Source organism: Leiobunum rupestre, chromosome 1, assembly GCF_980474605.1.
Source record: "Leiobunum rupestre chromosome 1, qqLeiRupe1.1.hap1, whole genome shotgun sequence".
In the NCBI taxonomy this organism is placed as follows: domain Eukaryota; kingdom Metazoa; phylum Arthropoda; class Arachnida; order Opiliones; family Sclerosomatidae; genus Leiobunum; species Leiobunum rupestre.
This window is the reverse complement of record NC_143384.1, coordinates 77,188,702-77,332,880: the sequence shown is the minus strand read 5'-3', so window position 1 is coordinate 77,332,880 and position 144,179 is coordinate 77,188,702. Positions and strand designations below refer to the sequence as shown.

The 144,179-nt window shown below is 35.7% G+C and overlaps 7 protein-coding genes and 2 long non-coding RNA genes across 13 annotated transcripts; 3 read left to right on the top strand and 6 right to left on the bottom strand.

The window, feature by feature from the left end:
- Window positions 1-7,973: 7,973 nt before the first annotated feature.
- LOC149966682 (uncharacterized) lies at window positions 7,974-10,592 on the bottom strand. Its single transcript, XM_090172133.1, has 2 exons — window positions 10,513-10,592; window positions 7,974-8,872 (listed from the first exon to the last, which is right to left on the bottom strand). Exon 2 carries the CDS (start codon window positions 8,856-8,858, stop codon window positions 8,070-8,072), a length of 789 nt encoding a protein of 262 aa, XP_090028259.1. The 5' UTR covers window positions 8,859-8,872; window positions 10,513-10,592; the 3' UTR covers window positions 7,974-8,069.
- Window positions 10,593-14,410: 3,818 nt separating this feature from the next.
- On the top strand, window positions 14,411-15,246 carry LOC149966681 (uncharacterized). Its single transcript, XR_016472240.1, has 2 exons — window positions 14,411-14,865; window positions 14,968-15,246. It is a non-coding gene; the product is annotated as an uncharacterized LOC149966681 (long non-coding RNA).
- A 1,361-nt stretch (window positions 15,247-16,607) lies between these two features.
- On the bottom strand, window positions 16,608-20,517 carry LOC149966680 (uncharacterized). Its single transcript, XM_090167572.1, has 3 exons — window positions 20,476-20,517; window positions 19,440-19,738; window positions 16,608-16,836 (listed from the first exon to the last, which is right to left on the bottom strand). The coding sequence occupies exons 1-3, from the start codon at window positions 20,515-20,517 to the stop codon at window positions 16,608-16,610; spliced, it is 570 nt and encodes a 189-aa protein (XP_090023698.1).
- A 16,569-nt stretch (window positions 20,518-37,086) lies between these two features.
- pigeon (gamma-secretase activating protein pigeon) lies at window positions 37,087-85,748 on the top strand. 5 transcript variants are annotated; one of them, XM_090153706.1, is made up of 29 exons: window positions 37,087-37,293; window positions 45,418-45,602; window positions 45,746-45,815; window positions 45,976-46,086; window positions 47,156-47,241; window positions 47,438-47,497; window positions 48,318-48,387; window positions 54,713-54,778; window positions 55,258-55,437; window positions 56,056-56,090; window positions 61,681-61,881; window positions 64,534-64,580; window positions 65,360-65,397; window positions 66,610-66,831; window positions 66,900-66,992; window positions 67,483-67,545; window positions 67,886-68,058; window positions 69,639-69,708; window positions 70,355-70,440; window positions 70,675-70,965; window positions 71,462-71,541; window positions 71,908-72,046; window positions 79,198-79,293; window positions 80,695-80,780; window positions 82,559-82,696; window positions 83,876-83,946; window positions 84,459-84,520; window positions 84,580-84,673; window positions 85,510-85,748. In XM_090153706.1, exons 4-29 carry the CDS (start codon window positions 46,017-46,019, stop codon window positions 85,635-85,637), a joined length of 2,745 nt encoding a protein of 914 aa, XP_090009832.1. In that variant the 5' UTR covers window positions 37,087-37,293; window positions 45,418-45,602; window positions 45,746-45,815; window positions 45,976-46,016; the 3' UTR covers window positions 85,638-85,748. The 5 variants fall into 5 exon arrangements, with proteins under 5 accessions (XP_090009832.1, XP_090009842.1, XP_090009826.1 ...); XM_090153716.1 differs by lacking the exon at window positions 45,418-45,602 and having other exon boundaries at window positions 54,713-54,766; XM_090153700.1 differs by lacking the exon at window positions 45,418-45,602.
- Window positions 71,219-72,043, bottom strand: LOC149966679 (uncharacterized). The gene is made up of 3 exons (XR_016472239.1): window positions 71,881-72,043; window positions 71,416-71,495; window positions 71,219-71,359 (listed from the first exon to the last, which is right to left on the bottom strand). It is a non-coding gene; the product is annotated as an uncharacterized LOC149966679 (long non-coding RNA).
- Window positions 74,489-77,126, top strand: LOC149966678 (uncharacterized). The gene is made up of 3 exons (XM_090172110.1): window positions 74,489-74,524; window positions 74,595-74,767; window positions 75,316-77,126. Exon 3 carries the CDS (start codon window positions 75,544-75,546, stop codon window positions 76,477-76,479), a length of 936 nt encoding a protein of 311 aa, XP_090028236.1. The 5' UTR covers window positions 74,489-74,524; window positions 74,595-74,767; window positions 75,316-75,543; the 3' UTR covers window positions 76,480-77,126.
- On the bottom strand, window positions 77,135-78,374 carry LOC149966677 (uncharacterized). Its single transcript, XM_090172119.1, has 2 exons — window positions 77,760-78,374; window positions 77,135-77,688 (listed from the first exon to the last, which is right to left on the bottom strand). The coding sequence occupies exons 1-2, from the start codon at window positions 78,298-78,300 to the stop codon at window positions 77,300-77,302; spliced, it is 930 nt and encodes a 309-aa protein (XP_090028245.1). The 5' UTR covers window positions 78,301-78,374; the 3' UTR covers window positions 77,135-77,299.
- Window positions 85,749-95,637: 9,889 nt separating the features above from the next.
- LOC149966675 (uncharacterized) lies at window positions 95,638-106,856 on the bottom strand. The gene is made up of 2 exons (XM_090153694.1): window positions 106,541-106,856; window positions 95,638-98,654 (listed from the first exon to the last, which is right to left on the bottom strand). The coding sequence occupies exon 2, from the start codon at window positions 98,629-98,631 to the stop codon at window positions 96,121-96,123; it is 2,511 nt and encodes an 836-aa protein (XP_090009820.1). The 5' UTR covers window positions 98,632-98,654; window positions 106,541-106,856; the 3' UTR covers window positions 95,638-96,120.
- Window positions 106,857-122,153: 15,297 nt separating this feature from the next.
- On the bottom strand, window positions 122,154-124,194 carry LOC149966674 (putative glutamate receptor). Its single transcript, XM_090167571.1, has 6 exons — window positions 124,147-124,194; window positions 123,911-124,014; window positions 123,610-123,856; window positions 122,982-123,156; window positions 122,320-122,537; window positions 122,154-122,252 (listed from the first exon to the last, which is right to left on the bottom strand). Exons 1-6 carry the CDS (start codon window positions 124,192-124,194, stop codon window positions 122,154-122,156), a joined length of 891 nt encoding a protein of 296 aa, XP_090023697.1.
- Between the last annotated feature and the right edge of the window lie 19,985 nt (window positions 124,195-144,179).

Here is a 144,179-nt window from a genome sequence, read left to right as displayed (position 1 = left end):
TCACATTTTCAAGGACTGTCGCAGTCGCTTATTAAAGGAATAAAAGATAGCGAGAAGCAGGATAATATATATGTATTCACCTGCAATGCATAAGGAAAGTTATGGTGGATCTGATAATTCGCGTTGAAACAGCCGATATTTTACCTATTCATATCTGTGGCAGGGCTAACCAGAACTCTCCAACGCCGTCTCAATTACGCTTTACCCAGGTTAAAAAATCCCCAGGTCTGTTGCAATGCGACAAATTATATCAGAATTGGTCATTACAGTCAGTTTAAGATAATTGATAGTTAGTCATACAACTGTTGTGGAACTCGCGGTCTAAAGAGTAGAGTGACTTTTCCCAATTGATATTTACGTAAGTTTATGATACCTCTAACGACGTAAGTAGTCAAATGGCTATGCAGCATATGGCGGATATGCTTGTCCAAATAGACCTATACTCTCTCCGCACTGTGTATCAATACAGCTTTAACATAAACCTGAACTGCCGAAGCCGACGTTCTCTAATCCCGTTTGGTGCAAGGCTAGCTTGACTGCCCCAAAAAAGATATTCGTTCCCCCCGCATAGGAAAAAAAAAGCTTTTTTTCTATTGATTTATTTTTCTCAAGTGGTTAATGGCTAATGAAAATAGCCAACAGTTTCAACGAGCGAATGGGAACGATGTTTATATTTGATGTGTTGGGAGTTTCAATTTCTCAAGTTATAATAATTTTATTATGACTAATTTGTGTGTAAAACAAAAGCAGTGCAATCTTGCAGCTGAAAGAAGTATAATATTTAGTGGGAAGCGTTGTGAAAAATAACTTAAATTCTAGTGGTAAATTTTTAAGAGCCAAGGCTTATAACTGGTAAGTAAACTTTCCATAAAGATATATAGAATTAAACCCTCATTAATTAAATGCGGTGTTTCATCCATAATTTTGGCTCTCTAATTACCTTTCAATATAACTTCTTCTTCCCCGCGAGCAGATGACATTAAAATTATCGTAAAGAACCATATCTTCCCTTCCACCCCACTAAGCTTAGTAATTAGCCCCTCCCAATATAGTTTCATTCTTGACCGCACAGCAGCGCTGGCTCCGAGATTTTTTTTGACATCAAGTTTTCTAGACAAAGATTCCACCTTGAAAGGGCTTATTTGACTACTTAGAGGTATCAAAAACTTATTATACATATTAACACGCAAAAAATAACTGAACAAGAGACTTTGCAATAAAATCTCATACTCTTAAGTTTAAAAACTGATCTAGAAATAAACAACTTTGAGTAGAAAAGTAGATACATTTACATCTTTGGTAACCATTTTCGTTACTATAAGACGTAATACTCGGTTCAACTAGCGCACGGTTTTATGTATTTTTACGCGCGAAAACCCCTCTTTCATTCCGATGTTGACTGACCCACTTGGGGTGGCGAAGTGGTTAGAAATTTCGCCTAGCAGCAAGATAAGCCGGGTTCGATCCCAGCTTGTGGCACTGGGTGAAAACTGCTTTTGCGTTGAGTTTACGAGTTCTCTCCCCACTTGTTTAAGGGGTTTCCCCCGAGCTCTTTGGTTTCCCCTTCCATAAAAACTTGTTAAGGTTAACGGTACGGGAGCTGTTGGCTCGCAGGGCTTGCCACCACCCTTCTACGCATTCAATTCGGCCACCTGAATAAATGGCTTTAAATTCGTTTGATGACTTAGGCCTAAGGTGGTGCCTTTATTTTACATCAAATCTTTACATTTAAACGCGGTACTTAATTATCAATGAATTTATATTTATCCGACATGAATTTGCACTCCAAAAGTCCTGGAACCACGAAAGAAAGCATTTTATTTTGATTAATAGCTAAAGGAATATCAAGCAGCTTAAGAATGGAAGCCTATTTTAAACTTCAACCGAACTGGGTCAGATTTAATCAGTCTATTATTTCAAATAGAGCGATACAAAATCGTGTATCATTTACTCCATTGGTTAAAAGTGCACCAACGTCTTCACTCTAAAATATGTCTTTGTCTATATTATATTTTTATAGTTACTTTGTCTCGCGATACAAGAAGCAATTTTACTCGTGTTTCGCAAGTAAAGAAATTTGATTTACCTAATCTCAATCGAATGTTTTACGCAGTAAACTCAAACCAGACACACCAATAAACTTAAAACAACGAATTTTATTTTTTTCTCGGAGCGAATTGGTAACTTTATATAAAACAGAATCCGAACTAAACAGCATTGGTTCTAAAATTTAATAATTGAATAAAAATAACATAATATTTGACGTAATTCTAAATTTAAATATAAAAGAGCGAAGAGTTAAAGTAGATAATTGACAGTTTACCCTAAGTCTACGTCTGCTCCCAACAAGTTGAATCCTCCGTCCACCAGCAATGTGCTTCCTGTAATAAACGACGCGTCATCGGAAGCCAGAAAAGCAATGGGCTTGGCGATCTCGTCAGCTTGAGCAATTCGATCCAGGGCGTGAAGTTTCTTGGCTACATCCTTACGAGCGACCATAACCGCTTTTGGAATTCCGGCATTTTCTCCGAAATCAGTCTCAACGCCCCCTGGATTGATAACGTTCACTCGAACTTTGTCCTTAGCCAGCTCTCTGGCGGTGGTTCTGGTCAGATGGTCCAGGGCCGATTTGGAAGCACAGTAAATGTGACTATTGCTTATAGCCCGATGACTAGCGACGCTGGATATGTTGACGATGTTGCCTTTCGTTTTCTTCAAATGTGGAGCGCAGAGCTTCGTCATGTGGAAGACGGCCCTCAAATTGGTCTTCATAATCTTGTCGAAATCTTCCAAAGTTGACGTTTCTATGGTGCCTATGCTTCCAATCCCCGCGTTGTTCACCAGAATGTCCAGTTTTCCAAAATGAGAGATTGTTTTCTCGACAACGCTGACTGCTTCTTCGTCTTTGCTGATGTCTCCAACGACCATTATTACTTGACTGTCCGACAAGCCGTTGGCGACGCATTGAGCTAATGTTTTGCTGAGTTTCTCCACATTCCTTCCGTTAATGGCCACTGAACATCCCAGAGACGCGAAATGGATGGCAGTTCCCGCTCCAATTCCAGAGCTCGCTCCTGTTATGAGCGCTACTTTTCCCGACAAGTTGACCATTTTCTTAAAATACCAGGAGATAAACAGTTCGAGTGGTTGTTCTCGACCAAATGTGCGCAAAGTTTTTGGGGAAAATAATATGTATCAATAAAGAGTGATAGCCTAGTACGTAACTATACAGAGAGATAATCTATTATTTGTAGATAATTTTTTATCAAGGACAACTGTCGAGGACGGGATTTTATCAGATAAGCGTAAACTTTTTTTGCGAACCTTGGGAGTGAATTAGGTAGATGGAGTTGGCCCAGGGGAAAGTACATATATAATTAAATTTAAAATTGTTATACAAAGTTCATTTGTATATAAGTACATAATATCAAGAATGTATTGAAGTTACTAAGAATATTTCAGCATAGCATTAACCCCTGGTACCATCCTCACAGCTTTTGTGGAGAAAGTTCGTCTGCATTTAAGGCGCATTCAAGGTCATACCATATAGGAAACTGAATGGGAAAGCAGACGAATTTAAGCTACAAAGGCTGCGAGGATGCGAATCAAAATCCTGTAGTCCAATATTCTTAGTAACTTCAATACATTCTTGATAATATATACTAGAAATAAATATACAACTTCTTAAAAATCCTGTATATAATACAGATTTTCTTAAATACCGTTTGGGGCGACTTACGTAAATTATTACAGAAAGGAAAATATGGCATATAATTAAATAAATAACCCAAAGTAGTGTCATTTTTACATTTTTACTTCGGTATTCGATGAGTATTTCAAGCGGGAAGTTTTCAGTCATGTTAAGACACGAACGATTTGAAATTTTCTGTTCAGGTGTTTAGCGCTGTTCTCGTATTGTGACTGTGGATAAAAGGTTAAAGTATATACTTTTCGTTTGATTTTCAAACACTAAATTTGTCTATTACAGAAGTCTTTAAATTAATTGATCACCAAATGATAATGGAATTATAAGACTACTTTCAAACGAATATTTCCCAAAATACTTTCATCCCTATATGCTAGATAGTCCTACAGAAAACGTGTACGGATTTTGTTTTATCACTGCCTAAGGCACAACTTTCGCATTTCTTTTGATTATCAAGATCTTTGTGAAAAATTCGTAGTTATTGGAAGCAGTGACTTGATCCCTTTTATGGCGTAGAAAAATACCTCTCTGATATACGTTATATACTTATGGCTAAATGTATTTTTAAAGAACATTTCAATGAAGGTGAATATTTAAAGCTGTACTTTAGATTCATTTCAACACATAGTGCTACTAATGCATTTCATAATTATTGTTTTACCGTATAATTAAATTATAACATTTACCTTTGGTCTTTATAGTACTTCAATGAATCGTGTATTAATACTTTTTAGTGGAATAAGCGCTTCACTGGGAAAAATTTATTAACAAATTAATCTTTATCTGGTTTTTGCTGCTTGGGCTTGAAGTGGGGCCAGAAATAAGAAAAATATTAGGTCTTTAATTTAATATTGTATCTAGTTCACACGTTTGTTTGGATAGACACACTAATCTCGAGAGGTGAAGCTAGCAGATAGATTTTGATGTTATGGAGCTCGTGATCGTGAGGAACATTTATTGGTCTCTCGGGCTCTTCTCAAGGGCAATTCAAATTATGTATTTATCTCTCATATACAGTCTTATTAAAGGTGTTTACTTATTTCTCACCTCTTCACTCGCCCAATTTTCTGAGGAAATAGTGTTCAACTTCGAATTGATTAAAACTGAAGCTCTCTCATGCTGAGTTCAATTTTTAAAAGAACACAAAGAATTAATTAATTAATTCTTGAAAAAAACTGAAAACCTATTTTATTATCATATCTATTTCAGCAACAACTATCAATTAATTAATTATTTCATAAATTAATTTTATGTTAATAAATAAATAAATAATGGCATATTTACAAACAGGGCTATAAGTCACTCATGACTTGGCCCTTAATCAAAATTTGTATATTTTAAAAGAAATAATAATAAAAAACTTGAACTTGAATTTGAAGTGTAGTGTTAGTTTAATTAGCATTCGCTCCTCCCAGCTTAAGTGTAATGACAGCTACGCTTCTCTCACAAGGAGAGTACCCGAGGTGTTTATTGCCGATTTTGTTCAAAGTCGGGTGTAATGTAGACCTATATGAGATATGAAATTTCCCAAAAGGAGACGTTGCACTACCCATTCGTTTTGCTATAGCAACCGAAAATGTTTTTGATCACTTAAACGATAAAATCTCCATTTAAAAAAGCCTGGGATTTTCTCGGTTTCACAGGGTCGTAGCTACGAAAATTTTGAAAAATTTTGATAATCACGAAATGTGTAATTTGGACCACATTTAGGTAAATTTCATCAAGTTTGGGTAAATTGAAACATTTTTAGAACAAATTTGTAACAAATTTTGGGTAAAATAAGGGAAAAATCTTATTTTGGTTGTAAGTGGTCAAAAACATTTTCGGTTGCCATGGCAAATCGAATGGGTAGAGCAACGTCTCCTTTTGGGAAATTTCATATCTCATATAGGTCCCCATTACGGCCGACTTTGAAATAAATCGGCAATAAACACCTCGGGTACTCTCCTTGTCAGTTTGTTGAGAACTTAAGTGTAATGAGAGATACGCTTCTCTCAGTTTGTCGAGAGCTTAAGTGTAATGATAGCTACGCTTCTCTCAGTTTTATGGAGAGTTTAAGTGTAATGACAGCTACGCTTCTCTCAGTTTGTCGAGAGTTTAAGTGTGATGAGAGATACGCTTCTCTCAGTTTGTCAAGAGCTTAAGTGTAATGATAGCTACGCTTCTCTCAGTTTTATGGAGACTTTAAGTGTAATGACAGCTACGCTTCACTCAGTTTGTCGAGAGCTTATGTGTAATGACAGCTACACTCTTCTCATGGTCAATAAATGACTAAGGCCGCGTTCAGTAACAGCAAACGGTTGGACCGTTGAATGCGCATTCGCTAAGTACTGTACGACTTTTTTCACTTCCGGGATTGATGTCACATTTGCAATCGAGAATCAATGAAATAAGCGGCTGGAAAAGCCGGTTATTTTGTTGATAAACGCAATCGTGACGTCACAGCACGCGGGAAGGCTAGTTGCAGACGATATTTTATAAAATTTACTTCAATCGTAAAAAAGCGTTCAACAGACGTGGCGTCACGATTTCAAAAGGAGATCAACGGTTAATTAGCAATTTCCCCTCCGTTGAGCGTCACTGAACGCGGCCTTAGTGAAGCGTTTTAAAATACCCACACGTTCAGAGCGAAGGAGATACTTTGTCCTTCTGCTCATTTAAACAGTCTAACATGATATTGCTTATTTAAAGCTAAATAGAGAAGCAGCAAACGATCTGCATCTCAATTGTTTTAAGTTTCCCGCTCATTTTTAACTATAAAATGCTCGCATCCGCTCTAAAACGATCGGATCACTCCCTTCACTTGTTTATGACTTAACTTAAAAAATATATGTATAACTATAAGTCTTAAAGTTTTTCCTTTTATTTATATATTTATTTATTTGTATGTCATGTTACTAAAAACTCGAGAATGGTTAGCTATAGAGCTTTAAAATTTTAACTCAATGTTCAGGGCCTGATTTCCAACTAAACGTGCCTAATTCCAAATACCTGACATGGTTATTAATCTAATTCAATTTTATTCGACTTTGGACTTTCGCCTCTTTGCTTCCCTTATCTATAATTGGCTGGTCTCGGCTTTCAATTTTGTTTTATCGACTTCCACCCCTTTGCTTAACTTATCTCCTTTCTTGATTTCCTTGCAGCCGTCCCGACCTTTAAACTTTTTAACGGGTTAGTGTGAAATAAGTAGAAGGGGAGTTAGTGTGAAAGAAAGGGATTTCGTAGAATGGGAGGTTTAGTTGGAATTTTTAAGTAGTTTAAGTAGTATCTGACGTTTATTGATAATTAAATTGATTTGTCGTACAATTAGCTATATTTAGAACATAGAAACGTAAAAGTAAACGTGATTGAACTTAGATAATATTTACGTCTAAAAATAGAAGAATAATTTATGTGTATAAATTGAAATTATTTATCTTACATACTTAGTACTACCGCAATATGTTCATTTACGTTGACATATTTTGTTGCCATATACGTGGTGACATGTTATAAAAGTGAAATGCGTTTCGTAGAGCGTGTGAACGCAAATGGTCGAGGTTTTCAAAAATTGACAAGAAAATGGTTCTCACCTACGAAATTGGTAAAAACATTTCACTGATTTGAACAGGCCTTTTGTATTTAGAATTAGACTAAATAATAAAGTATTCAGTAATGAAAAACACTAAAAAGTGATTGACTTGGCTGTTTAGCGTCATTTCGCTCCTGCATATACTGAAGAATCATAAATATATATTTTCCTCGTGAACAATAACTAATCAAACCAAATTTTACCCAGTCTTTTGTTTTGTGTGATATGAAGATAGAAGTTTCTGAATATATGAATATTTAACTCAATTTATAATGGCTCTGAAAAGCTTTGAATTAATTTATTGAGTTTCAAAACTCATAAATTTTAAAACGTACCAGGTGTTTTCTCCAGTGGCGGCACGAGGGGTAGGCTACCTTTCATTTTAAAAATCAAATTTAAGGGGCCCCAGAATCGCCTCATTAATTTAACCTGTAGGGCCCCAAGCAGGACCATTTAGTTACTTAATGTTAAATTTGTAAAAGATGAAAAGAGGGCCCACATTTGAGAAACAATAATAGCCTACATACTGATTTGCTTCCCGTGGTTACTTTCTACCGAAATTGCAAAATACTTCTAACAAATATTAAAAACATGAGATTTAAAACTAAATGTATTCTTTTTTACATCATTAGACCAAAAAGAAAACCATTTGCAATTTTTTTAATGTTTCAAACAAATAGAGATTTGGTTCAGAGGAAAAATACCACAATTATAGGTATATTTCATAAACATAAAATAGAAATCAATCATATAATAAGATAATCTTCAAAAATATTTTTTTCTGTTTATTTAAAGGTCAACTTCGGCACCTAAAAGAGAAGTGCCGCCATCTATCAATAGCGAGGCTCCAGTAATGAAACGCGCGTCATTCGAAGCCAGAAAAACAATTGGTTTAGCTATATCTTCCGATTTAGCAACCATGAATAGAGCCGACGTTTTCTTCAGTTTTTCGATGAAAGTTCCCAAAAGCTCCTTTGTAATTCCCATGTTCTCGAATAAATCCGTTTCCACGAAGCCTGGATTGACGCAATTGACTCTGACCATGTCCTTGGCCAATTCACGGGCGCTGGTTCTCGTCAAGCTATCGAGAGCAGCCTTCGTCATGGAATACGCTGTAACCTTGTCCGATGAAACATGTGAGGCAACACTGGAGACGTTCACGATGTTTCCTTTTGATTTCTTCAAGTGAGGAGCGCAGAGTCTGGTCAAATGGAAAGCCGCTCTCAAATTTATCTTCATCATTTTGTCGAACTCCTCCAAAGGCCCGCTGTCCAGGGACCCTGGATAAAATATTCCCGCGTTGTTCACCAGAATATCCAGTTTTCCGAAATGAGATATTGTTTGCTCAACAACTCTGGCTGCTTCTTCGTCTTTGCTGATGTCTCCAATGATCATTAATACTTGCGTTTCCGACAAGCCTTTGGCGATGCATTGAGCTGATGTCTTGCTGAGTTTCTCCACATTTCGGCCGTTAATGGCCACTGAGCATCCCAGAGACGCAAATTGGATGGCAGTTGCCGCTCCAATTCCAGAACTCGATCCTGTTATGAGCGCTACCTTTCCTGACATTCTGACCATTTTCGATGACTTTCCTGCATGTAAAAATTATTACTTGTAATAAAATTTTAACGGAGGAATCACATGGACGTTTAAAAATAAAATAAATTTTGTAAAATACAAATGCCCTAAAAATATTTTAATTTTATTCTTAAACGTTCATGTGTTTCCCCCGTTAAAATTTTATCATAATTGTTTTCTCCATGAATCAAATAAAACAAGTTGGCAAGCTGGCCAAAATATACCTCTCCTCGGGAGAGTTTTTAATTTTCAGTGAAGGGTAACTGTATCCTTGGTTCTGCGGTAGAACGCTCACCTGTCGTTAAAGAGGGCTCGGGTTCGAATCCCGGCCGATTAAAAAATTATACTACACCCAATGACAAAAAGAGGGCGCTTTTGGAAAAACCTTTTCCCTGATTGTAAGAAACTGCGTACGCAGCGATTACACTTTGCTCCGGAAATGCGAACGCGTTCGCAGCTCAGACAGACAGACCCACAGACAGACCGACACGGTGGTTGTATAACCCCTCCTAGGGTACAAAGTCCCCTTGGAGAGGTAAAAATTGTAAATAGTAAACTTACGTCGTTAGTGAAGCAACAAACCACTTAAAATCAAAGGCCCCCGAATCGTTTCGAATTGACTATAGTGTTATTATAACTATTTAAAAAAACGAACATAAGTTACAATTTCATTTTTCAGAAATTAAACATTTGGTTTTTAAAAATATCTTAAACATATTCAATATAAATGTAATCTAACTACATTATAGAACTATTAATAAACCCTATAAAGTATCACCACTGACTATACGCTAATGGTATTTAAATTTGATCAAGGAACAAGATATATTTACGATATAATGGTTTCCCACATGCTCCCTAGCAAGAACAATTTCTTCAAATGATCAAATTTATTCGATTAATGCTAAATGTTGTAATGCGCTTGATAATTTAATGTTATAGGAGCGTTTTTTTGGTTCAGGGAATTTATCATGATTCAAGTTCAACAGGAGTCGCCAAGTGATTCTTATAATACTTTTAGAATGGACCTATGGGTCGGACACTTGCAAAATTTGCGTACGAGATTTTGAATCTGAAAGTTATTTCAGAAATCAGCAACTGTTTTTGAGATCTCAGTGAACGATTTTCATGTTAATTTCTGGTTTTTTTTTAACTGATTTTGGGATTTTGGATCTGGTTTTTGCCCAGATTTTGGGGTTTTTCGAGTTGAATTCAATATCTGTTAAATTATTTTTCTTTCGAGTTTACAGGATTTCCCCATATGTCGGATCTCTCAAAATGGACTTGTTGCATTATTTTACAAACTATAATCAAATCTGGATATCCATCTTTTGAAATAACTCTTAATGCAATTATGCAAATATTTTTAAACTATAAAACTCTGACGCTTACGCGTTTGCTTACAGTACATCTTCCTTTGCATAAACTATTTTTAAATTTCCCTTTTGGTCTTTGAGTCCTGAGTTTAGTTAAAATATAGTGCTAACTGTTGGAATCAACAGCATGGCGGCAAGGAAACAAACGTACATTATGTTGATAACGATTGTAAGCGCTTAAAATTTCTGATTCAACTAGACCAAATAATTAAATATACTCTGCAAAACTACAATAACATGATTCATATTAATGGTGATGATATCATTAAAATATTTACCAATATGAATACCCAAATGAACGCTCTTCAAGATTTATAACTAAAATATCAACTGAGAATAATATCTTGGTATAAAGCTAGTAATTTCAATTTGAAAGATTTACGTAAGCACACCATTTATGTTGATTTTCGACATAACATTCGCAGGAGAGTGCAAGTTAGTATACAGCCCAGAGTATACTGAAGGTTTTCCAACTCAAATAGCATTCACAACATGAAATTATCCTCTTACAGCTTTTTTTGTTTCTACATTTTCAGGTGTGTACTAAAAAGAAAGGATTTTTTTTAGCATTTATAAATATTCATTTCCCTTCGAACAGGATTGATAAGCTTAGAATGAATATATTCATTTTCAAAAGTTACGGATTTTAAAACGTAGCAGGAGTTTGGTTCCCTGTGGTTACTTCGTGCTTCTATCTCCCCTCTATGTTCACCGAAGTTTCATATACATGTATTAAATCAGTTAAACATTAGAGATTTAAAAACGTGGCTTCATTTCAACGTTATTAGGCTTAGAAAAGCGTTTGATATTTTTTATACTAAAAATGTTTTCTTTAACAAAATAATAGTTTCATCGATATCAGGATATGATGAACCTGTGATTCAAACGAGAATAGTTTTAGAATCTGTCACTATACACTCTTTTTCTCGCCTATATTTTGCCCCTACTTGCCTCCCGCTCGTCGGCCATTGCCTTTGCCCCCAGCGGGGATTCCAGCATCCACTCTTTGGGTTATCGTAATGGAGGATGGGGCTGAAAGGGGAAAACCAAATATGGACGCACCCAGGAAAATACCGCGAAAAAGAGTGTATAGTGCCATGCCTGGACAACATGACTGCAATCCAGCCTCCGACCTCCAAGACAAAATTGTCTCCTGCGTTATGCGCTCTACCAGTATGACGTCCGCCATTACTACGGAGTAAACATGTCCTCTCCATCTTTGGCCTCTCTGACCTCTGAAGAAAAGATGTTCCCTAAATGCCTTCCTCCGGAGGGTGAAGAACACCGGAAGCCGAAGGTTCCGATGGCTGAGTGTGTGCCTTCTTCCCAGAGGGCACGGAGGTGGAGATGGATGGCAGCCATTTTGCCCATGTATGGTCATTAACCATTTGTCATGACACGGAAGACGTTCGGATTAGTGTCTGTGCATAAATAACCATTAATTGTTCAGGTTGTTTTAGACCACTGCGATGAGTTACAAAACAAATTTAGTCGTCTATGAGGGAGCTACGATCCAATACATAAAACGATGCATGTACATTTGTATCAGTACTCTTAGACAATTAACTCACAATTCAAGCATTTTTAATGGGAACTGTCTTTAGATATCCATAAAACGAACCTTATGTTGTCAGAAATCATGAAACTACACACAAAATTATAAAGACGCATTAATTTAAGTAGTGGTAATGAGCTCAAGACAAAGTCCGTCTCGACGACAGAAACGGACTTCGATTTCTTTCCTTTGCGAAAACGTTTATTTGGAATTATCTTGTTTATAGTATACTTTGTGCGAATTACACGGATTTTTTCTTTCTACTAATATTTCAGCTGGTAGACTTGTTAATAGTATAATTATTTTTCTAGAGATAAGAAGTTTTAATTTTGAAAGAAATTTAATACAATTAAGGTTTATGGTACTATTAGTGTAATAATTGGTTAAAACATGACTGATACTTCATGGTATTTTTATTAAAATCAGTTAAATTTTATTTATATGTTTACCGGAGCTTTCGGGATCGAGACCCGTGAAAACAAAATACCGCTTGACCAATTATTAAACTAATATTTAAAACCATGGTAATAAAACGTTTCAACTTATACGATTATGGTACTATTATTATGAAAGAGCTTTAAGTACTTGTGACGTATTTTAGGGGGTAGGGGATTTCTAATTGGTACTCTTAGGTATGAGGGGGAGGGGTGTCCAAAAGGAGAATTTTATTTTTAGGTATAATCTGTACCACCCTTAATTAATAAGTAGGTTTTCTTTGAGAGCTTCATGACTCGAAAGTCCGAAAGTTATGATATCTTTGCGGCTGTGTGGATTATATTGCTTAAAAGTAGCGTCGCTAAAACAACGAAAGGTGAATAATGCCATCTTCAGATCAGTTTATGAAGCTGCGCGGATATTAAATAACGTTAATAACCGCCAATTTAAGTAGTCTCTGTAAAGAAGCTTTGAATAGGTCGATTCTGATTGCAAAGAAACAGACGACGTTATTAGGTAAGGGAAGTGAGTCTTTACAAGATAAGATAATTTACGCCCACAGACCTTCGGAATTGATCTATTGATTAAATAAGCTCAAGAATTGAGCCAGAAATGCCTCCAAAACCAGATTGAACTCGAACCTAAATAAAAGACACTCCCTTCCCCCGTTACTTGACATTCCTGATAACAAAAACGTGCACATACGATGATTTACGTTTCCTTTAGGTTCAGTGCGTATTATCTTATATCATGAATCTATTTAAATAGATTCATGCTTATATCCTTCTTTGTTTCTCGATGTCATTGAAAAAGATTAGATTAACGATTCATTCGAAAGAGAAAATAATTATTCTTGACAAGCAATCATCGTAGCACTTCAGTAAGTTTCTACCAGACAGTAGCACCTCCAAGCTACTCTGCCTTCAAAGAAAATGGTCAACTTGTCGGGAAAAGTAGCGCTCATAACAGGAGCGAGCTCTGGAATCGGAGCGGCAACTGCCATCCATTTCGCGTCTCTTGGATGTTCAGTGGCCATTAACGGCAGAAATGTGGAGAAACTCAGCAAAACATCAGCTCAATGCGTCGCCAACGGCTTGTCGGACAGTCAAGTAATAATGGTCGTTGGAGACATCAGCAAAGACGAAGAAGCAGTCAGCGTTGTCGAGAAAACCATCTCTCATTTTGGAAAACTGGACATTCTGGTGAACAACGCGGGGATTGCTATTTCAGGAAACCTAGATACCTTAACGTTAGACAGCTTTGACAAAATAATGAACACCAACTTAAAAGCCGTTTTCCACATGACGAAACTTTGCGCTCCTCATTTGAAGAAGACCAAAGGGAACATCGTGAATGTCTCCAGCGTCGCTAGCCATCGACCATTGAGTGGAAGCCACGCTTATTGCGCTTCCAAAGCAGCCCTAGACCATCTGACCAGGACCACCGCTCGAGAATTAGCCAAGGACAAAGTTCGAGTCAATGTCGTCAATCCAGGGGGCGTTGCTACCGATATTTTCGAAAATATGGGAATGCAGAAGGATCAAAAAGATAAATTGTTGGAGGCCATGAAGAGAGTGCACGCTCTAGATAAGATTGCGGACTCCGAGGAAATTGCCAAGCCGATCGCTTTTCTCGCTTCCGACGACGCCTCTTTCGTAACTGGCAGCACGCTTCTGGTGGATGGAGGATTAAACTTGTTAGGTTTGGAAATTAACCTAGGAAATTAAATTCATTAAAATATAATAAAATGAAATAAAATAAAATAAACAAAAGTAAAGTAAAATAAAATAAAATAAAATGACGGACAATTTATAAATGAAATGAAAACAATAGAAATAGATTTGACATTGACTGTACTCGATTACTCGAAACAATAAAACCTTCATTGACTAATTTGCTTAATTTCTGGACGTCAGGACCACTTAATTTGGTAGAATTCCCTCCCACATAGAAGCTACTATCAACAAATTTGTTGAAGAGCTGAATTTCTGGACGTTAAATTTTATTTTATTTTCAGAGACTGCCTTTACTGAATTTCTGGGTGGTCACTTTGGATTAAACAACACATACGAAATCCACCAACTTTGCAATACAGAAATTGGTAGAACTGTGGCGCTTTGCTATACCTTAATGAATACATTTTACGTAGTGGAAAGAGTCTAGATGAAAACGTATGTAATAATTCAGATTTATTAGGATATTAGTTAAATTGCATTTTCGAATCATCTAAGTATTATGAAATGGCTGACAAATATTAAAACAAATAAAAGAGAATACCCCCAATTTCAAAAATAAACCAATCCAAATACTATCATAGGTGGAATGTTTTTCCCCAATGAGAGTCGAATTTAAAGATGTTCGACGAAACAATAAAATCAATCCTAAACAAGACGCCATCAACGGTACTTTTTTGCACAACACAGAAGAAATTATTTAAAAAATATATATTATTTTTAAAATAAGATTGTATACCATACCAAGATGTATCTTTAAAGGTTTCACAAGGGAAATACAGAATTATTAAAAATTACATGTTTCTTAAACGAACATTCAAGAGAGGGAAAGGGGATGCGGTTTGAAAATTGTAATGGAGGAAGAAACGGGGGTAGAGCTCCTGGCTCCGAACAAAAAAAAACTACAGGTAGTTTCCTCCTTTCGTATTGCAGTGAACGTGAAACTTCCATTTTTTGGTGTCTCCGAATAATAATTAACGAACGAAAAATGTTTCCGATTCTAATTACAGCGCACTACATTGTTTTTCCGGCTAATTTTCGGAAGAGTAGTTTTCACTGGAGCCAAAACTGAGCGACGCCAAGAGTCGTCAGAAAACCAAATCGACGATTCTAAAATCATTAGTCTTTCTCGCATCACTCGATTTTAAAATGTTTGTTTTGCTGAGAAATATGAAGGACGCTGACTGTCTGCTATTGTTTGAACGAAACTTTTTTTTTTAAATATTCTTAGTTTGATATTGTGAATTTTCCTGATCGGATTTAATTTTTTTATTATTCCGCAGAGATCATCAACATGCCAAAATAGCGTAATACTGTGGGTGTCTTACAAATGCAGGGTGTTTCAAAAGGTTATGCAAAAAATTTAAGGAGTTGTAGGGGGTGAGTTGAGGAGTATGCCTGTTTTTCCCCATTTTCCTACGATGAGTTAAAAGAGCGCCAGAGAGCTTCCAGGTGTGGCCTACTAGCCCCTGGAAGTAGGCTGCAACAAGCGCAAAACCAAGCAGCAGGGACTTTAAATACTGATTAAGTTTACTTTTTTTCGCTAGTTACCTCAATTTGTTTACAAAGTCCTTTTTTACTTATCACACAAACCCAAACCTTAATGTTCTCATTACCCTGCTGCTTGGTTTTGCGCTTGTTGCAGCCTACTTCCAGGGGCTAGTAAGCCTGACTTTGAAGCTCTCTGGCGCTCTTTTAACCAAAGAATTTAGACCATCGTAGGAAAATGGGGAAAAACACGCATACTTCTCAACTCACCTACTGCAACTCCTTAAAATTTTTACATAACCTTTTGAAACATCCTGTATATCCGTTAAATATTTAAAAATTGATGAAGTTGCGCTTCGAAATTTTGATAAATGGAAGCCCTATAACCCTGTGGCCATGAAGAAATTCAGCGCTTCATCAAATAAGTCAATTCCGTTCAGACGGTTTATAAGATAGTAGTTTCTATGTAGGAGGAATCCTACAAAATTCAGTGGTCCCACGTCCAGAAATTCAGCGAATTAGTCATTCCCTTCATAATTCAATCCCAAACTATAGAGCCTAAATTAATTATGTTTTGTTTCTTATAATTTTTGGGCAATGTATAGTAAACCATACAATTAAAATTATAGTTCACCAAAGGGTATTAGTTCCAAGTGTAATTTTTTTTAGTTTTTATTACGTGTATTAAATTATCATCTGAACTAAAAACCCTCAAATTTTGTTCTTATTTCACTTAATAAGGAATATATAACAATGTGGGTATTTTAAACATTTATAGAACACTTCTTTTTTTGTGTTTATTTGGTTGGCTTCCTATTTAGCAATTTACATCGGTTCAGAGCCACCTGGACATGAAATGAGATGGTACACACCTTTCTAATTGGAACGGAGTCTCTAAACCCAACGGTTCTCGAGATAGTTTTTGAATGACCTTGAAGATCTGGTTTAAGGTCATTGAGTTTCGTATCATGTAATGACCCTCTGCGCGTGCTATACGATCTGAAATTATAAATCTCCTAGGAAAAAAAGCTTTTCAATTATTAACTGTGGATCGTTTTTTAGTGAACCAGATCAAGATTTAATGCAAATGCAAAACAAAATTCCTATTAATAAGATTCACAATTTTTTTATATTGATTTCATTGTAAAGAAAATATTTAATGTTAACCAAAATTTGGATGGTTTTGTCGGGATCGGAAGCAAAGTTCCAACGAAAGAACGACCCCCGAAAACGTCAGCGCGAGAATCCATAAAAAAAAGATGGGCGAGACGTCTTCAAACGCGATGCTCGTTATCAATTCAGTTTCCGCAGTCCATTCGTACTTTTCCACTAAGCGCTTATCTTCGAAGAAGCAGCTTGATAGTAGATGACCTTCCACAATTTTCAAGATTCTGCAATTTTAAAAAGCTGTTACTACTATCCCTTGTACGCATCCGCGGTTTGACGGAAAATGTGCGTCCATTGAAAATTGCCTCGAGCCTGTGAAGATACATGTTTCATTTTAAGGTCTGATTTTAATTCAGGCAAAAACGCATTTATAGAAATTTATTATAGTATTAAAGGTGGGCTTTCACTAGGGAAAAATAACACGATGGTAAGTATTATAGGATTAAAGGTGGGCTTTCACTAGAGCAAATATAACACGATGGTAAGTAATTCAAGATTAAAGGTAGGCTTTCACAAGAGCAAAAAATAACACGATGGTAAGTATTATAGGATTAAAGGTGGGCTTTCACTAGAGCAAATATAACACTATGGTAATTATTATGGGATTAAAGATGGGCTTTCACTAGAGCAAATATAACACGATGGTGAGCAATATAGGATTAATGGTAGGCTTTCACTAGGGCAAAAATAACACGATGGTAAGTATTATAAGATTAAAGATGGGCTTTCACTAGAGCAAATATAACACGATGGTAAGTAATATAGGATAAAAGGTAGGCTTTCACTATGACAAAAATAACACGATGGTAAGTATTATTAGGTTAAAAGTGGGCTTGCACTAAATCAAAAATGTCAAGAACGACTGGTTTTCACTAGGCCAAAAAAACCCCGCTGCGACAGCAAGGGTCGATGAAAAATAAAATGTATTAGGCCTAATGAAGATTTTAAAATGAAAAACAAATTTAAACGGAGGAACCAAATGGATGTTTATTTGATGAAGACCTGCGGGTCGAAAGCTCAATTTTATTTCTACTTCATCAAATAAATGTCTATGTGTTTCCTCCGTTTAAGTGGGTTTTTAATTATAATTTTGCATGGATCCTATTAAAACATTTTATGTTTGAGATTCTAAAAGTCAACTCTCGCCGTCAAGGCGTTTTTACCTCTCCGAGGGTACTTTGTATTTCAACAAGCACTATACAGTTTAAACAATATCTTGCGTGTCCTGGCTCTCGGAAATATTACTTCTTGGCGATTTCCTAGAAGGATGATTTATTTAAGCGCCTATTTCGGATATTTTACCTTAGCTCTTTTATTTTGAATTTATTATTCAAAATGTTTGAATTAAAACTTATATTTATACGAATCTTGGTATACGATTGAAGAAAAAAAGACTTTAATAATACTGTGAAAACAACGATAGGAAACGTTATGTCAGAGGTGACTATTGACACGAGTCTTTAAATGTAATATCTATGCTGTACTCATTTATACCTAAGGTGAAGGCGCAAGCTATAAAATGGTCAATTGTCCAGCGAAGAGGGGAGAAGTCGGAAGAAAAGGCGAGCGAGCGTCCTCTTTCGAAAATCAGCATTACAGGCTGGCCGCTCGAAATCCAAAATCAGGTTTTGCGCGAAGCGTAAATACAAGAGGCTCAAAATGTCAAGGGTAACAGCTGGTGTGAGAAGGAAACAAAGGGAATATTCGGTTCAGCCACGTAAAAAAGGTGGCCGCAGAATTAGATTATAGGAAGTGATCATAGAACCATAGAGCCCACCGTGGGCGCATTTGACTTACCAGAAAGAGGGGGGAAGACTGGGCGGGATGATAATTGTTGCCCCCCCCCCCTATCACAGTAGTAAGACCAAGATCGGTACCTGGTGGAAATTTATAGAAACACGGGAAAATGGCAGTCGATATAACCGCTGAAACGTATATGCGATCTATTATGGATATTAACAGCTTAGAAAGTGAAACAGATACATCAACTCAATATAGCTATTATTTAATTAGCAAATCTAAAACGAAAGATAAGTCTGTAGCATTTAATTTCGATAAAAAATTGGCAAATATTAACCAAAAAAGTTTTAAATCGGTTTCTTAAACCGGAAATTAAAGAGAATAAGACGCCGGTATCACAACCCAAATATATCCACGGTCACACATATATACATATTTACACTTATTTGTTACTTCTAGTCATACTTTGAAAGCATCGAAGATTCCTTCGATCAGTGTCACTCTTATTTTTTACTTCTGATCACACTTAATTGTTACTACTAGTCAGCCGTTGAGTGTCACACTTATTTATTCTGGTTAACTCTAACCGTAACCAATATAAAGCATAATTATTATTATTATTATATTTCTCTTGTAAGATATATATTGTATGCCTCTATTATTAGTTAAAGTATAAGCTAGTGGTGATTGGCTCAAGATACGTTAATAAACCAGTTGTATCGAGTGTTAGCGGACGATTTTCCGAATAAGTTCATACCCCCTTTAACTAGAGCAGGTGGTCAAATTGGCTTAATTTAGTAAATGACCTGGCAAATAGTGATCTTTTCAATGAACAATATGGGGGCATTCCTGAACTACATAATTTCATATTGGACTTCCTAAAGGTTAACGATGGATGATTCAGGAGCAAATAACTCACGTGAGGTCAAGTGTTTCAAATAACTCACGTGAGGTCAAGTGTTTCAAATAACTCACGTGAGGTCAAGTGTTTCAAATAACTCACGTGAGGTCAAGTGTTTCAAATAACTCACGTGAGGTCAAGTGTTTCAAATAACTCACGTGAGGTCAAGTGTTTCAAATAACTCACGTGAGGTCAAGTGTTTCGATGGTGTCTCGAGTCAAATTGCGACTGTAGAGATTCGTGACGACAGAAGAGCTTAACGATTGCTTTCCGTAGTAGAACTTCATTTCCTCCTTTAGGTCGAGGGTATCAATGGCCAGACGGAAACAACCCCAGAAGAACAGTTTGTTCAGGACGATCGCGCTTTGTCTGCTGTGCAGCTCTTGGTACAAGATTTCGTTCATAAAGATATTTTCCACCGACAAAAGGCCGTTGTTTTTCTCAATACTCAATAACAGTTCAGCGAACGACTCGTCATAAGACGCCTGTTAACACAAGGTTCAACAAAAGTGAAATATAATGTAGAAGTTAATTTTACAGGTGACGTTTTAACTCAGTCAATTACTAATATACTAAGTACTTTACTAATGCAGCGATATGATACTTTTCTAAGTGCTTTACTAATTAAGCAAATTGATAATTTACTAATTATATTACTTTAATTGATAATTTTTGAAATGCTTTACTACTCAATTTAATTGATAATTTGCCAAGGACTTTACTAATGAAGCAAGTATCGAAATTTCTAATTAAGCAACTGAATAATTTTATAATTGTGCAAAAACGCGAATTTAACAAATTACTAAATTCCTAATTGCACAATTTACTTATTTAGCAAATCATTGAAATTAATTCAATTTTAGTTTGGCTAAAAAATAATATTTCTTTTAACTGTATTTTAGGAAATTACCATTTTTCCAGTTTAAGTAATAAATTTAATTTTTTTTAATAAGAAAATGTTGTTTTATTAAATTTTCTATTTTACCTAAATCAAATTACTAAATTTAGTCATTTATTTAACTAAGCAAATCGGTTTTAGCCACTAAAGGAATAACATGTTTATAACTTTAGTTTAACTAGTAAACGTTACTGATAATGTACTGCTGTTTAGTCATATATAAAATCACTGTAAATGTGAGGCTAATAAATAGCATTTGCCTAAGCTACCCTTTATAATAAAGACACCACTGTATGCAAACTACTTATTTCTTTCTTTTCGTACTTTTCCCAAAACTATTCGGTATTCGCTGGCAAATTTAATCATTCTTGGTTTTATCTCCGGATGTTTCAGCAAGTCTACAATCGTGTCAATTGTCGAATATCCGGCGAAAGAAAACTTTGATTTCAGAAAGGAACTCAGTTGAATCCCCATCACGACACAGAATATTAACCACGATGCCAGCACTACTTTAACAGATTGTTGCTTGGAAATTGACGCTATGGCTAAAATGAAAAAACTAAACTGTTCAATCTTTGATTTCTTGAATAAGACGACCGATTTCTACTTGTTAAAACGCATTTTCCTATTGATTTTACGACTATAAAACCAATTTTGAAAATTAAACATCAGTGTAGATGACTCGTAGAAGTATTCGTTTTCTCGGTTTGGAAATAAATTTAAGTTATCGAGTACTATCAGGAAATTATATATAAGGATCCATTGGCACCGTGCTGCAAAGGGCCATGAGCGGACCGTTCAATTTGGGGACCCTGGATTAACACTGTTTCCGGCCTATCCAATGAACTCAAGTTTGGGGATATCAGATGCATTTTGCAGGGTAAATGAAAAATTTCGTGTTTCTTTAATTTAAATTGTTTTTATTTTTTTGACTGCAAAGAGGGCCCTTTGATTGAACGGGGGCCCGGGCTGCAGCCCATAAAGACCATTCCGAGATCCCCTGTGCTGGAGAAACTACATCGAACGTAAGACGTGCTTTTCTTCAAATAGATTTTCAGTCTGCCGTCATTAGGAAGATGAAGGACATTCACTCGGAAAATAGACTGAACAGAAAACGAATTTAAGAAACTAGTTAAGTTTCGACGAAAATCACGTATTCGAGACAAGGCTTAATGGGGACTAGGCGCCTAGTCTAGCCTTGCACGGCACGAGCATAGTTTTCATTAGATATTCCTCGTGTATACTTAAATAGTTCCCTGGTGCTATGGTTTTTACTTGAGATAATATTATATTTTTGTTTCAAGATGAAAATAACATTAGCTGATTTTTTTCATAATATTTCCTTAATACTGGCTTCATTTGTCGAGTTTTTGACTAAAGTTACTGGACACTTAAGTAGACGGGAACATATCTTTTAGTTTTCAGTATTTCCCTTAAAGGGAGTATAACTCTAGCAGGGAGGCTCAAGCTTCCGTTATTTCTGACTCGTGAACTTAGTAAAAAGTCTAGCAGCAATATGTATATACACCTCGCAACAGGATGGTAAATTATAACTTCCGCCTAAGTATCAGACTGTCGCGCCACGAGTGAGTACTGACAGTAGCTTTACATTCCCTTCTGGAACTTAACCGAAAAGCGAGAACGAAGAAATACTTTATAAATTCGTCTGGTCTATAGCAGCATTCTCCTTTGGCGGGATATGCCTAAAGTTCTAACGTCGTTGGCTTAGCATGGATGCATGTTTATCCCCTATCGTTCAGCTGGTGGAACCTTTAATTTTATTTCAGAGGCTATGAATTTTTATAATTCTTGATGTTTGTTCGGCCCAAAGATAAATCTAAAATATTGTTTTTTCAAGGTACTGTTTTTCCTGATTTCAACATTCATCTGAATGTGAGCCCCTGTTTAAGAAACCCGCTTTGGAAAAATCAGTTACCTACACAAGGCTAACCTTAGTGTCGCTACCTAGAATGGTGCGGTATCAATTTGAACATTAATGATCATGGTTGAAGAATAGGGGTTTTCATGAAATAAAACAAACAAAATTAAAGTATAAAATGTTTTTCTCTGCGTTACGGGCTGAAGCTTTTTAGTACTTCATTGGCACACGCGTTTCACACTTGGGCTTCAAATTCCAAAATCTTTATCGATTTCGGCGCGCGCTCTATCTTTAATAACCATAGCTATTGATGTAGAAAAAACGTTTACATTTGACCTCCCGTATTTTATAGAAACAAAAAACATTACGTTGGTCGACAAGTGGTCGTAGTAGACACCAAAATGAAACGATGAACTCGATCCAGAAGGAGGTAATTTCTTTATTTTTTGATAGAGTATAAACAATGTCCACCAGTATAAGGGTCAAGAAAGTCAAAATGAACACCTGTCGAATTGGATTTGAAAGGTAAAGTAGAAGAGTACTTTAAATAATGGTTTTGCAATATCACAACTTAAATTGTCAAAGATTTCAGAAATAGCAGCAGTTTATAACATACCCATTTAGGGAGAAAATATCTAACTGCACGTTTTTTTTGTAACATTCTATGATCTTCTGTGATTCGCTATGAAAATTCAACTGACATATATTTAAAAAAAAAAAATTCTTCTCGCTATGCGAGACCTTGGCTGTTATGGGAACCTTATGAGAGGCTTATGATCACGCCCACATCGTCAGTCCGTAAGGTAAAGTGGCTTCTTTTAGTGGGGTGGCAAAGTGGTTACCCTCACCTCAAAAAGGAGCCGGGTCCGATTCCTTTGGAGTTGAGTTTGCAAGTTCTGCAAATTCCCATTTTCTATAAAAACTTGTTGAGGTGAACGGTAATAGTAAGTGTAGGGAGCTGTTGGCTCACGTGGCAAGAAGGGCCTGCATCCACCCTCCTACTCATTGTAACCCGGCCACCTGATTTAAAGGCCTTAAAAGTCGCAAGACGACTTTGGCCCGGTTGGGTGCCTTGGGTATTATCATAGCTAATTATTAAAAATAATAATTAATTATAAATTATTCATTGCCGTAAAATGTTCAAAATTTTTAATAATGAAGGAATAGCTAGATACTTCCTCCCAAATGGGTTTCTTATAAACCTCTGGTAAAAGTAGTGAATGAAATAGCAGAATTTACCGAAGGGTCGCATTCTAAAACATTGGATATAGCCGAAATGATGAACGGCTGTGGTGCTCCAGAAAGAATCAACGTCTCTCCGTCGGCCGCCCAAGTAGAATGAACCAGGTACTTGAAGTTACCGAAAACTGAAGTATCGAAGACGACTAAATACACTTCAACTTCCTACAATTAGATTTAAAATTCGTGTGTTAGATTGTGAATAAAATTTGTGGCTGTTTCGGAACATCTTTCCCTATTCCTATTCCAGTGCACGTTCCGTAGATCCTTCATAAAACACCTCTACAACTAAACAAATTCACTAGGTTTTGGTATGTTTCAATATTTTGTTGCCATTAAAAATATACTAACACTATTATTTAAGAAAAAAAACATTTATATTTAAAATTTAAAGGAAATATTACAAAATGTTTAGAGATAACCTTCGCAAACAAACCATTAAGCAGCGATGTAAATGTTAAAAACCATAGGGAATTAGCACCCGATAACGGAACTATTTGGTCAGGGCGACGGACATACTTGATCCGAGCTTCGCGTAATTTTGTTTGCTCGAAGACCTATCGGTACGTGCTATTTGTAGGTTTTTAAATTTCTTCAAATTTGTTTAGGGTTTATCTTTTTTATCCCTTTTCATAATGGACTAATCTACTTATTCGCTAATTTTATCATCCTTTGCATTGCAGTCCATAGGTGGTTCCTTTTAACGTTATAATAGTTCTTTTTATAAAATAACCTTGGCCATCTTGTTGAAATGTTGCCACCCCGCTTCAGCTATCGATCCCTTTTCTCTCCCACTAAAGAGTTTATGAACTCATTCTTAGGCATTGGCTGAGCTATTCCAGGGAAACATTTCCACAAGTTGGGCAAGCGTAAACATATTTTATAAAATCAACTATTGATGTTATACATGTATTCTATTCAAACGATTTATTTTTGGGTTACAAAGCCCAAAATAATTAATGAACAATACAACTCGAAATTATAAATTGTTGGAGCTTGCGTGACAAAGAAATCACGTGAGCTACAACAATTTTTATTTTATTTTGGGCTATGAACACCCAAAAATAAAGCTTTTTACATTTTAAATAGCCACGCTTCTTAAATTCCCTTCTAAAAGTATTTATTATTAATTATTACTAGGTTTTGTTTTGGCAAAGGTGAGCTTGGATTTAAATAAATACTTACCGGATACATGAAATAAGGGTCTATTGCGTTTTCCAATGATGAAAATGGAATTGGTATGGTTTGTACGCTGCAGTTCAAATATTTCTTATATGCGTTAAATGAAATTTCGTAACAGCAAGCAGCAGATGCAATAGAATCGGAGCTCTTGAAATTACAAGAAAAGTAATGTTAATCAATACGTTGTTTCAATGCCTTTTTGATTCGGTGCTTGCTCGTAGCATTGTAGGCATAGGTCGTAGCTAAGCCCCACCTTGAAACAACCGCCATGACATTATTTCACGGCAAAACTATTAAAAACTAAATTATTTCATGGCAAAACTCCACACGATCCCGCGATACTAACCACGTGACTATTAATGTCATGGCCGACCTAAAAGCATTACATTGTCAACGAAAATCGGTCACACACACGAGTAAGCTACGAATAGTGGATATGCATTTTACCTCTATTAAACCAACTTTCAACGCAACCATCTTCCAGAGAATTCTGGGGATGATCAATAAAATATTATTTTAATATTTAAAAAATCTGTCTTGATTTTAAACAATTACTCAATTTAATCAATATTGATATTTCTATTTAAATATTTAAATAATACCTTCTTAATTTCTCTAATAAGAATAATCGATTTAGTGTACGTTCAAGATCATACTGGACAGCATAGAGGAGATCAAATCAGTCACGATACTTTCTAAGCTAGAATGGTAACACAATCCTCTTTGTCATATGAGAGATACGCTTACGTTTTAAATAAAATATTGTTGTGATGCCTTGGAGCTATGGCTACAATGCCCTGTCTTGTCAATAACCTGGACCAAAAAACTTTCAGGTTGACAGGTATTATCGATTTCCTATACAACCCGTTTTGTTAAGCGAGTCCTTTATGATCTGTTGAAGACTCTTTTCTTAACAAATGGCATCTAAGTATAATTAAGAAAAATCGTTGCATTTGTTACTGGTATTAAATACAATGAAGAATGACTACGTTAGGACGATGTGCGTACATCATGGTCAAATTCACCTCTGGCAATAGAGGAGAGAAGAATTAATACGCTCCAATCGCGACGAAAGACGTAGTTTTTAAAGAACCAATGAGATAGCGAGTTGTTTTGATTATTTTAGGGGGAAGGAGCTTACTCTTCGAGCGTGATGGGAATTGGTAGCAACGCTAAAAAGCGTCTCAATCATAATCATTCTCCCCAAGTAGAAACGAATACAATCTTGGTATAACAGAAGTCCTAAATAACATTTTTCCTTTTGGTGAGATACGCGATTGACAAAAAGGAATTAAATAGCAGTTAAGGACGAATGTTGCCGAGAATCTCAGCCGGTCGTTTATTTGACGTGTGCCAAAAATAATAGAGCAATAATAAGCAATAGCAGTGTTTCCAAAAAATTCTACTATAAAAAGACTTTAAAAGCTTCTAATATTTTCTACTAGGAATGATTATCAAGGATAATATCTTTCCCATTTTGGTTTACTTATAGCAGGAGTAAATAGGGGGGGGGGGGGTAGGCATTTGTAGCTTTGGCCAGAACAAGTCGGCATGTGATCAGCTTTCAAAAAGGGGGGGAGAACAAAAAAACGAGAATATTTGAATTTAGTCAATCATAAAACACTTTGGAAAAGATCGACGGGAGCGCTTGGTCATGGCGCTCTGCACGAATATTTATATAATGAACTCTAAAACCAAACTACCCATCAATAACAGATCAGTAACAGAAGTATGCTTTTGTTTTTCAAATATAGCAATCAAGAATGACTTTGTTGAGACAGTCATCGAGAATCATGGTTAAAGTTGAAGTTCCCACTGCACGCTTTGCTCAAAACAACAGCGAATTTTGAATTTTGAAAGTTTTAGTGTAGATTTTAAATAAATATGAACAGTATAGGGGATTAGATAATTTATAGATTAAATGATATGGTTTTCTCTTTAAGCAACCAATGAATATTCTATTGTGAAGTTATTTATCGAATTTATTTTTGTTTATTTAATTATTTTTCAATAATTATATATGTTTTCCTTATAAGTCTTAACGGATAAGTTTTCATTAATTCGTCTTATAATTAAAGAGATCTAGGACAGCAAACTCATTCCGCCCAAGGAGAAAGAAACGCTATGAAATATATCGAAATAATTAATTATCATTATACAGGTTAAGCCCGTGGTAGAAAACGACTTGAGGGATTCGGTAGGAAAGCGTGTACTTTGAGTGCAATGAGTTTATTTAACCATGTAGATCTTGCGCTAGAAAATGCGTACGGGGAACGTGTAAGGGAAACGGGTCTGTGGAAATATGATTTATATTTTGAGTTGTGCTTCTGGATAAAAAATTTATGACGTTTTAGGGTCGTACGTTTCGGGCCCTACGTTTTGGGACCACAGGAAGAGCCCAAAATTTACACCACTGTATAAATTTCTGATTCGAGTATATATTTTGTTCATTCCTTTGTCGAAACGACTTAAGCGAGCGAGAGTTGGAAAACCTTGTTTCGTTTGGCAAAACCGAAAGCTTTGCCCTTACCTCGCCCCACACCTCCTTGGCTCTAGTTGACGAGATATTAGATTAGCCGCCCCTACAATGAGACAGTCTTCGCTTCGCCCCCATAGCGTAGTTTTTTCAATAAAATTTTATCTGACATTACTTTCACGCGATAACTGACGTCGTACGCGTTGTTTGATATGATTAATTGGTTGCTGAGGTTACTACCGAGATTCAGAGGGACAATTAATATCAAAAGCAATATGATTGTTAATATTTATGTAGAAGGGGCTAGAAGATTAGGCCAGAGGCGTAGTCATGGCGCACGTGTCGGACACCCCGAAACGTATGGTTTTATGTTCAAATTGTTTCTTGTTTTTTTCAAATGTGAAATAAAATCCTAGCTACTCCACTGATTTGGGCAGGTGCACTCGCCCCCGCTTTAGATACGGCACTGATGGCCTAAAGTTTCATATCGGCTTTTGATTTTCACTAGTTTGCTAGCTAAGGGCCTGTTGCAAAAGCCCTAGCCAAAGTGCTAGCCCATAGAATTTATAATGTGCAATTCTAGCAAAGCAGACTTTTGCAACGGGCCCTTAGAATCCTAGAATGTTACAAAAGCAGGCGATAGAAAAGAGGAAGAATCAGTGTTTCCACTTTGCGGCGAAAAAGGGCGTTTTCGGCGAAAACTATCTTGGTGAGCGCCAGAAATTTTAAAACCGGCGAAAAGGCTAAAATCATTGAAAACGGTAAAATTTGCGGTATAAATATTTTAGTAGCCCCCCTACTGTGCCCCCAAGGGCAACCCATTCATTTTTTTGGCAGACATAAACTTTATCTAAAATGTTTTTTTTTTTAAAATAAATATATTGCGTAAATCTAAGAAATAAAGAGAAGAAACATATGCAGTAACACTAAAGGAAATTAAAGTAAATTTATGGGGGGAAATTGTGGCGAAAACGGTGGCGTAAATCGACTATAGGACCGGCGAAAACTGATAAAATTCCTCCTAAAATAGGCGAAAATCTCAACCGCAGAGTGGAAACACTGGGAAGAAAATTTGGGGCAGTGATTTTCCATGGTCTCTCCATTCCTAGCCCAATGGCAGGGAAATTGCAAAATAGAGATATAAAATATAGTATGTTTGAAGCAAATAGTGTATTTTTATCGAAGAACCTTGTGTTTGGGGGTAATTTATGGCAAACATGTCGCCCTCTATATATCGTCACAACTGAAAACAATACGCACAGACATTTTAGTCCACACAATCAAGAATGTTTTGAAGTTACTAAGAATATTGGACTACAGGATTCTGATTCCCATCCTCGCAGCCTTTTAGCTTAAATTCGTCTGCTTTCCCATTCAAGTTTGCTATATGGTATGACCTTGAATGCGCCTTAAATGCAGACGAACTTTCTCCACAAAAGCTGTGAGGGTGGTACCAGGGGTTAATGCTATGCTGAAATATTCTTAGTAACTTCAAGTCTTCAATACATTCTTGACACAATAAATTATGTAAAAAAAATTATTAATCGGGAAAATTATCAATTCCTCGATTCATATTACCCAAAACCGTTATAGGGCCAGCGAGGGCTTCGTTTCCGCTATCGATTGATGTACATGACCTTTCAATCCCTGACGGTGCGACGGACAGTCAATTGGATCAAGAACGCATAGAGGTACTAAGAACTTGGAACCTTAATATTCGCCCATGCTGCCTTGTTGTTATACTTTCAGAAGCAGTCTAAGCAGTCGGCGGTTCTCTCTCTATGTAAAACTCCATTACACCAAGGCCCACGTTAGGCTTCGGCAAAGTATAACTTCATGGCGCCAAAATTTACATTTTTCATAGTTCTTAGTAACTCTATGCGTTCTTGATTGGATTTATGTTCCTTATCTACTCCACCCTTTTCAAATTCCGCGCGCTACAAGCCGAAACCATGCTTTACTAGACAGCGTACGCCGTGAAATTTTGCAAAGTTTTGGGATTTTAATGTTAGCATATTTAACACAATCAATCTCTGATTGTCGTGATTACTATGTTTTACCAAATAGATGGACGCTGAGAAAATACTCACCATTAGTCTTTACAGATTAGAGACCATCAATGATCAACTATACATATAACTAGACGGAGTATAGCAGCTTATAAGGCACTCGCGTTTTGTGCCCGGTTTTCAGTCCGGTGCGTGTCTTATAAATGTGTGATATGGACAAATTTCCGTGGAGCCACCAAATAGTTTAGTGGAGAATGGAAAACTATAAAAAGCGGAAAATTCCAACTCTGGATCCAAAAACGTACTAGGCTTACCGCGACTTTTAAAAATGGTTCAATTTACGAAAATAAAGTTAGTTTATATGATGGTAGGAAAATATTGCATTTTTGGGAAACTACAACGCGAAATTAAACATTTTACGTAAATTTAAACTTCAAAAACCTGAAAATGGTACAAACTTATGGGGTTCCCAATTGCAAAAGTCGGTCAGCAAAGGAAAACAAGTTGGCAAGCCAAAATATACCTCTCCTCGGTAGAATTGTCCCTAGTGGTATTAATTTCTCGAGATAACCCTTAAAGATATATCTCCGCAATTTAGAGTTATTTGTTAAAAATATTAACCCATTTCTATCCCGCCCGGTATAAAATTTTAATTATAATTAAAATAATTGAGACGAAACGACCAATTTTAATTTATTCAGAATATCATAAGTTAAGTAGTTACAACAGTAAGTTAGACGTACTATAACAATGCACAATTGAATTAAACCCTTTTACAGAACAAGTTTATCAGTTAATTATAATACGAAGCAAATTTTAATGAAAGAAATATCTACAGAGGCTTTTTGGAATTACTCGCTTACGAAATACTTGCCGCATCTTTAACGCTCATTTTATTTCAACACTCGCCCTTGATGAAGATACCGTAGATATCTGGTAGTGGACGACTCGTTCACTTCCTGTTGACGTTGTGACGCATACCACATGAAAAAGACCAATGCCGTCCAATTTCCAATATCATATAATGACTCGCACACCCAAGAAATCATTGACTGCGTTAGAAATCGTAGATATCCAAATATCCACACCAAATGTATTTACAAGAAGCAAAAACCTTACCATCAACAAAGCACAGAGAGCCACTTGACTAACCGCCACCTCTTAAAGCAATTAACGTTAAATTATCTCCTTTGAATTAGCAGAACTATATATAGGTCGTTAAGAAAGTGGACCACCCACAGGGTCTACCCTTTAACCCTCTAATCTCGGCTGACTGCGCTAAAACAAGATTTAACCTTTAAAAAATACCAGATTAGGCCTTCATAAATTCATTAATAAAAAAAGACTTTATTACCTATTATGCTTACGATGCCTGTCTTAATTTCAGTGAATCTAAGCAGCTATCGGTGGTTCTGTGGTAGAGCGCTCGACTGCCAAGCCGAATGGTCTGGGTTCGAAACTTGGGTGGCGCATTTGTTTTTAATCAATAGAGAAACGCTAAATTAGAATTTCTTCGATGCAATAATTTCAATTTCAATTCTATTTCAATTAAACCAAAATTTCGTACTCTATTAAATACGCTTCCGATAAAGCTGAAGGTCTAATTTTCAATAAGGCGTAACAAGTGTCGGTGGTTCTGTGGTAGAACGTCCGCCTGTCAATCAGGAGGTCTCGGGTTCAAATCCCGCCCGATGCGATCGCAAATTGATACTAAGACGAATACCGTGTACAACTGGTGGAAACCCTGCCATTGGACGTTGAGAGGTAGCATTACACTCAGCACTCGGTCCGTCCCAAAGTCATTAAGAAGAAGTTGGAGAGAAAACGCCCATATAAACACAACAGACTCAACATGCACATCCATCAGAACACAAACACAACAAATTCAACACTCACAACCTACGCATAAACATTACAAAAACGTAATACACCAAACCGTCACGACGGTGAGCGAAAAAACACCATCCAAACCAAACCGCAAATGCATCCGTTAACGCTCATCGTCACACGGTGGTTTTGCCAACCCTTTGAGAAACTGCGTACGCAGTGATTACACTTTGCACCGAAAATGCGAACGCGTTCGCAGTCCTGACAGACAGACACACCCACAGACCCACCCACAGACCCACCCACAGACAGACACGGTCGTTGTATAACCCCTCCTAGGGGACTTTGTCCCCTCGGAGAGGTAAAAATACCATTTCATAAGTATTTCTTGATTTTATTGTAGCAATTTCAGATCTTTGTTTAAAACCTTGTATTGTCCATTTTTCATAATAAAGATTACCTCAATCTTAATTATACAAATTAAATTCTTTAAAAATAAATATGTACAAAAAAATGAAGTATCCGTCGTGTATTTTATTTTATTTTAGTTTATACCTCAATCTTACTTAAACTTGTGCTCAAAATGGTTTAAAACAATAAACTTAATACCCGGAAAGTATAATTTTGTTTGTGGAAAACACTATATTTTAACACAATTAGTCAGCGAGGAGGGTGGAACAACAATCCTACGTGTAGAAACTTCACTGCAGCATACAAAAACACGTTGGTTACTAAAATTGAAACATTAAAAAGTAGCAACGTAATTGCTTTGGACAACACTCACGTTCGAAATTGGTGCGAAGTTTCAGTAAAGATGGTTTCAGTTCCAACCAACGAACTTCGGTTTATTGAAAAATAATCACTAGAGGTAGAAATGGATGATTTTATTATGTTTCTTACTGATGAAACATCAACATCCAACATCTTTCGAGAAAACATAATCTGTTATATGGCTGGTTTTGTTGTAAAGAAATTACGAAAAGCATTAAAATGGTAAACATTTTGACAAGTATCAGACGAAAGGTATTCCTCACTATCAAATCTTAACTATGCAGGACTCAAAGGACCAAACCAAACCTCTACACCTTTTAAAGGACAATTGTGGATTATGTCATCCAACAGCTAGTGTTGTCAAGATTTGTAGCTTGACTAAGAAAGCAGTGAGTTAATGGCTTTAAAAGTCGCTAAGGTGGTGCCTTGGGTATTAGCCTAGCTGATTATTATTATTATAATTCGGATCGATTAAAACCGTGGCTAAAAACATTGACTTAAATGGACTTTCTAGAGAGAGCGTGAAGGCCATTTAAAATACGTAATTCGGTCGCCGTTCGTTACATTCACAAAGTAAAGTTACACTCTGATGACGTTTCAGTGACGTTTTTTGAATCGACTTACCCCTAAAATCGCTTCGCTTTAGATAACTAGTTTTCAAAACTAGCGTGAGAAATCGCTTCGTGTTGGTTCGGGAAGCAACTCGTCCAAGTCGGTTCGCTTAGAAAGTATAGTCAGGAGACAGTTGTTAGCTTCACTTGCATTACTTGGAAAAATTAGCCAAGTTTGATTTTTGATTGTGAATAGCCTAAAAACATACTATTGAATTTGGCTTGTCTTCAAAATTTCTTACGTGTAATTCCATTATTTTTCGCTAATTGAATGAAGCAAAACATTTTGTTTTTTTGTGGCTGAAATCTTGTAAAGTTTAGAGTAGTTGCTTATCTTCTCTAAGGAAATCTAAACGTTTCTTATACTACCACTAAGAAACATACGTTCCGCACTGTTTTAACAACCAACATTTCAAAATGTTTATGCAAAGAAGTAAATTTAATATTTTTGGTTAATAAAGGTAATAACAAAACAAAATTTTTGCTAGTAAGCTTATAAAAACAGGATTTTTAACCTAATAATTAAATATCGTTTTAATTGCGTCCACATACGTAATACTTAAAAAAATATAATTAGACTCCTTACTAAGCTACTGATCATTTTTGACGATAATAGAGGGCCAATTTCATTGAAACCGAAGTATTAGCAGCCAAAAACGCTTTAGACGGTAAAGACATTTTCAAAAAGCTACAAAGTCAACCAACCAAGAATGTATTGAAGTTACTAAGAATATTGGACTACAGGATTTTGATTCGCATCCTCGCAGCCTTTGTAGCTTAAATTCGTCTGCTTTCCCATTCAGTTTCCTATATGGTATGACCTTGAATGCGCCTTAAATGCAGACGAACTTTCTCACAAAAGCTGTGAGGATGGTACCAGGGGTTAATGCTATGCTGAAATATTCTTAGTAACTTCAATACATTCTTGGTATTGGTCGATGCATTTAAAACGATGTTTAATTAATTACGTTTAAAATTTTTGTTATTTTCTTTAATAATAAAATCTAAATAATGAAAATGATAATTTTCTAGCTGTAACATCCGTATTCACTCCCTTTGATATATTTTATCTAGACCTTTATATACGTTTCCTATATCTATGCCCCAACCAGTAGCGTAGCCAGGATTTTGTTTTTGGGGGGGGGGGGGGCACACCATTGAAAAAAAGTAAAAAAATAAAAATATTTGTACGTATGACCATACGTTTCGGGGGGCATGTGCCCCCTGTGCCCCCCTGGCTACGCCACTGGCCCCAACCCCTCACTCAGCCTTGGCAGAGGCGGGCAGAGTCAATCGTAAATTTCGCACTTTACTGACTTTACACACATTTTGCCACCGAACTTTGGTTTGGAGCCCCTTTAAAGCAAATGCTCTAAGACTCACATAATGTCAGCTACAACAAGTCTAATTATTTCCTAAATTCTTTTAGCGAAATATAATTCAATTATACTTAAGAGTTTTTTAAGACAAATCAAAATCGTTGGTTTAAGATGTTGTAAAGCTATTTCACCGAAAAAATATAACTTGGCTTAATCAGCCAAGTAAAAAACAATTGTCTCCTGACTAAAACGACAAGGCGGGGAATTAAAATTGCTCGTATTTTATAAAATAATGGGGATACAATTTCTAAATAATGTCAAATAATATTAGTAGATGTATAGTAAACATGATTAACTATAACTGTTTTGGGATACGTTTTACTATTACCAAAATTCTGGTCAGAATTGGAAATGACGTTAAGCCTTGGCTATAATCGAACCGGGGTGAAGTGATTTCGCACGTTGGAACCATAGATATAAGAAATATATATAAAGGTCTAGATAAATTTTGGGGTGTCTAAGCCTAACATAAAATACGGAATTGACACCTAGCAGACACCGAGGAAGGCACGTGACCAAGAGCGCGAGCTCTCTTAGCATTTTAGTACTAAGTGCTTGACCTTTCCGCAGGCCGTAGTCTTTACACACCATCTGTTGGTGACTTTTAGTATAATTTTTAAGCAGGAAACAATGGCTCTCGCGACGATAGCACGAGCTTTCTTACCGATAGATAGCGCCTTATAAGGATAGCCTGCAGAAATTACGCGTTTCTGCTAGCTGTCACCTCCGTATTCACTCCCTTTGAAATATTTTATCTAGACCTTTATATACGTTTCCTATATCTATGGTTGGAACCAAGAATTATCGTTGACGGTCAAAACTGGCATTAAAATCAACCGAAACTCAATTTTAAGCTCTAGTGTGACCGTGGCTATTATGGCCTTAGTTCATAAGCTGCTTTGTGGCTCTTATGTAAACTAAAAAGGCTAATTCCCATAGATATAAGAAATGTATATAAAGGTCTAGATAAATTTCGGGGCGTCTAAGCTTAACATTAAATACGGAATTGATACCTAGCAGACAACGAGGAAGGCACGAGACCAGAGTGCGAGCTCTCTTAGTCCAATATTCTTAGTAACTTCAATACATTCTTGACGTTTCCTATATATCTATGCATCTTTCCCATTAAAATAAAGTGCTAGAAAGAAATCAGCTTTGATTTAAAATACTTGTCATAAAGAAAATTCCTTCCAGTTTTCGGAGCAATTTCATCAGAGAGGGTAAAGTCGCTTCGCTACTGAGAGGCGTCTCTTCCTATTCCCGCAATGTTAAAATTTCGTTACCAGTTTTTGACGCACGCGCGAATAGAAGAAATTACAAATGAAGTTCAGGATCCCACTACCAGGGTGCTACAGGGTGTCGTTAGTTAATAATTTTTAGAAGATTTTTGTTACATCCGCAATGTGGCACCGATTATTTTCTGAATTCTGATACTAAAAAATTTAAATAAAATGTGAAATGGTTGTTTCATGTGAATTTATGACGCAAGTAAGTACAACTAATTATTTTTAAATATTATATTTGAATATTGAAGTGTCAATTCTTTTTAACAGCCTAAAATAATGGGAAACATAAATAGCCAAGGCCTAACAACAATAACAATAGAAATTAATATATTGGAAATGAAATAAGATCAAATAACTTGATGAAAATAAATAAGAAATAAATATATAAGATAAAGCTTCGAAGTAGTTAAAAAAAGACGAATATGAGGTATCTTCATCAATTTCCTGTCCAGTCTTTTCTGTGTCTTTTTGTAATCATGATCGAGATCTTGTTTTTTCAGGGCATTGTGTATGTAAAACTCAACGAAGAAACTTATCATGTTTTGAAATACAGTCGGACATGTTGAATCTATTGAAGCTTGAAACGAAGTCTTGTCAATTCGACGTGTAATAAATTTTTCCATACGCTCTTTGACATTTGTCATGTGAGATAGTAGTTTAAAGCTAGTATCAAATACCTCATTTGTTTCTGTAATAATCTTTAAAAAATTGTCAGTAGGTACTATAAGGCTACCAAAAGAAGAGTTCTTTGTTGTTTTGAAAAACTTGAAGAAGAAGAGCACATTTATAGGATCAATAATTGGATCGCTCTTTTTGAGTTGGCTGAGGCAAGAGGAGCATTGGTGGTTTGAAAAACCGATGGATTAAATATCCTGATATATAGCTAAGGACATTTTGTTTAAGTAGATTTGGACTCTCAATTTAATTGCATATGCTCTGTTCGAATGTGTTTAGAAGATGATGACAATTGCGTGTTTAAATTTAAAGTTCTTTTACCATTGTGATTAACAACTAAAGTAATGTAATTTATTAAAATTATTTATTATTGAGATAGACAGTTTCAAATTTCAATTACCATTTTCTGAATTTTCGCATGAAATACTGTTGGACAAAGTGTAATTATGTTCATCTAGAACATTAAGTGTGTTTTCCTCTGAAATTGGTTGTGATGCGTTTGTGACCAACGCGCTTTCTTCCAACCCATGTTCATATGTGGCGTATGGATATGCTATACATTTTAGTATATTAATTGTCAGTAAATTTTTTAAACGACATTAAGAGCCCTTAGATGTTTTTCTTTACCTTCACTAACTGTACTGGAAAATGAGTATTAGACTATTTTTAATTTTAATATCCATAAAACTATCGTCAGTGAAATGATTAGAGCAAAACCTATGGTTAAAGTGTAGGTATTCCGTTGTTTTATTTGTCAGTTTCTCGTTTTTTACATTATTCAACTATGATAGGGAACTGAAATTTCAATAAGAAAGTTAAAGTAAAAATAAACCTATGTAAAAAACACGTATTCACCGTTCTTTTTCCCTTGGAAACTTGAAAAATGATAATCGAGAATTCTTATTTTTCGTATTAGAACAATTTACGGCGGAACACGATGGTCCAGGCATATTTAAAACATTTAAAAACTACTTAAAATGTAAATTAAAAACTAATCAATTTTTGCGTCGTCCTAAACTGAATATTGAATCGCGCGCTAGGATACTCTTGCAGCGCCATCAAACGTTCGGATCCTATGGGCATTTTCGCGTCAAAAAATAAATACGGATTTTTGAACGAGAGACGCCTCTCAGTAGCGAAGCGACTTTACCCTCTCTGATTTCATTCTCTTTTCTTTCATTTACTTCTACTTAAATCTAGTCGGTTGATATGGAGTTTCATATTACTTCCATTGCGAACCTAATGGAACCCTTTAATTCAGTGGCGTAACTAGGAACTCCGCCCCCCCCCCGCGAAAAATAACTCGGGGCCCTTTTATAAAGCACCGATTTTAATCATAAACGTTTGGGGGATGTTTTCAATAATTTTCCAAAATTATTTTCAAATAACGCGCCAATTTCCGTTCTATAGCAGAAATCGGTAATTTTTCTTGGGCGGGAATTTGGGCTCTTTTGGGGTTAATCAGATTTTGGCTTGTGCGGGAATTTGGGCTAGTTTTAAAGTTGGTTTGTGCGAGATCTAAAATATTATTCTGGCAACTCTGGATCAGATCACGAGTTCCAACTTCCTTGCTAGTACTACTAGACACGTCACCCCACGTGACTGTAGGCAGCTAGGTTTTGTACTCACATGTTTACAATTTTTGTTGGCAGTTCATTTTAATTCGTTTTCACTAATCTGGTTGATTTTATTGTATTTATCAACTCTACAGTCTAGTTTTAATTGATTCCTATAACACATAAACCTATAGTCACAATTAAAAAACTCACCCACTTTGAATTGTAATTGAAAGCATCTGGTCTCAAAAGGTATTATCAAATATATACATGTACTAGTATTTACTAGTTTCAGTTGTTATTTATGATATTAATAAATAAGACATATTTCAATAAATATATAGGCCCTTTATATTTCAAATGTACTTATTGACAAATGTTTTATAGGGTAAGCCTATAAAAATTAAACAAAATTACTGGAAAGATTCTAGGTTGCATTACACCGTAGTTATGGAATGATTGAGGGGCTGATCACTCCGCGTAATCGGTGTACAGAGACTGTACTAATGGGATTACGCGTAATTTTTGAAGTCTCTGCCTTTGGCAGTGCTAATCTAAGCGTAATCCGGTGTACAGACTTTCTAAGGGTGGTTAGCCCCTCGGGAATGATAGTATAATTAATTTTGCTAAAATTCAGTTTAATAAGCCTGCTATGCAAAATGTAGTGGTTATGTCCAGAAATCAGTTAATTATTTTTTTTTACATGACCAAATTTTATGGTAATTTGTCTATGAATTATTTTATCTGGGTTTTTGGTTAACTAGGTCAGACAGCCATGCAATCCCAAGCACTTATTCCGCAGAAACTAAAATAGTATAATAGAAATGGAAATGACAGGTCAGTTCAAGTTGCACCCAATACAAATTCAGGTTAAGATCGACAGAAATACTATTCCAAAATGGTCAGCACAATGGACCACTAGTTGGGTTTGCACGGTGGGGTATTCACTTGGCCACCCCACACTCAATAATAACACCAAGAAACTCTTGAATTGCGCCGAAACCAAAAGTTCTTATGATAGAATTATGGATGTGCCAAGATAATACACTCTGTTACGCGCGTTTTCCCCCATCAAGGATCCCTCCCACGATTACCTCCTCAGACAGTCGCCATAGACGTACTGCACGTAGTTCTACAGTAGAAAGGTCTTTCCCCCAAAACCCGTTCTCTGGCTTGCAGTACGGTAATGGCAACTCACATGAAATACGCGCATAAAAGAATCTATAGTTTTGAAGATAGCTTGACAGTTATCCTATTTCTCACAAACAACAATTTCTAGTATTTTTTATCTATAATTAAGTTTCAAAGTTTCAAAGTTTCAAAAGTTTTTTTATTGGAAAATGAGTTCAAAAAGGTTGGTGGAGGGCCAAGTCTTCTTGCGACTTATAGCCCTAATTAAGAAAATTTCTTCTTTGAAATAGTGATATGCTTATAATATTTATTTTTAATGACCTATTCTATTATTTTTTGTTCTTGGGATAAATTAAAGGCTAGGGTTTTCTGCCAACTAATGTCTCTTATCAAAGCTTGCAAAAGTGACATAATTACAAAAAGTATGTCAAAGGAAGCGTTCTTAAAATTAATGTTACTCGAAAAGTTCAAGTTGGGAGAGCAAGAGAAATGGTGTTCAAAAGTAGAAATTGTCACCTAATGAGAACTAAAGAGACACCGTAGAAGGCAAGCAGGCTTGTTTTTTAGCTCCTAGACAGAAATGCTACTGCCATCTATCTGTGCTTTAATACAAAACTTGCAGTGCCGGATTAAGACCCTTGGGGGGCCTCTAGGCACTAGGCTATCGGGGGCCCCTTTAATACAAGTAGAGAACTCAAGGATGGAGTAAGAGGGTAGCTAACCAAACCAACCTTTCCTAGAGTTGACACAATGACCATTTTGATAATGCATAGGAAATGGTTTTTTTTCCATGGGCGCTGGCAGGGGTGGCTTATGTGGGCAAACGAGGAAATTGCTCCCCCCACCCCCTTTCATTAGCAATACCTTTTTAACCCTAGCCCCCCCCCCTTCCGAATCGGGCCTATCCCTGTTGTTTTTTCTGTCGAACTTTTTGTTTTGGGGAGTGCAGTGACGAAAAAGAGTGATCCAGTTACTTGAAATGTGTGTTACATCAATTACGGGAAACTTTTATCCCTATTCCTACTAAGTTTTAGCTAAAGCTCATTCATTTATCGGATCTTTTTATGTGCAAATGTTGTATACCATCGAGTGAGTTCACTATTTGACTCCCCCCTTGAAATAATTTCTGTCGATGTCCACGCTATCAGTAGCGTTGTAACCGATTTTTTCCCTAACGGGAAACGTTAGGCCAGACGAACGTAAGATTATAGAAAAGAAACACAACAGGCCCGTAAGGGAATTCAGTCTCAACAATATTTTATTTGGTTTTAAAGAGAATATCCATTTACCCCTTATAAGGCAGAGATAATTTCGCATTACCACATATATTTACCAGTACAGACAGAGCCATATTCCTGGAGGCCAATCCAACGTCAGTTTAGTAATAAGAAAGAGAAAAAAAAACAAACGCGTTAGGTAAGTCAGAGTGTTACCTGGTGCAAGGGAGCCTAGGCCCCTCTACCAGTGGTTATGTAGGCTTAGGACTAATACGGCGGTTACAGATTTCGGAGGGAGCACACAATTGGAAACAAAAATAAAAAAGGCATACTTTTCGGGCGGGTGTCATGGCCCACCCACCTGGCTATGCCACTGCGTGCTCCTCTCTATTTGAACTCTGTTGGAACTTAAAAACCAATCATTTCTATTTGACTAGGCAAAAACCTAACTTTTCACCCTACCCCTCTAAGACGAAGCACTTAATACATACGTATCTGATTTCCATACGTGACAATTAACAATGTAACTAAAACCAAAAAAAATTCATAGCACCCACTTAAAGGAAGGAACAACTGGACCATAATCATCCAAATTATAGTTCGACTATTCAAATTTGTTTAATGCTGTGGAAATTTTGTCAATTCAAATCCTAACGATGGTTGAATGAAATACTATTTTGGGGCCAAAGAAAATGAACAGGGGTGGGGAGCGGCCTGACACGGAGTCAAAGAGTGGACAAGAGATTGGATATGCAAGGTTACAAGTTAGTCGTTTTGGTACGGTTTTACCTCTATATAGATCACCGTAAAACGAAATAGTCTACGCGGTACCTTAGTTAGACTTACTTTAATTCGTTTTTTGTGTTTTTGGAAAGAGTATTTCATATTTCGTTTAAACTATAAATATTACAAATAGAATCAATATAGTTTCAAAGTAATTCATGGTTTTCATTTTGAACAAGTTGGCAAGCCAAAATATACCTCTCCTCGGTTCAATCCCGCACGGTATACAATTTAATTATAAATAAAATAATTGAGACGAAACAACCGAGTTTAATTTATTCAGAATATTATTAATTAAGTAACCCTATTTACAGAACAAGTTTATCAGTTAAATGTAATACGAAGCAAATTTTAATGGAAGAAATATCTACAGAGGGTATTTATATTTTTCTCGCTTACGAAATAACAACACAAAGAACCTTCTTTAAACCACTTCACACGAAAAAATGATAATTAAAAGCCAACAATACCGCCCAAAAGCTCAACACAATCAAAAAAATAAAATACAAAAACCCAATCGACCAAACTTTGGAGCCAAAACGACCAATAGAAAAATATATAATAACAACCCAATCAATCAGCCCAGAGCAGAGCAAAAATAATTAATAGAAAAATATATAATAAAAACCCAATCGATCAGGCTAAGAGCAAAAATAACGAATAGAAAAATATTTAATAATATCCCAAATTATCAGGCTTCAGAGCAAAAATAACGAATAGAAAAAATTTTATAATAATATCCCAATCAATCAGACTTCAGGATCAAAATAGCTCATAGAAAAATATTATTACGCAGTCGAGTAATAAATTAATTCAAAACCCAGCAATAGAAAATAGAAAATCAAGAAGCGCAACACCTTACCATTCACAAATACGAATTTTCGACGTTATTATAATGAAACCGGATAAGCTTTAAGCCGCGATGTAACAACTTTAAAGCAGAGAGTGTAAAGATTATGAGAGGCGTCTCTCTTTCAAAAAAGCGTACTAACTTTTTTTCCCAAAAATGTCCACTACTACCGTAAGAGCGATGGCGCCACCAGTGGCGCCGTTCTCACAGCGCGTGCGTTTCGATGTTAGGTTTAAAAGAGACGCAAAAACTTTCCAGATTTTTAATGCTAGTTTTACAAGGTTTTTTAATAATTTAGTGGGTCTGGGGTATATTCTTTTGTTTTAAATTGTAAAATATTGAAAACAAGAAATCCTTGTTAATCTTTTTTTAAGTTTCCAAAGGAAAAAGACTGGTAAATTCGCATTTTCATTAGATAGGCTTATTGGCATATTAACTTAATATAAAGTTTAGTTCTATTTTGTGGCTGAAAAATGTAAATAATGATGGGCTTACAAATAAAACTACGGAATATTTACACGTTAACCATATAATTTGCGCGAATAATTTCATTGATGCCAGTTTCATGAAAATTAGAACTAAAAATAGGCTCACACCATCCGCTGTGCCAACAATTTTCAGTCTTAATGACTCTACACCATTGGAAATTTCAGAAAATGGTAATTTCAATTCAAGCCTTGCTACTCCTCTGGGAAGATCTAAAGGATAAAACCAAAATTAAGTTTTTATTAACGGACAGGATTAGCCAAGATTTTGTAGATAATTTTCTTGGATCTATAAGACAGAAAGGAGGCAACCGCGAGTCCGTGATCATCCCAATCCACAACAATTTCGAGCTGCATACAGGGCGGCCTCTGTGAATAATCTCTTGAAACCACCGGATTCTAATTTTGAAAATCTTGTAGTCTCGCAAAGCCAGGGGCAATGTTCCGATGAAGACTTAGAATTTTGTAATTCTATTGGAAGTCCAAACCTGCTAAAACAAAATGTTCTTAGTTACATTTCAGGATATCTAATTCACCGCTGCTACTCAAACCTTCAATGCTCTTCTTGCATAAGTCAACTCAAAAAAGACAATCCAATTGTTGACCCATCAAATCTGCTCTTTTACTTTAAAGCTTTCAAAACAGCAAAGAATTCTTCTATCAGCTGCTCAGCAGCCTCATCGTACCAACTGATAGTTTCTTCAAATTTGTAACGGAGACAAATGAATTAAGTATTTGACACCAGTTTTAAGCTTTTATCGCACATGACAAATGTTAAAGGACGTTTGGAGAGATTCATCATTCAAAGAATTGACAAGAAATATTTTAAAGCTAATGAAGATTCTCCATGTGCAACTGCATACCAAAACATGATATCTTTTTTCATAGAATTCTGCATACATAGTTCCCTTAAAAAACAAGATCTCAACCATGAATACACGAAAACCCAGAAAAGATTAGATAGGAAACTGTTAAAAATACAACATTAATCTCATTTTACCAACTTCAATGTTTCCTCGTATTTTTTAATTTATAACGCTCTGTTCTCGTTAAGCCTCGGCCATTTCATAAAATTTCCAATGAATTTCCTTGGTTAATCAAACAAATAATTCTTTTAGTATCAAAATATTATAAATAGTCCGCTTTCTTGTACTTACGTTTCTTTATTTTTGATGGAATTGAATTTTATTAATTTTAAATTAGCATAATTCAACTATGTTTAACAGCCATGACTGATGAAAAACTTTCCGGATGTTTACAAAATTTAAAAATTTTCCAGTAGCGACATCGTGTGTCGGATAGTATCGTAACCTCTCCTATGGGCGCGCGCTCTCAATATCTTGTTCGAAATTTTAACGTTACGGGAATAGGAAGAGACGCCTCTCATAATCTTTACACTCTCTGTTTAAAGGTTCCACTAAAACTGAACTATTTCGAAAAATAAGCTTAAAAACCAACAATACCCAAGAATAGACCAAAAACAACGTTATCTCGATCAGTAAAAATAACATAAAACCCTTACTTTGCCTGAAACCCAGATATTTTTCATATTTTAAAACAAGATTTGACCTTCAAAATTTCATTCGTAAAAAATGTAGACTTTAACAAGATTCAATCAACATAATTTCATTCGTAAAAAATCCAGATTAGGCCTTCATAAATTCATTCATAAAAAAATTCAAGACTTTATTACCTATTATGCTTACGATGAGTGTCTTATTTTCAGTGAAGCTAAGCAGCTATCGGTGGTTCTGTGATAGAGGGCTCGACTCCCAAGCCGAATGGCCTGTTCTCGAAACCTGGGTGGCGCATTTGTTTTTAATCAATAGACGAAACGCTAAATTAGAATTTCTTCGCTGCAATAATTTCAATTACAATTCTATTTCAATTAAACCAAAATTTCGTACTCTATTAAATACGCTTCCGAAAAAACAAAGTAAACATTTTCGTAGGGTGTTTATAATCTTCCCATCCAAACGTCCGCGTCTTAACAATGTGGACCGGGTTCGATTCCTGACGGCGATCGAATTTAACTTCAAATTAATTTATTTTACCTTTTGAAAATTTTATACATATCTAAAAAAAAATTGTACAGGATAAATTGATGATAACAACTTTAAAACTGCTTAAAAGACTTTCGATAAAGCTGTTATTGAATAAATGTTAACAACATTATGGAAATATTTGACATCAATAAACTCATAATAGCGTAAAAAAGAACGGACTTTCGCCAAAGGTGTTTTAAAAAAAATTAAATAGTCATATACTTGTCAGTGGTTCTGTGGTAAAGCATTTTCTTGTCAAGCAGAACGGCCCGGGTTCGAAAACTGGGCCGCGCATTCGTTTTTAATCAACAGAGAAGATGCTACATTAAATTATCTTCGATGCAAAAATTTAAATCGAACACGAAATTTCGTTCTATATAAATAAACACCGAAATTTAATTCTCTATTAGTTAGTAATATACACTTCCAATAAATCTGAAAGTCTAATTTCCGAAGAAGCGTAATAAGTATCGATGTTTCTATGGTAGAACGTCCGCCTGTCATACAGGAGGTTTTGTGTTCAAATCCCGCTCGATACGATCACATAATGACACTAAGACGAATATCGTGAACAATTGGTGGAAACCCTGTCATTGGATGTTGAGAGGATGCCATAACACTCAGCACTCGATCCGTCCCACCCTACACATAAACATTACAAAAAATATCCAATCAAACTGAGTTAAAACTGCCGCGACGGTGAGCGTTAACGAAAAGCAACAACCAAACCCAACCCAACCGCAAATTTATCCGTTAACGCTCACCGTCACACGGTGGTTTTGCCAATCTTTCGACTTCGTTCCCTAATTCCAAGCAATTGTGAATGCGGATTCTGAGATAATGCGTACGCAATGATTACACTTTGCTACACAATGCGTACGCGTTCGCAGGCCTGACAGACAGACCCACAGACAGACAGACACGGTGATTGTATAACCCCTCCTAGGGGACTTTGTTCCCTCGGAGAGGTTAAAAGCGTGGCGTAAAACTGTTATTCAATTTAAATAAGCTTAATGTTTTTTTTTAAATAAATGTTTTTTTGAACTAGCGTATTGACTTGGGATCTTTCGGGGCCCCCTGACCCTCGGGCCCTAGGCATGTGCCTAGTGTGCCTAGTTCTTAATCCGGCACTGAAAACTTGAAAGAACAAACCAAAAGTTCATCCTATTCTATGCTCTTTATCTCGATAGCATAATTCGGTAAATCTTTAGCATTGGCAAAACACTTTGGTAATTATGCCTCGTATCAAGGCTTGATATGAACACTTATTTATTTATATATTTATTTGCAATAAAAAAATCACGAAGCTAGGATAGCTTATATGAAGAGGTAAGTACATTTAGACGATACAGTAGGTATATACTAAATAGAATTAATAAAAAGGGAGAAAAAGAAAGAATAAATGTAAAAAAAAATAACAATAGGTATATTACAGGGAGCTATGTTCGTATGTTAAAAGATATCATGAATATATCTAGCTATGAATATCCAACGCTACGATATAGCCCTTCTATCATGTCGATTTGATTTGGGTGGCAACTTTCGAGACCAGTGACGCGTTTTCAGCCAATCAGGAGACTGAAGGAAATGACGACATGCTCCTCGCTCGATCGGAGCAGATGTGATTGATCACGTGACTAGATAAGCCCAACCCAAATTTTAGAGGGAGGTTAGAGAGGCTATTGCTATTGTATATTCATAGCTAGATATATTCATGAAGATATTCATTCACGCACAAAAATTTTGAATCCGCGACGCGTGGTGCAGGCAAAAGTATCTTTTGGCAGAGTTCCAATGATTAATAGCTCGAACAGCGAAATGCCATTGACAGGTGGTAGTGAGGACCCGAGGTTTTGTTATTTTAGCTCCATTGCTTCTTGTTCTGCCCAAGGGGTCGAGTTTAAAAAGGGCAGAAAAATTGCACGCAGATGTACCAGTCCACATGCTCCACAATTGGGTTGTTTAGGGTATGGCGAAGAAGCAGGTGTTAAAAAATGCCTCTGAGGTATTCCAATTGGGGTTCAGAACAGAGTTGGCAGAGATATATCCAGTAAGGAAAACCACTTCAATCTACCTAAAAAAATTATTTTTTTTTTTTTTTTAAATTTGCGAAAAGTTTAAATAATTTTCAGATGAAACTATAATTTCCATAGTGCAGGGTCAGGTGGAATAAAATACGTATTAATTTTCAAGGTTGCAGTGTATGCGTTCTTGGTTTGGAAGGAAAATCATTCCCGATGATAACTGCTTCTATCCTTCAAAGGTACATGTTTAATTTTTGAATCCTAGATGGATCCTTCACTCTTAAGTGTGTTATTATACGCTTCTGATAGTAATAGTTTGCTAGTGCAATGATTTGCTTCTATAAAATTGATACTTTGAAACCTGATTTCTAATATTTTTTTAATTTAGGAAAATTACAGTGTTTTTTGATAAGCTGGATTAGCTGTTCATTTCCTCAATCATGGCCATAGATTTTTTATCAAGTGAATCAGGATCTAGTACGATTGAGTTTAATCATACAGTCATTTCAGGTAATAATTTTTAAAACTGATATTTTTTAAACCTAGTAGTTGACAGCCAAGCTTAACATAACTTAGCCAAGCATTTAGATATAGACTGAAAGGGTAGAGCAGGATGACACGTGCCTTGCTCCAAAGTGATAAGATCACGAGAATATTAAGGTAAACCGCAGCTTTGGGATATAGCTGAGTTGTTTATCACCTTTGCAGACCAAAGTGAATATTTTTAAATTTAATAAGGCTGATATTTGTATGGGAAGTGAAGTAGTTTTACTCATTGAGATTTAGTCCCCATATTGTGACAAAATAAATACTTGTTTATTTGGTAATCATGTGCCATTGAAAACAGGACATGACTTCTGGCATGCTGTGAGTATTTGCAAGCATTGGAAAAAAATTGAGAAGAGGGACTGTGTCAGTTGGTTTTTCGATCGTTTTAGAATATGTTCAGCCAAGGCTTACCTCTATATTTCATTTTGTAAATTGTAATTTCCATCTTATTGACTGAACAGTAATAAGTTATAAGGCAACAAAAATGGTATCAAAACTTGCTCAAACTGCCTTTGACGTTATATGGCAGCACCACAAGTGGACTTTTTTTTAACAAAATCATTCCAATCTCCAATCTCCAGTGTAAATGTGCAAATTTAGCAGATTCTGCCACTTAGTTTCCCCCACTATTTCTGTTGCCTTTTAAAATAAGAATATGAAACACCATAATTAATGTTCGAATATGAAACACCATAATTAATGTTCATAAAAATATGTAATAATTCAGATATTTTTAAAAATGTTATGATTACCACCTGTTTTCTATCTTTTTTTTGAAACGAAAATCACAATCCATATGGTGGAGTGATAAACCAAAATTTTTTATGCTCCCATTATACGACAGAGGTCAACACTAAACAAGCAAAAATCTCATTGGTAACTTGTTAGCAGTTCCTTATTATTGAATCTATAACATAGATTTTAATTTTCTTAAAGGTATATAAACTATTTAGTACTCACCACAGTACGAGAGTCATATTCTACTTTTACTGACCCATGATCTGATTAGCAAGAATTTATTATATTTCAGATTCAATGTTTGATACATCTTCTCTTCGTTTAATTGGGCACATCAAAGATAAAGCATTCCTTGTTTCATGGATTAATTCTATCAAGGTAATTAAACATTTTTACAAAATTATGTAATTGTACCTACAAAAAAGTTTCGCTAAAATTACTCGCTATCAAGCAACACAGATTTGTCAATATTAAAATAATGACCCATTCTTTAATAGTGTATGAGCTTACTAAGCAATTTTGTTTTCATATTTACATGAAACTAATTAGCCAAAAATTCTTTTTGCATTTTCAGAAAGTTACTTTCATTGCTGAATATGAACTGAAAAGCTCCAATCCTACTGAATCAATAAAGGTTAATGTTCTTTCAATGATTTAACAGAGATTTTCAAAGTAGGTTGCGAACGTCCAGAAATTTCACTGCAATTATGTACAATTTTTTTGGGTTATAGATTATTCATAAATAGTGGCTGTATATGCATTTTACTTTTCTTAACATTTAAACTTTTGGCCTTCCAATTTACAATAGCGTCAAATGTTTTGAAAATTGTCTACAGTTTTAGCAGTAACAAGTTAGGTCCAAAACCAATCTCTCAAAATAATTACCCCCTTTTAACCACTGTTTTAAATGTACAAAAGTGTGACTTAAAACATTTGCGAAGTATTGATTCCTTCTAAATTAAGGCGTTACAAAATATAGGTTTTCACTTCTTTTTTGTTACTTCGTTTCATCTCTTTTAATATAATTTAAACAACTGTTACATATTTATTAACTAAAACTATAATTTATTTTTTATGTACTTGTCACTTTTTTTGATTAGAAAATGAGTTTTTCGAATCGAAAAGTAAAACTAAACCTCTAGACTAATATAGTCTAGAATTAAAAAGTAATATATGTTTAAATTTTTTATTTTTCCTATTTGCAGAAAAGTTTCTGCGATAAGGAAAATTAACAACTAGTTAATTTTCTAAAGATCTGATTTTAGAGTTAATATTCCATATTCCAATTCCAGTGAACTTGCAAGATGTCTTAAATAGACGGGTTAAGCCGACCCTAGCTTAATATTATAAAATAGACTACGACTACAATCCTACACATTTTCCTTACACGTTTTCTAGTTTACACATACTTATGGCTCTTTATTTTTTTGACCCCTGGATGCATCTTTTTGAAGATACTACTTCAGATTGATGAAATATTGGATATCAGCCATGGCACACTAAATAGTTCAAGAACTCTTCTTGGTTAGTATTAAAATAAAATGTTTTCTTATTTTTAAATGCATTTATAATTAAGTCAAATATGAGCAATTTAATTTAAATTATTTTAGTTTGGTTGCCATTTGCTGAAAAGTTAATTGTGGTATGTTATACAGATAATTTTATTTGGAGTTAGTTTAATTGATACGTTATGGCTAAAAGGTAGTTTTGGAGTAACACCAAATAGTCGACTTAGGTCTTATAGGTAGGGTTATGGATTATCGGTGATTGTAAGATTTGGAGCACTTAAATCTATTACTTTTATTGCTTAAGATTTGTTGCCAACCCATCTTTCTGATGTTGTAACCTAATACAACTCGGCTGTATTTAATATTTGGTGATCATAGCACTATCATAATGTCTCATTGCATGGCAGATAGTCCTAAACTTGATGATTTATCTATATCCATTGTATGCTATGTGCGTGTATAATGCTAGTTCTATGTTTAGTTTCATGCATAAAAAAGGTATAAGTGGGTTGGCGGAGTGGTTAGTTATTTCACCTCGCAGCAAGAGGAGCTGGGCTGGATCCCATTTTGTGGCACTCGGTGAAAACTCGGAATTACTCCTGTGTTGAGTTTGCAAGTTCTCTATCCACTGGTTAATGAGGTTTTCCCCCGAGTTCTTTGGTTTCCATTTTCCATAAGAACTTGTAGAGGTTAACGGTAATAGTTATTATTATTATTATTATTATTATTATTGAGTGGGGTGGCAAGCCAAACACTTCGACCTAAGGTCCATTGTGCATCCCCAAACTGGGTGACTTAATTAAGTCCTATTGCCGACATAAAGCTTAAAATCTGCCCGGCCGTGATATTAGAGACGTCATACGTCTCCAACCGATGCATACCCAAATGCTCAAACCTCTGGGCTGCATAGTAATCGCAGCTACAGAGTACATGTGAGGCAGTTTCCTCCTCAGCTAGACAAGATCTGCAAATCGGGTCATCACTGACCCCAATAAGCGTTAAATGTCTGTTAAGATGGCAGTGGCCTGTAAGTAGGCCAGTAACAATCCTAATACTGGACCTAGAGAGCGAGAGTAATTCTCTAGCTCTCTCCCCAGAAGGGCCAAGAGTGAACTCTTTGGCCTGCCTTTGACCCTCAATTTCAGACCATTGTCTGAGTTGACGATCCGACATAAACTTGGAGATTAAGCCGCGTACAAGTCCTCGGGAGATGGGGAGAGCAGGTTCTGGACCAATGAACCCAGCCCTCGCACCTTCCTTGGCCAAGGCGTCGGCCCTTTCGTTCCCAAGATGCCCCTTATGCCCAGGTACCCAACAAAGTTGAACTTTATTGTGCAACCCAAGAGTGCAGAGGAGATCTAAGCAGCTAAAAACCAGTTTAGAAAAAATACTATACTGGCTGAGAGCTCTAAGAGCAGCCTGGCTATCTGAATAAATCTGGATAAACCTTCCCATGATACCCCTGATGTAAACAGTGAGCAACACAGGAGCAAATGGCAAAAATTTCAGCCTGGAATACACTAGTGTGTATCCCTAGGCTTTCATAAAAGCCGAAATTATTAGTAAGGCAATACATCCCCGCACCAGTGCCATAGTGTGTCTTAGACCCATCAGTGAACCAGACGATCTCTCCTCTGGTACCGAGGGTCAAGTGACTCCACTCCGCACGGCTAGGGAAGTTGACCTCAAAAGGTTTACTAAAGTGGAGTTTAGTAACCATCAGATCAGAGCCCATTGTTAAAATCGGCATCTGATTGGACATATCACGGAAGAGTTTGGTGTGGCTATGCTCCCAATTATTAGCCTTCCACCAGCCATTTTGGTTAAGCCTATAGGCAGCTAAAAGGGCAGATTCCTCAATAAAAAGGTGGAGAGGAAGCATATTCAGGAGTATTTCCAGAGAAGCGCTTGGGGCTGTTCTCATGGCTCCTGTAATGCCGACATAAGCCAGCCTTTGCAGAGTGCGCAGATCAAACTGCACAGTCCTTAAAGTAACCCTTGGCCACCAGACCACAGCTGCATAAGACAGGATATGTCTGATGATCTTAAGCCCCAGGTCTTGCTAACTGCACTTCTAGTTCTCCAAAATAACATTTTGCCCCTCTTGACTATGTAGTCAAGGTGTGGTTTCCATGTTAGTTTGCTATCCAGGATGACCCCGAGGTACTTCACCTCGGTGCTCTCCACTAGGTCCTTTCCAAATAAGGAAATACCCTCAAACATACCTTTTATCCTTCTACGAGTTAAAGGAACCAAGACAGTTTTATTAGGATTAACCATGAGGTTGACCTCCCTGCACCAGCTCTCAACTGATGCTAGGGCCCTCCTCATTACGTCCTTCACTGTTGCCGGGAATTTCCCAGTAATGATGATAGCAATATCATCGGCGTAACCGAAACAGCGGCATCCTCCCCTGTTCAACCTCCGAACGAGTTCATCCACCACCAGGCACCACAGAAGGGGGAGAAAGAATGCCCCCCTGTGGGCAACCCCGACTGGTGGAGACCATAAGGGAGTCACCCAGCAAGGAGGATACCACTTTTCGGTCAGTTAACATAGATTTGATCCAAAGGCCCAATGTGTCATTGATACCAAACCTTTTCGCAGCCTTAAGTATGACTGCGCTGGAGACCTTATCAAAGGCTCCCTCAATATCAAGAAAAACTGCTAACGCAATTTCCTTGTGTTCAATTGCTTTTTCCAGGCAGCTGCTGATACCATGCAGGGCGGTCTCAGTAGACCTGCCCTTCTGGTAAGCATGCTGCGCAGCCGACAGAGGAGAGTTGCAAAGAATCTCCTCCCTAATGTAGTTGTCCACCATTTTCTCCAGAATTTTTAGGAGAAAAGAGGTAAGACTAATTGGCCTAAATGCCTTAGCTTCCAGGTAATCAGATTTACCAGGCTTAGGTATGAAGATCGCTTGAGAAAGCTTCCAGGTGCTAGGTAAATGCCCTAGAGCAATACAAGACCTGTAGATTATCCGCAGCATAGGGCATAGAATATCAATGCCCTCCTGTAAGAGGATAGGAAAAATCCCATCCGGTCCCGGGGACTTATAGGGTTTAAATGACTTTACAGACCATATAAGTCTGGAATGCGTGGCGACCTTATTCGCCACTGCCCAATCTTCCCTTTTGGTTCGATTGATCCTCAAAGGGTGATTGTCAGTGTTACCATTGCTAGTGAGCTTAGAGTCTGGAAAGTGTACATCTAACATATGTGTCAGAGTGTCGTTACCGGACGTGGAAAAACTACCATCTTTCAACTTAATGGTGTCAAGATGCTTAGTATTATCGTGTGCCAAAATTTTCATTAATTTGGCCGTACTGGGAACATCCGCTATGTTCTCACAGAAGTCTCTCCATGAAGCCTTCTTGGCATCGCGGATAGACTTGTGGTAGGTGGTGAGGGTGCGTATATAGGCATCCCAATCACCCCCTTTTTTGCCCTATTAAAGAGCCTACGAGTTTCCTTGCGCAGCCTGCCAATCTCGTTGTTCCACCAAGGCACTAGCCTTGGCCGGTTGGCAGGCTTTGCCGGACAGTTGCTGTGATAGGAGTCGATAATGGACTGTTGAACGCGTTCAACAGCCAAATCAAAATCCAACACCGATGACAGCCGTGGCTTATCACCCTTTAGGAAGAAATTTAAGACTTCCCTGTAACCGGACCAATCTGTGCCCCTAGGGTTACGAATAGTGGTACAAGCCCATACAGGTTTGACCAGAATATTGAAGCAAATGTGTCTGTGATCCGACAAAGACTGTTCGTTAGACACATGCCAGTTCTTGATTTTATCTGCGACATTTACTGTACACAGTGTGAGATCAATTACCTCACTTCTGTTAGAAGTAACAAAAGTTGGTACATTGTTCTTATTCAAAATTTGAAGTCTGGTACTAACCAGATATTCCATTAAGTCGTTACCACGCTGGTTGCAGTCTGAGCTGCCCCAGATTTCGTGGTGCGCATTAGCATCGCAACCGATGACTAGCCTCCTCCCCGAACCCTCACAGTAGCTGACCAATCTGGTCACCCCCTGCGAGGGAGGGGGGAAAGCATCGTCGTATGGTAGGTATGCCGATGCCATAGTAACTTCCCAACCTCCGTGATGAGCTTTACCATGGCAATATCCCTGGAGGTGTGCACTGAAAGCGGAAGGGCATGAATGCCCTTGCGTGTCAGTGCACAAGCCCTGGGTGTAGCAGAGTTATAATCATATTACCTGCATTTTGGAGACCAAGTATCTTTCCATTGGCAGTCCATGGCTCCTGTATGAGAGCGACATCGAAGCTCTCCTTTGCGAACCTCCTACAGAGAACTGCAGTGGCTGCGTTGCAGTGGTGCAAATTAATTTGCAGCACCTTTACACTCATCTTGGTTTAAGGTGAGCTCGGTTGCATACCTTAGATGTCTATTCAGACACAGTGGTGGTTGTGTTTGTGGAAACCCCAACACATCCACCGGTCTGACTTACATCCCTAGCCTGCCCCCCTGTTGCACCCTCCAGTGGTACAACCTCTTTGATCTCGTCGGTATCCGACAAAGCAAAGGCCTTTAGCTCCTCCACGAGATTATCTTCCATTGGAATGTCCTCTCCGGAGTCCCCGCCAGCCTGACCCACATCTTCCATCCTTGAGATCTCCAAGGCAGAGGGTTCGACTGAACCACCCTCCTTTACAGGATCCACCGGAGCTGTCGGGTCAGGTTCATGAAGTATCTTAAAGATACCACTGTCCAGACCCGTTAAGGCTTGGTTTCCTGCTTCCTTGATAGCCTTAACCGACTCTCCATCCACCTGGAAGATCCAGCGGATGGCAGTCGGCTCATCGGCTTTATTTACGACCTTCCAACATTGCGTATTTAGCGCGTTGGTGTAGGTCCTGAGTCTACGAAGGAGGACATTGCCATCCTTGGTGTAGACGTCCTTGGTGCGGAAGGCTACCTTGAAAGGTTTCGGTAGGTCGACGGCCTTCATTACTGAAAGCCGTGACCCCCCGGAGACCAATTCCTTCTGGTCAAATCCTCCCACGAACCAATCCGCTGTAAACGCATCCGTACAGAGGTAGTGAATGGCGCCCCCAACTAGCTGAAAGTTCCCAAAACGAGGTAGAGGGTCTCCCGAAGATGACCCATCTATCCGCTTCAGGACCTCACGCTGAATGGTGCCCATTTCCTCTGCGGAGATGGTCTTCACAGGATAGTCTTCTTTAACGATGGCCATCTTTGTGGAGCTTAAGGTTTCGCTATAGGTTTGGTCGTGAGACCACCTTTTTGGAAACCTGAGACTGGGAATCGGGGGAGTCATTTTCCCTGGAACGTTTTAAAAGTGATGGTGGGGGGTCGTCCTTACCAGGGGCCTCCTCCTGCATCAATCTTTCCCTGCGGCGTCGATTCCGCTTTTGAGTTTTACTGAGGGGTTTATCCCCCTTGAACCCTTGCTTCACCGACTGGGTCTTGCCAGAGGCAGACCCTTGAAGGCTAGGCCGGGTTCTTGTAGGGGAAAGTCCCCCCTCCAGGTTAGAAACAGGGGGGGTAACATCCGAAGATGAACCCGCCCCTTGCTTAGGGTCGGGTTCTTTCGAACCCTCCCCTTGCTTTGGGTTGGGTCCTTTCGAACCCTCCCCTTGCTTTGGGTTGGGTCCTTTCGAACCCTCCCCTTGCTTTGGGTTGGGTCCTTTCGAACCCTCCCCTTGCTTTGGGTTGGGTCCTTTCGAACCCTCCCCTTGCTTAAGGCCGGGTTCTTTCGAATCCTTGCCCGGTTTTTGGTTTTTTTGTTTGTTATTTTGTGTTTCCATTTTGGTCCCACGAGAAAAGAGGAAAGTAAAAAGTCACCGCTCTTAATCCTCTGTCCGGGCGGAAGGCTAAAATACAACGGGTTGTCGCCTGGTGCACCGAGGGGATCGTTCACGATACCGTATTTACGCTTCCCCGGTACCACTCAGCCCTCAGCACGATACCTCACACCTTAGCTTAAGGAAGAAGCAGAGCCTTAGTTGGCCAGCATGAAGGGTTTCCCCTCCACCTGTTACTCCCTTCCACCACGAAGAGGTACAAGGTTGCAGTTTATGGAAGGTACGGTAATAATTAGTGTAGGGAGCTGTTGGCTCCAATGGCATGAAGGGCTTGCTACCACCCTCCTACGCATTGTAACCCGGCCACCTAGATGACTTGTGCCTACGTTGGTGCCTTGGGTATTGGCCTAGCTAATTATTATGATTATTATTAACACTTTGAAGTCACCATGAAGAAAATTTACAAATTTCCACACTTTTATGAACACTTCAATCTTTTCGTAACTGTGATTTTTATTACAATGTAATGTTTGTTATGGTTTTTTAGGGTTGACAATGAGGATACCAAATGATCCAATTAGCGCTAATCAGGATCTTTCATGTGAATCAAGTGGTATGTATTCATTATGGTTTTTTTAACATTTACAGGCTTAAGTTATGGTTCAATTTAGTTGTGTGAGAAACCATAATGGTGTGCTTAAAAACTTATGTTCATTATAGATAAGGCACTGCCATTTAATAAAACAAAGTGTTTCAAAGTCTTAATATAAATATCTTTTGTGGAAATATTTAATTATTCAAATATTTACTTTTAAATTTTCTTTAAATTTTAATATTAATTTTATTTACAGAGTTTAGGAATTGTGTAATGATTTTGGTCATAATGAACAATTCGTAGTAAAATATTTGATTTAGGGTTGTTTGCTATTTTTTTGGTATGACATGACATAAGAATGCAATAATAAAATCTAATACATAAAATTGTAACTAAAACGTTGGTATCTTAATCATTATTATGGTTTCATCACATTTTCGACTGTTTAAAAATTCCAATTATAAATTGAATTTTAATGCCTAGTTAATAATTTTTAGGTTCAAAATTTCGTTATCAAGGGTTTTTAGTTCATCTTTCACAGAATAAAGCTGGTGTAAGCAGAAAAGACTCCTGGATGTCAATAACAGATTGTCATTCTTTTGTAATTCAATTACATTTTCTAAATACTTCACCAGATTGTACTGAAAGCAGTATTCTGGTCTTAGTATATCGTCACAGTAAGTTGATTTTTGACAGTTTTTTTCACACAGTAGCTTCAACAAAAAAAACCTTTTTGAACTAAAATTTTAGTTCTACTTTGCCTTTGCTTTAGCTTAAATCTCTTGGTAGTGGCCGGCGTATTGCTAACACTTAAGATTCAGCTAAGAGAAGTGCTTTTTGAAGTATGAAATATTCCAGACATCCTTATTCAATGTCTTTTTTGGTACAATAAGTAAAAAAAAATTACAATTTCAGTTTAATTTCAAAGATTTTGTTATAAATTTTAATTTTGTCACTGGAACATGAAAACGTACTGGCCTTACTCCATGGGGTAAGAGCAGCAAGAGGAGCCGAGTTTGACTTTGGGTATTAGACTAGCTAATTATTATTTTTATTATTATTATCTGGTTGCCAACAGTGCTGTACGGGTGGTCGCCAAAGTTTAGAGCTTAAAAAGATTTTGGAAATAAATGGTTATTAGTTATGCGCCACTAGTCTTAGAGCTGTTATTTTTGGTGTACCATTGATGAAAATCCTACCTAACGAATCAGTCATTGTCTGTGAAAAGATCTTACACAATGGTTTTTGTATTATTTTTTATTATAATATGCATACTTTTACTATTTTACTTTTAGGCATTCAAGTGCATAGAATTGATCACAAGGAAAGTGTAAGTTGACTATAATAATATTTTCATTCTTTTTGGTATCAGACCTACCTTTACTCATTAGCTAGTACTTGTAATATCTCTCACCATTTTCTCTCCAATATTTGGAAATTTCATTCTAGTCGTAAATTCATTTTATTGATAAAAAATTGCTTAAACTTGTTAGTTCCATAGTACTGTAACAGAGTAGCCGTTTTTAACATACAAAATTGTATATCAAAGAAAGTTTGTCAATGGTTTCTGAATAAAGAAATGTTAGAAACAAAAACAAATTATTTTATCCACCTCGATTGGTTTTGCTGGAAAAGCCCCTTTTAGGAGTATTTTTTACGTAACAATAGAAAATTACAATAAAATATATCTCAATAATACATATCAAGGGCAAAAAACACCAAAAATGGTGTACCTCAGTTCCTGATTTGATTTTACCAAAAAAATAAATGTCAAAATTGAACTACAGCGGCCTCATGTAATTTTGCTTTTTTTTGTGTGGAGAATGTATCACTTGACGCGTAGATTACGAAACTATTTTTTTTGGGGCCGCGAATGATTATTTTTTAATTAACTTAATCTTAAAAAGTAGTATTTTTAGGGAATTACCGTTTTTTGTAATTTTTTGGCGGAGAATGTAGCACTTGACGCTTAGATTACGAAACTTTTTTTGGGCCGCAAATGATTATTTTTTTAATTAACTTAATTTTAAAAAAGTAGTAATTTTAGGCGATTAGTAACGTTTTTATAAACAATGGTTCCGTCGACACCACTTTTTTGGCGCGGCCCAGCCCCATTCCGAGCATTGACGGTGGGCCTTCTGTAATCGTACCTAGTGGCATTGTAATTAGTGAAATCGTATCAACTTAAATAGTAACAAAAATGAGAACAGGTTTGCTTCCAAAACACGTAAAAGACGTTAATAAATTCCCCGTATTGGCGCCTGACGCACTTTGAGATTCCCCGTATTGGCGACTGACGGCGCCGCGCACTCACTTCGCTCAAGCTTTGGGGGCGCGCGGCGCCTCCCCAACCCCATACTAAAAAAAGCGATGGGCCATCTATAACGCGACCTAGAGGACAGTACCAAACCTTACGCATCAAGTATATACTTTTAATATCAACCAGAAAAAATCGTTTGTGGCCCAAAAATACAAAACACCTAGAAAATGAACAAAAACTGTAATTGATTTTATAAGGTACGGGAATATCACGTTGAAATTATTAGGACACTGAAACTGTATTGTCAGCGAACACACGACGGAAATAAGTACAACGAAACACGTTAAAATGCCCAAAAATGAGAAATTTTTAAAATAACATTAAAAAATTAAATAATCATTTGCGGCCAAAATAAAAAATACCCTCGGCATCTACGTGACAAGGTCTATCAGGCGCAACCAAAATTAATATAAAATTCAATGAAAATGATAAATTTTTAAAATTAAAAAAATTAAATAAAAAAATTAAATAATCATTTGCGGCCAAAATAAAAAATACCCTCGGCATCTACGTGACAAGGTCTATCAGGCGCAACCAAAATTAATATAAAATTCAATGAAAATGATAAATTTTTAAAATTAAAAAAATTAAATAAAAAAATTAAATAATCATTTGCGGCCAAAATAAAAAATACACTTGGCATCTACGTAACTAGGTCTATCAGGCGCAACCAAAATTAATATAAAATTCAATGAGGCCGCTGAAGTTCACAAAGGTGTGTTGAATATTTTGGGATAGTTAGTAAATTAGTTTTCTATTTCAAAATATCAGAATTCTATAATTTATCTCCACGTGAGAAATATTCATGTAGCTCGTAAAAATATTACATGTACCTTCACAGGCTCTAAGCAGCTCAAAACGCGAAATTGTACACCGAATCAAAGTTCGAAATTTAGTGTGCGTATTGCTCTGCATCACATAATACTACCATTTCCATTCACTGAGCGACGTTCATATCAACGTCTTCTATGTATCCAGGGCTTAAGAGTTCAAAAATAAGTAAGTAAAGGTTCTAAAAGTGCCGTTTTGGTCAAAACAATATTAATAATTTTAAATTCAAATTTAGAAATGACTGAGAAATATCTGCGTTCAGGAAACTACCAAAGTGAAATATTTGAAGTGAAATGATGAAGTAAAGATATTTCATCTTTCTTTGAAAGTGGAAGACCACCTTTTTAGATGTTTGTTTCAATTCATGGTAAAATCATTCTTGGAACTATACAGTGAAATTGCTGAATATCCGAAACGTGAATTTTTGCCATTTCTAAAAGCTTTAAATGGAAAAATTTAAAAAATCTCACAGAGAAAGGCGTTTCTTGCTTTGGTAGCGAAATTATTAGAGTAACAGTTGATGCAGTTTTCAAGACAACTAATTATTGGCATTATTTATCGTGATTTCTCAAAAAATCAATGAATTGGATTTTTTTTAAAATATTTATATTTGGAATTTGTAAGGAAAATTATGCTACTGAATGAATTTATTTCAACAAGAGTATCTAAAGAGTCGAGAGTCAAAGAAGTCCGTTCAAAAGGGTGTGCATCATTGAGGGATGACCTTTATGTTCAGAGTAAATCTATAATCTCAACTATGCCCATTCAAGAATTTAAAGTTAATAGAAAAACTAAGAAAGGAAAGAAAACCTGCTATGTAAAAAAGTTCAAAAGATCCAGTGTAGCATCCGTAGTAGAGTTAGTGGTAAATGACATATCAAATAGTAAAGCTACAATTGAAGATGTACTTGAGTAAGAGCCTAGAAGTGAATAGTCAAGCGAAAGCACCAGAATAACTTAACAGCAAAAGTACTGGCAATTGTAAAAATTTAAAATCTGCATTGCATAAAAGCTATAATACTACAGCAAAATTAAACACAAACCGAGTCAGCTCCAGTTGATTCAACTATAAAACACAATTCTAATAAAAAGAATAAATTTAAATCTCAGGATTTGAGCATAGCCATCAAAGATCTATCCGATTATGAGTCACTGTTATAACAGGTATACCTGTAACTTCTGTATATACAAAAGACAGAAGTAAACGAATTACAAAAAGGCCAAGCTTTATGAATGATTTTAAGTGTGATAGTTAAATGATACAACTGAAAAATGTTTGGAACTTTTATTTTTGAAATAAAATTATTTGTACAGAACATCTTATGGACTGAAACAATAAGAATTTTTTATAACTTAATGAGTTTGTTTTTTAAATTTACTGAATTTGGTTAATTTTTTGGAAGGAATGACAATTGATAGATTTTAACTCCAGGGCAAAAAATTAAACCATATTCAAACATGCACTTGAAAAATAGGGATGCACCGATATATCGGTCTATTTTTCTAATATCAGTATCGACCAATATCGGCTTAAACGAAGCCGATATTGGCCGATATTTGAAAAATATTTGCAGGAAAACATATAAAAATAATAAAATACTCTATTAACTACCTTATGATAATTTTTTATTGCCACAACCTTCCATTTCCCTTTAAAAAGGCAAGTTCTTCAACAAGGCTTGGCTTTAGTCTATTTCATAATTTTGTAAGTAGATTTCCGGTTGTACTAAACAGCCTTTCACTATCAACACTGGATGCCAATGTCGATAGATATATTCTAGCAAGGCTGGCGAGAATTGGGAATCGTTCTTTATTGGCGCGCCACCATTCGAAAACATTACTTGTCTTGGGGATTAGAGGTCTGATAATTTTTTGCCACTAAGCGCTTAAGACCAAAGAACGTTTTTAAAATACTCAACGAGTGATTAGCCACGCTACATACGCCAGCTTTCAGAAGCTAGACCGTTTTTTTAGACAGGTGGTTTTGAGTTTAAACAAATAAAATCAATGATTTTAGTTTTGTGATAGATAATGTATCAAGTAAAATGATATGTTCTTGCGAGCTTCTTTTAATGAAAAATTAGAATAAAATGGTATGACAGTGCACTGAACTGCCTTTTACAAAGATTTTATCATATACACTACTGTTATGATAGATGACTGTATTAATATCGGCCGATATTATTGGCTACGGATAGCCGATATATCGGTGCATCCCTATTGAAAAAGCATGATGCTTCATTTTCTAATAGATTATCATGGTAAAATAAAATTGTTTTCGAAATGCGCGAAACCTTCAAATGCCATGTGTTTGGTCCCTTCTCCTATTTCACAAACAATAATTTTGTTAAAAGTATATTAAATTAGCTTTGACAATTCTTAACAATTAGTATATATAATAATATGTATTGACCAATTTACAAATGTTACGTATAGTCACGTGTTTCTACATCTAATACAAGCTTAGAAATGATCTGGCAAACCTGTAGATTTCCCGGAGCTGGAGTGGTTGTAATTTTTAGTTGGAGAGAGCACTCAGTTGTGAACGGTCATGTATATATATCATTAACAAGTTTTATTAAACCTTTTTAATAATGTTTCAAGAAAGTCGTTTTTGTTACCACACACATTCCCCCAACAAATTTTAATTTGTTCTGATCCAAGTTTGTCAAAAAGTATATAACTCCTTGAAATTTCCAAATAGTGCTAGAAAAATAAGTAATTTTTTGGTTTAGAGTGGCTTTAATTGGTAGTACATTTTTTTCAAAACATGTCTCATTAGGGCCTATTTTTTTCTGTATTTTAAGCTCAGTTATCCAATGAAATAATTACCTTATTTTTGTTTTGGAAGTTGAAGATTAACCTGGGAAAGCAAAAACTAATACCAAATCAGCCAATATTAAAAGTTGGTTAAAAATGCCAACCCACCTAGCAAAATTTTAATTTATATGAAAGACCAATAAGAAACTGCTATTTCGTTACAAGTCGTCTGAAACGCAGATTATTTCAAACTGAAAACACTAAACGACGCAAGACAGGAAATTAGTCTCTATATATTTTTTATTTCATATTGTAGGTCGACATTTTTACCCACCTTTTATTGGTCTAAAGGATTTGCTCAGAAACTTCTGTTTACACCTCTACAATATAATAAGCATTATTCGGGTTACAAATGCTTTCAGTATCTACGATTTCCCCCTATACTTCTGTTTAAACTTCCACAGAACAGTCTTTGTCTAGGAATTACACCTAACTTGTGTTGCTTTATTTTATTTCTTAACAATTTAAAAATTACACTGCGTGGATACTTTTATCGGTGTTTTAATTTTTTCAGATGCATCGCGCTTGGCGCGAAGGGAAGGCCACAAGTAGACTTACGTTACTATTTCTTGTTCAGAAATCGTCATCAATAACATAAATCTTTTTTTTTTGCCAATCACACTGGGCTATTTTGAAAATTCCATCGGGAACCTGCGAAGGTACATATGTATCAAGCAAATAAAATTAGTATAGAAAGATTAATACTTCTCTAAAAGCTACATTTAAAGTGTGACTGTTTGTTAAAGACTGGGTAAAAGTCCGTTAAAAGTTGCATTAAATATGTGCCACCTAAAATCAATTTGGGATTAGTGAAATTAGATAAATGCACAATCATTTCTCATAGTCTTCAGTGTAAATTATCAGAATGGAACTTATTTATAACCAAAATTAATGCCTTCAACTTTTTCCGATTATCTGTTGCTAACTTAACTTTTTGTGATATTCGTAGGTTTCCATCATCAATAGCAGGGTCTTGGCTCTTGACTTTTATTGGTCGCAATGGATTGAACACCAACATTGTTTAGTGTTTCTTAGTTTTCAAAACTATCCTCCTCCCAAAAAAGCCTCATTTTTTACAACCAACAAAGGAAAAGAGAAATATGGTTTAACTTGTGTGCAGTTTTTTGCTAATCATCATAATTCTACCTCAGTATGTTTTATTGTTTTTTTGCATGTGTAAAGTTATGCATGATCGACTTATTATATTTCTAATATGTTTGTAGATATAAGAAAATATATCAAATTTTTTTTAAAAAAATATAAAATTTTATAAAAAAAATCAGACTTGATTTGATATACTAATTATGAAGACAAAGTGCGGAAACTTCGAATGTGCCTATAGACGCAATATGTTTATTTTACAATGTATTTAATTCTTTACTGAACGCTATCGCTACATCCTCTTATGGTTGCCATCGAAAACTAGATAGGTAGTAAATTAGCGTTTTGCTGTCAGTAGTTTAAGGACTTTTTATAGTATGCAGTTTGTGTATTAGAAATTAATGATGGTGAAAATAGAAGTCAAAAAGGTTTCGCCAAAATACCAACACATGTTTGCTTTTTTTTTGATACTTTGTGTGATATTGAACATTATTGTGTCAAAATTATTTTGCGGAAATGAAAATACGCTGAGATATCAATTTTGTAAAATTATCGATTAGCATTACTTTTGGCCAAAATTTGACCAGCTTAATTGTCGTAGGTGAAGTAGGATATGCGATGGGCATAAAAGAAATAAGCATGCAATTAAAGTAAAGCATTTTCCAATTCTTATTTGCGGAAATGGTTCAATGTATGTTAAATGTTACAAAAACTTTTTACATGGTCAAGGAGCAATTGAGTACAAGGTAGCTGCTGCCTTCAATGACGCCAAAAGCCAATTTTCCCCTTGACATTTCGCGCTACTACGAAAACATTACTGCAGTCAAATATCTTGGGATAAAACGTTTCCTTCGACCAGAAGGAGGAAGAGCCAAGTCCTTCTTTCAGGATCTCTGAAGTGAATGGTTCACTGAAAAGAGCAAGAAATAGGGCTCGTATTCAAGAAACCCGTAACTTTTCCAATGTTCAGTATAGTGAATTAAGTGTTTTCGGCGCAGGTGTGTTACGCTCTTGTTCTGGGGGTGCGGTGCCACCCCAACCCCATTCTTGCTAATCACGATGGGCCGTACAGCATCGCGAACTAGAGGCCATATTACCAAGACAAAATAGAATATATTCTGTCCTAACCCAATAAAAAATAGCTATATTTTGTGTATCTTAATATACCACTGTAAGGAGCTAAATTGTACCATTAATTCATTTGCACAATAACGAGGCATAACATAGCTATTATAAAAAAAATACCGTTTATTTATACTCTCATAAATACTCAAACACTAATTCGTTGTGGCCTGGGGTGCCTCACAAAACTAACCGGCGTTTATGTTTGACCTCCTCCAACTCCCTCTTCCAAAATAACACTTCCCCAGAACTCCCGAGGCGATAGGTAGCGCAACTCTCTGCTTTAACCATTCCCAAGGGCCTTACACCACAAATAGAAAATTGGGCTAGAAAACATTACTTTAAAAAAATATGTCCGCATATTTTCTTTTCCACAAAATAATAATAATAATCAGCTAGGCTTATACCCAAGGCACCACCTTAGGCCCAAGTCATCTTGTGACTTTTGGCAAAATTGAACTACCGCGGCCTCATGTATTTTTGTTTTTTTTTTTGCGGATAATGTAGCACCTGACGCGTAGATTACGAAATGATTAACTTAATTTTAAAAAAGGAGTAATTTTAGGGGATTTGCCGTTTTTTGTTTTTTCGTGTATCCGCCGACACCACTTTCTGTAATCGTACCTATGGCATCGTAATTAGTGAAATCGTATCAACTTAAATAGTAACAAAAATGAGAACAGGTTTGAAGCATACTTTAAAATTCCCCGTATTGGCGCCTGACGGCGCCGCGCACTCACTTTGCTCAAGCGCTGGGGGCTCGCGGCGCCTCCCCAACCTCATACTAAAAAAGCGATGGGCCATCTATAACGCGACCTAGAGGACAGTACCAAGCCTTACGTATCAAGTATTTCATTTTAAATTATCAAAATAACCAAAAACGTGAAAAGGCCCAAAAAAGTGCAAGCTTTTCAATTAAATTAAAACCTGAAATAAGCGTATGTGGCCCAAAAATACAAAACACCTAGAAAATGAACAAAAACTTAAATTGATTTTATAAACTACCGGAATATCACGTTGAAATTATTAGGACACCGAAACTGTGGTGTCGGCGAACACACGACGGAAATAAGTACAACGAAACACGTTAAAATGCCCAAAAATGTGAAATTTTTTAAATTAATTATAAAATTAAATAATAATATGTGGCCAAAATAAAAATACCCTCGTAATCTACGTGACAAGGTCTATCAGGTGCAACCAAAATGAATATAAAATTCAATGAGGCCGCTGTAGTCCCCGACTTTTAATGCCTTTTAAACAGGTGGCCGGGTTACAATACGTAATTTTGACGCAGAAATGTTTAGTATCGTCTAAAGTATTCTTTAAATTTTTAAAATTTCAAGGTTCATATTTGCATATTTTATTTTTACACTTTCGGGTTTCCACTATGGTAACAACAAGCAATTACAATGTCAAGATTTAGACATTTTTCACTTAGCAGATTTAATATCATGGGAAGCTACTTTGGATGCCACCTAGACTGATTTCGGTCTAACATTAAATTCATAATGCAATATTTATCTAATTAGATATTTTAAAGGTATTCCTATTGTAAAAATTATTTTTTCTCCCTCAGTTTAGCATACCCGCTGAAAACTTTTTATTTGATGAACCCACGTGTATGTAAGTACTTTATAAGTATTTTAAAGATGCAATATAGAAACTTCAAAACTGTGACGTTTGTCAAACTGTGATGCGCTGTAGCTTTATCAGATGCTATCTTTATTGAGTAATAACATTTCTGTATGATCCAATAACATTGTTCACACCCTGGAATTTAATTTTCTCTTAGAATTATAATATTGTTTTAAATCTGTCAGCTGTTGAAATTTTAGAGATATGTGGTTTCTATAACTTTTTCTGAACCTTAAATTGAAGTCAGATGGGAACTGTCTCTAGTCTCATCAAGGATGCATATGTATTTATACTTATAATGAAAATGTTAAAATAACACGATTGTCAGTATCATGCCCTTTCCCTAGGTAGTCAAATTGACTTTTTATATCTCTTTTATTCCCTAAAACTTATGTCGTCTGATGCAATAGGCAGTTAAATAAACCCCTCTCTGACTGTCTTGCCCCCTTGTTGAAAAATGCTGCCAGATCGATGCATAGAAAATTCTCAGCTTTGGCAGTATAAAGATAAACCATGAAAACTAGTCATCCATGCTTTATGCACTTAAACATTAGTTTGAGAAAAACGCACAAGCTTGTTTTTTGCGGGCTATCCTATCTGAGAATAGAGGATTACACAGTTAATTTGACAGATCTTCAACACCATTTTACATTGGTTGGAAATACCGAAACTAACATCCAGATTGGCTGTTTGGGGAGGTTTCTCCCCTAGTATAGTGTTTGAACTCTTTTTGGGTTTTATCCTAATATTTTTTTTATTATATGTAGAAAACAAGATGAATCACTTTCCATTAATAAAATTACATGTAAGTATTGAACACTTAGGTATAATAGTCTCAAAAATATTTGATAAAACTTATTTACTTAGTGGTAACCAATGATCATAAAAATTAAAAAGCACTTTTACATAGTGAAAACTGAAGTATTTTATTTCATTTTTTTTTAATAACCAGCTAGGCTAATACCCAAGGCACCACCTTAGGCCGGGTTACAATGCGTAGGAGGGTGGTGGCAAGCACTACACGCCTTGCGAGCCAACAGCTCCCTACACTAACTATTCATACCTTTAACCTCAACCAGTTTTTATGGAAGGGGAACTTCTTTCAAACTCAAAGCAGAAGGAGTTGTTCCAAGTTTTCACCCAGTGCCACAAGCTAGGATCGAACTCGGCTCCTCTTGCTGCGAAGCGAAACTGCTAACCACTCCGCCACCCCACGTGACACAACTAGTTTTGGAGCCCTTCGGTTCCTACAAACACTGCGTAAAAGTGGTTTAAATTTTTATGATTATTAGTTTTAATATGTAGGGTTAGAATCCTCAATTTTAAGTATTAGTGGTAACCGTTGTTTACTAAAATATCATGCCTGCTCTAGCTAGAATAGTGTTAAACGTTATGAGGTGCAAGATTGCAACCACAAATTTATTTTTCAGTAAATATAGAGTGTAAAACATTATATATATGTTCATAAAATATATTTTTCACATATCATATGAGTCACATGGCATTTAGGACCTTTTTCTACATGGGACACCTGAAATGTGAACAGACAATTTTCTAATTTGTATAAGAGTATTGCAAATTACCTTTTTTTTGAAGTTTTTCTCCATGTGGTGATAATTATTATTTATTATTCTGTGACATTTTAAATTTTTTTTAATGCAAATTATAATTAAAATTATGTTATTTTTGTTAAGCTAAATTAAAGACATAAGTTCTATCAATACTGGGTGAAGGACTATGTTGCTATTTTCAGCATTTCTCATGAGCTCCCTTTAGTCTATCCGCTTAAAGTTAATAAAATTGGCTAAGCATTTCATTGGCTTCTATGTGACTGATATTTTTCATTTATATCTTGTGATGAATGAAAACCATGGTCTATAGACCATGGTGCCCATTGACTCAACATAGTCATTCTCCCCAAGTATAAATAAATTAATTCTTGCTTCTGGATAATTACTTAATTATTTTTAATTCTCAGATTTGCCCAGATAATGTACTATTTTTGTTTTTATTTTAGATTTGGGACTGAACCTCAGTTTAGTATTATGGAGAGAAGGCAGTGCTTGTATTTGCTACCAAAAGCAAATAGAAACTGTAGGAAATTCTATGGAAACAGATTCAAATCATAATTTAATTACATATGTTATTACCTCTTTAAACCATGGATGTCATATAATTGCAACTGTTCCAAACAATTCCCAGAATCAAAGCAGTTTGTTGGTTTTTTCACCAATTAATCGTTAGTAACTAAAATAATTGTTTTTCAATATTTTGGTATTAAAAACTTTATTTTACCATATGTTTCAGAAGATCAAATTATAGTTTTCTCACAAACGCAGCCAGTTCACATTGTGGATTTAGACCCATGTCATGAACCAGGTTATTTCATTGTGACTCCAGGTATTTATTTCATTCTGATATTTTAAACTATTTACATTAGCTACCCTCAATGAAACCTACTTTTGTAATCCTCACCAAAAATAATGTTTTTTTATTACTTTTGTCTATGCCCATTCATATTATGATGCATCATGCTAATGCCTAGATTAAACCTTGTATTTGTCTCAAACGACATGTTCATACCATTGAAATACCATGAGTTAGGTTCATGAAATCTTGATTTTAGTGAGGGCTTGATACTAGACCATTAACAAACTAGGTTAATACTATGCCATTACAGTTGATATACCCATTTAATTCTGTCTGTTCCACTTGAAAACCAGGTCACTACCAATAAATGCATTCTTGATACTATTCTGTTGTAAGAAATGTTATTGTGTTAAATATCTATATCCATTGCAATGTGAAACTGAAGGTTTTTATCATACAATATTTTTAATATTTTGGTAATTACATGTGAATAATATTTATTTATTTTTTTACTTTTCAGAAGCATGCTGGCCTTTAAGTGAAAACTCCAACGAATATTCTTTGGTTACTTCTTTTGATGTTGGTGAGTTTTCCATAGATTTATTATTATTTAATCAAAATATAGCTTCTTTTTTATAGTGTAATTCGAAAATATTCCAGTTTTCATTTTAATCCACTGCTATTTATATGTTAAATTGGTTTCACAGTTACTGCAGTTAGAGAAAGAACTCTTAGATTAAGTCAAAAGTTATTGTCACAATATATTACTTGGTAGCTGCACTTGGTAATTTACTTTATAATCTTCAAGTAATCTACCATAATAAATGTAACAATCAGAACTTAAGTTAATTAATAAATTTTGCTTCTTATTTTAATTTGTCATGCTTACCAATTGGCTCATTTGTTAATTTTTTTCTTCGTAGGTTCAACTCTCTTGATACAAGCTGAGCCATTATCCCCTATGCAAATGAGCATTAATTATGAAGAGCTTTTAACCCTTTTTTGTAATACTAGATCATTGTTTAACCGCAGAAGTATTGCTCATTACCTATCTACCCATCTAAAACCAGACTTGATAAATATATTTATAAAAGAGGTATTGAATTTTGCTAGATTTTTTTAGCACTGCTGTATATAGGGTGTTTTGAATTGCTCCGACTGGGCATTTTTGTCAGAAACTGCAAGAGATAGAGTTCGGGTTTTTGTAAAAAATATTTTTTCACCAGTAGGTGGTAGAAAAAACGTTTCAATGAGAAAGTTGTAGAGTGCTGTCGAAAATGTTTTAAGAAATTGTTTTCATTGGAAAAGAACACTTTTTCACGAAGATATGATCTGATGAAAAAACAAGCTGTCCATAGGGCCAATAGCCTTCGTATTTTTGTATGTAAATGAAAGAAATCACGATAAAAAGTTAAATTCCTTAAAAAAAGTACATGTAATTTACCAAAACACATATTTAGGCCTAAAAACTTATCACTCACATTGTCAGTAGACAGATTTGGAAATAGCGATATTTTTAACATTGGTCCTATGGTCTCCCGGCCCCCTTTAGTTTATTTTTAAACCTGGATATTTTATAGATATTTTTATTAAACTTGGGGGCCCGGTGGCCTGCAACCCCCTTTCGAATTATTTATTTTAAGGGCCCCTTTTTTCCTTAAGAGCCATATTGGCCCCAGGGCTCCCGCTATTTCCAAGTCTGTCAGTAGGTCAACTACGCACAAAGGTCTAGTTTTCAATTAGTATTTTATGTGAAATCTTTTAGTTTTCAACCATTCTCTAACGTTTATTGAGTCTAATCAACATGCGCATGTTTAGGGGCGCCACTAAATAATTCTCATGATCAGCGTGCTTTTATGGTCGAGTTATTTTATGGTGAAGTCAATCGTAACGCGCATAGGGTTAGTGAATTTTTCACCGTACGATATCCAGATAGAAGACCAAGCCACAACACAGTTCTTGGAGCTGTTCGTGACCGGAAACGTCAATCCCAGATTTCGTGGACCAGGTCGTCAAAACATCAATATGGAAGACACCGTTCTAGCCTATTTTGTTGCGTATCCTTGAGCAAGCCGTCGTATGTGCAAGCGACGATCTCGGATTATCAACGAACTACGTGTGGACCACGCTTAACAATCACCACTTCCATCCGTATCGAGCAACCCTCCACCAAGCTCTACACAAAGGAGATATGGAACGTAGATTTGATTTCTGCAACTGGCTAATAACCATGTCTGATGAGAACCCAAATTTCATCAATCCAATGCTGGTGACCAACGAGTGTTGTGGGAGAGATGGGCCTCTCAACCATCAAAACACCCACAAGTGGTGTGACGAAAATCCTCACTGGGGTTTTCCTCCTCATCATCAACAACAACTCCGACTGAATGTTTGGGCGTGTTTGCTCGGGGATTGACCAATTTCTTTAAACATTTTCAACAACACTCTACAACTTTCTCATTGAAACGTTTTTTCTACTGGGAAAAAATATTTTTTACAAAAAACCCGAAATGATTTCCTATTTTTCGGAAATTTAGGATTTAAAGCGATCCCGCACTAGAAATAATACCCTGAAAATTTCGCAAATCTATCTCTTGCAGTTTCTGAAAAAAATGCCCAGTTAGAGTAATTGAAAACACCCTGTATGTTTTTTATGTTTGTTTAAACTACTTTTAGATTGTAAAAGGCGTTGGATGCGATCCCTGGCATCCACATATTGTACCAGTATTTGAAGAAATCTTGAAAGGTAATAATTAATTTATCTTTCAATAAAGAATAGAATAAAGTTGTACAAAGCGCTTTGTAAAAATAAATTAACTTAAAGAATGAAATACTAGGTTACAAAATAATGTTTAAGTTTCTGAGCATATTGTGTAATTTTGCAAAGATATTAAGTTCTATTTTCACTAATGGAATTTTATGCTAATTTTGTAAGTAAAAACTTGAAGTGGTGCGCACCCGGGATTTTTTTTTGGGGGGGGGAGGCGGGGTTCGATGAGTCACAATTTCTAGCTTTAGGTACAGGAGCATCTCTTTCGGTCATTCTTTTATATATTATTCCATGGTTCACCCCCCCCCCTGGGTGCACCACTAATGTATATGATTTTTATAATTGATTTTATGAAATGAATGGAATAATACCACAGGTATTTGTTGAATAACACCAAGGCTTCATTTTTCTACCACAATTCTTTTATTTAATAAAAGAATTGTATTGGAAATTAACATCCAAAGAAAGATTATTTGCAAATACACCATTGTTAAAACCCTTTTTAGTCCTCAAAATGTAATTTTCCCTTTAAGCACCAGTTAAATATTTTAATTGATGATAGCAATTTTAAATTTGTGTAAAAATTCTTCCATTCTTATAACTTTTGATATCTTTTCTAAAGGGTCTTCATTTTCCAGAATAAGGAGATCTGATATAAATTTCCACAGTTTAATGATACATCTTCCACTATTAGAAAATGGATCAAAGGTTGATATTTAATTTTCTTTTAAATAAACAAAAGAAATTACAGAAAGATATCCGTGTTTAACATAAATATTCAACAATGGTTTTGAAAATCAAAAATACAATGAAATTTTATGAACTAATGCAAAAGGAGGCTTTGATTTGGAATATTTGATAAATAAACATGGATTCCTTTATACAATTAGTTTTATTAGTTAGACGCACATAAGTAAAGATATATTTTATTTTCACTTCTAGGTCCAACAAGATTATTTTGACAGAGATCTACCAGTTAATTTTTCTGTTTATTATGACCCCAAACTCCATAATCTTCCAACTGATTCATTGCTACTAGCAAGCTCTTCTCAACTAAATAAGGGTAGAAATAAAAATCTACCTGATCATTTAGAAACTGACACTAAAAGAGGAGACTTTTGGCATACTTTGTGGCATCATCTTATCTCTCTACATGATAGGAAAAATATCAATGCCCCATTATTCAATTATAGAACCTTGCAAAACGAGATTGACTTAATTTACTCAGAATCCGTAAGTAAACGTATAAGTTTGGTTAAAAATTTTTTATTTATCTTTGTAAGTGTAACATTAGCAACATAAGCGGGGGAAAATTCATCCCTGCTGCCAGTTTGGCTTAATGATATAAGCTCATTATTTCTGTTTACATTTGTTTGGTAATATCAATTTCATAAATTTTAAATCTAGGGTAGTTGAATTTATTCATCACAAAATTTAAAGTACCACAAAGCCATGATGTACATTTTTTGTACAACTGTAGTACTAATGAAAAATGAATTATTCCTACTTACAGTTGCTCAGAAACAAAAAAAAAACTTGTAGTCTGAAATTTCTAATCGAGCTCTAAATGATGTAAGACCCCAGGTATAATTACTTTCTTTCCCTCTTTCTGGTAGCTGTACGTGCCCTGAAATTGCAATTTTCTTGGTTTAAAATTCACACTATTGAAATGATTAAATTTACTCCTTAAAATCTTCCTTTTTTTGGTTTTCTATTCTTCTATTTATAGTTTAAATCTGCGCTAGATGACAAATGGCTCTCACCTGAAATCAAAAAGAAGAAACAATTTGTTGGTCAAACAGCTCTTTGGTTCGTTTTCTCTTTCTTTTTTAAGTATAGTGAAAGGAAAGCATACATTAAAAAATTTTTTGAGTGTATTATGAATTGAGTAATTTCAACCGGAAGATACATAATAATATTACACTAAGATTTAAGTATTTCTTAATGAAAGACATCTGGGGGTAATTAAAAAATGTGTTAAAAAGTGATAAGTCATTCATAGGTGTAAAGATAAATGTTTTGAAGTTCATTTGAAGGGTCAAGGTTTAAAGAAAATAAATTTCCTGCCCTTTAAACAATAAGGAATCATACTTAGCCAATTTAAAAAATAATACCAATATACCAAACTTTTTATTAAATAATATGTACTTGTACATAATGGTATAACTTCTGCAGCTCACTCTGTGTCCACTCAAATCCAGTTTTGTTAACAGAAGTATCTTGTCCATCCATTTGGAATATTCCAAAGGTTGCATCATTTCCATTTGAATCAGTTTTATGTGATTTTGATAAGATTGAGAAGCAAATTAAAGTGGTAAGATGTATTTTTTTTTGTAATTTGATAATGAATCAGAGTAGAAAATTAGTAGATATATGAGGGTACTTACTTATAGTACTCAAACTCAATAAACAACAGTTTTGAAGAGTAGAGAATTGTCAGTTTGTTATTCTTGGTTAAAGCTTTGGTGTTAGCAGTTTTATTGTTCAAGTTATGTTCTCTCCTGTTTTGAGATTTATTTTTGTATATTTGCTAAATATTTTTTTTTACAATAGATTTATTGTTAGTAACATTCAGCTGTAATTGTGGTAGAATTTTTTTATGCATAGGCTTCAATGTTTATGGGCCCTATAGATTTTTATAACCTTCTTAGTTTATATTTAAAACAAATTTATTTCCAGTGAAAGAGTAACTAAACTTGATTTTTACTGTATTATAACCATTTTGGTTTGAATTCTGCTCAGTCGTATCTCCTGGAGGTAACTCATGACTGAGTAAAAGCAGGGCCGGCGTTAGGGAGGGGGTAAGCGGGGCAAAAGTACCCGGGCCCGGGCCTCTGAAAGGGGCCCGCTGGAACGGGTACCTAACTAAAATTTTCTGATTTTTCCAAAAAACCGAATTTTGGAGTAAAATTACCTGGGGCCCGAAAATCCTAGCGCCAGCCCTGAGTAAAAGGCAAGGCTTTTATTAGAACAAAAACGATTTATTTCTAAGGAAATTAGATTTAATTGATCCAAATTTATCAATTACCTTAGACTTACTATTTAGTCGAGGCCCCTGCGCCCATGCACTCATCATATTCTATTTCCTTAAGAGAATTAACTGGTTGCTTCCGCCAAACAGAATAATGAACTTGTCTGCTCAACAAAGTTATCAACCAGGACCCTGTTTCTCATGAGATTTGCGGTTTTTTATTGGCCATGATATTCCACGAATTATCCTGGATTGAAAAAATTATGAATGCCAAAAAAAAACAAAAGGGCAGAGTTCTGTAACTGTTTGACCCGATCACCATTTGGTGGTCAATTCAGTTACAACCTGTGTATGGCTGTTTTAGTACCCTTTCATTTGGTAGTAAATTTTAGGAGATGGAAAATTCTAAATCACGTTTTGCAGATTTGAGTCGTGATTAGTTTCTAATTACCCATAGAAGTTAATTACCAGTACAATACCAAAAGTCTGATAAGACTTCATACAAAAAGTCCATATCTTGGGCTGGGGAGTAGCTTTGGCTGTACATTACATGTTATTTCTTGTGCAGATGACGGCGGTTTAAGTTTCTCATTCTGATTGACTAATATAACTTTGAAATAGCCAATACTTAGGCAGAAAATAACGTCATGAAAATAGTACAGAGCGTCCTGATCTGCAGTTTCTATACTCTTATACACTCGTAGTTTTTGGTAGGAGTTTTAAAATGTTTTTTTTTTAATTTATAATTAAAATGTAGGCTATTCAAACTAATTTTTTTGAATAAGGTAATTGAAGAATTGTTATTAGAATGATTATTTAAAAATTTTGCTCTAGTAACTTATTTCTTCTCTCCCTAAGATATTGAAATATTAAGCCTTGGCTATGCTGCCTAAAAAAAACTGCATTTCCAACCACACTTGTAAAACCCAAACATCAGTCCAGCCAGTGCAATTTTTATTTGAAAGAAACTTCTAATAAAGCTATACAGAATGATAACCCATTCTTGTGGAACACAGGAACACAAACAACTTATGAAAATAGGTCAATATTAAAAAATTCTGGGACCCAAACAGAAGAGAAGATAAAAAACTCTTGGACCCAAACAATTGAAGAGAAGAGAAAAAATTCTTGTACACATGTAACATAATTACTCATAAGTACCAAAGTATTTTCTTTAATGAAACCTTGTTCGTGGAATATGATGTATTTTACGCCACTTACACGTTTTGACCAAATTTGCATCATTTGCGGATTTTGAAAAAGTCCAATATTCCTCACGCCTTTGTCTTCAACAATCTCTAGTTTAGCTAGTGCTTCAGGATCACTGGTTTTGCTTTCATGGTACCCTTTTCAATAATACAAGGACTATAAGAATTTTGAATTTTACAATTCACTAATTGAGTGTTCCTTGTGAAACAAGGTCTCATTGATTTTTTTTGTATGAAAATATTATACAGAGGTACACTTAGGAGCAATTGTGTTACATATGATGGTAATAACAATAATACTAATAATAATTAAAAAAATATTTTAGCGGATATTGCTTTTTTGCATACTAAAAGTTTTGATGGAAGCTTAGATCAGTTGGAAGTCATTAAATCCAACAGCTTAAGAACTATTGAAAACTACCAGGATACTCCAACCAGAATTCTTTTCTCAATGAATGGGTCATTAACTATTCTTACCCCTTTCAAAGAAGCTGACCGAAGAGTAGTATTTAGTTTAACTGACAAGCAAGAAGTAATAGTTAATTATAACATAATTGATGAAGCGTTGAGACAATTAGTTCAAAATCTTGTATTCTGTCCTGGGGTTCCTGAGGTTTGTATACATTAATAAATTATATTACCTCGCATTAGTTTATCTTAACTTTTTAATTTTTTTCTACTAGGTCGATTGTAAAGATTTTCAAACCAAGAAACTAGAAGAAATAAACTATCCATTTAAGAGATACCAGTGTCGTCTGTGCCCAGTTTTCTTAAAGCCACCAACTAATGTATCGAAAGAGCAGTTGAAAGTACAAGGAAACGTTCACCAGTGTGGAAAATGTCGCTACCTTAATCGGTATAATAAAACAATTACCTAATATTTAAAAAACCACTTAACTAATTTATTCTAAATTTAAAAGGACACAAAAAACAGTTTAAATTCACAATAAATTTATTTTAAAATCTAACATTTTGGAGGAACTATTTTTCCTTCCAGTGGCATAGCCAGAAATACGTCAAGGGGGAGGGGGGGGGCAAGTATGTGAAGAGGGGTTGAGAAGGTGGGTAAAATTTAGTAGAGACCAGGATTTTATAAAATCCCAGTTTTAAAACCTAGACCCATCGGGTTTTTTGGCTTTTATTAAAATTTGGGCTAACAATTTAACATTACAAAACCTGATGTGTTTCGACTCATGATATTAATTAAATTTAAAACATTTCTAGTAAAATTATGAATCATATTTAAATGTTTTTAATATCGCTCAAACTAAGATCTATTCCACTGCCTTCTTCAGATACCCCCAAAGGAGGAATAGTTGGATTTTTCAAATAAATTTATTGTGAATTTAAACCATACTTTGTGTCTCTTTTTAATTTGATCTTGATTTTTTCTCATTTCTGTAGGTATATTTTAAACCAAAAGAAAAAAAAGAACGAAGTCACACCACGAACTCAACTTAAAAGGCGAAGTGTACTTTCAAGATGCAGAATTACTGTATTAACTCCAAAATCAAGGTCAAAACGATTTTATGAAAATCGACGTCATCGATTCAACCTCAGCAAGAAAATAAACAATTAGAACTGAAATTAGAGGAAACGAGTTTGGAACTAAGTCAGGATCAGCACACTAAAATGCAGGATGTTATTAGCCATATCAATGCTAAAGGAGTTAAAGAACTTCAAGATGTTTTTCTAGAAGCTAGTGAAAAAAAACAAATGTTAGGAATCGCCTTGAAAAAAAGTTGGAATTTAGATACTGAGAGAAATGGGTTTATAGAAGATCAAACTAAAAATTTTAAAGGATTTAAAGGAAATCGATGGGGCCCGTTGACATACCGCGTTGCCTTAAGTGTATTCTCATGGTCTCCTGCTGCTTATGAAGCTTTGGCTTCTTTTGATATGTTAAAGCTACCCAGTGTTTTTTCTCTAAGGGAAAAAATTAAGCAAACTCCATCCAAGCAAGGGGTAGATCTCATTTTCCTTCAAGGGGAAGCAAAGCGATTTGCAGAATTCAAGGAACGTTATCCTGGGGACAATAAACCTCCTAATGAAGGAGTAATGATATTTGATGAAGTGAAAACTATCGGGAAGTTAATGTGGAATGCAAGCAACAATGAATTTATTGGCTGTTGTCTTGATCCCACAGAATACCCCTCCATGGATGATTTGTATAAGGAGAACACCGTATCCGAAACCTTAGAGGCTCAATATATCCTACAATATTTATGGAGGTGTGTTTCGGCAAAATTTGACATAATTGGTCCTTATTTTATGCTACCGAAAGTGGCTTCACATTCCTTCCTTATTTCCACTCTATATGACGTCATCTGGGCTTTCCAATGTGTTGGTCTGGAAACATCTGCTTTGGTGTGCGATGGTGGGACCTCCAATATTTCAGCTTTAAAACACACAATAGGAATAGACAAGCCCTTCACTTATGCCGAAAACCAGTATGGGTCATTCAATTTCAGATTCAGCCCAAGCTTCAAGCACCCATTTCTTGAGGGAAGACAGATCTTTTGGACTATTTACTTTCTTGCCACAAAATCTTCGAGAAGGGTTTATTAGCGCACGATAAAGTCGATTCATTAACTTCCTCACCAGTGAAATCAATGATGGAAGGTCTGGAATTTTTTGAATGTTGGGCTACTGAACGAATATTATGTGGAGAAAACCTGAAAGAACAAACTGGACAGAAATTTTTAGCCTGGCAAACATGGGAACTTCTAAGAATCTCCATATTTGGTTTCTGTGATTTTGCTGAAGATTTCATATCGCGTAACCCAAGCAAATATATCTACCCAGTCCGCATTAACGGTTCCGCAGTGGAAACTGTTTTCAGTCAACAAAAATATGTCACATCCGGAAAACTTACAAGTTTAAATTATAGTACGTCTAGGAGAGCTCTACTGATAAAAGGGTGTACTAAAACTGCTCAAAATGCTGAAGCTTCATATCGTAAAGTTCAAGTTGATATTTGAGCTTGATTAGTATCAGTGGCGTCGCCAGGATTTGGTTTCGGGAAGGACACACAACGAAATAAATTGTACATATAACCATGCATTTTGGGGGGGCATTCATTGTGTGCTCTCCCCGAAACCAAATCCTGGCTATGTCATTGATTATTATGTTAACTTTGGTCTAATTGTTTATTATTTTTTTATCATTAAACCATTTTTCATATTGTAAAACTATTTTTTAATTTTGACTTTACTTTGGCACCATTTATATAATTTTTTTTCTTAATAGTAAATATTAAAATATCACAATTGCTGGATATTTCATTCATAAATGAACTCATTCCATAACAACTTTCGCAGTTGCCTACCACTTCTAGACTGTTTTGGGCTTTTATAATTAGTAGAGCACCCAGCTTTTTCACTTTGGATCATGAGTCATTAGGAACTAATTTAGGAGATTTCTTTTTTAATACTGGCTTTGCTGGTTTGTACTTCCTCTTTTGTAGCAGGGGTTTTTGAGGTTTGCACTTCTTATTTTGAGCTTGCGGCGCCTTCCTTATTGTATTTCGGTACAGGTAACATCTAAGATTCTGTCCACCTACTCCTGTCTTTCCCTTTCTGTCATTTCTTGACTGTATCTTTGTTCGTACCAAATCACCAAGTTTAGCATGACCCAACTTCCTCTGATAAACAATCCTGAATTGTTCCAATTCATCATACGAAAAATCTCTTTTGATTATTTCTGTAATTTCTGATAAAGCCTTATGGAACATTTCTTTGAAACCTTCATTATTCATTAGAGTGGCCATTGTCTGCTCTAAAAAAAAGAAAATTATTAAATATTTGAATATAAGTAATTTATTATCTAATTAGGTTATAAATTATTACTTAGTACTTCTCCTGGTTTTAATTTATCCCATTTAACCCATTCATCCACAACCAGGTCATGCACTTTCTCAATGTATGGGTTAAGTGACACATGTGGTATTAATAATCCTCCTTGGTTTATATGAATTAAAGCTGGAGGGATATCTTTGGGGAACTGTTCCATATTACGGAGAGAGAGACTTATTTGATAGTACTTGTGAGCTACATCTTGTTGTTTTTGGGTCAGGGGCTTCTTTCCTTGTTTAATTCTTGCATAAACCTGCATTCTTTTTTTGTTCAATCTCCATATCTCCCCAAGACAGCCCCCACCAAGTCTGTGAAGGGAATAAACCCTATCGGATTTCCTGTTACGTACCACTTTCTTTTTCTTCTTCTGTGGGATTTCAACTTGGCTAGATCTGGGTTCATGCGTATTAGTATTGGAGGTGCATCTCCTGAGTTTTGCGTGCTTGTCCAGCACTTTTTTTCCAATCCAATAAGTTACGAGGGAAAATTCATTTATATCACAATTTAGCTCAAGAAAATCACTAGGTTGGTCCATTGAATAAGAAGATATCCATGAATACCACGTGCAGAGGAGAGTAGAATTTGGTGTGCGGTCTAACTTAAATTTATCTTTCAAATCAAATAATTTATCACTGAAAGTTACAATTATTTCATGTAACTTTCCACTCTCTTGTAGTTTCTCCAATATTTTTCTTTTAGAATCACTCACTTTAAAAAAATCATCTTCAAAATTTAGAATTTCTTCACTTTCAAAACTTTCTAATAATGCTAGTTTTTCAGCTTCAGCCATGTACAGCCTTTACTAATAAATAAAAACATAGTAAACAATTACTAAACTATTTTACAAGAAAAATTGATTTACTTACCAAATTTACCACAAAAAAATTTAAACCTTAGCACGCACCATGTGAGTAGAAAGATGATCAACAATGAAGCAGACGAAATTATTGAACCAATTGTCCGTGATTCACGTGTTCAAATTCGTCCAATATCTTTTTTAAATAATTATTTTAACTAAATGCAATATTTCGATCTTTGTATTTGGAATTATCACTTATAATATAAATTAGTTGTTTATTTAAATAGTAAAGTTTAGTAGAAACACATTTATACAATACATATACGTAAAATTCGGGGGAACTATTTTTTATAGTGCCCAGCCTCTACTTCTTTATATATTTGGTGAAGTGTCTAGCATGGTCACGTGGTTTTTGGTGCCATTTTACCGAAAATTGCGAGTGATATAAACTGATATTTGCCTACGCCAATAAAGAGGGAAAGCACTGAAAATAACACGTTAGACGCCCCAGCCCAAGATATGGACTTTTTGTATGAAGTCTTATCAGACTTTTGACAATACTGATCTTTTAACATTATATAGATGCTGTTATAGTGTTTTATTATTTACAAAATAGTTTTCTTTATATACTAGCTGTGGGAAGTGTTAATATGCCACTTGAGGACTTGTTGCCCATCTGAATCAAGAAGTGTAATTGCCAAAATATGTAGCGATTTCATCTGTGCTGAAGTAAGTATTTAGTTCCTTATTTTTTTGTATTTGTATTATAGCTATAATAGGTGATTTCTTAAGTTTACGTGGTGAGTTGTTTAATAAAACCATTTTTAGACAAATAATCAGTTGCACACCTGAAAGGAACACTTGCAGCAGTAAAAAGATACTCTTTACCTTTTTCATCCCAAAAGTCCATCACCAGCTCCAATGAAATTTGGTAGTTATTATTATTAATGAGCGGGGAGAAGGGCACTTTGACCAGTTTTCCATTGTGCAACCCCAAACCTTAAGACTGCAAAAGTGACATAATTGCCAAAAGTGTAATCGTTTTGGAAATTAGCGTGACATGGAAAGTAAAAGTTTGGACAGAAAAATGAAGTTCAAAAGTAGAAATTTAAAGTGTCGCATGACGAGAGCCTTAAGAACTAAGGAAACACTGGAAAAGGCTAGCAGGCTTATTGATTTTTTGCCACTCGATGGTGCAACCACTATCTATCTACATTTTAGTACCAAATGATAAAAAATGGTGCAACATAGTTCATCCTAGCCTAGCCTGCTATGTGGTTTACCTCGATACAGCATTCAATAAATCTTTAGAATAGGAAAATATAGGCTGAAACTTCTAAACTTTTGGTAATTGTCACTTTTGGAAGCTCCTTATTGTAATGTAATGAATCATAAAACCTATGATATTAAAGTTGTTTTGAATTATAATTGAAGAAATTTTTCAGCATTTAGGCTATAGAATCTTAGTTTTGCATGCGACTGCCATGAAAGGGTGTGTAACATCCTGACTTGCTCAAAATGAATATATATATATATATATATATATATATATATAATTATTTGTGTATTATTATTTATATATTTAACATTGATTAACTGGTCATACTTACCGTACACTGCAAATTTTGATTGTTTTTCCAGATTAAATTTTGAAAAACTAAAATTATTACCAAAAGTAAAAAAATTTCCCAGTAGGCAAAAAGATAAGCAGACTACAAAATATGAAACCAGTTTGCCAGTTAGGAAAAAGTTACAGAACTTTTCTTTTGGGCGTAAAACCTCTAAACACAAGTAGAAGAGTATAACGTTTTTTCAACTAAAAGTTTTAAAAACTAAATTTAATTTAAATTAATATTGAAAATATTCAAAATGTGTATAAATAAGTATATTCATCAAATATTTTATTATATTAATATTTGATAAAATAATAGGCGGTGATCACACTTACCCCCTGATCACACTTACCTCCATTGACCGTATTTCATTTAAAGGTAAAACTTAGCTCTTGTCTACCCTTTTGAGTCAAAGAAATGGCTCTGTGTATGCGAAATCTCTTACTATTCTGCAGCTTATTTTGCTTTATTCTATTTCTTTCTATTATTAAATACATGTGTATTATTATAATTGTAGATAGAGCAGTCTCAAATTCTATGCCATGCAATTTATCATGCTTGTGAAAAATTTAGGAACAAAAAAAGTCCAAGTTTAAATCATTTGTAAGTTGGTTTTCAAATTTACTGTTTAAAATAAGTGTTCTGCAGTCTTCTATGTAACGTGAAATGTTTACTTTTATTAAAGCAATTCTAAATAATTAAAGAAGGTGACTTTTAGTGACTTAAACTCTTGTGTTGAGTTTGCAAGTTCTCTCCTTACTGGTGAAAGGGATTTTTCCAGAGTTTTATGGTTTCTTCTTTCCATGAAAACTTCTAGAGGTTGAAGGAAATAGTTAGCTGGTTCACTAGGCCTGAATGTCTTGCCACCAACTCCTTCAAGTTTTGTTTTTTATTCTTTCTTTCAAAATATACAAATTTCGATTAAGGGCCAAGTCATGAGTGACTTATAGTCATACCATAAGCTTATCATAAAGTCCCCATAAGCAAAGGTCTAAACCAAATTTTTGGTAGGTATTCAAATTCTGTACCTCCTAGTGGTTATGTTCTCAACTAGGCATTTCCCCAAATGAATTTCGCGCATTGCATGATGAATGCGCAAAAGGCGTGCACGAACATTTTTAAACTTAGAACCACGCGGGAGAAATCTTAGCACCTTAGCCAAGGCTTATTCACAATTTTATCACTTTCAAACTTAAAATTAACACATCGTTGCAAAATGATTCACCTGAAGAGACCTTGTTTCAAAAGGTATTTATATTTGAAATTTGAGATTTATCAACCCAAGCGTGGTTGCTCTACCAAGTAAGAGAATATTTTAGATGTAGAAATTTTGAAAACGAAGATGGCGCTACTGCCCGGTCGTCGTACATTAATTTTCATTAACATGGGCCCCTATGGTAGACCTTTGCTTATGGGGACCTTATGATAGGCTTATGGTCCTACGCATTGGAACCTTGCCAACTGATTTTAAAGGCATTTAAAGTTTCTAGCTGACTGGGGCCTTTGGTTGTGCCTTGGGTATTAACCTAGCTGATGATTATTCATTTATTTTAATTTTCATCAGGTCCAATCAGCGACCTGGTGAAAATCATAATAAATTGAACCTGATTGTAATTTCCACCAGGTCAATTGGTAACTGGTTTCAACTTACTCGAAATGCAACAAATTACAAAAACATATATCATTGCTTGTCCTTATTAAAACAACAAAAACCAAATAGTTTCCAAATTGAAAATACCTTTTATAAAAAAAATAATAATAATTAGCTATTATATTGAAATTAGCTAACATGTGTTTTAACAGTTAAGGTTTTCAGAGAATTTGTGAGAAAAGGTGGTGTGAAACCTATTTTCATAAATAATACCATAAAAAGCAATGCAAATGACCAGGCACAAGATGACTTGAAAAATAACCTCGTTTGTACCAGGGGGGTAAGCAACATAAGCCCCCACAGACTTTCTTCTAAGGGGCCAATCTTATGTTTATAGTTTTCATAGCTCATGAAATGTTTCATTTTCCCAATGGGAAGGATGAATAAAAATTCAATACTTTTGTGCAAGAACCTGGAAATTGTGCAGAGGGGGATTGAATGGGATTCAAGAACAATTTTGTCCCCTAAACATATTTCACCCCTCCCCTTCCCTTTGTGACTGGCCCTTGCATTACCCTTTTATTTTTAGATGAGGGCTAACGAATTAAAAAAAAAAACATTCATAAAAACCCTTGAAGATGAGGGATAAATTTGCGCAGATATTCTTAGATGAAGAAAATATGTATTAATACTTAACCCCTCTTAAAAATGTTCTTAAGAGAAAAGCTCTTTAAAACTGTATGTTTACAAAGATAGTTATTTTAATACTATTTTATATTCATGTATTTAGGTGTAATTTGCCTCATGTGGATATTCTACAATGTTTGGTAGAACATTTCTTTGTTGCAATGAAGCATTTATCAATCCCATTACCATCTGGGTTTGAAGCTTCATTTTGTGAGGTATCTTTCTATTCACTCTCTTTTGAGTAAGTATATATATGTTGTGATGGATACTGTTACTGTTTTATTCTGTGACCATTGCTCTTAATCCCAGAGTAAAACATGTTATGTCCACCAAGTATAATAATTGTCTAGGAGTTGCATATAATTTATATAAAGTCATCTTTACTTTAGTAGCTCTATACTCGTAGGTTTAATCAAATTCATACACACTTTGATACTATAAGATATTGAAATGTTGTGAGATCAATTCTGATTCATTTTTGTCAATGTTATTGAAATACTACAGCAGATTATCGTAATAAAACTAGGCTTTAATGAGATAAACCACAGAAATTGTTAAAAAAAACCTTCATATATCTCAATGCGTGAAGTTATGCATGGCTAAGTTTCAATATATATACCTATCTAAACTCTTATCTATGTATTCAATAAATTTTTATGTACAGTTAAAGAAAATTTACCCAAGCGAAAAAATTGTATAAAAGTAGTATAAATCAGTGTTTTAATTAAACCTTGTTTAACCTAAAAAAAAACCTGGTTTTTCCCAACCCTGTTTCTAAGCCTACTTACGCTTATTCTTTAAAGCAGCGTTCAGACTAAGTGAAAATATTACGTTAGCATCGGTCGTGTCGTTTCGGGTATGTTGGTCGCGGAAAAATTGAAATAATTTTTTATCCACCTCTGATTGGTTATAGTATTTCGATGGTTCTAAAGGTCGCCACTACCTAGAGTCAGCGCTGATGAGGCATAAAGCTATATGCCTGCTATGAATTTTTTGAGCGCAACGAAATGAAAAAATGTAAACAACACGCGCGAAAATTTAAAGTCTCTGTTGAGAAGTCTGAACGGTGTAAGAAATCGAAAGAACCGACACGATCGACGCAAACGTAATATTTTCACAAAGTCTGAACGCTGCTTAACACAAGATGTCTGTGGTGGGGAGTTTTGTATAATATCTTCCCATTACCAGATTTTAAACACTATTGCCATAAAAGCCATACGCATGGGGGTCGTGCTCTTTTTCAAGAGAAATTACCTTTCTCTACTAAATTTCCATCCCAATTTCTACCACCTCCAAAAGTTCTGACCCCACAGTAAACAACACCAAGTATTATTATTCACATTAGGCCAAAGACAGCTAGCGACTTCTTTGTGAATCACCTTTAAAATATTAAATACCAATGAAATTTTTTTTGTTGTAGATTATTTATTCAGCATATTCAAAATGGTGTTCTTCATTTGCAAATTGATAGCGTAAAAAGGATTATAAAAGGTATTTACCCCATTTCAAATACATTTAATTTTATTGTTTATTTCAATATAAATGGGCAAATGTATGGGGGCACATTTTCCCATTGAAAAATAAATAAGTCATAAATATTTGTTGGAAAAAATGTTATTCGTAAGTTAGTAGTTGCCATTTAATTCCCAAGTAACAGCACAATTTACTAGCCTGTTTTGAACTATTATAATGAAAATATGAACACATTGAATGCCCAACTGTTTTCAAATGTTACTCTAATTCTGACACACTGGGAATTCCTAACTATTAGTTTATATACTTTTTTTGATAATCTTAAAAAGTGGATCAATGAGTAACTTCCCTAGTTTTTATCAAAATCCATTGCAGGTGTATACATTTCTTGTTGTCATGTTAAATGACCATTTTGCTATAAATGTTCTTCTACCCAGACGGTTCATATGAAATAATAACTCGAGTTATAGGCTTATAGACCCTTTAAATTTCTTTTCCCTGTATGTGACTTATTTTCATTTTATATTTAGCTATGGACAATTCTTCCGAATCACTAAAGAAAAAAATAATCTGTATTGGATTTTTGACGAAAGTAAAGATGGAAACTAATATGGAACTTGGAAAAATAGTAACTGTAATATCTTTTTGCAGGAAGAAGGTGAAGCTGTTCTTAAAAAGTGGAAAAGTTCAATTGGTTCTCGCTATAGAGCCAGTAGGTCCGCTAGGGATATTCTTGCACAAACGGGTAATTAAGCACATAGTAGTGTACTAATTTTATTACACTACTGATATTTTATCGCTCTAATTCTACAAAACATCCACATTTTTCAAGTCCAAATAAAATCATGAATGTATTTCTTTATTGATAATGACTGTGTTGAGATACTTTTTAGCATTGCTTCCAATATAACTTATGCTTGAAGAGTAAGCTCTTTCCCCAAAAAATAAATCAAATCAGCCTGGTATCTTGTTGATTCCCTAAACTTATAAATATATGTTTGGTAAAATTGACTTAATGATGGTCAAATTTTTATCTCAGCAATGCTGGTACTGTTATTCTAATAATCGGAGTTTGCCATTAGAGTTTTATAATTGTAAAATATTTTAAATGAAAATGATGAAAATGGCATATATTTTTGGGACAATAGTGCCACTAAAATGAGGTGGTGACCCCTACAGGCTAAGATGGCCTACAAATAAGTTAAGTCCAATGGTAGACCATTTTGTTTCAAACCAGTATGCTTAATAGTTTCAAATATATTTACCCGGAAAACAACGTGTCCTTCTATTTTTAATAGAATTGATATCGATTATTTAGCCTTTTTTGAGACTTACCCTCAGGTAAAAGGTTCATTATGAAATTTGTACTTGGAAATTAAGGAAACTTAATACAATGTATAGCAGTTTTTCTGTTTTTAATTCTGAGGCCTTTTTAAAATGAACTTTATAAGCAGCAAGAAAGTACAATAAGGTGGTATAGGTCTAAATGTCACATATTCTTTCAGTAGCGTATTTTAAATGTTGTATTTGAGTTTAACCTCCCCAAAGTAATATTTCAAAATTTAATTTTTCATTGTTTAGATCTTCGATCGCCAGATATTCAAAGTGTGAATGAACAAGATATTGAATTTCTGAGTTTCACTTCATCAGAAACAGAGTTCACAACTGATGCTGTAGAAGTGCAAACGCCTGATGAGTCTATGAGATAATATATATTTAGAATTAAATTTTATACATATCGTATGGTTTTTAGGTCAAACAAAAATAATAAATAATGTAAATGGATTAATCCACTTAATACACAAAGTAATAAAGACAAAGTGAGATAAACCCAAGTTTTCAGGTTTAATTTCTTCGGGTACAACACCATAGGTGTTATGTTATGTGTTAATCATGATGAAATATACATACTAGATTATTGTTTCGGTGGAACCACTAGGTGTATGTGGCATTTGTGGATTGGGCATCATCTACAAATTGTAATGGGTTCCTTGGCATGGAAAACCGCGGGTTGTTATGGGTGGAGCTCTGGCTCCCGGGTGGCACCACATACGTGGTTTTGGCGGGAATGAACGCCTCGACACGTGTGGCGGGCAGATGGCTACGACGCTCAGTTGAAGTGACATCTAATTTATAAGCTCTCTTTGTATATCTTAAATATCGAAACTAATAATAAAAGCCTGTGCAATCCAAGTATAACTTGTATTTCTTATTGAACCCATACCACCTAAAACCCACGTGCCCATGGATTCTTGGAGGCACTGCCGAGATAATTCTTTTTGGTGGTGGTAAGTGGTGCTTTTCGTGGCTCTGGGGTTACCCTATCTTTCCCTTCCTTTTCGGGCATTCCTTAGATGATTATATTTTGTTCCATGGGATTTGTCCTCAAGCGGTGGTGCGTCTGTTGCCTTAGGCGCTGCGGGACGAGGCTGGCTTGTGGTTTCGCGACCTTAGAACGCAACTAGCTGGGGTGTTGACCTGGAATATCTTTGCCCGGAATTTCGGGATCGGTTTCTCTCTCCCGATCCTCAGGGTAAATTCTTTGTTACTACCGATGCTAGTGGGATTGGGATGGGTGGAATGTTGTCTCGTGTACAGCATGGGTAGGAGGGTCCTTTGGTGTACGTTAGTTGACTACTCCGGGGGGCTGAGTTGAATTATAGTACCACTGAGCAGGAGAGTTGGGCAGTGGTGTTTACTGTGGAAAAGTTCCGTCATTATCTTGAGGGTCTTGACTTCGGGGTCGTTTCGGATCACCAGGGCCTGTGCTGGTTACTCAGATTGTGGAGCAAGAAGAGTCGGCTGATGTGATGGGCTCTCCGGTTGCAGGAGTTTTTGCCCTTCAAGGTCTTTCATCGTGCTGGGAAGGATAATCTGGTTGCTGATCCTCTATCCCGCTGTTGCTAAAGTCAACATCTTCGACGGAGTACCGGAGGTGACTGACGTTCCTGCTTTTGGTACTCTGGGTGGGATACATTCCTTGGCATGTGCAGGAGGTGGTATGACGGTTCTGGTGGAAGTGGTTTCTTTGCACGAAATAGCGGAGGCTCAAGGGGCTGACCCCTTCTGGGTGACGATAATTCAACGGGTTGAGATGGGCACTAGTCCGGAGGTTGGGTTATATGAGGTCCGGGATTAGGGGCTATTCCGCAAGGCTATTGATGGTAAGCCATCCAATGTGGTTCTCCCTGACACTCTACATGGGCGGGTTCTGAAAGCTTTCCATGGTCATCCTTTGTCTGGACATAGGGGGCGTACGGCGACATACGCCCGATTTTCTGCTCGGTTCAATCATCCTCAGCTGTACAGTGTAGTTCGCGACTATGTGAAGGCCTGTGGAGTCTGCCAACGTTATAAACCCCTAAATACCAAGAGGACAGAACTTATGTTATCTTCCACGAAGCTGTATCCTGGGGATCTGGTATGGATCGACATGATGGGGCTTCTTCCTGTGACAAAGAATCAAAATAGTTTCTTGGTGGTAATTGTGGATTACTTCACAACATACGTGGAGGTCTTTCCTGTCCGCAATATAACGTCCATCACCGTCAGCAAGGTCCTAGTTCAGTATGTTTCACGCCATGGCAAGATGCGAGCTTTATTGTCCGACAATGGTCCACAGTTTATTTCTGGGTTGTGGGGTAATGTGTGTCGCCTTTTGCATATCCAGTTTAAGTTTACGACTCCTTACCATCCACAGTCTAAATCTGACGAAGCGGGTTAAAAGGGTCCTGGGGGAGATGATTAGCATGTATGTAGGGAATTGCCATACAGCATGGGATGTGGATTTGCCTTTGAATCAATTGGCAATTAATAGTGCAGTCCATGGGGTTTTCACCATTTTATCTCCATCGTGGTTATGAGCCGGTTTTACCAAAAATATAATATAAAAACCATAAAGTGGACCTCTAAGGCCCTTACCGACAACATGAAAAATTAGGAACCCCCTCAATCACCCCAGAGCTGCGTCCCCCATTCGGGGAGAAGAGGAGGGGATGGTAGTTCGCCGCGGCGGAGGGTTAAATTTGCGCATTTTTACACAAGGTACATGCGTTAGTTGGCAGAATTTAAATAGTTCCAAAACATTTCAAACGTTTTCGGTGTGGAATTTCCAAAATGAAAGATTACCATTCAGATTGATTTTGAAACATGAGTGAAAATATGAACGGAAAACCATTAGATCTAGTTGCGACTGTTGCGTTATTAGGAGATTACAAAGATGACGACTTTTTTATCATTGATAAATCCGGAAACCTAAAAAAGACTCTGGAATGTTTGAAAATCAATGGAAGTTTGAAGGAAATTTTAGAGGACATGTGCACCCAACACGATCTTTTGTTATCAAAATACCAAGATGAAACCGGTGGATACTCTTCTTTCCTATTTTCATGGAATAACTGGGTTTACAATTTGTTGAATGGGGATTGGTTTCTGTTTTGGCAGTTCCATAGTTGTTTGTAAGCCCACAGAATGGTTTTCTTTAATGTAGAAGTTAATTTGGGTGCTCTTATTTTTAAGTTTTAGAGTCAAAAGAGCCAACTGATCTTCTGTTTTTTTCCGTGGCATTTCAAATGCAAAAAAAATATCCCTAAATTGAAATAAAGTGGATGATTACATTGATGAAATTTGATTTATAACCTAATTCAAAATTAAATAAATAAAATTCAAAACCAACCTAGAAAACGAAGTAGCTTATCGGTCCTTTGCATCAGAGGAAAATAAAATAGTTCCAAAGCAGACGCTGCAGACCATTTTTTGAGATTTGTTCCCAGCAGAGCTGCTAGTATCGCGATTCTCGTGAAACTATTTTCCGACGTCGTGTGACGTAGAACGATGACGTGTAGTAGCTTTAAGGCGATTGGTTTTGGAATAAAGGGGGAGAACGACACCCCCACTGGTTTCTCATTTTACAAGGCTATTGTAGTGGAAGGTAGCGAAGGGCCTTAGAGGTCCACTTTATGGTTTTTATATATATTTTTGGTTTTACCTTGGGATAGTGGTTGTATTGCTGTGGTTCCTGACTTCTCAGAGGTGGAGGGGGTCGAGTATGAGTGGGGTCCCTTTGCGGGAACATCAGATGTCCTTGGATCGGGCTCAGGGGATGATTTCCCTGGCGAGTGACCGCCAGAAGTTATATTACGACGATAACTATCGGCAGTGGATTTCGATAGTCGGTATGTTGGGGTGGCGCGTTGACCATCGCATGTCCAGGGCGGCAGAGCGTCTGACCAAGAAATTTCTTCCCCGGTGGCTGGGTCCGCTCCGCATTGTGGAGCGCTTGACTCCAGTCTCTTACGTATTAATGGATATGGTTACTAGGGGGGGGGGGACTGGCTGGCTGTAACTTGGCATATCAATCAATTGAAGTTGTATCTTTCTTCCGAGTCCCAAGATGCAGCTGGAGGATGTCCCGGATTCTTCTTTACCACCTGCGTCCGTTCCGGTCCAGGAGGAGGTCAAAGTGCCTGTGAGTGTTTTGGTCGACCTGTCGACTGGGGCTGGTGACCCCGTGGGGACGTTACTGTGCCGTGTCTCCAGGGTGGTTCGGAGGTGCCTGTCGGGGCTCTGGTTGACTTGGGGGTCCAGGCTTTCGTTCCCATGGGGGAGGTTCCTGTGCAGGAGGTCCAGGTGGTTGTCCCGGAGTGTGATCCTTTAATTAGGCCCGGGCTATTTAGGTGGAATCGCCTGCTGGTTCGTCGTAAGACGGGCCGTGTGGGTTATATTTATTATTTTTCTCGCATACCGCATAAAGTCAAGTTACGGTCCCGGCCTGAGGTAGTAACTTTTTTGCATCACTGCCCGGAGTTGTGTGGGGATCTTTGTATTGATAATTTTTCCTTTTCTCCCCGAGCGGTAGGGGCCCTCCGTTTGAAGAATTACGGGAAGCAGTATGGTAATGTAATTTTCCACTGTCAGACGGAAAAACCAAATCTGAAATTCTAGAGAATTTATAGAATAAACTTTATTCCACAAATGTTTTGTTCGGCCCGTTGAGTTTCGTTTTCTATCGGAAACGTCCGGGGACCCCCTTGACCTTTCAGGATGCAGCGTCGGTAAATGGCGCTATTTGTTGGAGTCTCGTTACCTGGTTGTAGGTCTAAGACCCGCAAATATGAAAATGGTTTCATGGGATCGCTGTGAGCAGAAGGAATGTTTCTGTCCGGCGCATACCTCGTGAAAGTTTTGGAAAAGGGAGGTTGGTGTATTTGCACCACGGTCATAAGGCAGAGAGAAAAACACTAAAATTAGCACTATAATGCAAGGGATTTATTTCTAGCCTTGCTGAAGGGAGGGATTTATTTTATAATTTATTTTAAGATACCTGGGCTATTACATATCAAGTGAGTCGGTCATGCAGCCATGGGTTCTGGGATTTTGTGAAATGTGGTAAACTTAGTCGATACTTCAATGGATGAACTTTGGGCAATGTTTAGGCCAAAATATTAAAAATTTAATTTTTTACGGTTTTTTAACCAAAACCTACTTAATTTTATCGTCAATTTTCAAAAAACGGTACCTCTTGCTTAAATTACTAATAACTTGTTATAAACTTTATATATTCACTTGAAAACATGCTACTTTATGTACTTTATCCGATACTACTCTCAAAAAATTTCAATTATTTTTTAAATTTTGTTTAAAAAATAATGAAAATAAAAAACAATTCCGGGGGGGGTCTTTTTCTAGAGAACATTTGTCAGTGTGGTTCTACTTTTAAAAGGGTTTAAAAATGCTTTGTAATTACTCATCGAATAGATCTTTCTAACGGTACATTACTCGTTAAGTGTATTTGCTTCGTTCGTCACTGAGAGACGAAAAACCAAATGTTATTTTGCTTGAAAATCTAATATAAATATATATTTTTGCTATATATTTCAAACCGCTCATTTCAAACCGTTCGTTTCTAACGTAACGTTCACTTACTCTCTGTTTGAAATCTCGCTGCTCTTGTGTAATCGTTTTGTATAGTTATGGGTCAATCCAGGTCAAATCACCCAAGGTCCCCACGCCACCCCCTCCGATTTTAGTGAAACTCTCACCAAATTTAATTCCCGCTTGTTTAGTGAGAAATCACAAATTTCAGCTCTGTATTCAATATAGCTCTAGAGATACCGGCATTGAAATTTACGACTGGACGCGGTCGAAATTTCAAACCTTAAAAAATCCCGATTTTAACGAATTATATTTAAGGAACGGCTTCGCTCTCCAGTATGATTTATTTTTGATAAAACAGTTGCTAGAGTCCACAATTACTGTGTCACAATTGTATTATAATTAGTATTTTTTTATAAAACTATTTCCGAACTGAAGATATATTGTTAGTGATGACTTGTAGGTCAAAAAGGGTCGGGAAACACGAAAATAGAACTAAAATTTACACATGACGTCACGGTGTGGAGATACGACACTTTAATTATTGGCTTTTTAGAAAATTGCAAAATCGGAGCCGTCTTTGGTTGTGATCTCGGGTTGGTGAGAAACTATAATTGCTAAAAACTGTAATACCACTGGAAAGATAAGGGTTCAATATACAACATATCAAAAATTCATTTTGTGTTTACAACACCTTGATACTCTAAATAACTTCTGAATTAGCGATAAAAATCTCTATATTTATGTGATAAGTGTCAGCTCTATAATCGCTTTGGAAAGAAGCTACTCAATTCGCAACTAAAATCAGGTGCCCTCGTTACTGATTAGCTTTTTGTGAATGTGGCGTTAACGTGAATTACAGTTACTTTTAAATAGTATGTACGTTAGTTACATAATAAACATAAGTATGAATGATATCGGATAATGATAGTCTCACAAAGTGGTTGCGTAAGCAGCGTAATCTGAGGATTTGTAAAACGAAATTCAACACTGCCTATTCAAAATGAATACATATAATACGTTCCGATTTAGCTATTGAAAAGTTCAGTCCTTAGCCTGTAATGATGTATATGGTCATTGATGAAACAGATTAATCATTAAATAATTAAGAGTTGGGAGAATAGGTAGATTCGTATGTTACTTATGGTATTTGTATATATTAAGTATAATTTAGGCTACTGTTGATTAAGAATAGTGTCATTCTATTCTACAACACATTTCTGGCCCATTTTAAAATTTGTGTATTCAGTTCCTTTAGTACACATTGCCAGCAATAGATGGTTGTTAGTTCGCTTTTCGTTTCAAGTCGCTGGAAGGTGTTGCCACCCAAAAGAACCTTCTGATTGTCCAGACTCGCTTAATTAGCATGGCTTAAGTTTATGTTCCGCACTATTATTCAATCTGAACTAACCTACTAGCATCTGCAAACGGTTCTGCAATTAGCATAAGTAGGTTATATTTAAAGCAAGTGGCGGCTTGACGTGAAGTAGCTCTTTTTTCAATAGATGTCGCTATCGTCGAAATTTAAAACGCGGTACTGATAAGTACACCTCGCGTTGCTTGGATTGTTTGTAAATTGGTCAATAACATAAATTACAGCAATTATAAACAAAATTGTTACATGGGATTTATAATTTAGATTAAAGTTCACTAAATAGAGCATAAGTTGTCTAACAATAATACTCTACAATGGCTTTCTGACGACAGTATCATTTGGCTATTTTGAATTTTAGCTTCCTTTGCCATAAATAGATGGCACCACGCTTTCCAGTAAAGTAACGTTTTTCGAAGAATAGGATAGATTCCAGGCCATCTCTAATAACAGGGGCCTTGTCCAGTGGTAAATTTCAAAGCCGGTATCTCTAGAGCGGAAACTAAATTTGGTGAGAGTTTCACTAAAATCGGAGGATGTGGCGTGCGGACCTTGGGTGATTTGACATGGATTGACCCATAACTATACAAAATGAGTTGACGCAAGAGCAGCGAGATTTCAAACGGAGAGTAAGTAAGTTTGATTTTTTAGCGTGATCGAAGTTGGCCGTACTTAATTGTTATGGTATTTTTCTGCGGGCAAAATTTATCATAAATTCACACACCCTTTATTCGAGAAAAATGATTTACGAAATAGAAGCAAGGCGCCACCTGGCAAGTTGAAAAAAAGAGGCAAGGCGCGCCCTGGCAAGATGGAAAAACCAAGGCGGGGCGGGGCCCAGCCTTTGAAAAAACACCGGGGCGACGCCCTGCCCGACTACACCACTGGGCCTTTGCTTTGAATATTATATTCATGTACATTGTACAAGCGTTTTCAATTTTATTTGATATATCCCATATTTAAAAAAAATATAATTTATATAGTGAATACGTAAGAAGATGAAATATATGTAAATAGTGGTTACATAAATAAATTAAATATATTTATATAGTGGTTACATAAATAAATTAAAGGCCTAGATATTTGTGCCACAGTACTAACAAAGCAATTAAGGCAGTTGCCATTCAAAAGAAAATGATGAAAAAACCTATAAGAAAATATATTTAAAAAATAAAAAAGTGGTTGAAACTTATTGTAATTTACAACTTTACCTAAAATTAATTATGCACATTTGGAAAATGCCATTCTGTGTGTAGGAAATTGAATTGCAGAATGAAACCTTAAGACGGCTATTCAGCTGGCCGGCAGTAAGTTTTGTTATATACCGCCCAAAAAAAACAAATAAAAATTATTTCTCTTAGCTCTATTTAAAAAAATTATAAGGTTCAATTAAGCTTCCAAAAACTACAACTAAAAGCTGACGTTGTTTTATAAGTGAAATACTTAAAGAATTGGAAATAAAATCCACTTTATGGCCTACATATAGCCAAATTGGGCTACTAAAATGGAATTTGTCTTTATGTACTCGCGCCTGCGCAGTTGCTTTAACCTCTACCTCTGTTGCGGCGTCTTGTTTCTTTACTTCTCGCCAGCACCGTCACCAGACTAGGGGAATCATAGCTATCTTTCCCCATCCCGCGCGACTTTAGAAATTTACCTTCGCGCCCCTCTTACAAAAGCCAACCTTATAGTGCGTTTGTTCTTACAGGAACCTTGGGGCCAGTGTACATTCTGGAGAACCCTAGTAATGCTGACGTCCCACGAGTAGCCGATAGAAGTGGCGAAACGAACAGCCTTCCGCGGGACCATTTCAATCTTATGAATTGACGCCGTTGAGTGGGGGGACCACACGGACGAGCAATACTCCAAGATAAGAGTCACGTGGGTCTTGACGGCTGAGGCTTTCGTGGGGAAAGAGCAACCGTGTAGATGACGACGCAGAAATCCGAGGGCACTATGCGCTTGAGAAACGATCCGTGAGATATGGGAATCCCAAGAAAGCGTGGATGTGACGGTGACCCCAAGGTATTTGAAGGTCGAGACATGCTCAAGAGCTTCCCCAGTGAGGTGGTAGCTGTAAGCAAAAGCCTTGGAGCCCGGGCGGTGTAGGGAAAGCACCTTGCATTTTTTGGGGTTAAGCTGGAGCTTCCAACGGGCACTCCAGGAGAGAATTTGGTCAAGGTCGTCTTGTAGCGTTAGGTGGTCAGTTGGGGCCCCAATCGCCCTAGACAGGGCAACGTCGTCAGCGTAGATGGAGAGCCGAGAGACAACCCCGGTACCTACATCGTTGACGTAGATGGTGAAAAGGAGAGGACCAAGGACAGACCCTTGCGGGACGCCCGAGGGAACTGGATGCCAGGCAGACTCGGCACCTGGTAGGACAACCCGGAATTGGCGACCCTCCAGGTAGGCCGCAAGCCATAGCAGCGTTGGTCCACGAACGCCATATGAGCGGAGCTTGGCCAGTAGGAGCTGGTGGGGGACAGTGTCGAACGCTTTTCGAAAGTCAAGAAAGATGACATCCACTTGCGGGGACTCCTCAAGGCCAGTAGACCAGGCATCCACACAGTTGAGGAGCTGCGTTTCCGTGCTATGGTCACATCGAAAACCATGCTGAGCGGGAGTAAAAGCGGCGTGACGGTCAAGGTGGGTGGTGATTGAGGACGCCTCAACATGCTCGGTGACCTTGAGCAGGTGGGCCAAGAGCGATATCTGACGGCAGCGCCACCACGCGGCCTCTACACGTATTACAAATGTAAAATAAGGCACTCATAAGTAAATTATTACAGTAATTTAGTATAAAAAGGAAGTGGCCCAAAACGGTTAAAAAAATATATATATTTATATTAGATTTTCAAGCAAAATAACATATTTGGTTTTTCGTCTCTCAGTGACTAACGAAACAAATACACTTAACGAGTAATGTACCGTTAGAAAGATCTATTCGAGGAGTAATTACAAAGCATTTTTAAACCCTTTTCTCTAGAAGAAGACCCCCCCCCCCAAATTGTTTTTTAATTTTCATTATTTTTTTAATTAAAAAAAAATTGAAATTTTATGAGAGTAGTGTTGGATAACTCTATATAAAGTACATACAGGATGAAGTTTTCAAGTGAATATATAAAGTTTATAACGAGTTATTAGTAATTTAAGAAAGAAGTACCGTTTTTTTTGAAAATTGACGATAAAATGAAGTAGGTTTTGGTTAAGAAATAAAATTTGTAATATTTTGGCCTAAAAATTGCCCAAAGTTCATCCATTGAAGTATCGACTAAGTGTACCAAATTTCACTAAAATCCCAGAACCCATGGTGGCATGACCGACTCACTTGATATGGAATAGCTCAGGTATCTTAAAATAAAATTAATTAACTTAATTTTATGATGTAAAACTATGGTAGAACAATTTCTATGATTTGTATAAATTGTCTTTAATTCGTATGTGGAATTCAAAAATTATTTCAGTTTTTAGTTAAAGTTAATTTTAATTATATTTCAATTATATTTCAAAACCAAAGTTTTAGGTACAGAAAACGAGTCAAAATAGTGATGCCCGCGCGACGAAGTCTGTTTTCTCCTGACCAAAGAAAAGGCCCGAAAAACGGGCGAAAATAGTTCAAAACTGACGTACATGTAAATGTTTTGCCTCTTTAATTTCAAGGCCAGGGAAACGGTCGAAAATAGTGATGCCCGCACGGTGAACACTATTTTGGCTCAATAATTTCGAAGCCCGGGAAACGGTTGAAAATAGAATACATTGTTTTGATATTAAAATTCTTAAAACAGAAGTCACAGATTCAAAGTTGAACTAACTAACTTGACGATATTGCTAAACATATGCGTGTGTGTGTACAGACAATGTACATTTTGTTTTTAAATTAAAATTTAAGTAGGCATTTTATGTCATAATTACACCGAATAGGTTTATTAAACACTTCTGTCCTTGGCTCACTTTTTACGCAACAGCTCCACCACAGCTTTATGACCTTGCATTATAGCGAAATAAAGGGAAGAGTTTTCATCTTTAGTAAGCGCGCCTTTTTCAGCTCCACAGTTTAGTAACAACGCTACAACTCCTTTATGGCCTTCATAAGAAGAAACGTGCAATGCAGTGAGTGCGTTATCCCCTGCCATATTAACATCAGCTCCATGTTCTATTAGTATTTTTACTATGTCTTCATTACCTTTTTCAGATGCAAAGAAAAGAGGACCATAACCTTCATTATCAACCTTATTAACCTCAGCTCCATGTTTTAATAATAGCAGGGTGAAATCCTTATCACCTTTCCTAGAAGCAGCAATTAGTGGTGTTTTGCCGCTTTCATGGGCCGCGTTTACTTCAGCTCCTTGCTCTAGTAAAATACTGGCCAACTTCATATGGCCTTCAACAGTAGCGTGTAAAATTGAAGTCCAACCTGTATTGTCAGCTTTATTTAACTCAGCCCCATATTTTATTAAAAGTCCAACCACATCCTCGTGGCCTTCGTGAGTTGCTTTTAGAAGTGGCAGGCGACCCTTTTTGTCGGTTGTATTTGCATCGGCGCCGTTCTCTAGTAAAATTTTCACTATATTTGCTAGACCTTTGTAAGATGAGAATGAAAGTGGCGTTCGACCTTTCTTGTCAGCCTTATTTACATGTGCTCCAAGTTTTAGTAAAGTACGCACAACATCTTCATGACCTTCAGTTGACGCAATTAACAGTGCTGTTTGACCAAGATAGTTAACCACATTGAATTCAGCTCCATATTCTAGTAAAATATGAACTATGTCTTTGTGACCTTGTTGACAGGCAAATATAAGTGGGGTGTTATCATCGTCATCTGCTTTATTTACCTCTGCACCGTTGGAGATTAATAGTTTTACTACATCATTATGCCCTTGATTACAGGCAAATATTAGAGGGGTTCGTCCAAGTTCTATATGAGTCTTATTTACCTCAGCTCCATGTTCAAGTAACAGTTTTACCAAATCAGTATGACCTTCTATTGATGATAAAATTAGAGGAGTTTGATCGTCATCATCAGCTCTGTTAACATTAGCTCCATGATCCAGTAATATGTTGACCACTTCTATGTGACCTTGATCACAAGCAAATGCAATTGGTGCTCGACCATCATTGTCACTCTTTTCTACTTCAGCTCCATGATCTAATAAAGTTTTCAGAACTTCCTTGCAACCTTCTATTGAAGATAATATTAATGGAGTTCTACCTTCATTATCAGCTATATTTACTTCAGATCCATGTTCTAGTAAAATGTTTACTAAATCTTGTAGGCCTTTTGTTGGCGGTGTCATATTTTGGCCTTGTAGTAGAAGTTTGAACAAGTTTGTTGCTGAAATACTGGTTGTTTTCTTTCCATTTTCAGTACAAGCGAATAGAAGTGAAGTCCAGCCATCTTCATTAGCCTTATTTACTTCAGCTCCGTGTTCTAGTAAAGTTATAACCATTTCAGTATTTCCTCTAAGAGACGCTTTCATGAGTGCTGTCCAGCCTTCATTGTTAGTTTTATTAATTTCAGCTCCATGTTCTAGTAATATATTGACCACATTGATATGGCCATCTTGCGATGCCAGTATAATGGCACTGTTGCCATTTTCATCGGCTTTATTTACATCAGCTTTATTCTCTAGTAACCGATTTACAACATCCTTGTGGCCTTGATAAGACCCCAGTAATAATGGTATACCAATGGATGTCTTTCCGTTATTGACTTCTGCTCCATGTTTTAACAAAATATCTACAGTTTTATCGAAACCTTTTACAGCCGCAAAAGATAGTGGACTCCAACCATCGTAATTTGTGGAATTGACTTCAGCTCCATGTTTTAGTAACTTGTTAACTATTTCGCTGTGACCGTTTGAAGACGCATACATAATTGCATTCCCATCTAATTCTTTCTTTTTGTCAACTAATTTATCACGAATATTAACATCAGCTTTATGGTCTAGTAAAACAGATACAATGTCCTCATGTCCATTTCTAGAAGCATACATGAGAGAAGTTCTTCCATCTTTATCATTCACATCCACTGGAACCCCATGTTGTAGTAAGAGACTCACTATATCCTTATGACCTTGCAAACTGGCGCAATGTAGTGGAGTATAACCAAATGATTTTTCAGCTAAATTGATGTCAAAACCCTTTTTTATTAATAACTTGGCAACTTCTAAATGTCCTAATTGTGAAGCCAAAAGCAAAGGGCTCTGTCCTGTCTTTTCATTGGCTTTGAACTTAGCTCCCTTGCCTAGTAGTGTGTTACAAGCTTCGTAATGCCCTTGTTCTGAACTTAATTCCAATGGAGTCATTCCTGAGTTATCTTTCGTGTTTATATAAGCGCCAGATTCAAGTAAAGATAGTATCTTTGCAGTATCTCCCATCTTTGCTGCTTCTAACAAAAGAATATCCCATTCTGTTTGTCCTTTTGAAGCTTCATCGTTATTTCGTTTGGCGTTTTCCATTTTTTATTTTAGTGATTTACTGCCTGCAAAGAAAATAACAAAACTTGAAATTATATATATCACGCCATATACCTTAAATGAACTTTTGTTTGGCTTAAAGCCAATTAATGTTAAAAAACCGTAACATAACCAATTTAAATTAGGAACGTACTAATTCACTTTTGAAATATAATAAATAAGTTACTGTAATTATATTAATTATAAAATGTTTATACGGGTAGGAAATACCTTGAGATAAAATGTCCACTAAATATCTAATATATTTAACTCGCAGATATATTTAATATAGTGAACCCCTTCCACTACTGTTTGAATAAATGCCCATGCGATTATTTTCTCACGTGAATTTTGATTGCAGAATACAGTGCTTAATGTTTGAGTAAAATTCCAATGGGACAAGTGAGTGGCATCCCAGCTAAATAGTTTTTCACATTTAATTTTTTTAATTACGTTAATTATACTGGGTGAAAACTCGGAACTACTCCTGTGTTGAGTTTCCAAGTACCCTCCCCACACTCTAAGAAATTACCGTAACTGAACAGTAATTTCACCGTAAAATTACAGTTAAATGACCGTATCAATTTTTGCCGTAAAATCAACGGTTTAATTACTGTTATTTATTTAACAGTAAGTTCACATGGAAATTAACAGTGAAAATACCGTTATTTATCCATCGGTAAGTTCACATTAAAATTAACGGTTAAATTGTTGTAATTTTTTAACGGTTATTTCATATTTAAATTAACGGTTAAATATTTATTACCGTAAAACTAAAGGTAAGAATGCAATATTTTTTACAGTAACAAAAGAATAAATAAAAATGTTAAATGTAAAATATAATTGTTTTTAAAAAATTGGCTTTAACGTCAAATAGATGACAAAATTTAATTCAAACATGAACTCATCGTGAATCCAGGGGTGTAGCTGAAACTCTCTTTTTAGGGGAAAATTTAAATATTTTAAAAGGAGGGATCTTATAGATATTCAAAGAGGCTCAGGAAGGGGTTTACAATTTAGTACAGTCAGTGGCGCAGCTAGAAAAATTGTGCCTCAATGCAAAATTTACAAATGGGCCCCTTTTATAACGCGGGCCCCAAAAAAATGTAAGAATGGGTCCACTTCTATAACGTGGGCCCAAAAGCAAAATGTAAAAATGGAGCCCCTTCTATAACATGGACCTCAAAGCAAAATGAAAAAATTAGGCCATTCCCTAAGGTGGGCAAAAAGCAAAATGAAAACAATTGACCCTTTTCTATGAGGTGTGCTCTAAAGCAAAATTGCTTAATGGGCCATCACATATAAGGTTCGTCTTAAAGCAATATGGAAAAATAGGCCCTCTTATATGAGGTGGGCCCCAAAGCAAAATGGATTAATGGGCCTCTTCTATAATTTGGGCCGCAATGCACTGCATTGGCCTAGTTACGCCACTGAGCACCCAAGGAGTTTGAACTAGGAAACCACACCGTTCAGTGTGTCACTAAATAACCGTTTTAAAATTGTAAACCCTTCGTCATTTTCACTGTTTTAAAAACAGTAACCATTTTACTTCATGCCCAGTTGGCTTAAAAGTGCGTAATGACGGAAATATAAACAAATTCATTAAACTTTGTTCCAGTGGTCTGTTGTATTAATGCCAGTCATGGTATATATATAAAATAGAGAGCACCCAAAGAGCCATTTATGCTAAAGAATTTTTAGTTTACTTCTGTAACAATAGATTTTTCGGTTCCAAACATGAATTTACCTTACAATTGAATGAAGCAGTTTATGTTATGTTCGTTTCTGTTTTGAGAACATGCCTATCTAAGGCTATTTTCCAACGTACAGATTCTAAGCAGACTGTTGTGTTTGCAGATATGAGCTAAGGAGAACGCAACCCGCCAAAGTCATGCATTTTCTGGTGTACATTCTTCATTTAGCGCCTGCTACCGTCGGAAGGGGAAAATTCGGAAATTGCGCTTTAAGGCTAGCTGAGTTCTCCTGGTGTTTCTTGCTCCTAGATTACAGTCACTTCTGTTTCCCATTTCTTAAGTTCATTACGCATGTTTCGTCACGGGATTACGTAATATCCAGTGAACAAGGTTTCATTAAAATACCATTATGTTATAAATATGTGCTTATGGTCTCACGTATTAATGCATTTGAGCGAAATAATTTATTAACCGACCTTTAATTGGCAGTTACCTACGTCATTATAAAGTACAAAGCGCACGGGAAATTTCTTCATTTAATTTCTGTAATTTTAGTTCGACAATTCTGGCCACTAGATTACCTCGTATCTAGACCCAGTTTGAGTTGCCTTAATAAATGTGGGTTGAAATTGACTATTTTTTACTTCTTTAAAGCTAAATTTACGAAAAAGGAAGATTATATATAATATTAATTTAAATTGCTTTTATATAGTTTGGTCTCAATGGAAAAGGTAAAGCCTAACTTAGGTTCAGATCAAAGTGATATTTCTCGATTCAGAAGCAAACGAACAGCTCATCGCGACGTTTAAATGTACATGTACCACCTTGTCTGAAGACGTGCAGGGGCTTATATAATAACGTAGGCAACGATTCTCAGAATGGAAATTAACTGCCGAATGTTAAATAAAAACGATAAAGAGCTAATAACTCAAAATGTGGTTTAGGTACGAATTTTACATTTTAAGGGTGTATAAAGTGTATATTCCAATCACCCTGAACTATGTCTTCAAGTACATTCAAAATTATCTTGAGAACCATTAAAAATAGAAACTATGTTCCAATTAGAAAAGTTTTCCCGATCACAATTGAACCCGGCGTTCTATTGGAACCTGAAATTTTTTAAATAATCACTAGAAGGTTGTAAAGGGAATAATGTTCAAGAAACGACACTTTAAGGCTAATAAATCGAAAACTACTAGTTCTAAGGCATCAGAATTTTCCTCACGAACTAGTTTTAGTGAGGAAATTCGAAATTTTCAAATTAGGCAGACCTTATTGGTTCAAGGTCATTTAAAATTTATCTCGAGAACCATTAGCGCTACGGGTATGGTTGCTATTGGAAAAATGCGCGCCAACGTTTCTTAAGTCAAATTCTTTTTGACCCGATGCCAATTTACCAAAAATAACCCAAATTAAATTAAAAAACCTGTAATGTCTAAAAGTTTCACCCAATTTGAAATTCGTACCTAAAACACATTTTGAGTTATTAGCTCTGTATCGTTTTAAGTTAAAGCAAGTGTCGGCTCTAATATAACTGCGTTGTTTATCGACATCTGTCGCCACCGTGCAAATTTAAACAAGTTGATTAGGCACATTACCCAGCGTAACTTACCCATATGGCGTGGCCAAAAAGCATGCTTTTAGCTCATTGGGTAATCGTAATAACGTATCAAAAGGATTATTTGTAATCACGTGCTCATTCGACCTCGCTTGGATTGGCCTTTCGGCAAACACGTAATTGTTGACTTGAAAATAAACGATATAACGTTTTTGAAAGTCGATACTAGGTGGAAGCACCTTCCCGGTGATCTGAGCAACCATAGCCATCTTTGATACATAGACCCAATCAAAAATAACGTAGGCAATGAAAGAGCCGACACTTGCTTTAACACTCTGTATATATCTATTCAAGTAAATTACATTTTTGTGTTCCACTACATTGTAAAATAGAACAAATTGAAATATAGGGTTTCCTTCAATTTCGGGTAAAATCCATGCATGGTAAATTTAGGCCTACTCCTTACGTATTAAAAAAAAAGAGTTAAATACAGACCTTGAAATCAGAAAACGTTTGGGATTAAAAATACGTTTTAGTAAATCAAAATTACCCAGAAAGGAGTTAACGTACCTTATATTATATTCGCGAGCGAAAACTATTGCTACGCCCCTTTTGGTTTTACAATTGAAACCTAGATAGGTAGCGGCTAAAGCTGACGTTATTAGTTTTTTCTTCATTGTTATTCATATTATATGAATAACAGTCTAGGTGGAATACAGGCGCTAGCTTCTCTGAGGTAGCGCCCATGATCTGAATAGAAGAACAATGTTTTTCTTAAAGAAACTTATCAAAATATAATAAAACTATAAAAAATATATTAAAATGCTAGTATCATTATTTATAAAGTCATATATATGAATCATATATATGACTTTATAAATAATGATACTAGCATTTTAATATATTTTTTATAGTTTTATTATATTTTGATAAGTTTCTTTAAGAAAAACATTGTTCTTCTATTCAGATCATGGGCGCTACCTCAGAGAAGCTAGCGCCTGTATGCCACCTAGACTGGTTTCGGCAATGAGGTAGAATAAATCCTAATCCGCCTTCCAGGACCTACCGTTTCGCGGGACAGTATTTGTTGAGTTGGAGAATTAGGACTAGTAAATGAACTTAATCAAATCGTGTTGGCGCCATCTATCGTGTTATTGGAAAACTAAACCTTAATATATTTGGCCAAAGTGTCTGTTTATAGAAACAGATGGCGCCAACACGATTGGATAAAGTTGAAACGGAAGCCTAATTCTCCTACTCAAATAAAACGTTCCCGCGAATCCCAAAATTGTTTGTATTTCTAGTTCATATTCTACCTCATTGGGTTTCGGTCGCGAATACAATTATTTAGCAGACGACCCATTGTAGGACTTGCGAGACGTTTCTAAAATCGTTAGATTGATATAACTGCGAACAGAATTTGTACCGAAGATATTTGTTTTCCCCCTTAAAAGCAAAGGTCGAATACAGTTATACTTTTGGTAATGATCTTCTATGCTTGAGGTTTCGTATTCGTAATAAATAAACAAATTATCGATTGCTTTAGATTGGATATTTTCGGTACCCGGTACAAAAAGCATGTTCGGTTTTCACGACTTTGACTAATCTTTGGAATTCGCTATAACCAAATCCTTCTATATTATATCACAAACAAAATTGGAGCTTTGAGTATTATTTAAATAAGGGTAAAAAGACTCGACAAATTGAAAAGTATATATATTTCAAATCCGGGGGATCCTATTTTATTAATTATAAAATAAATAGAAAATGCACCACATAATTTGTTCACGAGCTAATATTTTCTGAATTTTGCGGTTCAATTTTTCTAATTGAAGCGTCAAATGTCATGTTATATTTCCCCAGCGCTTAGTTCCCTATTTCATTCTATCTCATTTCACCCAAAATTATACCTCCAAGAGCATTTCATTTAAAATTCTATATCCCACTTGCATTTCACCCAAACGCATTTTTCCGATGGGTTAAGTAATGCTTCTGCAATTAATTCAATTTTGTACTGACAAAGGGTATTATATTTTAAACTAAACCTTAAACAAGAATTACGCTGATAGCCAGCAAAATGTCAACTTTTCATTTGATGCTTTATCTAAACTTGGAAAAATACTAAGAACAAAATTATGTCTGCGATCATTAGGTTAATACGGACTGACAGTTTAAAAAATTTAAACATTTAAAAATATTTGTGAATAAGCGCTTCAATAATGCCGCTTTCTTTATTCTTCCTCCCCTACGCGCATGTGCGAGTCACTGAATAAAATAGTCACGTGTTTATGTTAGTTTTATTTGTAAGTCTAAATTTGATAGCGCGCGCGTACTTTTTCAAGAGGTGCGTGCGAAATTGAATGAGCCCTTTTATATCGAAATATTAAGCAGCTAGAATAATACCCCATTCAACACATTAGCCCCAAGATTTCAATTAAAAGCATAATGATATGCTACCTTATACCTTAGCATAGCCAGGATACTGCGGCCCTTTAATGCCATTAATTCAGGTAGCGGGTTGCACTGCGTAGGATAGGATGGCAAGCCCTAAATGCCACGCGAACCATCAGCTCTCTACACAAGTATGTCCCATTGTCCAGTGGTGTAGTCATAAAAAAAGAGAACCGGGGCGCTATCTGGGTACGGCAAACTTCGATTTCGTGCGTAATCGAAGTTGGCTGTACCAGCCGCTATAAATGTACATCCAACTTCAATTTTTAGCGTGATCGAAGCTGGTCGTACCTAGGAAACTACTTGAAATTGTTATGGTATTTTCCTGCGGGCAAAATTTATAATAAATTCACACACCCTTTATTCGAGAAAAAGGATTTACGAAATAGAAGCAAGGCGCGCCCTGGCAAGTTGAAAAATGAGGCAGGGCACGCCCTGGCAAAATGGAAAAACCAAGGCGGGGCGGCGCCCTGCCTTTGAAAAAAGCACCGGGGCGACGCCCTGGCCCGACTACACCACTGAGTATGTCCCGTCTCTCTGTATTACTACTTCTAGGCAAATCTCTGAACAGGTTTTATATAAGCGTCTATTGTGACAAATTGCCTTGAAATTATTGGTAAATAGTCAGCTAGAATAATACCCCATTCAACACATTAGCCCCAAGATTTCAATTAAAAGCATAATGATATGCTACCTTAGACCTAAGCATAGCCAGGATACTGCGGCCCTTTAATGCCATTAATTCAGGTAGCGGGTTGTACTGCGTAGGATAGGATGGCAAGCCCTAAATGCCACGCGAACCATCAGCTCCCTACACTCACTATTACCTTTAAAGGTTATACGGAATCATTTTTATAAATCGGGACGAATTGTAGGTAGCTTCTACCCTTACGTCACGTGACTCAGGCGTACCTTCTCGCTTCCCCAAACATGTGATTATGTAGCCCCAATCTCAAAATCAAACGATTCTGTGGCGTTTTTCAGTAATAATTATGAAAAATGGATTAGGTTAATGGGTTAATACTGAAAGAAGAATCATTTAGTCATATTTGAAAAAGGATATATTGTAGTAGAATTGAAATGTTAGCAGAGCGTAGGCTATACCAAAATCAAAATAATGTTATGCGTAGAACATCTGAAACTATGATATCTAGAGAATTACATGATATTTTCCAAGTTCTGATATTCACACACTTTCTTCATCTTCCGAACTATAAGCCTTTTACCTTGAAACCTTGCGTATTGAAATGGTTGCGTAAGATTTTATAAATCACAGTTTTGAAACATTTCTGAACCTCTCAACGTTTTCCTTTTGACTGCTGTAGAGCGCTCGAGATCGCCGCCTTAGTGACAGATTTTTTCATATATAATATTTTTACATTAAATATATGTATAAAAAGACCATTATAAGTATAGTGGTAATAACGATCTTATATAGTTAAAAAAATAATTATTCACTATTAAATTTTTGATTTTAAATGGAAGGGTCAACTTCCCCGCAAGCTCCGGATCTCATATTGTTGACGTCATTCGCGGGTATTATCTGCCGCTGCCTTGGCCGCTATAGCGAGCCAAGAGATAATATTTAGAGTGAAAACAGAGGGTAAATAGTGACTTCCCAACCAAATACGACGTAGAATATAGGTGAGCTGGCGGGGAAGATAACATTTCACAAATAATTTAAAGTAAATTTTCATTATTAAATACTAATTTAAAGTGGTATAACATCTATATTTTCGGATTCAGGACATTAATCTCTATCAAATGAAGGTCAAGAAATTTAACTGTGCTCCAAGCTGTCACTATCTCTTTAAAATTTTCATATTACATTTGCGTGCTCCGATCAATTTTCGCGTGTTCTATAACTGCAATTTATTGCTCTCGAACACATGGAGATCGCCACAATCAAATTATTATATTACATTTGCATGCTCGGATCTGCTCCAATCAATGAATGCGTGATCCAGTTATTGCTGTCGATAGCTCTGAGATCGCCCAAACCAATATTCCCTACACACTATCACTTGAAAACAGTTTTCATAACGAGTGTCTCTCAATTTAATTGACCTAATCTGGCAATTAAACCGACTTAAACTTTGTTTTAAGTATCGTGACACTAGCAGTAAAATATCGTCTTCAGGGTCAAACCTTTTTTCTAATAATGCTAATTTGTCACCAATATGAATTATTTGAAATTCGAAAAACTTACCTAAATAAGATATAATTCAATATTTAAAATAGAAATCCACGTTTACGAATTTGGTCCGTCTTAGGATAACTGAGCCGCAGTTTCTCTAATAAGACACTGTATAATCTCAAGGCAACGTTCGTTCTCAATGATAACGCTTAGCTTCTGGCGACGCAACTGTTGTTTCGGATGTTATCGTGGGGGTGTTCTGTAAGAGTTACTCAATTCACTCCGATTTAAAGTAGTCGTACACGTACTTAACCCATTATCGAAGTATTCAGTCACTCCAAAGATAGATATGCTTTATTGGGTTGTCTCAGAATTGGAATCTTTGTAATATTAGTTTGTATATTTACATTTGAAAAGTCATGGCTTTACCAAGAATGTAATTAATTTTACTTCGGGATAATGCATATATTCAGACGACTTACAGCGTTGCTACCTATCCACCGCACGCACCGAAAGCTCCTTCCCCATGTAAATGTAAAATCAACCCGGTATCTGATTCGTTCCCTAAAACTGACGTCTTCCAGCCACCCGTGCTGGGGGAGGCTAGGCATTCGGCATAGTCATTATTTCCAAATATAAATAAATACATTGTGGTTTTTACTCAAAGTAATTTGATCACTTGTTTTTAAAAGTGTGAAGGTAGGCCTGTGTTACCCGGGGAGAAGTTATCTAATTAAAAAAATGTTTTGCATGTATTATCGTGCCTCTTTTATTTGTTTAAATTACTTATTACGTACTAACAAGGAGAGTACCCGAGGTGTTTATTGTCGATTTTGTTCAAAGTCGGGCGTCAGGTAGACCTTTATAAGATATAAAATTTCCAAAAGGAGACGTTCCACTATCCATTAGATTTGCCATGGCAACCGATAATGTCTTTGATCACTTTAAACAAAAATAAGAATTTTTCCTTATTTTACCCAAAACATTGTTACAAATTTACCCCAAAATTGTTCCAATTAACCCAAAAATGATGAAATTTACCTAAATGTGGTACAAATGACCCATTTCGTGATTTTTTATTTAAAAAAATTTTTGTAGCTAGGACCCTGTGAAACCGAGAAAATCCCATGCTTTTTAAATGGAGATTTTTTTGTTTTAAGTGGACAAAAATATTTTCGGTTGCCATGCAACGTCTCCTTTTGGGAAATTTCATATCTCATATAGGTCTACATCACGGCCGACTTTGAACAAAATCGGCAATAAACACCTCGGGTACTCTCCTTGTAATGTAATGTTTTGGTGGTACTGTTACGCCTACACTGAACATGTCATGTAGGTTCATACCTGCATTAGCTTATAATTAGTTTCCACATAAGTTATTTCCCTAACGTTAAATTTTTACTAAGCGCTAGAATGACCATACAATTTTGGAGAACTTAAGACTAAACTATTAGTTCTAATAGGCTTATGATAATTTGTTCCTAAAGTGACTATGAACTTAGTCTGCAACTTTTTTGCTGAAACGCTCTGCGACTTGTTTTAAACGTAACTAGCGCCAGTCACCTTAGACATTTGTTAAACCTGGTGGCCGAAGTGTAGCTCTTTCTATAAAATAATATACAGGGTGTCTTCATTTGATCGGCCCAGGCATTTTTCTCAAAAACTATTTTTTCTAGAAATGTGAAATTTTCAGTATGTACTCTCTCGGGGGAGATCGTTGTTATTTCTAAATTTCAGAAAATTCGTGAAAATTTTCACGGTTTTATAAGTGTTAGTTTTTGAACGCTACGTGGTAGACGAAAAGTTTCAATTTTGTTTGTTTTTAATGACCAATTATTTCAGTGACGAAATGTCCGATTTTCACCATACCAATTCCATTAAAGGTTTTCGAGTATGCTCTACAATTTGCTCGTTGAAACATTTCGTCTACCACGTAGCGTTCAAAAACTAACACTTCTAAAACCTTGAAAATTGCACGATTTTACTGAAATTTACAAATAACAACGATCTCGACCGAGAGAGTACATACTGCAAATTTTACATTTCTAGAAAGTATTGTTTTTGAGAAAAATGCCTGCGCCGATCAAATGAAGACAACCTGGATACGCATACATTTATAACAAGAGTTATTTTTTTGGAGAGCACGATTCCTAATATTTCCGTGTAGAGGGTTTCGTACGTTTTCGCGCGAGCTCAACAAAAACAAAAACATGCGCGCTCTCTCTAACTGTAACTGCACGATGAATCTAACGTAATCACGTGACCTCTCGTATTTTATATAAAGAGCTATTGATAGTCATTTTAAGTGGCATATTTTTTTCGTTAGAGTCGCGTATCGTTTTGGATATGACCTCAATTTTACGTCACTCCAAATATTGCTATCAGTAATTATTTATTATTAGTAATTATTATTATGGACCTATATTTATATGGTTACGAAACAAAAATATCGTTGACTTTATTGAAAATATTTTTATTTATTGATGAGTTTGAAGATCATCGTTGTCAAGGTCTAATTCGCGATTAATTTCATTTCTTATTATCAGATGTTAGTATATTTTCTAGACAAACATTTTGAAGGTTAAGATCGCCTTAATTCCAAAAGTTATTTCTTATCATCAGGTGATTGTCGAGGTGTTTATATATTTTCTAAACGAGCATTTTGAAGGTCGAAACAAACAGTTTGTCGAGCTATACTATTTGTGTACCCCTGTCGTAATGAACATTCTTAAATTAATTTTAGAAAACGCAAACTTGACTAATTTTTAGCGGTTCATATAAAAAGCTATATTTATTGCATTAAAAGAAAACTAATACTAGTAGAAAAATATTTGTAATGAAATAGTAGGAACTATAAAATATTATTAATCCAAGGCACACTGACAAAACATATCTTCAAGGTGACGCTGTCGTCGGTTACAAATTTTTATACGTTTTTCTCGGCATCGCAAAAAGAAGCTGACGCTGACTTTGTCTTACGTTTTTGGCTATCGTAGTACACTACGCGTTCATTGCTACCGGAAACAGGAACAGCGTAGGATGCGTGCGCATTTGTTTGTTTTGATTGCCATAACTTGAATTGCGTAGATTATTACTCAAAGGTTTCTTTTAAATAATAATAATTAATTATAAACTGATTATTGGAATATTTGGACAAACGATATTTGTTTTTCAAAATTAAAAAATATATAATAGGTAATAAATTCCTAAATTAATTTTGTTTAAAATAATTTATATTTACCCAACCAGCATGGTGCCATTCTTTGCTGGTTGACTAGATATAACAAAGTAACTATATATCCATGTGCTTCCACGCGTGGTGCAATATTTACGATTGGAGAAAGCATTAATTTCCCGCCGTAATCTGAAATGTTTGGATAGAAAGAGTAGGTATGTCTTGGCATCAGAGCCCGAAGCCGAGTGCAGCGTCAAAATGTTGCACGAAGTTGAAGTCGGTACGCAACCGTCGCCTGCATTATACAATCTGCGATACATTGTCGTCGGTACCAGGAGCGTTGACGGTACCAGCAACAATTGCTGCGACAAAAAACCTTTCAGTGGGCGACGGGCTTTAGAGACTGTGACGTAAGAGCCACATTAAAACCAGAAGGCCACGTTACTTTCTAAAATGAACTATTGTAAATTTGGTTGAAGTTATTTTTCCATTCTTGTAATACACATTGATATTTTTATCAATTTTTGAATCATTGGCGCACCCAAGGGGGGGGGGGGATGAAAACATTCGTCCATATTTTTCGTTGATTTTTTAATAAAATGGACGAACAACATGGATGAAAATCGAAAATTAGAGTACTCAATCGTTTTTATTTTTCTGGGCTAATTCTAGGAAAATTCTAATACCGAAATTCCAAATTATTTTGTTCAAATTAAAGCACCGCTTTTGATGAAATATTTATAACCTTAGGTTAGGTGAAAAATAGGATCGAAAACCAAAAGAAAAATAGTAAATTGCAAGACAAATTGCAGTACTCGACGCGGCGACGAGTAAAAATAAGAGCATTTTTAGGGTTAAACTATACTAAAATACGTAGGTTAGAAGTAACACCAAGAATTTTCTGGTCGATTAACTCAACCCGTTTCGAAATGTTTTCGACTCGTAGTGTAACAGCGTTAGTCAACCTTTTTAAAGCGCGGGCTAGTGGGCTACTATAAAGAATTCTGTCGGTTGCCACCTCCATAAAAAATCCTGAGTGCGCCAATGCTTGGAATGTCTGAGGATCTACTGGTACCGTGCTGGAAGACGTAATGCGTTCTTTTAAACTTCATTGGCTGATGCCAATAAGAAAGATAATGAAGTACACTCTCTCGGAAAATAGACTGAACAGAAAATGGATGTATCAAACCCCTATTACTTATCACATTAAAGATCTCCGACAATTTCTCACGTTCTTCAGCAAGCTGTCCTAGTTCCGCATAAAATCAGAAAAGAGCAAGGAGGTAAGTGAACTTCAATTCGAGACGAGGTGACGAGTCTAGCTTAACGCGTCGAGAACTAAAATCTACGTTGTAAACCAACACTTTTTCTTCCTTAGACAATTCAAGTGTATGCGTGTATAGTTTCCTGGTAATGTCAATACCAAAATGTAAAGTGCCAGTTGAGGAGCATTGAAAAGGCGCTTCAATAAATCATCCTCCAAGTAAATCGCCAAGAAGTAATATTTCCGAGAGCCAGGACTTGCCACTCACTGTTTACATAGTTCTTGTTAAAATAATAAATTTTTCACTTTTACGGCAGCAACTAGCATTCCCTTTTAACCAGGTAGATTTTTTTACATATTAAAGCTTGCCAAAAACACGACGTTCTATTAATGAAAAGTATCCATTATTTCATCAAGCACTATATAAATAATAACTGGCGGGTCCTGGCTCTCGGAAATATTACTTCTTGGCGATTTCCTTGGAGGATGATTTATTTAAGCGCCTATTGGGGAGGGAATGAAGTTAGAAAGTAGAAATAGTGTCACCACCTGGAGAGAGCTTTGAGAACTAAGAATATACTTGAGAAGGCTAACAGGCTTATTGCATTTTTGTGACTCGACGGAAACGCTACTTCCATCTATCCATGCCTTCATACAAAACACGAAAGAAAAAAATTTCGATAGCATCATTCCGTTAATCTTTAGCATTTAAATTATAGGAACTGACTAAATGATGTCACTTTTGCTAGAACCAAAGACGTGTATAGCCTAAGGTGGTGCCTTGGGTATTAGCCTAGCTGATTATTTATTATTTTATTATAGTATATCAAGATTTTCATACGAATCCTTCTTATTTTGATAATTTCTAAATATGTGCTATGAATATCGGAAATCCATTACAGCTTGTATGTACAACCTTCCACCATCTTGGATCCAAGATTGATCATCCCACTAAAGAAGCAAATAGAGTTATTCTGGAAGATAAGTACCAGAAATACATGAACCGAAATTATCAGCGAGTAAATTTTTATCGGACAGCAATTTCTCCGTGCGACAGGGAGGGTTAAATAGCGGGGCCTTGTTAATTTTCCGCCTCCCGTGACTACAGAGAAAATTTCGAATGCACCACGGGTAACTAGACCGCCATCTAGTGAAGCTAAAAAAATCGTGAGAAACGTGGTCTGCAAACCTAGGCTTAGATAGAGGTCAGTGGAAGCATGGATTAAATAACCTTACAGGGATAGTTCTCTGGAGTGCAATATTTGCTCCAGACGTACCCCGGTGGCCAGAATTGTCAACGACAGGAAGTCACTATTTTACCGATACAAATTGCAAATGGGGTGCAATCGCAATTTCATTTTAGTCTGCTATTATTTGCACCGGGATTGTACATTTTAGGTCGCATTTTCGTTAACAAATTTAATAAACCTTAGACAATGTTTTCGGTCTATACGTACGGAACTTTAGGTATTCCAAAACCCAAACTTGAAAATACGCATGATTCATGAAACTATTATTTTTGTAGGCCAAGGCCTATCTATTGAAATCTTGTTTACAGTTTGAAAGCCTATAACCAATTAAACCATACCAGAAATGCCGCTTACAGAATTTATTTCCCACAATTAACCAGGAAACTCGATAGCCACTAAGGTACCATGGATTAAATAACCTTACAAGGATAGTTCTCCCTAATACATAGTAACATATATAACTTAATTACTCATATTTCTTCACAGACATTGCGTCATCTGTACCATACGTAATATTTGATGTCATATTTGAAGTCATCGAATCTCAAATAGACCGATTCGGAAATTACATACAGTGAAACAAGCCAAAGGTTTAAAAATTTCATACTCGGTATAATTCGATTTGGCGCTAGGACACACTAGATGGCGCAGCGAACACCCCGCGAAATTATCTGCTTATATTAGAATATGGCGACGTCCTAAGAGTACGTTTGGGTTATATTCAGTGTCTTAAATTTAGTTAGAATTATACAATAAAATGAATTTAAACGCGGTTCTTGAAGGTGGTTTGATATTCCCACTTGTGGATTATAAAAAACGATAACTGAGGTTCCCAAATTAACGATCGAAAATATAGAACAGTTTTACAAGTCAAGGTCTAACACCGCAAAACATTACAAAAAGAGCTACAAGTATTTAATTGAAGGATACATAAATTCAGAAGCTTTATTGAGTAAAGCAGTTTTGTGAGTATAATTTTAATAATTAAGACATGGATTAACTAATTGAAACTAAAATATTCGTTACGAAGAAAGAGTGACTATCTGTAGCATCCGTTATTAATAACGGAGGCTACAGATTATCGGTATCTAAGATAATGGTTAGTTTCAATAAGTTGATATGTTTCTATTGCTACAAAACCAAAATACATGCCTAATTAATATTTTTTTTAGGAGAGACGACATAGTCTCTGTAAAAACCAAATGCTACCGAAGCTACCGGAAAAATGATAATCCTCACACAGTTTGTGCCGCTTTCAAAATTTCAAGCCCCAAAATTTTGGATGCAAACTGTTCGTGTGCAGCTGGCATAAAAGGAACGTGTAACCATGCAATATCTCTTTTGAGATATTTTCAAAAGACATAAGCACGCCTCCTAATGAGTTGCCGTGCACAGACAAACCATAACAGTGGAACCGTCCTAGAGGCCAAAAAATAATTCCCTTCCCCGTCATTGATGTTAATCCTCAAGCCCCTAAAGATGGTGGCAAAATAAGCTAATTTTCTGCAAGATATACAATGCGACCTCACCTAGTCTTGATAAATTTGAGGTTGTTAAGCAATTAATATCGAGTCTAAATAGTAACGGAGAAGAGGGCTGGGCAAGCATTCTCCCAGATTCGGAAGAGTTTACGTGGGTGGAAACTCGAATGGGTTAAGCCCCGGAAGGTTCGCCAGTCGCCACTCAGTCTGCAACTTCCAATAAATGAACATGGTTTTGAAATTGTTCACAACCTACGTGTTTTTCCATGTGATCTGTTCCATCAAACAACACCAACTGAACGATTTACGATACCATCGCATTTATTTGAAGTTAGAGGGTCTATTCCTTGGAGTCCTACAAAAATTCCTAGTCAATTTGTACAATCTGAATTATCAGTATTACAGGTATATTTATTTTATCACCATATAATGAAATATAAAACAATCTTATATATTAATTTCTATGATAGAAAATTCAAGTTTCATATCAAAGAGCCGAAGACTTGGAAAAAAATTCAGTTCATCAATTTTCGGGCAAATATGTAAACGAAGAAACGAAAATTGGACAGAGGTCGGTGTGAAGAACATCATAATTCCGAAAGATATTGGACATTTAAATGCAATTAAGTATGGAAAACAATTCGAGCCCATTGCAAGAACAAAATATATTGAGAAATTGCGGAGCCTCGGACATCACGTAACAGTTCATCCAACGCAGCCGTGGCTAGGAACCTCTCCTGGTGGATTGGTTCACGATCTCCAACAAGTGGCAGAGCCATATGGACTTTTGGAAATAAAATGATATTACTCGATGCGAACGAAAACACCAAGCGAAGCTCTCTGTGAAGATTTTCAAGTAAAGATGGTTACTGGCAAACCAGTTGTAAACGAAACGCACAGTCATTTTTACAAAATAATGGGGCCAATGGCATTGTCGGGACTCAGTTGGTGCGACTATGTGGCATACTTTCCAGGAGGTTTAATCATTGTAAGAGTTAATTTTAATCTTAAAAAATGGGAAGAAATGCAATTAATCTTAAAAAAATCTATTTTACACACGCGCTTTCTAAATTATTGTTCCTAAAACTTACATTAAAATGTAAAGTGATTATAAATAATTCGTAAAAGATGTAAAAGTGAGAATGAATTGTTCCTAAAAAATTATAAAAAAATTCAAGTTTAATTTTTTTTAATTAAAACGCAAGATTATTTTAAACAACTTAATCATTTTGAGTTAAATCTATTGCTGCGACAATTTCATCTTCACCTTGAATCCACTCTTGCTATTCTTCAACCTGCCAATTTTCAGGTTCCCGTATTTCTTCTTCAAAGTCATCTAAATCGTTGTAATTAGTACCAATCTCAGGTTCTAAAATTTCATCGTAATGATCGGAATTAGTGCCGACATTTAGTCTCTCGGTGTTTTTGATTATTGGAGTTTAAAAATTTGACAAAATGGTGATGACTGTCCACATTTTAATTATAACCGGTGCAAGACTTAAGGGTACTACACGGTCAAGGATGTAAAAACCCCTAATTCGGGCTATTCTTTCGACATGGATTCGAAGAGCGGCAATTTTTTGAGTTTCCTCTAGTTCGGCTTTGGAAAATTTACCTTTCTCACCAAGAAAAGGTGGCATATTTAGTTCGACGCCTATTTATCTAACATATCTTTGATTAGGAATCCCTTATCGCACATAACACTATCATTTTCAGAAAAGTTTAATGACCAGAAACAAGTGCGTATCCAGGATTTTATTTCAGGGGGTTTTGAGGGGAAAATTTCAAGGGGGGTGCTGACGGAGGTTTCACTGCTGTTTATTAGACACCCCCCCCCGTCATCAGAATTTCGGGGGGTTGAACCCCCCCCCCTAAATACGCCCTTGACCAGAAACCACTTCGTCGAGTTATTTCTTGGTCTGAAATACTGCCAGTAAAAAGGTGCGTAACGAACGTCACATACCCATTAAGGCTAATTCAAAGATGGCCTTTGAAAGTATTGCACGACTTATAGTTTGAAAACGATCCCGTTTGCAATACTAATGATTTAGACGTTTGAAATTTAAGTTCATTAGCATCGAGTATCACACGAGTCTTTGGGTAATCGCGACTCGCGTTTAAAATTATCTGGCATTGTCTCGTTAATTTTCTCACGTGTTGGCCATATATTTATTTCTCCAAGACGAAAGTATATAAAATTAATCCATGTAATACAAATATTACTTGCCGTACTCATTGCCACTCCAAATCTATCAGCCCAATCCTTTACAAACAACCCCAATCTAAGGCGCATTAGCACTAGTTTCCGAGGCCGTCCAAGCGGGGAAGTTACTTGAAATCCTTTTTTTCCATTCCACAAATTTATGTTCTCACCATCAGGGCCTGGGTTAAGGCGATTATACAAAGCCATAAGTTTATAGTAGTTTGGTAATCCGGTGTAAAATAATATATCCTTATCGTTGTCTTTAATTTGATCTATTCTGGGCTTCGAAACTTACAATCGTTTTTCCGCTTCTTCTTCGTTTCTCTTTGATGTTTTCAATTCAAGTTCAATTTTCCTTAATTTAAAATCTTTTACTATTATTACTTGTTTTTGGATTTGCACTTTCAGTTCAAGTTCTTTAATCAGAGCTTTAATTATTCCATTTTTTTAAAGCAAGCACAACAATTGAAAGTATTAACTGAGTCACCGGGAGCTATATCGATTCTCCATTCTTGTGATATCATTATTAATGCAAACTTGAATGTTATTATTTGTCTCAACAACATCAATAACATTGATAAGGTATCTTTAACGACCGACGTGAGATTTTCCAACTCTTTATCAGGTGCTTGATGAATAGGATTGGACGTAGCTGACGTTGATATTGTTTGATTAGTTCCAAAAAATCCCAACTAAAAATTGATGGCACTGCTCCTTCTTTTAAATATTTGTAGCCATTTGCTCGTTTAGTTTGATAATCGGACTCTTTAAATGTCTTGAGCAACGAAGATGTGTTCTTTTGGCTCGTAAATGTATAATGCCGACGGCGAATTAATTTCAGCCATAACTGCCGCAAAGCCATTCGTGTTATAGAAGGCACCTTATGATAGGATATCTAAAAAAATTTATAAGATTCACAAATCTGATCTCATATTGATTGTTTTCAAACAATTACATTTTGCATAGTTCCTCTCTGGTTGCAATATAATACAGAACACACTTTGCCTAGTTGACCCATTGCAAAACGCTAAGGCTTACGAACCTAAAAAGATAAATAAACTAATTACATTATTTTTATACCTTAATTTTGATGTTTTAAACTTACCTTTTATCCTTCCAAAAATCTTTATTCAATATATATTAATTTTACTTGACGGCTTCTAGAAATTTAATTAAGACGAGTAAAAAAAAACAAAATTTCTAACCCATCAGGACGCTCGCAACGAAAGCGCCACCTCTTACGATTTTTGGGTGTAACAATATTATCGAGTATGAATTTTGCCCCTTTAAAGGCATCCTCACCCTTCCCATATATGTATCGGTCTATTATCAAAGATAATTTAAACTCTTACCCTAGATTCGAAATCACTCTCTCGCGCGTTGCCGATAGCGTTTACCCACTCCCCTCTGGAACTCAGAAAAAAAATTCGCTCCATGGTTTGCGCCTTACCGCAACCGATGGACCCCGATTTTTCTGAGGTCACGTGCCGGAAATGGGTAAACGCTTCGTAATGGGAAAGCTCTCAGTATTCGAATCTAGGGTAAGAGTCTAAATTATCTTTCGTCTGATAAACCGATGGCCATTATTTTAGTAAACCAACGGGTTTGAACAACCAAGGCTTAGAAGCTAAAATGAACTACAATATAGTGTCAAGTTCTGTTAATGTAATTAATTTGCAAATTAATGAAGTTCTCGGAGACTCACGTTCAAAAATAAATTTGCATTGTCAAACAAAAGAAGCAGCTTGATTTCATGTGTAGGAGAAATTAAAAATTTTCATATGAAGGAAAAATAAAGAATATTTAATTCTGCAACATTGTTCTTATATACCTAATTCTTAATATATTTAATATATTTTATAAAAACGTCCTTCCTTGGCCCTTCAGTACATTTTCTGATCTTCCTCGTTTTTTTTTGGAATCTATCTCATTCTGTGAATAATTAAGGCATTTAGCGACATTCTGTTTCAATTGAAAAATGTGAAATTAAATTAAAGCATGATGATTGACAAACGAATAAATAATCAAAATTAAGTCATTCGTGTATTGAAATTTACCAGCTTAGCTAGTTCTAAAGTACGGGGCTTCATCTTCTGACCTCACAAATCAAAACTAATATGACGCCTTCTTCAATCAGGCTATTCACGGCTCCTTCAATGTCGTTTCGCGAAATATTTCTATCCAATTACAAAACACGTGCGTAAGAATATTGGATGACCGGAATTCCGTCGTCTGCTCTGCTTGTTTAATAGATGTGAGGCTTTTGTAATTTTAATAGGCCTTATATTATTTAGTAATAATTATATTGGAATTAAATTAATTTAAATAGGGAGTTAGCTTTAATGTTCTGCATGTATAATTCACTTCATAATTTGTGCCCACCACCTCTCGTAAGTAAATAAGGCATTTTTATTCACAGTCAGGTACGTTGAGTTGGTTGAGTATTTATTTATTTATTTAGAAAGGAACTTTGCCAACCAAGCCGAATCCGGCTTATGCGCAGGCATTGACAGAAAGAAACAGTATAGTAAATTACCAATAAAGTAACAAAATAAAAAAAGAAAATACATACATTTATATAAAAAATGAAATAATAAAAAAAAAAGCAAGTTACAGGTACGTTAGACATACAGACTAGGGATCGGATGCGAGGTGGTCTGTTACAGCAGTTCTAAATTTATGATAGTCGTTTATTGCAACAATATCCTGCGGGAGCTTATTCCAATCGTTAATTACTGAGTGGGCAAAACAATTAAGGCGTAAAGCCGTGTTGGCACGAGGTTTCTTAAGTGCGAAAAATAATCAGAGAAACCTAGATCTAATTTGTTGTTAAAAAATTTATGGAGCAGACACAGATTATTAAGTTTGTGACGCGCTGAAACAGGTTGTAATTTAAGGGCTTTTAATCGGGCAGGAGCAGGTCGCGATGAAAATTTGGTAGCTAATTTAGTGAATTTATTTTGAGCCTTTTCCAGTGCCAACTGGTCGGTGGTCAGATGCGGGGTCCAAATTGGGGAGCAATAGTCAAAAATTGGAAGGATCAAAGAGTTATAAAGCGATTTAACAAGAAGGGGCGACTGAAAATATAGATTCCGCCGCACTAAACCTGAGACCGCCCGAACACGTTTGGCAACTTTGTTAGCATGACTGGAGAATTTTAGGGTAGGGTCGACCTGCACACCCAGATCCCGCTCAGAAAGAGTAGTATTAAGTGGGGTACCATTTAAGGTGTAAACAAAATTAAGGTTCTTGTGGCCCAGGTGGAGGACAGACCACTTTGCCTCATTAAAGGAAAGGCCGCGCGACCTAGCCCAGAGGGCAACCCTATCAAGGTCCGACTGAAGGTCATGACAATCAGAAATAGTCCGAAGGCGATGAGAGAGCTTTGAGTCGTCAGCAAAGAGGAGAATGATCGCAATGAGCAAGGCTTCCGGTAAAGAATTGATAAGGACATTGAAGAGGAGAGGTTCGAGGACAGAACCCTGCGGAACAGCACTACCAATGTCCCCCCAGCCCGACGTCACACCACCCAGAACAACCCTCTGCCTGCGACCACTCAAATAGTTTTCAATCCAGGCCAGAGCATCGCCAACAATACCCGCTGCTTTTAGGGATTCAAGGAGACAAGAGTGAGGAATGGAATCAAATGCCTTAGCAAAGTCCAGATAAATCACATCCACTGACGTCGTGAGTAACCATCATCAAGCCATTGAGACCACAAGTTAGTAGCTTCAAGTAGGTTTGTGAGACAGGATCTCTTAGAGAGGAAACCGTGTTGGTATGGAGAGAAAAAGTTACTAACTGTTAGGTGATCGGTAATCTGACTGTGAACAATTAGCTCACTCAATTTGGGGACTTGGTTGAGATTACTTATAGGGCGGTATTTGCTACGATTAGTTCTGGAACCAGATTTGTGAATGGGAGTTATATTAGCTTCCTTGCAGTAAAGTATTTGAAATATAATATTGTTTTAAACTTTAGTAATGACATTAGTACATTACCTTCAACAGGTTCATAAAAGTATTTGGAAGCTATAGCCATTATATTTTCCGAATTTCCTAAATATTCAATAACAAAAATTCATACATTTATTATATCCAGGCCCGTCTTAAGACCTTTTGGGGCCCTGGGCTAAATTATTTCTCAAGACCTTTACGATCGCCAACGGTCAACCTTTCTTTGTCCGTTGTCTAAATTCAACTACACAATAATCAAAAACAAACTTTTAATTTCAAAAGTATAACAAAGGCCTACTGAAAATTAGATTTCTACTGACAGTGACTCGCTGTTAGGTTTTAGAAATTGTAGGTACCGTATGATACGCGATGTGGCGATGAGTCAAATTACTTTAGACGTAACTAAATGCTACATAATATTAAATAAGCATAAATAATATTTAACCAACTAAAACCTTATCCCTAGAGTAGAGGCTGTATGGCCGGCCTTTCCGGGGCCCCAAAACTGGCTGGGGGGCCCTGGGCTGTAGCCCATTTAGCCCATGCCATAAGACGGCCCTGATTATATCATTCTCAAAATTGTAATAAAGGTGTAAGCTTTGACGACAGTGACGAGCTAAGAACACTAGGCCTAACGTCGTCCGCTAATAATGGGCACGTGTTTAATATTTGGATAGAAATCCTTCCAATACTTGACACTACGGCGCTACAAACGGCGCTGCCGTAAAAACACCAATCGCGCCATTTGGTTTGGAATCCAGTAATTATTCGTCCAAGGTTCATTCGGTCACAATATCAATATTATTTATCGCTCAGGCGGGGGTTTGAGGAAGAGTCTTTTACTTAAGCAGATTAGATTTAGTTTAGATTTGATGGAATTGGGGAGCTATATTTATTTATCGCGAACTGAAGAGAGATAGTTAACTTAGTTTAAGGGAAACATCGAGTTTTGTTAATTGAAAATTTTATTTTCGGTGACTGTTTTATGGTCAGTTTAGTTTGTCGACCGAACGAGAAGTGCCCGTTTTCGGCACCTTTCTCCTTCTCGATCGCTGGGAATGGCACCCAGTTTAGGAAATTTTGGGGTTTTAAAGAAATATGCGAGGAAATATTCAGTGACGTTTGGGGTTCCAGTTATAAGCGAATAGAAAAAAAAATATTTTAAATCAATGTACACAATTTTTAATTTTTAGGTATTGTTTTTAAATTCAGAATTTATTTTACAGATAATGTTTATTAATTAATTTTAACTAGGGTTTATTAAATTTATTTAGGAATTCTATCAAGTTCTTAACAGAAATGACGGTAAGCCTCGGTCTTAAGGTGACCGAACGTGTTAAATACGAGACTAGTGCAATTATACGGCACTTATTTAGTCCTCGTTCGTTAGCTTTGAAAATATCAACCAATCGGACCTAATACACTAACTAGGAGACATCCCGAGGTGTTTCCCCCCGACTCATGTACCTTGAATGCTCCTAAAGGCTCAATGGCCATTCGTTTTGCCATGGCAACCAACAATATTTTTCACAACTCAAGTTTAAACTTTATCTGCGTAAAATAGCATGGGAAAATCAAGGTTTGGAAACCGTTACGATTTTACCGAAATTTTATTTATTTTACCGATTTTTATAGATTTTTCCCAATTTTATCAATTATACCCAATTGTTTTGCCAAAATTTTTATTTTTGAATATCAATCCGTGATTTTCCCATGCTATTTTACGTAAATCAAGTTTAAACTTGAGTTTTAATAGAAATTTTATTTCTTTCAATAAATCCAATGATATAAAAAATGTTTTCGAAAAAGCTCCATTAACAAAATCACCGCGGTAAAAACGCAATTTCCATATATCCAAAACGAGAATATTTTCCATTCCTGGAGCAGTTTTAAAGCGTCTGTTTTTCTGTTCTTGAAATGAGCTCCATATCCTCGGCAATATTTGTAGTAAGGCGACGAGTTGTCAACCCAGTAATCGATTAAAGCGCTTTCAAAAAGCGTCATGACCCTAGTAAAAATAAAAATAGGTTTCAGTTTGCTTCGAATTTCATGACTATCTGTGATACTTTTGCTTTAGTTTGAAGATTAATTTTTTTAACGAGAGTGGAATTCGAAAAAATATTGTTTGTTCACGACATCAAAATATTATCCTTATTACCTTTTCGATATCTTCTCCAGAAAATCGTTGGGAATAGACTTTTTAAGACCCAATGCGAAATTATTGGTCACGCTAGAATCACTGCTCATGTGGAAATTGCATGACCGTTTGTTTTCAAAATATTTGGAGATGGCGGTACGAAGAGTTACCCCATAATCTATTAATGCCACTTGACCCGCCATAACCTTCTGTAACATGCTATTCGAAAAGAAAACTTCGTAGTTGTCTTTCTTGGAAAGCTTCCTCTTTAGTCGGCGCATTTGACTTAGTTCCGACACCTAAATAAAAAATGTGCACCTAATGAAATGTTCAATTTGTGGGTACCAAATACATTGACCCTGCAAACGGCCTAAGCTTCACATACTTCAAATAGTCGTTCCACAAATCCTCCTCCAAAAATATAAGGTTCTATAGCCTCGTGACGCAGAATATCTTCAAAACAATCAATTTTGATCAAATCCAGGACACTTAACTTCGAGACAGAGTTACTGACGAAGCCGGGAATAACGGCCAGTACCGCGGACACGAACCAAACTCCAACGGCCATTCTTTGGCTGACGTAAATAAATTTATTCGGTATATCTAGTATTTCAAAAAATACACATAAACGATTTGGCAGGGGTTAATTAGACGAGGTAAAAAGATAAAATCCACTTCCACTTTCAAATATTTTCATATCGAATAAAAGAATCAATATTTTCATTATTTATACTGAACACCATTCTCAAAGCATGGTAACATGTGTATTTCGAGGCAGAAAATAGAAAAAAAAGCAATGCACTTAAGGTAAAAATGGATGTATTGTTATTCATGGAATACATGTAGTATCCTAATGGCTTTTATAGAAATATTGAATTTTGTTTCTTCTTTTATGTCATGGCCCGAATGTATACAGTTTTACAGATATCTGAGGCTTTTAAGTGTATTCGATTAGGTTCTTTAGAAAGTAAATAAATTTGGATGAAAGGGATTTGCTTATTCGACCTCGTCGCGAGCAGGATTTTTTTGGAGAAAAATTAGATTTACGTTGGGATACCAAAGGTCTGTAGAAGATCGTGGCGTATTTTTTCAGTAAGCTGCTATAGTGAATTGGTTGTTGATTAAAGCTTATGGCTTTGGTCAATGACGGCATGATTACATCTGAGGCGCAACCGAAAAAGACCATTAACACGTATACGGCGCACAGGGACCTAATCCAATCCTGATTGGAAATAAATAAAGAACATACTTCGAACAAAAGTGACATAATTACCAAAAGCGTGTCAATCGGACCTATTTCTTAATGAATGTTACTAGCGAAATACAAGTTGTGAGGGGTGAAGGGAAAGTAAGCCTTGGGGAGGGAAGGAAGTTAAAACCAACAATTAACGCCTCCTAGTGAGGAACGAAGGAACTAAGTAGCAGTGATCAAAGTTAGTGTATTTTTTAATTTTTCGTCGATCTGTGAAGGTGCTATCGCCATCTACCTACGATATAATACCATAGACTAAAAAAAGATCCTGAAAGGCGACAATAAATAGTCTTTTATTTGGTCGATCTCGAGTCGAGCATTCATTAAACCTTTAGCATACGAAAGTACAGGGATTGTCACACTTTTGGTAATTATGTCACTTTTGCTTCGAATGTATTAAAATTAGAAAATATTCAGACATACCCAATCCCCTAATAGAGTCAGGAAATTGAAGTTGTGTTTCTGTAGAGCAATTGTACTTAGTATTTCCAAGGGGTCGGTGTATAGGATTGAACTGAAACGGATCACTTGAAATCGTTCTTGAGTGATAGCCAGTGGTCCTGTGGTGACATCAGCTTCTTCGCGAACAAGAGACCCAACTATACCTGTCCAAGTACCATTCTTTAACTTCGTTCCCCATTTTTTGTCGGGTGCCATTTGGTACCGAAATCTGTTAAATTCATTGAAATACATAACAATTGATAGTTCAAAATAGACTGCTTACGCTATGGCCATCGATTTGAAAATTAAATTGACAACGTTATCCATAACACCTTTAACTTGCAAATGCCCCCGTTCATCCTCGATAACTTCGCACCATGGTTTCCACTTGAACAAAAAAAAGTAAACTAACAATTACGAGAAAGATGTTCAGTGACTGTGGACGGAATGCTGAATTTAGGGGTCAATTAAGCTAAAAGTCATTGCGACACCAGTCACTTTGGGGTTTTTTTTACTCACATTGGCAACTACAACCTTGACTGGCTCTGAATTGTTAGTCCTCAACATTTGACACCGATCTAGAGACTCTCCTGTTTCGCTTAGTTTCCAATTCTGACTTCACATCGATTTTTTCGACAACCTACCTTTCATTTGATCTGAGTCGCGCAGGCGTTGGTTCGTAATGCAGCAGCTCGAACTGAACTAATTCAGTAGGTAATTGATATTTAAAACGAGCAGTGCGTGTTCGATTTAATAATCATTTTTGTCTGCTTTAATAGTTAAAAAGGGATATATATTAGCAAGAAATGCGTTAAGGCCTTCAGTGTTAGTTCTAGTGCCAAACTTACACTCAGAAATCTAGTAAACGGTAAAATAAAATTCAACAGCTTCGCGGCCTCGGAATGGTTTGGAAGATGGGGGTAGGTGCAAAAGGGGACATTTCGTGACCGCATGGCTGCCACCTCAATGCTTCCCGACTTCAATATTCACTGACATCATTTAAACCGTCTTTCACGTCTATGGTGATTCATTTCAATTAATAATTTGCATTTTAATTTATAGTTAAACGAGCCTGCTCTCAAACCTTTATATCCTATAGTGGTAGGTTTACTTAGATGGTGCCATGCACGTACTGAATGAGGGATTATTATTTAGTTATTTGTTTCTGGGTAACAGGCAACGGTCTCTGCGCATGCGAACATATCAACCAATCTGGTGTTTTCTCCCTAGCTAACGCCGGTTTCAAAGTTGAAAGTAGTAGCGTTGCCTACGTTATTATACAGGCTCGTAAACGCTTCTTCGACAAAAAGCCACCTTTTCAAAATGCCTTTCTTTTGGGAATTTATCGGTTAATTTTTAAAATTAAACCATTCTATAATGTGAACTATCGAAATCCCAGTGTTGTGGATATTCCAGTAAAAATATTTATATATTTTGAAAATACTCTTTTCACTTCCTGACTGGTCATTTAAAAAACACCGAATGAAGTGGTACTTTTCTTGCTATAACTAGTTTCACTGCCTACATAAAACAACTATGATAGCATGATTACCAGTTTTGCTTTTTACTAATTTCCGGGCTCACATTTCAACACGAAGCAAAGTCTATAGATATGTGGAAACCTTACCCAAACCCTAAATTAACCTAATTTATTTTAACCTAACGAACCAAATCTAACACAGTAAAACCCAAGAAAACCTAAATCAATTTTTAAAACAAACTACTGCTCAGAATATACACCATAGTTTAAGGAAAATATAACCAAGAACGTATACTTAGTCGTTAGTATAAATAAATTATTGTTATAGCATATTAGCATTTATCGAACATGTATGGGCCTGGTGCAGAGACGTTTTGCGTTTCCTGTTAATTTTAACAGGATCGCAATTTAGTGATTCAGATTTAGCGAGCTGTTTATTTTGCGATCCTCGCAATCGAAATCGCGGTGCAGAGACGTTTTAGCGATTCCTGTTAATCGGCGACGCTGTTATTTTTACGAGTTTTTATACCCGAGTCACGAACCAATAGGAGAGTTCCATTTTTGACGCAAAAAGCTATCACGTGGTTATGGTTGGCTTGCATTTTGACGATGAAATCCTGGCTCTTCTAATTAATAATTTTCTTACTCTAATTACATTATTAGGTTTTATAATTTTTATAGTTAAATCCGTTATTTTAATAAAATATATTTATATAATATAGCCACGAAATGAAAGCAAATCAGAATGAGAGGTTATCCAAAATTTTTTTAAAGCTATTAAATAGTGCATGAAAATTGGTTCCTTCTGATTATATAATTTTCTTACTCTTTATTATTTATTAGATTGGTTGCATTAATTACACAGTTTAATTATTTTGTTATTATTATTATTTTTTGTTATTTTAAAAATACATTTTTATAATATGGTTGGTACACCAATAAAATAACGAATGAAAATAAGATTCATTACTATTATAAGCCAACATTTTCCGAAAATGATTCTGTTAGAAAATGAGCCGTATCATTTGGTTTTTAGGAAAATATTTATTTCAAAATTTAGCTGATAGCAATTAAAATAAATCTAGTTATAACATAAAAACAGCAATTTCACGAGTGTACAAAAATTGGTAATTGTCTAAAGCAATTTCTAGCGAAATATCCTATATTGATAGTAGAAGGAAAGTGAGGGTGTGGCATCGATCCCGGGTTCGGGTTTGGGTTCGGGATCGAAATCCGGGATTTAAGGGATGAAATGGGGGTAAAATCATCGAAAAGTCAATGTATTTAGGGTATTTCTCGAGACGATTTGTTTTCCCGTATATCAACATATTATGTCCAGGCCAACTTGTTCATTTATCTACGCTTATCTCGAAAGATACTTGAACGTATATCTTATCGCGTTTTATCGTACGGAATAAGTTGAAATGATGTAAAAATTGATAACCTAGGCGGCGCGTGCGCAGATTACCCCGGGGGACGCGGTTAATTTGAATTGAAGTGTTTTGACGTCATTGAATATTCGTTGTTAAAGTAGAATGGAAATATTTTTAAACTTCATTTTAATATCATTGTAGTACGCTTGGCACTTGAACCAATCTCACGAGTATTTCTTAAAACGAATATCTCGATCGCGTTTTATCGTACGAAATAAGTGGAAATTATGTAAGTTGTATGATTAATAACCTAGGCAGGAAGATAGCGCGCGCGTGCGCGGATTACCTGGGAGGCGCGGATTGCCCGGGCGCGCGGTTAATTTGAATTTAAAACATGGATTCCCTCTCCGAAATAATTCATATACCCAAAATTGGACCGCAAGTTTTTCTTTTTAGGGGAATCTCTATGTGCGTTTAACATTACAATAAAGCTAATAGGTCCAGTTTGGGGTACTTTTGGTCCGAAATGGGGTACATAGGGCCGAAAATGGTGACTTTGGTCGTTTTAAGGGTACTTTTGGTAATTTGGTCCATTTTTGGGTACATCAGAAAAGCAGTTGGAAAAACGAAGAGCCTTTTTTTCCACCCATCTCCAAACTCTAAAAATGTATTGCTTTAATTTATTTATCCCTTCCGTAGGTATAAAATAAGATAAAAACCACTTACCTATATTTTAATTACGGTAAATTAAAAATACTTAATTAGTGTACTAAGTTACGTTTAAAAGAACCTTTTGTAACAATTCCAATATGTAAATATAGGTAAGAGACAAGGCTACCATCTATAGAAGCGTTTTACAGTTCATTTAAAAATCAATTTTTTTTTAAATCATTATCTCGTTCGTAATTGCCTTTCTATCTCTTCAATTTTAAAAGTATCCTAATTAATTCTATATTTTTAACATTAACAAGTCTCCAAATTATACCAACTTTTAACCAATTTTCCCCAATTGTACTAATTTTTAACAGAATTTCCTAAATTATTCTAATTTTACCATAAGCCAACTTAATTTCAAAACTATTGTCTATTTATGAAAATTGAGTTTTGTACGTATTTTGAATCGTTTCATTTTTATCCATAAAATGGGTGATTTGTAGGAAATTTATATTATTTTTATTGGCTTTACAATATTTCAAGTTAATTTATAAAATTTATAAATGAGTTTAATTAAATTAATAATTAAGTTTCGTTCGTATATTGAATCGGTATTTATTTATAATATTTTTTTTTCACCTAGATTAATTTTTTATCCCCCACACTCTCGATCTAGCTCCCTACTATACGTGTCCATTTATAATATCAAAATTGAACCGTCATGAATAATCCATATAAACGTAAAAGACGCGGGCGTCTTGAAGTCCAAGTTTCGTTTCCACTGAAATAGAAACAACAAGAGGAAAGGGTCTTTCTGGTGACCTAACATTTAACATTGCTGGACGTTTTATATTTATTGTGTTCTGTTACTTATAGTCATATGGATTTCCATTCATTCGAGGAAGTTAGTGAAATAGTGGAAGAGTATAATAGGACGTGGTTAGATATGCAAGAAATAAAAGAACATTTGGACGAAATAAAAAAAGCATTTAAAAAAGTGGGAATTGAAGTTAGAAGAAGCTTGTCAAAGGGAAATTGTACTGAGAAATAAAGTTAAAGATATAAAAACAAATACAATTGGATTGAAAATATTGCAAGATAGTTGGAAGGGAGCAGAGAAGTAAAGGGATAATATTGTATGTCATTTATTGGCTTAAGACCTGTTAAGTAAAATATGAAATAAAATAAAATATAAAATAAAATATGAAATAAAATAAAATATTTCCCGGGGGACGCGGTTAATTTAAATTTAAGAGTGTTTTGACGTCATGGAATATTCATTGTTAAAGTGGAATGGAAATATTTTTAAACTTCATTTTATTATGTCGAGTGATTCAATACTTTAAAGAGATAAACTGTTATATAAGACGCGTGTGGCATTGGGTAGTGGGGGTTTTTCCGGGAACTTTCCCGCATACGAGCGCGTTTACCGCGTATATTTCCGTATAAGGGCGTTTTCCGCGTAGTTTTTAAGCGAATGAGCACGTTTTTCGACACCGGCGCGTTTTCGCGTAGTTTTCTGCATTGGGGATCTTGTTTCTTGGTATGTTGATGAAAACTCAGAAAAATTTGAGATATACTAATAAAATATTACTCTGATTGACGGGAATTCTCGTCACTGCTTATCGAATGTATAACACCTTTTAAGGAAAATAAATTTTTGAGCCAAGGCTGCCATCTATAGAAGCGTTTTACAGTTCATTGAAAAATCTATTTTTTTTTAAATCATCATCTCGTTCGTAATTGCCTTTCTATCTCTTCAATTTTAAAAGTATCCTAATTAATTCTATATTTTTAACATTAACAAGTCTCCAAATTATACCAACTTTTAACCAATTTTCCCCAATTGTACTAATTTTTAACAGAATTTCCTAAATTATTCTAATTTTTACCATAAGCCAACTTAATTTCAAAACTACTGTCTATTTATGAAAATTGAGTTTTGTACGTATTTGGAATCGTTTAATTTTTTTTATCCCTAAAATGGGTGATTTGTAGGAAATTTATATTATTTTTATTGGCTTTACGATATTTCAATTTAATTTATAAAATTTATAAATGAGTTTAATTAAATTAATAATTAAGTTAAGCTGAACGTTTTATATTTATTGTGTTCTGTTACTTATAGTCATATGTATTTCCATTCATTCGAGGAAGTTAGTGAAATAGTGGAAGAGTATAATAGGACGTGGTTAGATATACAAGAAATAAAAGAGCATTTGGACGAAATGGAGAAGCATTTAAAAAAGTGGGAATTGAAGTTAGAAGAAGCTTGTCAAAAGGAAATTGTACTGAGAAATAAAGTTAAAGATATAAAACCAAATACAATTGGTTTGAAAATATTGCAAGATAGTTGGAAGGGAGCAGAGAAGTAAAGGTAATAATATTGTATATCATTGATTGGCTTAAGACCTGTTATATAAAATATAAAATAAAATATGAAATAAAATAAAATATAACATAAAATGAAATAAAATAAAAAAAATATAAAAATATAAAAATATAAAAATATTAAAATTACTAATTTTTAAAAGAATTTCCTAAATTATTCTAATTTTTGCCATAAGTCAACTTAATTTTAAAACTATTGTCTATTTACGAAAATTGAGTTTTGTAGATATTTTGAATAGTTTCATTTTTATCCCTGGTTAAAAGTTATTATAATTGGGGATATTTTGTTAAAAGTTAGTATAATTTGCGAGATTCTTTTTAAAAAAACTGCATAGTTTTGGTTATTTTCAAACAAAAATAGAAAATTAAAGCCTGCTTTTTGATTTTGGATACCTCGGAGCTTAATAACAACGCTAATCACTTGCATATTGTAAAAAACAGTAACCTGAGATTAGAATTAAAATTTGCCAAACCGTTACCGGAGCCGATTTCCATTCTAATTTACGCTGAGTTTCTTTAAGTATTTTTTCAATCCTTATACCTATATTTACATATTGGAATTGTTAGAAAAGGTTCTTTTAAACGTAACTTAGTACATTAATTTATTTTGGAAGTTCAAAACGTATTAAGAGCCCTTCAAAGTACTATAAAAGGATTTAATTTACAAACTAAATTAATATTTTCTTCAAACTTTCAATTCGTTATAATTTGAATTTAAATGTAAACATCATGGATTGTAGGTGCGTAATCTACTATTAGACCGAACGGATTTATCCATTTGAAAGAGTTCCTCTTTTGATACCTGCAAAGTATTGAACGATTCTATCTTATTGATTAAAATAGGTCTTAAAATCATATCTATTAGTACAATTACAACATTTGAGAAAGACGCTTTTCCCATTGTGAAAGTGGAATCCAAAATAAGAATCACTTCAATTTAAACGCACTTTAAATTTCAATATAGACTATTTTACCATTCTCGAGTATTTCTTTTTTTCTTTAAAAGCTGAAGAAATATTAGAAACGACATCAGTGATCAAATAATTGTTTCCGAGTATGACAGACGATTTATGATATTAAAGAGTCATTTTTCAAAAGTAAGATTGTTTTCGGGTATTTTTAAAGCTAGCTTAGAAATTACATTATTTTTTATATTTAATTATTTAGTTGTAATGTTAAAGTTTGGTGATGTTGTTAATTCTTAATTAATGGTAGCCTTCACTAGAAACTATTATAAGAATTATATATGAATTTATAACCACGCGTGTATTTACCACTAGTGAATGCAATATCTGTCGAAGAATTGAAGAAAGACGGAATCACGTCATTATTAAGAACTGGTAGCTACTTCTGTATATATTGTGACGGTTCAGTTTTTCATGTTCCAACTGACGGAGGGTTAGCATGGTACTGTGACGGATACTCAATCTGTTTGAAGTATCGTAAAGCTGTTTATTTCCAATCTAAAAGAATTTTGAGTATAAGAATTCCACCAGGTGTATTAAAAGCATTACCACGCATATATTTGTGTTTAAATTGTGATATGTTAGGGACAAAGAGAGCAGCCAGTTCGTCATATTGCGAAGTAACTGGGGGATGTTGTGTATTTCCAAAAATTAAAAAAAAAATAATAGTATGCGTGTTTTTCTAGTATTTTTTCACCTATATTTACGTATTGAAATCTATTTTAACGTATTGAACGTAGAGTCAGAGGCTTTTGCAGTATTTTACTACCTATATTTACATTTTAGAAAGCTATTTAAACGTATTGAACGTAAAGAGTATATATTTGTATATCGGAATGTAATTTAACGTATTCGTATACCCATTTGAAATGAGCTAGTCGAGACCTTTTTTTATTTTCATTAACCATATCACACAAAATATAACAAACGTAACAATGGATCGAGCAAAAATCTGCTTACTAATACAATGGCTAGGAATTAGAATTAGCAAGAGTTAAAATAACTAATTTACAATCGCTTACTAGAAAATGATAAAAAAAACTTTTTTTTTGCATGAAAATGTGTACATTTAAATACAAAACAAAACAATTTTTTATATTTATTGATAAATAATTCAAATTAGATTATAAAATAAATTAGTTTCATTTTGTAATAACAATCGTACAATCTCTGGATACTATCGAAGCTATGTAAAAATATTATTAAAATGTTTAATTAATCTATAGTTTTTTTTTAAATCAATATACCTACTTTATAATGTTGTCCTACCACCATATGTATCAACGCTATTCTAAAAGAAATCATTTAACATATAGTTATTCTAAAATAAACCATTAAATTAAAATTTAAACTTCTAAATAAAACAATACTTTACCTGGACGTATACTATTTTGCTATTAGATCCACCTATAATCTATAATATAAATTAATCATTTATAAAACCTTTAATTATTTTCACATAAAATATATTATAAGTAAATTACCGCATTGTTGATGTTTAATGATTCACCTTTTTTCGAAGATAAACAAATATAATCTCTTGATGCACCGTAATCAGTCGGTTTTTGTTTATGATTTTTAATTATCTAAATACTGCTTACTGGTGAATCATCTTTTGGATTTTCCAAGTTAATATCTTGATGCATTTTCTTTACATTGGATTCAATAGATTCATTATTACTTCCTATTATCTAAATATAAATAAAATAATTACTTAGTAACTATATAATATGAATACAAAACTATTTTATTTATATAGATTACCGAATTTGTAATAGATGAAGGTGTATCAATTTCTCCAGATAAAGATCGAAGATTATTCGATGCCATTTCACTATAGAAATAATAACTAATATTTAGCTATACTATGAACCTTAGTGTATAATTTCTTTATTCTTTATATTTTATTTTGAAATATATCAAAACGTTTTTAAAACTTTTTATAAGTTATTTACATTTTTTCTATTTTTTTTTACCACAATTAGATAAAAATTATTTTTTATATAGCATTATAACGTACGTACCCTCGTCCAATAAGAAATGTTAACGATGTTTATCAAATCCCCCAACACCCGCAAATCAATTCCGATGGATTTATGTAATTTACTTTTTATTATATTTATATATTTTTTAATTTAATAAATTATTTTATAAAATAAACGATTAACCCTTTGTCAGCAGACACAGGAAATGAACAATTCCTATAAAATACATACATTAAGACAAAGTTAAGAATTATCACCGAGTATTCCTACTTACATTTTAAGATTCCTCGGAGTCACTTCCAATATAATACAGATGGTGAACTTTCGAAATCTGGTCTAACTATTATACGGTTTTCCCTTTTTATACTCTGAAATTATTGATCTTCGATATATTATTTATTAAAATGGGGTTTAAAATTAATTCCATTCTACGTATACGCATTTTGAAGTGTATCGCGTTACGTATATAGGAATTTATCCGGTCCTCATACGGAATCACGTGTACAATTACAATACTTGAGAACGATACGTTTCTCATACTTAAACTTGAAATATTCGTTTAAAAAAAAATACTCGTGATATAGATTCAAGTGCCAAGCATATTTAAGTACTACAATGATATTAAAATGAAGTTTAAAAATGTTTCCATTCTACTTTAACAACGAATATTCAATGACGTCAAAACACTCTTAAATTCAAATTAACCGCGTCCTCCGGTATTTTATTTTGAAATATATCAAAACCTTTTCAAAACTTTTTAGAAGTTATTTACATTTTTTCTATTTTTTTTTTACCACAATTAGATAAAAATTATTTTTATATAGCATTATAACGTACGTACCCTCGTCCAATAAGAAATGTTAACGATGTTTATCAAATCCCCGAACACCCGCAAATCAATTCCGATGGATTTATGTAATTTACTTTTTATTATATTTATATATATATTTTTTTTAATTTAATAAATTAATTTATAAAATAAACGATTAACCCTTTGTCAAAGACACAGGAAATGAACAATTCCTATAAAATACATACATTAAGACAAAGTTAAGACAAAGTTAAGAATTATCACCGAGTATTCCTACTTACATTTTATTTTATTTCATATTTTATTTTATTTCATATTTTATTTCATATTTTATTTTATATTTTATTTTATTTCATATTTTATTTAACAGGTCTTAAGCCAATAAATGACATACAATATTATCCCTTTACTTCTCTGCTCCCTTCCAACTATCTTGCAATATTTTCAATCCAATTGTATTTGTTTTTATATCTTTAACTTTATTTCTCAGTACAATTTCCCTTTGACAAGCTTCTTCTAACTTCAATTCCCACTTTTTTAAATGCTTTTTTTATTTCGTCCAAATGTTCTTTTATTTCTTGCATATCTAACCACGTCCTATTATACTCTTCCACTATTTCACTAACTTCCTCGAATGAATGGAAATCCATATGACTATAAGTAACAGAACACAATAAATATAAAACGTCCAGCAATGTTAAATGTTAGGTCACCAGAAAGACCCTTTCCTCTTGTTGTTTCTATTTCAGTGGAAACGAAACTTGGACTTCAAGACGCCCGCGTCTTTTACGTTTATATGGATTATTCATGACGGTTCAATTTTGATATTATAAATCGACACGTATAGTAGGGAGCTAGATCGAGAGTGTGGGGGCATTTATAAATTTTATAAATTAACTTGAAATATCGTAAAGCCAATAAAAATAATATAAATTTCCTACAAATCACCCATTTTAGGGATAAAAATGAAACGATTCAAAATACGTACAAAACTCAATTTTCATAAATAGACAATAGTTTTGAAATTAAGTTGGCTTATGGTAAAATTAGAATAATTTAGGAAATTATGTTAAAAATTAGTACAATTGGGGAAAATTGGTTAAAAGTTGGTATAATTTGGAGACTTGTTAATGTTAAAAATATAGAATTAATTAGGATACTTTTAAAATTGAAGAGATAGAAAGGCAATTACGAACGAGATGATGATTTAAAAAAAAATATATATATTTTTAAATGAACTGTAAAACGCTTCTATAGATGGTAGCCTTGTCTCTTACCTATATTTACATATTGGAATTGTTACAAAAGGTTCTTTTAAACGTAACTTAGTACACTAATTAAGTATTTTTAATTTACCGTAATTAAAATATAGGTAAGTGGTTTTTATCTTATTTTATACCTACGGAAGGGATAAATAAATTAAAGCAATACATTTTTGGAGTTTGGAGATGGGTGGAAAAAATAGGCTCTTCGTTTTTCCAACTGCTTTTCTGATGTACCCAAAAATGGACCAAATTACCAAAAGTACCCTTAAAACGACCAAAGTCACCATTTTTGGCCCTATGTACCCCATTTCGGACCAAAAGTACCCCAAACTGGACCTATTAGCTTTATTGTTATGTTAAACTCCCATAGAGATTCCCCTAAAAAGAAAAACTTGCGGTCCAATTTTGGGTATATGAATTATTTCGGAGAGGGAATCCATGTTTTAAATTCAAATTAACCGCGCGCCCGGGCAATCCGCGCCTCCCAGGTAATCCGCGCACGCGCGCGCTATCTTCCTGCCTAGGTTATTAATCATACAACTTACATAATTTCCACTTATTTCGTACGATAAAACGCGATCGAGATATTCGTTTTAAGAAATACTCGTGAGATTGGTTCAAGTGCCAAGCGTACTACAATGATATTAAAATGAAGTTTAAAAATATTTCCATTCTACTTTAACAACGAATATTCAATGACGTCAAAACACTTCAATTCAAATTAACCGCGTCCCCCGGGGTAATCTGCGCACGCGCCGCCTAGGTTATCAATTTTTACATCATTTCAACTTATTCCGTACGATAAAACGCGATAAGATATACGTTCAAGTATCTTTCGAGATAAGCGTAGATAAATGAACAAGTTGGCCTGGACATAATATGTTGATATACGGGAAAACAAATCGTCGCGAGAAATACCCTAAATACATTGACTTTTCGATGATTTTACCCCCATTTCCTCCCTTAAATCCCGGATTTCGATCCCGAACCCAAACCCGAACCCGGGATCGATGCCACACCCTCACTTTCCTTCTACTATTGATCACACGTAAAACAATGGTCCTGCTTTTTGATATAAGTTGTTTTATAATTATCTGGCATTTACATAGCCTAGTCCAGGTATAAATTGTAACAAAAGATATAAGCGTGTAGAATTAACTGACAAACGCTTTTATGGTAATACCGAGGGGTCGGACATTTACCAAAATCCAGTCCTTTGCCTAAAATCGCAAAATCTTTAACTCTCTCTATGGTAAATTAACATTGAAATCCCAAAATCACTTCAAAATGTAATGATAAAATCGCCAAAATCTCTTCAAAATCCTGTACAAAATAATGGCAAGTGTCCAACCCCTTGGGTAATACATCAAATTGGCTCGGTACAGTGGCGTAACTAGGAACTCCGGGCCCCCCCCGCGAAAAACGACACGGGGCCCTTTTAAATAGCACCAATTTTAATCATAAACGTTTGGGGGCCTCCTAGTTCTCGGGGGCGCTATTCAGCACCGTAACCAGGATTTGATTTCAGGGTGGGCACGCAATGGAAAAAAAAAATAAAATAAAAAATTGTACATACAACCATACGGTCCAGGGTGGGCACGGCCCGACCGCCCCCCCCCCCTGGTTACGGCCCTGGCGCTATTTACGCCACTGGCTCGGTAAGCTCTTGATGCATGCCAAATAAACTTGAAATTCCAATACATCTTTTATCGCAACTCCTATAGTCTACCTGAGGGAAGGTTTCTTCTCGGTAGATGAATTGGTATAAACGCTGGTTGATAATTAAAGATCTTTGATACACTGAACAAATTGCTTTAGTCCCATTCGACCGAAATCCCATTCGACCGAAAGCGGTTTTTGAGGTGTCCCATTCGACCGAATTCCGCCGAAACGTGCGGTTTTTATGTGTCCCATTCGACCGAACGCTGCTATATAAATTGGCTTTTGCTATGTTTTCAATTTAGTTACTGAAGTCGTTTGCAATGGAGCGGAAAATAAAATGGAATGAGCATGAATTATATTTTTATCTTCACCTAGTCAAGAAAAGTAACTGAACCAAAACTGAAATAGTAAACTTAACCAACTCTAACCTAACCTAACCTAACCTAACCTAACCTAAACATGGATCTTCGATAGTACATACCTTATAAATAAAATACCAAATCACCCCGCCAATTGGGCTACATTTTAAAATTCTTTCGGTCGAATGGGATTTCGGTCGAATGGGAATAAACGAACAAATTCACCATGTCATTACTGACTCATTAGTTAAAACACACTGCATACACTACCAGCAAATAAGGATCTATAAATAAACCAAGGCTTAGAATACACCCAAAGTAGAAATGTATAAGACTCCCTATTATACTTTATTCTTACATGTAAAATCAGGAGACATGACTAGGAGTTCACAGCCGGGCGCTTTTCCCAACGCGCGCTGTTAACGAAAAACGTGTCTTTCCCTTCTCAAAATTTACCCCCCAAACCGTGGTATCTCCAGTCTCGGAGACGGACCCGGGATGAAATTTTTTAGTGACGCTCTCTAGCGAGGATTGTGGGAACTACCACTGAAGAAAAAACCAGTTCTGACTGGGTTGTAGAGCGGCCTCAGCGTGAGCCCGCGAGAAGGGTATTTTTTTCTCCCAGAGGGCGCAATGTTGATAGTATAGTATCTACGCGACGGCCGAGAAAAAAGAAAACGCCAGAGAGAAAATTCGAGGGGTGGGTAGAAAGCGGGAATTATTGGGAAAAACGGGTTTTTGTGTTCACGACGCCGGGGTCCATTCACTATGCAAATTGGCGGGAAAATACTGAAATTGAAACACAGTTGTGGTTCTACAAGCTTTTTGTGCTTTTAAAATGATATTTTGAGAATTGTGAAGATTTCAACTGACCAAAAAGTTGGAGGGGGCAATAACGTTAGTTGCCCCTCCGAGCCAATTTCTAGGGAGGGGCATTGCCCCCCTTGCCCCCCTGGTTCCTACGCCCCTGATATAAAATAATGGTAGTCGGTTTATCAAACGTAGAGCTAATTGTGCGACGACATAATCGGTATTTGAGATTCGATGACGTCAAATATTACGCTGGATACGGATGGCGCAATATCTGTGAAACAAACCGTTAGTGAAGAAATAGAGCTAGTGGCATACTTATGAGTAATTATGTTACATATGTTAACCGCATATAATAATTCCATCTTCATAACGTTGCAATTGTCCCAAGTAATTCCAAGCTTCGCTACTGCTGAAAACCCCAAAAACCGCGTGGCAGCATTTTAGACAGAATTAATCGGCGTCGCGCTGGAAAATAAACGGCGGCGGCGGCGGCGTTGAAAAAAAATCGGCGTCGGCGGCGCGCCGTCGTGTAACTCGGCGGCGTCGGGGTCTACTCTGCACACCGATTTGGCGCGAAGCTCGCGATTTTCCGAAACCACGCCCCCTTTCTGTTAATTTAGCGAGGAATCGCTATTTTGCGATTCTTAAAAAACGTCTCTGCACCGGGCCCTATGTTGGTATATTTGTAGTTTTTTAAAAACTTTAATGTGGTATCATCAATTCCGACGACGGATTCGACCTCTTTTTTATTTCAGATTAGTATATGTGGGAAATCACTTAATCCGAGCTATAAATTAATTATTTTCATTATAGTTTGGATATTTATTCAAATATAATTTGTAGATATGAGAAATTAAAGCACTACCAAAGCGGGGATACTGTTAGTGGGATAATTCCTCAAAAATCACTGTTTTTCACACTAGGTATAACACGTGGTAAAAAAATGAGGGGAGGGAATTATGTATTGCCCCAAAGTTCCTGAAAAGGTTATACTCCCTTTAATAACGAAATCTATTTCCCGGGCGTTTTTTAAACCAAAAGTGACATAATTACCAAAGGTGTGAGCTTATTATGCTAAAGGTTTATTGAATGCTCGACTCGAGATGGACCACATAAAAGACTATTTATTGTCGCCTTTCTGGATCTTTTTTAGTCTATGGTATTATATCGTAGGTAGATGGCGATAGCATCTCCACAGAACGACGAAAAATCAAAAAATACACTAACTTTGACTAGTGCTACTTAGATCCTCCGTTCCTCACTACGAGGCGTTATTTGTTGGTTCTAACTTCCTTCCCAACTTGAATTTCGCTCGTAACATTCATTATGAAATTGGTCCGATTGACACACTTTTGGTAATTATGTCACTTTTGCTTAAACGATATGCTAATAGCCTTCCTCCTTCCCGAGACCCCGCGCGAAATAACCTGTCCCTCTGTTTTTCTCTCCTCAACGTGCCGGTAGAAGCCACAGTCGATGCGAACTCCTCACTCCGCACGAATACGGGGACGCTCTCGCCATCTAGAGGAGGGAAATGGGGTAAACGACGATATTTGTCGGGGAAATTCAAGTGTTGGTTGCACGAAATTTTACCTATGGATAATTAATGATTCATAAGAAAGAGCAAACATTTAATAGCAAGTACAGAAAATTTCATCAAAATCGGTAAAGCGGTTTTTGAATTATTATAAAAAGAAGTCAAAATGGTGGAAATCGAGTTTTTCGGCGAATTTCCAGACTTCTAAAATTATTTTCGGTACCCGTTACGTCATAAAATGCGAAACGTATCATTGGCTTATTTTCTGTAATACATTTCTTTACATATTGGATTAAAAGCAGGTTGATTTAACATCCAGGAAAAATTCCTACGCAGTAGTTATTGAAATACATAGTTTGCACAGAGAGTGTAAAGTCGCTTTGCTACAGAGAGGCGCCTCTCTTTAAAAAATCCGTGGTACGATTTTATTCTCCGAGAATGTCCACAATTCCCGGGCGTTTGATGGCGCTAGTAGTATCTCCGGCGCGCGCTAGATTAGAGTTTGAGAAGACGCAAAAAAGGAAGAGTGTTTTAGGTATTTTTGCGAGTTTAATTTATTTTGAAATGTCTTGTTCGGCTAAAAATTGTAAATCGAATAAAAAGGTAACCACGCGTCTGTCTTTTTTTTCAAGTTTCCAAGGGATAAAGACCGGTGAATACGCGTTTTAATTTAATAAGCCTATTCTAATACATTAAAATTTCTTAAAACTTAATAGTTCTGCAGTGGCTGCAAAATGTAAACAGTGAAAAGCTCCAAAATAAAACTACAGATTACTTACACTTTAACCACGTATTTTGCGGTCTTCATTTCACTGACGATTGTTTTATGAATATCAAAACCAAAAACAGGCTTACACCATTAGTTGAACCTACTATTTTTTTTTGGAAAATTCCAATGAAAAGACGGTTTTCCCTAGGTAAACTGAAGGCAAAAACATATCCCGCCATGGTCTCTTACTGCCTTATGTTCATTTATAATTAATTCAAATAGTAGCAAATGAAAATGCACCTGAAGATCATGTTACAACTACAATCTGGTGTAAGGTAAACGCAGCACTACAAATGCCAAATTATGCCCTCCAAAATCAATTCAACGAATAAAATGATAATTTATATAAAATACTCACAATGATGAACACTAGCTTTAAATGAAATTTTTTTACAGTGGATAAAGTCAATTCCTATGAATTTAAACCCAGAACTATCTATTGAATTCTATTCCATTTAAATATATTTGTACTGAACATAATTATAGCCATTCAACTAAACATTTTGACAATAATGAAAACGATAACATTGAAGGTTTCGTAGACTTCGGTCCATATGGAAGGTCAAAATAGTACGCAAATCAGGCCCTAGTGTTCATGGTGAATGACATAAAACTGAAATTCAAACCACCAATTGGTTACTTCCTCACAAAAGATGCTTGTCACGAACAGACTTTGAAGATATTGCTTCATGATTGCGTAACTCACCTAAAACGTATTGGCCTTATTGTTAAAGCTGTAGTCTGTGACCAAGGAACAGGCAATCAAAATTTTTTCAAAAGTATGGGGATATCAGTGGAAAAGCCATTCATTGAAATTGATCCTCCACATCTCTTGAAAAGTGTGAGGAACAATTTCAAACGGTACCCCATAATAGTGGAAGGCAATCTAGTTTCTTGGGCAGTCCTAGAACATTTTTTCAAAATAGACCAAGAAATTGGTAAGTTTCAAAGCACACATAAGCTGAAACGTAAACATATCAAGTTACCAGCATTTTCTAACATGAAAGTCAGTTTAGCTGCCCAAATTTGCTGTCAAAGTGTTTCTAATTCAAATGGCCTGTTCACTGGGATTAGGAGAGTTAACAATTGAAAGCACGTACACAGCAGAGTTCCTCTTACACATGAACGGCCTTTTTGATTGCTGCAATAGCAGGACATTGAACAATGAAACACACTGTAAGAGAGCAATGACTGATTAATCCATCCACATACCAATGCTGAAAGAAAAATTGGAAAGGTTTAATATATGGTAGCTTCAGAACTGTAGGTATAAAACCTTACCTTGTATTGAAGGGTGGAAACTATCAATTCAGTCTTTGCTACTCCTATGGAATGATATAAAGGATAATTTTGGTTTTAAGTTCTTAGTAACTGCAAGAATTAGTCAAGATTTTTAGAAAACTACTTTGGTTCCTTTCGCCAATAAGGAGACAATTGAGATCATCCAAATCCTCAACAATACCAGGCCGCGTACAGAGCTGCATCAGTCAATAGCCTCTTAAAACTATCAGATTCATATTGAATTGACAATTTGGATGACTTTATTTTAAACAGACTCGTTTAAAGCACCAGCTCCTGGACCATGATGAAGAATTGTCCAAATATGATAACCATTGGGTTTTGCAAGGTAAAGGACAATTCACTGACGAAGATTTAGAAATTTGCAAAGCCATTGAAAGTCCAAACCTTCTAAAAGAAAATGTTCTTAATTATATTTCAGAATATTTAATTCACCGCTGCTATTCAAAACACCAATGTTCTACCATGGTTTTGGTATATTTAATTAAGACTTGGCCAGCCCATAAAATATTCCACTTTAGATTCCACGAATTTCTTTTGATATATTAAAAAAGGACAGTTGATAATAATGAAATGAAATGAAATAGGAGGGATTTTTCTTGTACTTACTTTTATATTTCTTACGGAATCAACTGTTTTACTTAAATAGTTAAAATAATTTAACATCACAGCTGACTGAGCTGAATTCAACTTTAACCTACTGAGAGCAAAATTTATTTTTCTTTGATTAGCAATTTTACAGTGCCATCGTGTGTCCGGGAATTGCAAACACCGTCGTCTGCTTCTTCAACGCTCTCATGGGGTAAAAACGTACCATGAAATTTTAACATTACGGTGATAGAAAGAGGCGCCTCTCTGTAGCGAAGCGACTTTACACTCTCTGGTTTGCATCCCTACGTTATCAATTATAACGCAGTTCCAAGTATAGATATATGCACCAAGAATAAATATGTAATATTTGTAATTTGAGCAAGAATGAATCGTACAATAACGCCATTTTGCTGGTGTAGTGCTCGGAATTGTTTATTCATTATCCAGAAATTTTCCGATTTGTTTAAAAAACGTTGGTAAAAAGAATATCATTTTAACTTATTTAATTATGTTTTATACGCAACCAAGCATTTATTTGAATAAAAGTGGCATTTATTTAAATAATTGTTTGCTTATTTTTAAATAATAGGCTTATTCACTTTCGATTATTTAAACATTTTACAATTTTTATTCAACTATTGGTTATTTAAATAAATATTATTTAAATATCGCCGAGCTTATTTTATTCATGGATAAAAATTAATCGAATGCCGAGCACTATGCTGGTGTAGATTTTTTACTAATCGGCGAGGGTTACCAGTTTAAATCGTCTGTTTGCGGATTTTAATTATTTTAAAATTATTAAGAATTTAGTTTCACGTTAAAAATGTTTACCTGACTTGTAAAAAATTGTTCGATTAGTTCAATTAGAAAGAGAAACCGAAAATTGACATTTTATTCGATACCGAAGGTAATTGTAACAGGGATCACCACAAAAGCCTAATTTGATAAGCTTTGCCGACCTCTTTTCGTAGATATTCCTGTCGTCATTTGCTATTTATTTAAATAACATGGTTTAAAATCTTATCTGATTTTGCTTAAGACCCATAACGATATAATTCCAACAAGTTGGCAAGCCAAAATATACCTCTCCTCGGAAGAGTTTTTAATTTTCAGTGAAGCGTAGCTGTATCCGTGGTTCTACGGTAGAACGCTCACCTGTCGTGCAAGAGGGCTCGGGTTCAAATCCCGGCCGATTGAAAAATTATACTACACCCAATGACAAAAAGAGGACGCTTTTGGAAAAACCTTTTCCCTGAAAATTGGTACGCAGTGATTACCCTTTGCCCCGAAAATGCAGGCCTGACAGACAGATAGACCCACCCACAGACAGACAGACACGGTGGTTGTATAACCCCTCGTAGGGTACAAAGTCCCCTCGGAGAGGTAAAAACTTTAAAGCATATAAATCTAATTTTCGTCAGTTTTGTCGCTTCAATGAGATAACCAACAAAATGGATACCTATTTAGCAGCTATTGGCGAAATTTACCCCCTCCTGGTTTCCATTTAGACCATAGGCCCCTCCCTTCACTGCAAACGTATAGGCATACATAGTAGAAAAATGATATGAAACCAAAGATTCCTCGCGAAGCTCGCGCGAATTTTTTTTTACTTCGATAATAAGCCAAATATTATGATTAAAATTTGTACAAGTAAACATGATCCCTCCAATTCAGTTCCTTCTTCTTAAGGAATAACACTACAGAGAAAAATTCGCGCAAAACTTCTGGATTTTGGGGACCGATAAAGGTCAGTTTCGCGCCCCCCCCTTCCTTGACACTTAAGCTTTGCACGTGACTTGATGATTTGTTATTACACCCATAGCTCAAGATGTCTTTTAGCACCCTCCCCCTCGTTGAGGTTTTTCTGTATCCGCCACTGTCCAACATTAGTACACTTAGGCTTGGAAATTTGTATCGACAATGACATTTTTGGAGAGAAAACTTCCAGGACTTCAAGCCCTCATTCATTCGATTTTATTAACATCGACTTTTCGTGCAACCAACACTTTAAGAAAGTATTGTACCTCCGACGTCAATATTCTTAGACTCGGTTGTTCGACGTTTCACCGTGAATTTAAGGGGATTTGCGATACGGATCCCTTCCGCGTGGCCATAATGCTTCCGGGGGTGTGCAATTACGTCTTTAGAAAACGCTTTCTGATTCCTGAAACAATAGGAATTCTCGTCCCTGGGGGTTTCAGAAATAGGGACCTACACCTACAATCAGTTGTTGGACATGAATGGCTAGCCTGGGAAGAAAACCGTAGGGGAAATGAAGATCGACGTTTTCATACTACAAATCTGTTGCTTAAATATTGGTACAATAGGGAACTATGCAACGATATATTTAATAAAATTGTCATTTCAAATGGGCTATGCTTTTAAATTAAATAATTGAAAGAAGCTTGCTACGTCAATCGAACCTAGCGAACCAACGTCTCTATCGTTCTAAGGTGCTCATTTATTGGTAGCTTAATTTTAATCTATTTAGATCAATAAATCCTTTTTATACATTTCGCATACAATATAAAGAATTTTATTTGCAATAGACACGCTTTCGTAGTAAAAACTAACTCATATTTTCTTTCTATATAA

Bases quoted from the DNA above. Each gene is read 5' to 3' on its own strand.
- LOC149966678 (XM_090172110.1), top strand. From the start codon at position 75,544: ATGCAGGATGTTATTAGCCATATCAATGCTAAAGGAGTTAAAGAACTT.
- LOC149966680 (XM_090167572.1), bottom strand. From the start codon at position 20,517: ATGATTAAATTTGCCAGCGAATACCGAATAGTTTTGGGAAAA. The intron at 19,739-20,475 runs GTACGAAAAGAA...TTGTGTTAACAG, and splicing joins ACCGAATAGTTTTGGGAAAA to GCGTCTTATGACGAGTCGTT. The intron at 16,837-19,439 runs GTGAGTTATTTG...TTAAAATTGCAG, and splicing joins ATCGAAACACTTGACCTCAC to AATCTTGAAAATTGTGGAAG.
- LOC149966674 (XM_090167571.1), bottom strand. From the start codon at position 124,194: ATGTTGAGGACTAACAATTCAGAGCCAGTCAAGGTTGTAGTTGCCAAT. The intron at 123,157-123,609 runs GTATGTCTGAAT...ATTTCCAATCAG, and splicing joins TGACTCTATTAGGGGATTGG to GATTGGATTAGGTCCCTGTG. The intron at 122,253-122,319 runs GTATGTGAAGCT...ACATTTCATTAG, and splicing joins TTGTGGAACGACTATTTGAA to GTGCACATTTTTTATTTAGG.
- LOC149966677 (XM_090172119.1), bottom strand. From the start codon at position 78,300: ATGGACCAACCTAGTGATTTTCTTGAGCTAAATTGTGATATAAATGAA. The intron at 77,689-77,759 runs GTAATAATTTAT...TCTTTTTTTTAG, and splicing joins AAAACCAGGAGAAGTACTAA to AGCAGACAATGGCCACTCTA.
- LOC149966682 (XM_090172133.1), bottom strand. From the start codon at position 8,858: ATGGTCAGAATGTCAGGAAAGGTAGCGCTCATAACAGGATCGAGTTCT.
- LOC149966675 (XM_090153694.1), bottom strand. From the start codon at position 98,631: ATGGAAAACGCCAAACGAAATAACGATGAAGCTTCAAAAGGACAAACA.
- pigeon (XM_090153700.1), top strand. From the start codon at position 46,017: ATGGCCATAGATTTTTTATCAAGTGAATCAGGATCTAGTACGATTGAG. The intron at 67,546-67,885 runs GTGAGTTTTCCA...TTTTCTTCGTAG, and splicing joins GGTTACTTCTTTTGATGTTG to GTTCAACTCTCTTGATACAA. The intron at 83,947-84,458 runs GTATTTACCCCA...TTTTATATTTAG, and splicing joins CGTAAAAAGGATTATAAAAG to CTATGGACAATTCTTCCGAA.